General features: G+C 37.8%; 5 protein-coding genes across 14 annotated transcripts; 3 read left to right on the top strand and 2 right to left on the bottom strand.

Annotated features, from left to right (window-relative positions):
• Window positions 1–26,797: 26,797 nt before the first annotated feature.
• avd (avidin) lies at window positions 26,798–30,608 on the bottom strand. Its single transcript, XM_079599670.1, has 4 exons — window positions 30,428–30,608; window positions 30,127–30,337; window positions 28,673–28,793; window positions 26,798–28,581 (listed from the first exon to the last, which is right to left on the bottom strand). The coding sequence occupies exons 1-4, from the start codon at window positions 30,554–30,556 to the stop codon at window positions 28,545–28,547; spliced, it is 498 nt and encodes a 165-aa protein (XP_079455796.1). The 5' UTR covers window positions 30,557–30,608; the 3' UTR covers window positions 26,798–28,544.
• Window positions 30,609–35,351: 4,743 nt separating this feature from the next.
• Window positions 35,352–50,835, top strand: trpc7a (transient receptor potential cation channel, subfamily C, member 7a). 2 transcript variants are annotated; one of them, XM_079599844.1, is made up of 12 exons: window positions 35,352–35,837; window positions 41,390–42,152; window positions 44,611–44,793; window positions 44,875–45,039; window positions 45,147–45,363; window positions 47,009–47,242; window positions 47,435–47,699; window positions 48,729–48,924; window positions 49,023–49,244; window positions 49,324–49,401; window positions 49,482–49,557; window positions 49,811–50,835. In XM_079599844.1, exons 1-12 carry the CDS (start codon window positions 35,437–35,439, stop codon window positions 49,948–49,950), a joined length of 2,940 nt encoding a protein of 979 aa, XP_079455970.1. In that variant the 5' UTR covers window positions 35,352–35,436; the 3' UTR covers window positions 49,951–50,835. The 2 variants fall into 2 exon arrangements, with proteins under 2 accessions (XP_079455970.1, XP_079455971.1); XM_079599845.1 differs by having other exon boundaries at window positions 48,729–48,780; window positions 49,811–50,515.
• An 899-nt stretch (window positions 50,836–51,734) lies between these two features.
• Window positions 51,735–62,868, top strand: etf1b (eukaryotic translation termination factor 1b). Of its 7 annotated transcripts, none has more exons than XM_079599848.1 (12): window positions 51,959–52,144; window positions 52,486–52,591; window positions 53,440–53,551; window positions 53,697–53,872; window positions 54,107–54,246; window positions 54,331–54,469; window positions 54,561–54,751; window positions 54,837–54,966; window positions 55,112–55,282; window positions 55,387–55,451; window positions 60,882–61,029; window positions 61,106–62,759. In XM_079599848.1, the coding sequence occupies exons 4-12, from the start codon at window positions 53,710–53,712 to the stop codon at window positions 61,186–61,188; spliced, it is 1,230 nt and encodes a 409-aa protein (XP_079455974.1). In that variant the 5' UTR covers window positions 51,959–52,144; window positions 52,486–52,591; window positions 53,440–53,551; window positions 53,697–53,709; the 3' UTR covers window positions 61,189–62,759. The 7 variants fall into 7 exon arrangements, with proteins under 7 accessions (XP_079455972.1, XP_079455974.1, XP_079455975.1 ...); XM_079599849.1 differs by having other exon boundaries at window positions 51,960–52,144; window positions 53,440–53,561; XM_079599850.1 differs by having other exon boundaries at window positions 51,992–52,144; window positions 53,443–53,551.
• A 181-nt stretch (window positions 62,869–63,049) lies between these two features.
• fbxw11b (F-box and WD repeat domain containing 11b) lies at window positions 63,050–81,097 on the top strand. The gene is made up of 13 exons (XM_079598892.1): window positions 63,050–63,145; window positions 65,804–65,863; window positions 68,726–68,966; window positions 69,755–69,941; window positions 70,165–70,255; window positions 70,595–70,732; window positions 72,128–72,246; window positions 72,399–72,648; window positions 75,538–75,656; window positions 76,963–77,073; window positions 77,682–77,760; window positions 80,648–80,812; window positions 80,897–81,097. Exons 1-12 carry the CDS (start codon window positions 63,107–63,109, stop codon window positions 80,807–80,809), a joined length of 1,596 nt encoding a protein of 531 aa, XP_079455018.1. The 5' UTR covers window positions 63,050–63,106; the 3' UTR covers window positions 80,810–80,812; window positions 80,897–81,097.
• Window positions 81,098–83,133: 2,036 nt separating this feature from the next.
• On the bottom strand, window positions 83,134–89,500 carry fgf18b (fibroblast growth factor 18b). Of its 3 annotated transcripts, none has more exons than XR_013796041.1 (5): window positions 86,853–87,582; window positions 86,572–86,749; window positions 84,969–85,075; window positions 83,832–84,862; window positions 83,134–83,545 (listed from the first exon to the last, which is right to left on the bottom strand). XR_013796041.1 is itself a non-coding variant. In XM_079598694.1 (5 exons), exons 1-5 carry the CDS (start codon window positions 88,642–88,644, stop codon window positions 84,578–84,580), a joined length of 642 nt encoding a protein of 213 aa, XP_079454820.1. In that variant the 5' UTR covers window positions 88,645–89,500; the 3' UTR covers window positions 83,134–84,577. The 3 variants fall into 3 exon arrangements, 2 of the variants coding, with proteins under 2 accessions (XP_079454820.1, XP_079454819.1); XM_079598694.1 differs by adding an exon at window positions 88,613–89,500 and having other exon boundaries at window positions 83,134–84,862; window positions 86,853–86,892; XM_079598693.1 differs by having other exon boundaries at window positions 83,134–84,862.
• Between the last annotated feature and the right edge of the window lie 14,199 nt (window positions 89,501–103,699).

Here is a 103,699-nt window from a genome sequence, read left to right as displayed (position 1 = left end):
GATATGTTGTGACGGGTGACGAACCGGGTATCCCTCTCTAATCATCCACCCTCCTTAAACCCGTTGTGCCACTTCTGCCATTCTTGACATGGGTTTAACGACTTCTAAAAATTATGTAATACACTTTTGTATTAATGGTAAGGTACTTTACAATCAGAATTGATTGGCAAGCAGCTGCAGTTACTTCTGTTTAATGCGGTATTGATTGCCATTGGTTAATGTTTTCAATAAAAAGCAACCTATCTACAATGAACAGAGAGAGAGAGTTAGATACAGGATATGGTGGGGAAGCAACGTAAAAAAAGGGCACCAAGCTTCTCGTCAGAGGAACTTGAAGTTTTGCTGGACGAGGTGAGCTTGCACAAGGTGACACTGTTTTCCAGCTTTCGGAATAACTTGTGCAACAGCAACAAAAAAGAGGTATGGAGCGACATAGCAAGGAAGGTGGCTGCCTCCGGATCAGGCACACCAAGGTCCTGGCAGGACGTCAGGCAAAATGTCAAAAGGGCTTAAGTTTTGCCCAATAAAAAAATTGACATGGACTAAACGCGGAGCCGTCTTTGATTCAATAGAAGGACACGTTGGATCGCTGCCATAGTTGGTCTCTTACTGGACACCACCATGCTTACCCATTTATAGATCTTAGCCATTTAGAGCCAAATTGTTTGCCAGATTTGAATTATCAAAAGTGATTGCCAATTTAAACGCTTTATTGACATTACAAAATAGCCTAGGCTAATTACCACCGTATTAGTTCTGATACCAAATAAAGTCAACTTCATAAATAGGCCTGTATTCATTGCGAACATATTTTATTATTAGTCTTAAAATGTCCATAACATAAAATCATTGTTGAGCCACAACATTGTCAACATACCATAGTTTGACTGCTGCACAGTGGCGGCGACTAGCGTCTTGAGCTCAAACAACGCTAAGAGAGAACTTACAAATGGTCCAGACCAACCTTACGAAAGTGTGACTTACATAAGATATACTTAGCGTACGAACGTGTCGGGAATCGTGCCATAACGTTAAGAGAGAGGTTAAGGAATAGGTTAAGAACTACTTAGCGATAATAACGTTTTGGGGAACCAGGCCCAGATGAGTTTGGTGCACACATGTGTAGAAAAGTATGCCCGAGGTTAAATAAACTGCTGGATCTTTAATATTGTGGGCCTATTTGTTCAGATACATGGTATCATGGATTCTATCAAATAACAACAGATAAAAAATCAAAACCTGACTGCCTCTGCTAGAAATCGTATAATGGGCCGTGGTTGGATCTTCCATCAGGGCAATGGTCCAAAACAAACATCAAAATCAACACAAAAATGTGTCACTGAGCACAAAATGAAACTTCTGCCATGACCGTCCCAGTCCCCTGACCTGACCTGACCTGACCCTGAGTGGTGTGAACTGAAGAGAAGAAGCACCAACATGGATCTGGAGAGATTCTTTATGGAGGAATTGTCTCAAAAATCATCAGGCATTAAAACTTAGAGCTGTTATCTTGGCAAAAGGAGGTTGCAAAAATGATTTAATAAAAGGGTGCCAATAATTGTGGCCAACGTGTTTTGGAGAAAAACATTTCTTTCTTAATGTGATTTACTTAAGTATAAGTATATTTGCTTCATCTTTAGGTTATAGAAAATAGAAAATACTAAAAGAATATCTAATTAATCAAATGTCACCATTTCGTTAATTCGTTGAATCATGCCAGAGGGAAGGTTTCGAAAATTGAGGCGGTCGTGAGGAACCTTAGGGCAACAGCTCAGGATGTGGCGTCTTTACTGCGGTTAACGTCAGCGTTCATGAATAAATCATCAGCAATGCACTGAACATGACTGGTGTTAAAATGAGATTATGAAGATGGAAATCCTTCTCTCTGGGAAAAACATTTGAAGTTTGCCAAAACCAGTGACTTCTGCAAGAATACCGCGGACACAAAAGTGGAGCACTTTTAGTGCAAACCTCAAAAGAATCCCATCTCAATATAAAGGAGGCATTTTAAGGCCTCTGGACCCAGTTGGTTTGCTATTATCATGAGAACACGGATTTTTGTAGAGCACCAGAAAACTTTCCAGTCTTTTATCCAACAACAACAACCATGGATATCGGACAGATGAATATAGATGAAAGCACGTTTTATTTTTGTGTTATTTCTTCACTCATAGCCTCTTGTCAGGACACGGACGACAATCAACTCTCATTGCGTAACCTAACACAGATCATTTTGAAGGGTTCTCAAACTTTCAACGCTTCATATCCTTATTTAATTTTCTATTTTAACAACTGTCACTGGCACTCGCGTTTCATCATGCTGTTAGGGAAAAAAAAAAAATGTCTTCAAATTTCCTGAGTCCTGTTTGGTAAATACATCAAGCCAAATGTCCGTCCCTCACACTGATATCAGTGTTTCTAATTATGTATGTGATTTGTTTGAACAGCCTCGACTAATGCAAATGCAGCATCAATTTACATGCAGCAGCACAGAACTATATTCCACAAAGTCATACACACAATATTTCTATGATCGCAGAGTTTTTGGTTTGCATAAGTTATTTTTGCATGGAAGGCCTGGAATGTTTTGCATGTTCTTGACCATTTTGCTGCTGCGAAACTCGTCTATATAAAAAGCCTAATCACCTATGCTATTCAATTTCATAACCAGCGATCATGTTGCTGAATTTGAATGTGGAATCAGTCTAACACAGCGTTGAGGTTCAGATAAATCTCGCTGTTGTATACTCACATGTGCCTTCTTGGGAAGCTTGCAGGTGAGAGATAAGGTACCACAATGCACAGATGGCCGAGAACAAAAACATGTTGGGATTTTTTTCCCAACAGAGAAACTGAAACTAATAGGTTGGTTGAACAGAGTGAAATTTGTTATTATAAAATGATCTTATTCTCAAACACACTGTTCAAACGACAAAAAAGGGGACATTTATTTCAAACATACCAACATGGAAGACCTTTTCATATCAAATATGACGTTTCAAATGTTTCTTCTGTTCTGACTTCAGAGCCTTAGAAATGCATTTTATAGTGATTATCCTGTTAATATAGCAAAGTCCAATTAATACTATAATTTTAAGTGATTATAGAGATGAAAATATAAATAAATAAGATTTTTTATATTGCCAAAATATTAAGACTAAAATATATTTTTGTTTATTTTATATAATAATTTTATATTTATATTTACAGTACATCATATTTATTTATATTATCTTTAAATATATTAACTTTTGCATTATACTAACAAAATACATATTTTGAACCAACATTAGAGACATATTATATGTATAAGCCTAAAGAGAATTTTCAATTCAATTCAGTGATTATGTATTTGTAAAGCATTTTTCTCAATAATTATCATTCTAAAGCAGTACATAATCATTATAATAATAATAATATTGGTAGTAGTAGTGGTAGTAAAAGTATAGTAACAGTATATTATATAATAATTCTACATTAAAATAATAATAATTTTTAATGTTGTTGTTGTTGTTATCATCATCATCATCATCATCATCACAAGTTAACTTTGAAAGCCGTATCAAATACATTTTGTAGAATCTTTTTATTTTCTTTCTATTTTTTCTGTGGGTCCCTCAAACACACCCTGGGGATCCTTTTAAAACATCTGTCCCGTCGTATTTCAAAATCTCAGTGTCACAAACTGTGCTTATGATATTTCATCGTCAATCATCCACATTTATTTAATACCTCTATAGTCTTGCTATATGTCAACAACTGTTACATATTTATTTCCCACACTGTAAAAAGTGATCACTTGACTTAACTCAAAAATGTGAGGGAACCAATTGCCTTAAAATTAAAAATTAAAATAAACGCCCGTAATTGAAAAAATTAAATAATGTGGCATTGCCAAGTGAACAAAACATATTTTTTTCAATTACGCATGAAGTTTATTACTTAATAATTTTAAGTCAACAGGTTTCCTCACTTTTTTAAGTTAAGTCAACTGACTACTTTTTACAGTGCAATGCATTTTAGAAGAAACACCCTAGATACTTTAAGGGATCGTTCACCTAAAAATGATAATTAATTTACTCACCCTCGTGTCATTCCAAACCTTAATGACTTTCTTCTGTGTAACACAAAATAAGATATTTTTTTTAAAGAATTTTTTTTTCAGCTGTTTTTGTCCGTAAGAATATACAAGTAAATGGGGTCTAAAACAACACTGACAAATGGTGCATTTTCATTTGTGGATTTTACTGACACTAAGTCTGTATACAGGACACATGCAGCATGTAAACAGGAAGTTTGGATACTAAAGCTGAGGCTCTGAAGAGCCAGCTGGACCAGAGTGCGTTTACAATCCCTGCCTAAGGTAAGCTATTGTGCCTCAGCTGGGAACTGGTCAAATCTGACCTGGCATCGACCGGAGCCAGTGGAGGCCGAGGAGTCGCCAGGTATGGGCCATGATCCGGCAGCCGAAGACCGAGACTGCGGAACAGGTTTTGGAGTCTGGTGACTCTAATTCAGAAGTGACACCAGCTGGATTCCTGACAGGAAGTCGGTGAGGAAGTGACCCGGGAGCAGCGGGAATGAGCCGGGACCCAGATGGAGCAGCTCAAAGGTGTGAATGCAGTGACACGGCCTGTTCTTCAGCAGAGTAGCACTTTACAATCTCATTGTTATGATATCTATGGTGGCAGATATGCATTAAAAAGATGAATCCAAATAGGAAACACGGGGGTAAAGTTCAACAATGCTTTAACCACCTTTTTGACGGGGTTTATGCTTCATCTCTTGACATCTAAAGTAAAGATATAAATGCTCCATGTTTTTCGCTCAGTTTATCTTCCCCTCGAGTTTATTTTTCTCACCTTCCTGCCTCTTACTATTAAGACTGTTTTTAATTGAACGACAACACTGTCTCATTTCATTTTGCTCTGTACATATTTTAATTTAATTGATGCCAATGTCACAGCAGTCGTAAAGGCCAGACTGAATTCCAGCAAGAGCCGAGTCAGTGAATGCAGATGGAGAATGCTGGTAATGAGAGAGCAGAAATGAGGCGCTTTGATAAGATGTTTACACTGAAGTGTGTGTGTGTGTGTGTGTGTGTGTGTGTGTGTGTGTGTGTGTGTGTGTGTGTGTGTGTGTGTGTGTGTGTGTGTGTGTGTGTGTGTGTGTGTGTGTGTGTGTGTTTTAAATTTTTTTTTTTTTCAGCACAAACTGAACTCCCAAGGTCTGGAGGGCAGAATGAAAGCGTGGGAGAGCATCGCAGAGCTGCTGAAACATTAGAAGTAAGGTATTCAAATCATTTCTTGTTTCAAGCGCACAAATTGGACCTTGAGGCCGCCAATCACAGGTTACAATCCACGAACATAAGAAAAGAGAACATTACTACAGGTCCGGCAGACCAAATCAAATGAGATAAAGATCGTAGTAAAACATTTCATGTGGTAAGAAAGCATCAATATTACTATCGCACACATTTTTACATAAACCCATTGTCACGTTTAAAGGAACACGCCGACTTTTTGGGACGTTAGCTTATTCACCGTATCCCCCAGATTTGGATAGGTCCATACATACCCTTTTCATCTCTGTGCGTGCTGTAACTGACGCACCCACCGCTAGCCTAGCTTAGCACAAAGACTGGAGTTAAATGGCTCCAGCTAGCATACTTCTCCCAATAAGTGACTAAATAATGCCAACATTTTCCTATTTACATGTTGTGATTTGTATAGTCACAGCGTGTACAAATAACAAGGTCACATGAGACACAGCCATCTTCTAACCGTATACATACTGGGAACTATATTCTCAGAAGGCGAAGCACTACTTGGGCGGAGTGATTAGCGCAACACTCTGAGCAAACTCTCTGCTTCTCACCACGGGGCTTCTCAGGCACTGCGAGTAAATCACTCCGCAGAAGTAGCAGTGCTTCACCTTGTGAGAATATAGTTCCCAGTATGTATACGGTTAGAAGATGTGTCTCATGTGACCTTGATATTTGTACACGCTGTGACTATACAAATCACAACATGTAAATAGGAAAATGTTGGCATTATTTTGTCATTTATTGGGAGCAGTATGCTAGCTGGTGCCATTTACCTCCAGTCTTTGTGCTAAGCTAGGCTAGTGGTGGGTGCGTCAGACAGAGTTACGGCACGCACGAGATGAAAAGGGTATGTATGGACTTATCTAACTCTGGGGGATACGGTGAATAAGCTAAAGTCCCAAAATGTCGGCGTGTTCCTTTAAGAGACTGTAGAAAGCGTACGACAAAGAAGAAGATGAACTCGGTCTTTAATTCCAAACTCAAGGAGAACTGTCAAATACACGGTTGACACAAACAATAACCAAAAAAATATAGAACAGAACAGGAAGTATAAATACACAGTAAATGAGGACACTAAACGGGAACAGCTGACAAGAATCGACTTATTAGAAACCATAGTGACTAATTAGAACTAATACAGAAACTGAACTAAACATACTGACGCGTCTTGACCATTCGGCAACATACGACGAAAAGGGTACCCTTTAACGTCCATATGTGACGATTCGGGAATGGTTGGGTTTAGGTATGCGGTAGGGTACCGCTAGAGGGCGCTGCTGGTGCGCTTATGTCTGCGTCTCATATGGACGTTAAAGGGTACCTTTTTCGTCGTATGTTGCCGAATGGTCAAGACGCGTCAGTATGTGACGTTTTGGGGTGAGACCGGGCTGAATTGTGACACCCCTAAACATAAATATTAAAATATTGAACATAGCTAAACCCACACCTGTCCTGCAAACAAACCATTTTATACATTACAGCATATACACTACCTTTCAAAAGTTTGGGGTCAGTACGTCTTTTTTATACTTTTATTCAGCAAGGATGCATTAAATTGATCAAAAGAGACATGTATAATGTTACAAAATAATTATATTTAAAATTGGGAATATGCAAGATAAAAAAAGCAAGAGATAAATTGAGAATGGGCTTAGCAACACCCCTGCAAGCATCCAGAGGACCTTGTAGCATTCTGGCAGCAACATTTGCATGGATAAGCAGCACTCCTGTTTTCTTCAGAAAATACTAAAAAAAAAATCCAGCTTTGTCTCTTTCACTTTCCCTTTCTACATTTTAAACATTATTTCACAGGCTACCATCAGAAAAGCAATGATGTTTTGCCAGAACGCAGCACTGAATGTAAAGCAGTTCTCCAGGAGCCGAGGAGAGGCATCTGTATATCTTTCTGTTCTCTGCTTCTTTTCTTGATTTAAGACAGATCAATTTCATAAAAGTTAGAACAATTTTGTGTTAGAAATGCACAACGTATCTGTATACCATGTCAGATATTGGCTGATATTAGCATTTTGTCAGTTGATACATATTTAATTGTGTGTACTCGTTCTTTCCATTTTTATATTTAGATTGCAAACATTAATAACACAGTCAAATGTAATCTTTAGTGAATATTAAGATGAATATCCATTTTTCATTTTTTTTAGCGTTTAGAATGGTTTTAAATTCTATACAAGCATATCATTTTAATTTCAAGTCAAGTTTTATGTCATAACATCAAATTAATTATAGGCTTATCGTTGTCAGGCTGGATTTGAATAGCCTTGTGAACACCTGCAGTCTCGTTCCTGTGGCTGAATCCCGTATAACAGTGTTTAATTGTCACAGTTATCGCTTTTCCCAACTCACATCACAAGCGTTTCAGTGTCTACAGCCCAGACTCCAGGTCTAGAAGCTCTGCAAGTCGTCAACAGTTCTACTCACAAATTCAGACAGAAAAACAGACACACCGCAAGAGCTCAAAGCAGAGGTAAAGAAACCGAGAGAGCGAGCACAGGTAAAACATACTCTGTTATTCAGTTCTGTTTACTGCATCACACACAAACCGCTCATGACAGGACAGAAAGAGATGAAAGAGTCTTTTTTGTGCTCACAGACTGCGTACTCGCCAAAACAACAAAAGCTACTGGTTTTCTACAACCATCCGCCGGTGTGACAGCACAGACACGTCCATTGAATTCAGTCCAAATAAAAGACAAGATATGTCTGTGAGAGTATGCGTTTGGCTTGCTTTACCAGTTTTTGATAAAGCATCTTGACATTGCTTTATTCTTTCTTTCATGAGGATTTACAAATGGGGTTGTGCTGATAGAACAGAAAACATCACCGTTATATATATATATAGCTTTGATGCAGAGGTTCATGATTATCAAACTGAAATTCTCTCTCAGCTCTCCAGTGTCCTCTAGTGGTCAATGGATTTGCATTTTCAATCAATTTTGTCTGGTAGAGAAATTAAATATTGAGTAATTGATCAAATGTAATAAAACGCGGACACATATAAAATAGCCCTATAAATACAAGCAGTATCATAAACTCTTAAAAAGTTCAGCAAGTCATACTAATAAGCCTGACTAATGAGCAACTGTTTTGCTGAATTCGAGTGCTGCTCATTTGTTCTCAAATCTTGAAGCCGTGATAAGCCCTTAAATCTTGATGGTAGCCCAGGACTTGGACACTGAGACTCTACACAGTGTAATTCCACTGAGAGTCTGTCTGAAAAACAACATAACAAGCTGCGGAAGCTAGAAACTGGGCTGGATGAGTTGAGAGCAGAGTTAGCAGGTTACCGTTAACTTAGCTGATACAGTAAGTGGTGGAACACTATCTTTTACTTACTCGCAATAAGGTACTGTGACAGCACCATGGCACCATCATGATAATATTCATGTACTATATAATTTACATAAAAAATGTTTACCTTGGTACATGATGGCTGTTGTTTTTTTTGGTCATTTAATATGGTACTCCTATATGGTACCCTGGAGTAATGCATGGCACAGAGGTTTTAGTACAATCCCTTAATAAAAGGTGGGACATTGATTTCAATCGGTAATACTGTGGTACATTGATATACTGAACCATGGACTTAGCATTCTATTTTTTATAAGATCCGGTACATTTCAAAGTACCATATTATTATCTTCTGTTACTATCACTAAACTGCTGTCACAGTAATTTTCTGTAAGGTATGGTTTTAGTACATTTGTGTGATTGCACTTTATTTTACAGTGTGCTGTAATTTATGGAAGCACGGACTTAACTTGAGTTAATGTTAAGGTTCTGGCTTAGTTATTACTCATATATTGTAATTACATAGTAATTACGTAGTTACTAATGGTGTTATATAAGGTGCTTAGGACTATATCCAACCTTTTTGGGCCTAATGAGTTGACAAGGATCTTAGTGAGACACCATCATCATATATTCTGAGACTTTTGTTTCTGTGAAGGCTGTTTTTAATACTTTCTTGTGTTACGCTGTTGGTAAAGAAATTGAGTGAGAGATCAAGCATAAATCACACACTCTTAAAAAAATAAAGGTTCTTTATTGGCATATGTTTCCACGAGGAGCCTTTAACATCCACGTTGCACGAACGGTTCTTAACAGTGCATAAAAAATGACTAAGGAAAACATGGTTCACTAAAAGGTGCTTTGGAGAACACAAATTGGTTATACTTCGGCATCGCTGCGAAAACCCCCTATTGGAATCTCTAAAATAAACAACGAAGTGTAAAACAACTTATAAAAAAGAGGCCATTCAAAGGCAGTTTTTTTAAATAAACAACCGCAAACAAAGTCCAGATAAATGCATGCTAGACATTGTATACAATACCAGCGGTGGCCTGATTCTACTCATTCATGTTTAATGAGGATGGAGTCTCCCCCAAGCTCTGTAATTACCTGAGTCATTTGCCTAAAATATAGAAGGACTGCATGATTCCCAGGAGAGCTGCTTTTGTCTCCCTTTGCCTCATTAGGGCGAGTACACAGATCTCCAGCTGTGGAGCTCATTGTAAGAGCTTAAGAAAGCCAGGGCAGGTAATTGGGAGGTAAGCTCAGGCTCTGAATTCCTGCGTTTGTGCTCTTCTGTTCGGTTTCCAAACGACACATGTGCTGGGAGTCTTTAGCTCACCCGCTCTGGCATTGAAATATCTTGAAGTGAGGTCAAACTCAATGGAGAGGAAGGCAGCAAGACGAAATTGAGATGACAGCTAGAGTGCAGGAACTAAAGAGACAGGCCTCAGGTGTTTAACACCATCACTCAATGTCTGCATGCTCACATATTCATTGTTTATCCTGATGGATGGGGTTTTTCCTCAAATAATGTAAGGAGAAATGGAAGCATTTTCAGCCCAGAATTAGATGGTTACATTACCTTTCAAATGCGTGGGTCAAATTCAAGGAAAAAGAAAAGATAAGAAATTAAATTAACACATTCATTCAGCAAAGATGCATTAAATTGATCAAAAGTGACAGTAAATATGTTTACACTGTTACAAAATATTTATATTTTCTTCTAAACAAAAATATGAGGCAGCACAACTTTTTTCAGCATTGATAATAATGAAAAATGTTTCTGAGCAGCAAATCATCAGAAGGATTTCTGAAGGATCATGTAACACTGAAGACTGGAGTAGGCCTAATGATGCTGAAAATTCATCACAGGAATAAAAAAAAAATTATATTGAATTTTTAAAAAAAATAATTTAAAATAATATTTCAGTTTTACTGTTTTTACTGTATTTTTGATAAAATAAACACAGTCGGTGAGCTATTACGATTCCTGTTTCGTGTTTTCCTGTAGTGTGTATTAGGACTTTTATTTTGATATGTAGTTCCTGTTCTCATAGTTCCTGTGTTTTACTTCCTGTGTTTGCCTTGTTTTCTTAGTCCCTGGTTTGTTTCCATAGAAACCCTTATTAATGTCCATAGCTAATCACTTTCACCTGTTCCTTGTTCCAGGGCGTTTATGTCCAGTTTTAAACTAGGAAACTCGTATTTGCGATAATTCAAGAGAGCATGTGATATTACCCCAGTGTTTCCCATGTTATTTGTCTGTTTTTAAATAAAATTGTATAGATGTGTGTTTGTTTCAGTTCTGGTTTTGCCCGTGTCTGTATTAAGTTTCAGCCTAGATGTACTTTTGTTGTGTTTGTTTAAATAAATGTGTCTGCTGCACTTGGATCCAAATCCTCTTTCATTTCTGAAACAGCCATGTTACATGAGCACAAAAACGTCTTTCAAAAATATTAAACAAAGAAATCTTTCCAACCACAAACGTTCGAACGGTATAGTGCATTTATTATTTTATTAATTAAATTACAAATTGTTTACATAATTGAGTTATTTAATAATTTGCTTATTTTACTTCTATAAAATGTATTTATTTATTTTTTAAATGACCACAATCAAGCAAAGATTTTCCGTATGTTAGTATACACACCAGCAGTTCAATACTTTTGTTCTACCATCTAATTTACCCGATACAATTTCAGCGTTAAGCTCAGGCAGTTGGTCTGAAACCCCTGGAGAACCAATCAAAGTTCACCTGGAGTCACCTAGATGAGCAAGAAACTTTGCTTATAGGCTTAATGACTGAAAAAAAGAACAACTTACTGTAATAACCTGGATCAGAGATGCTCTAATAAAAGTTCTGACATTAAAAAAAGTGAATTTGAGGTATCTTGCTAAGAATCATTCACAAACACTTGATACCTACTTAGCGCTGATTATTTGAATTACCATTGTAGTTGACAGTGTCATGCTAGATTATTAGTCTTGGATCTGGATGACTGTCAGACTCTTGTGTGATTAGGCACTTGATGAGACGTTAGCTCTACAGGACGTCAACCGGAGAGACAGCAGACGGGGATTGTCAGTGACAGTGCAGTCTTCTGTTATTCACACAAAAAAATTACATCTACGCTGAACCACAGATGTGTCACAGCCTCACAGGTACAGTTTTTCAAATGAAGACAGGACTCACATTTTGAACACACCTCTATTTATAATCACAGATCTGAGAGCTGTGTGTCCAGTGTTGTTAGATATGATGCCGTGTTAGTGTGCAATGAAAAAGTTTGATATTTAAAAAAACTAACATTTCTCCATCTGAATATCAGCCAATTTGCATGTCCTCATTCATACAATACAGTTAAACGGGTTATATTAAATAAAACGAATAATGTCACTTTAATTTAAGTCATGTAAAATAAAATATTTTGTATTTAGAATTGTTGTCTAAAACACTTTATGCATGTTCAGTTAAACCCTATTGTGCTGTGACATTTTTACCTTTAAAAATGTTGACATCATATGGGGTAGCATTATTACAACAATATTATAATTAACCTCATGGTTCTTTATCAGTATTTAATTACATGCACATTGATATTAGCCTTGTCAAGCTTAATAGTTCAACTCAACAGACAAAAGCACAAGCAAATATGAATTTGGTGTAGCACAATGATATTCACTACTTGAAGCTGTTACTTACCATTTTACTATATTCTTTAAAGTCCCCATGAAATAAAAAAAATGGACCATTCTTATTTGTATGAAATATTATTTATTATTATGATTTATCTGTGCACATCATTGTTTTTTATTTATTTATGTGTCTTCATAATCTTTAATCAAAGTGACGTGTTTACTGACGCGAGGATGGGGCAACCTGTCATTTACATGAATTTGACCAATAGCAATTCCCCATGGACAAAATCAAGTCCCGCCCTAAATGTTTTCTTATTCGAGAAACATTTGACTTGGATATATATGCCACAAAACGATAACTAAATAAATAACTTTGACGGTTTAATAATCTTTCTAATTCTATACAAATAGCGAAGTCCACATCACAACAATAACGACACAGAAAAACATCATTGGAGTCACATTATGATTTTTGCTGATGAACGATAAAAACATGAACAGCCAATCCGAATTCAGCATTTACAGCGGCAGATGACAACTGCAGCACATGCTTATAATAAACCAAACATTGTCATCTGTCGGTGTGGACGCTTGTTATCGTTCTTGGTGTGAACGAGCCATAACCCTATTACGTTTAACCCTAACACATGTTGTACACACACTATAAACGCTAGGCCCTGATTCAGTCGCACTGCAGTTTATTGTGTAAAATTGTCCATATAAAGTACAGTCAAACAAAACAGTTAGCACATAAAATAAAAAGCTTTCACTCAACAGTGAAATGGCAAATTACTTCCAAAATGAATTACTAGATGAAGTGGTTTTAGGCTACTTCCAGTATTATTTAAACAAACCTCTTTAATTTTACATGAGAGAATATGCTTTACTTAGTTTCTACCTTTATACCCCCAGACCACAATTATTAATGATATTTACCCTTATCCCTGCAACTCACCCTTTGCTTTCCTGCCAAAATCTTTCTGCAATCTCTTGAGATCCAAAATGCTGCTCCTCAAGAATTTTTCACACAATTTGTCTTTTTTTCTCTCTCAAGTCTCTTGTTTCTCATAGCTGGCACTAGCACAGTCAGGCTCATGTAAGCAACCAACAGACTTTACCCCCTGCTGCTTGCAGCTATTATCAAATCATGTTTCCAAACTCCAAACTTGTGCAGTGTGGGACCATTTAAACAGTTCTGTCCAAAAAAAAACATAAATAAAACACGATGGGCTTCAACGTTTGAGTAGCGCAGACCTATGACCCTGAGTTATGTGGCCACAGACATTTTCTTAGGAGAGGCCTCTGAGAGCATATTAGTTCTATGTTTTATGATATTTCAGCTTATAGTTTGGCCCTGAATACCGCTGGAAGGAGAATCGGAGCAGTAGGCAGCAGGTGAACGAGGCATCTGTCTATCTTTTGAGCTCAGATAAACAATATATTTACATACTTATTTACCCAAGGCAGATATGGCTTAGATTACCAGTTCCTTCAGCCCAAAATAAGGAAAACAGACTTTTATTGGGATATTATTTGTATTATGCAAACAATCAGAGCCTCAGATTGCTGTGTGAGTCATCTAATCATAGGTGTGACAGGAGCATCAGTGGGACTGTCATATTAGAGATAGAAAGAGGTCACAATGCCCTCAGCATCCCAACAGAATTCAGCCATAGACGCTCGAAATCTTCAGCCAAAGAAAATTCTGCCTCCATTTACAAACATATACATTTATGGAGCATTTTAAGGTGAGCTTAATGGTTTGAAAATATAAAAAAAAAATGGTGAAGTTCATAGTTAAAGGTACACTGTGTAGTAATTACTCCCATCTAGCGGAGAATTTTGCATTCAAACGAATAGTGCTCTCTAGCGCCTCGCTTTTTCAAATGCCTGTTGCAAATACGGTAGCCGTTATGTACCAAGAAGCTATGACAACAATAGCCCTTCATCGAGTTTAACTATACGTTACTGTTATACAGCCTATATAAGGAATTACACAACCAACCAATGAAAAAAATGCTTGCAATTTAGACCGTAACATTGACTTACCTGTCGAGAAGAAAGCAGGCAACTTCAGAGTCCCTTTCAAAATCGTTCTCCTTCATTAGCTCTTTCCAACTGGGTAAAGCATCTGGTTATTTACCCTTGGTTTTTGAAAACGCCAGTCACGCTTCCTTTTAAATTTAATTTAGGCATTTCTCCTGTGGCTCGGCATAAGTATGATACTGAATTATGAAGTATCGTGTAGTGCAACCTTTTCAAATTTACCGGGGCAGTGACACACATTACGCCTCTCTCCTTGTCGTGACGCTGGCTCTGAACGAAAACGCGTTGTGGAAACGCGTTGAGGTAGCCTACTGCTACTGCTACTACTAATCTACTGCTCCTCAACAGGCTATACTGAGTGTAGAGAAACAAGCCGATCGACTTACAAATCGATGGCACACACAGGGAGCGAGACCCAAAGGCACTCGAGACATCAGATTGTCACGAGTATCACATATTGCCGCAGTAGCATCCTCTACCCCAGACACGGCTCTGACAAGGATTGCAAACACTGGTCTCCTACCACCGCCTATACATCTTGAGAACAGATTTGAAGTATTAATGAATGTAAATGAGGAATCTCCAAACGTGATGAATGTGATCGAACACAGACTGGATAAGCCAGTAGCTAACACTGATGCTAACTGGCGCTCAAGGTCGAGCAGACAGCGGCACTCAGCTCAGAGCGCAGCCGAGCACACGACTCTGATAGTGGGCGACTCCATTATCCGACACACTAGTAGCAGGGATACAACTACGTGCTGCCTTCCACAAGCAACAATTTCTGATGTAAACAGGGAACTTGAGAACATTCTGATGAAACATAAGACTGCAAATCGACTCATCATTCATGTGGGGAAAAATGATATTCATAAAGAGCAGTCAGAACTCCTTAAGAAGGATTTCAATGAACTTCTTGAAACACTTAAAAGACTGAAAGTACAAACATTCATCAGTGGCCCACTCCCAGCAAGAGGAACAAACAGGTTTTCACGGTTGCTTGGGCTTAATACATGGCTCCAAAAAACCTGCAATATAAAAGGAGTGAACTTCATTGACAACTTCAATCTTTTCTGGAGTCAGAGGCAACTGTTCCAACAGGACGGACACCACCCAAACAAACTTGGTTCAAGAGTGCTAAAGGACAATATCTACTTCTCCCTCAACCATCCTTCTGCAGTGTGTGCCAATCCACTCAACCTGAATGGCACACACACACCTGGACACAGTATGAATGACCACAGGACTTCACTCCAGCACCTGAATGGACATGACACGTCACACAAGGACAATGATAACACCACTCAGCCACAACAACTTCTGCTCACGGACACAATCTCAGCTGAGCCCTGCCCACAGACAGACTGTGACATACTAGAACTGCTCCAAGATTCAACACCCAAGGACGACTTCCTGGAAAACAGCCAGGGAAACCAGGACAGCATATTACAGCCTCCGATAACACCAGAACAACAGCCCCTCTCACCAGACACGCTATCTCTATCTCCAGCATCTCCACTTCTGTGCTTCTCAGAGAGAATGGAAAAACTGGTCTATGCTGGAACCAAACTATCCCACTCTTTTGCAAGCCCTCAGATATCAACCAAAAAACGGCAGGCCCCAAAACCACCAAAGCCTGCGGGCCCCGCTCGCCCTCCCCCTCCTCCTGCAAGAGTTCTTCGGGCTCTGCCACAACGACAGGGCTCACACCCTCCTCCTTCTGCTCGAGGTGAACCAAAAACAACTGATACCAGCTCTCATTGATATGTGCCGGGTCCCCGCTATGATAACAGTAACTTTCTCAAATGTTTACAGAACAAGCGGGAACCCTGTGTGCCTGTATCTTTCTCTATTGCTGTTCGATTACATGATAGAAAGTCTAAGGCCTTCAAAAGCCGTACAGCAAACCCATCTAATCTGGTGCCTATTACACGCCAAACTAAGACTGCTGTGCGGACAAAAAGTAAGACTGTAAAGTTAGCACTCTTAAACATCTGCTCACTTAAAAATAAATCACTTATAGTCAATGACTTAATAACCACATACAACCTGGATTTTATGTTTCTAAATGAAACTTGGCTAGAAGACAACTGCAGTGCAACTGTCCTCAATGAAACATCCCCTCCTAACTTCACTTTTATGAGTGTCTGCAGAACGGGTAGGAGAGGTGGGGGAGTAGCTGCTCTTTTTAAAGATGTCTATCCATGTAAGCAAATATCATTTGGTAATTACCCGTCTTTTGAATATCTGGGTATTGTGTTAAAAGGTGCTCCACGCATTTTACTAATCATTGTTTACAGGCCTCCAAAATACTCTTCAGCCTTTGCTGAGGATTTTACAGAACTGTTATCAACCATTTCCTCAGAGTTTGACTGTTTTGCTATTGCCGGAGATTTCAACATCCACATAGACAATGCAGAAAACAATATGGCAAAAGAAATCAAAACTGTTTTAAAAACTTTTGATCTGACTCAGCATGTACATGGACCGACACACAATCGTGGACACACTCTAGATTTACTTATCAGTAAGGGTCTAAACATTTCATCGATTGTTATTAAGGATGTAGCACTGTCTGATCATTTCTGTATTTTCTTTGATATATTGATCTCTCCTGCCATTGAAGCTAGATCTGTGCCTGTCAAGAAGAGATGCTTAAATGAGAACACTAGTGTACTATTTATGAAGGCTATATCTTTAACACCAAGCATATCTGCTGACTCTGTTGATTTTCTCCTTGATTCTTTTAACTCAAAAGTTAAAAGTGTAATTGATGATATTGCTCCTGTGAAGGTCAGGAAGAGTGGTAGACAAAAGGCACCATGGAGAAACTCAACAGCAGTGCAAAATATGAAAAGACAATGCAGAAAAGCAGAGCGCATGTGGCGGAAGACAAAACTTGTAGTCCATTATAACATCTACAAAGACACCATCCATGCTTTCAATATGGAACTAGGCAAAGCTAGACAGACTTTCTTCTCAAATATTATTAACAGCAACTTAAACAACACACGCACTCTTTTTGCTACTGTAGAGAGATTAACAAACCCCCCGAGCCAGATTCCCAGTGAAATGCTCTCAGACAGCAAGTGCAGTGAGTTCGCTTCTTTCTTCTCTGAGAAAATCAATAATATCAGAAAGGTGATCAGCACATCCCTGAGTTGCACTGGGGTCAGACAGATCAGACCACAACCTGAGAAAGTAGTTACTATGTCTGATTTCAAAGAAATTGATGGCAAAATTTTGGAAGAAACCGTACAGCACCTTAAAACATCAACCTGCGCCCTTGACGCTCTTCCCACATCTTTCTTCAAAAGTGTGTTAAACAGCTTAGAAGCAGATCTCCTAGAAGTGGTAAATGCCTCACTTCTCTCTGGAAGTTTTCCAAACTCCCTGAAAACTGCAGTTGTCAAACCCCTCCTAAAAAAGAGTAATCTTGATAAGACTATATTAAGCAATTATAGACCGATCTCAAATCTTCCTTTCATTGGCAAGATCATTGAAAAAGTTGTTTTCAATCAGCTGAACAAATTCTTAAGCTCGAATGGATACTTTGATAATTTTCAATCTGGTTTCCGATCGCATCACAGCACAGAGACAGCGCTCATAAAGATAATTAACGATATTCGCTTAAATACTGATACAGGCAAAATATCAGTGCTGGTACTACTCGACCTCAGTGCTGCATTTGACACTGTTGATCACAACATACTTCTTGACAGGCTGGAAAACTGGGTGGGTCTTTCTGGGATAGTCCTAAAATGGTTCAGGTCATACTTAGAAGCGAGAGGTTATTATGTGAGTATAGGAGACCATAAGTCTGAGTGGACATCCATGACATGCGGAGTTCCTCAAGGCTCAATTCTTGCGCCACTCCTATTCAACCTGTACATGCTTCCAATGAGCCAAATAATGAGAAAGAACCAAATCTCTTACCACAGCTATGCAGACGACACACAGATCTACTTAGCCCTATCGCCTAACGATTACAGCCCCATTGCCTCCCTGTTCCAATGCATTGATGAAGTAAACAGCTGGATGTGCCAAAACTTTCTTCAGTTAAACAAAGACAAAACTGAAGTCATTGCGTTTGGAAACAAAGATGAAGTTCTCAAGGTGAACGCATACCTTCACTCTAGAGGTCAAACAACTAAAAATCAAGTCAGGAATCTTGGTGTGTCTCTAGAGTCAGACCTTAGCTTTAGTAGTCATGTCAAAGCAATAACTAAATCGGCATACTATCATCTAAAAAATATTGCAAGAATTAGATGCTTTGTTTCCAGTCAAGACTTAGAGAAAATTGTGCATGCTTTCATCACCAGCAGGGTGGATTATTGTAATGGACTCCTCACTGGCCTTCCCAAAAAGACCATAAGACAGTTGCAGCTCGTACAGAACGCTGCCGCCAGGATCCTGAGCAGAACCAGAAAATATGAACATATCACACCAGTCCTCAGGTCTTTACACTGGCTCCCAGTCACATTTAGGATTGATTTTAAAGTATTATTACTGGTATATAAATCATTTAATGGCCTAGGACCTCAATACATTGCAGATATGCTCACTGAATATAAACCCAACAGATCACTGAGATCATTAGGATCACATCAACTAGAAATACCAAGGGTTCACTCAAAGCATGGAGAGTCCGCTTTTAGCTATTATGCCAGCCGCAGTTGGAACCAGCTTCCAGAAGAGATCAGGTGTGCTCCTACTGTAGCCACATTCAAATCCAGACTCAAAACACTTCTGTTTAACATTGCATTTACTGAATGAGCACTGTGCCACTGTTCGTCCGACTGTTTGCACTGTATTTTATTTTATTTTTATTTTTTTACTCTAAACTGTTTTAATTATTCTTATTTCTTTTGATTATTTTAATTTCTTCTATGTAAAGCACTTTGAATTACCATTGTGTATGAAATGTGCTATATAAATAAACTTGCCTTGCCTTGCCTAGCCTAGTGCTTTTTGTCCCTCTCCGCTATTATAGTTTTACAATATGGCGGAACGACATGGATAAGTCGGGTCATTGGGAGAGGTAATTGTACACCATTGAGGACATATTTATGAATAAAGACATTGATTTTAGCTAATAAAATACTTCAAAAACTACACAGTGTACCTTTAATGGGTTTTGTGTCAAAATAAATCATAAAAATCACAGATTTATCAATCTGTACGTGATGCAAGTAGTTTTAATGTTTCACTCCATGGTTCCAGGTTATACAAGGAGAGTCACATTACCGAACATCTGCTTGCCCTAAAAAAAAAGGAAAATGAAAGAGGGCAGAAGCAGTCGTCAACAGCGAGACAAAAACAGTGTAGGAGCACAACTAACAGAAAATAAAATAAAAGAGGAGGCCAGAAACAGTGTACAGGTGCAACATTCACACATCCATCCATCTATCAATCCAAGCAAGCATCTCAGACCTTGAAAGAAAACTTTTAAGTTTTATGCTTGAACGGACAAATTCACACAAAAATTATATGAACAGTCAACATGCCCATCTTGGCGAGGATAGTAAACAGTTAGAGATGTCTTAAGTGAATGTAAACAGAGAAAGACAAAGCATGTGTATTGTTTTAGTACATTGGGTCCGTGCATTAGTCTTAAAGTGACAGCAGCCTAATAAATCTGCTGTTGTCTGTGTTTTTAATGTTAAATTAAACAATAAAAGGCAAATAAATCACTCACTGTTGTAACTTTAATAAGGATTAACCTGTAGTTAGTTAAGATTATATGCAGTGTTATTTTACATTTGATTACTTTATTCAATATCTGAAAACTACAGTTAGGCCTACCTAAAAACCCTGAAAAACAATGTGTATGAACTATATCTATCTTTGCTCTTGCCAGGGTTATGTTTATAACCCCTTGCCTGGTCATTATTAGTTTCTATAGTTACTTATTAGTTCCTCGCCTTCTCAGTTCTGTTAAATACTCTGTCCGTGTATTTAAACTCCTAGTTTCCTCTGCTCCGTGTTGTTTTGGTTTATGTGGTTGTGTACTATATTACTCAGTGTGATCTCATGCGTGTTCCTTTTTGGATTTATTAAAGACTTGTTATATTTTCTACAGCCACAATACACAACTGCTCTATTCTTCTTTATTTTTATTTGACAGTAGTCTTTTGACATTTGACATTTTTATCTTTATCCAAAACCACAACATAAAAGCCTCTTACACGAGACCCTGACATTGAAGACTCAAGATTCATATTTAAAACTGTCAAAGAGAGAGCAGCCATGAGAGGAACATGACACAATTTGGCACCGAAACATGTCTTAACATCTAAGCTTTACAACATTGTCATTGCCCTGGATAAAAAAAATAAAATATCAAATTGAGCATTCATTTTAAAAGGAAAAAAAGCATGTCAAGCTAAAAATGTCATGCATGAAATTAAAGCGAACTGAAATGCATCCTAAAAATAATTTTCACCTTGACACTAGCTGTTTAAAAAAAACAACTCAATGAAAATCATCCTCCGGTTTCACAGACAAGGCTTAGGCCTAGTCCCAGACTAAAATGTATGTTTGAGCAGTTTTAACTGAAAGCAACTTGCACTGACATTCTAAGGCATGTTTATAAAAGCCAAATGTCCTAATTGAACCAAGGCCTAATCCTGGCTTAATCTAAACCCTTTCTGTGAAACCAAGCCAAAAATGTTTTTAGAATTTAAATATCCAAATACTTAGGGCCACTGTAACCAATGAGAGTACTTCTGAAGGGTGTATTGGGAGAATGAGAGGTGACCCTCGTCACTCTTCATGGATGATCGTCCATCTGGTCTGAAAAGAAGGTGTTGCTGTGCACTGTGGGATCTGGACTGTACCTTTAGCGGCGAGAGTCATTAATGGAATCTCCTCTGGTGCCGTTTCTAATGGTAGATGAAACCCAAAACAAAGCCATGAAATGAGATTAAGTTCAACTTCTTCTGAAGCATCAATAAGCAAAAGCAACACCTGGGCTGAAGATGAGGGTCAGAAGGCTAATAATGACTCCGGGGAGGTTTCTGGAAAGCCAAGTATAAGATAGAAGCGTCATTGGAAGCTGGAGAGGTGGAGGTGGCATGGCAGCAGGCCATGAAAGTGGGCAGGTGGTGCAGCGAGGGGCTTGCCGGGTCAGAGGACAAAGGTGTGAGGTCTGGACCCAAGCTGGTGGGTCAGAGAGAGCCAGCTGGCTGACCACACAACACAGCTGAGTGACTCAAAGGTTAAAATCAAACTGTGGAAAACGGAAAAGCTGAAGAAATGCAGGTAAATACTCACCCTGTTCGTAAAGCAGCTTCTGCATCATTTTATTTATATCTTTATTTTGTACATATGCAAGTATCTTTGAGCAATGGAGATAAATTATGCTTAAATCGTGTTATCATGAAAAAGTGTTACTTTCTATGCTATCGACAGTTATTTCAGTATTATTAATGAATGTACTGTTATACCATTAATTCATATACAAATATGAATATTAAGCTTTTTTAATATTTTAATTTCAGTCTAATTTCCATGAATTTGTAATTAGTTTAATATTTTCATGTGATTTTGTCTTTTTTTTTTTAAGAAGTTTCTTATGCTTCGCTGCATTTATTTGATCAATAATACTGTTAATATTGTGAAATTGTGAAAAAACTTTTCTATTTTAATATAAGTAATTTATTCCTGTGATCACATGATCATCCAGTGTCATGATCCTTCAGAAATCATTCTAATGTGCTGATTTGGGGCTCAATAGCTGTTTCTTATTATTATCAATGTTTATACATTTTTGTTAAAACCGTGATTTTATTACATTTTTATAAATTGAATGTGTCCTTGCTGAATAAAACTTTTTTTCTTCTTCTTCTTCACAGACCATCAGGGAGAAAAGCACTGGGCAAGTGCAAGTAAAGAATGTTTAGTTTGCTTGAGTGGGAGTGCTTAAAAAATGTTTTAAGAGCTTAAAATTTCAGCCTGGAATGTGTGAACAGATGCCCTGAGGATCAGGTCCAACACTATCGAGGTTCAAGCAGTAATGATGGATCTTACTATAAACGGGAAAGCCTCGAGCAAGCAAAATGTATGAAAACTCTTTAACGAGATACCAGAGACGATTCAACAAATATTAAGGTAGAATAAATGTACCAGTATGTGTAACAGAACACAATTCAAATACTCCAAAGCCCCGCAGCACTAAAAGACAAACTCGCTCGCTCTGTGAAGTATAATACCACCGTGCTATCATACTTGTACACTAATAGACTGTGACGTACTGTTCCATTAGATTACTCTCTCTCAAGCTGTTCTTTCCAATCTGCTTCAAATCTAAAGTCAGACCGTGAACATGTTGTCTGTGTGGGCCTGTCCATGTGAGGTCTCTGGCGACGGCTAACTGTGAACCTGCCGCCGGAGGTGAATTAGCCTGAGGCGAAATTCTCGTGTGATATTATTCATTGCAGCGGTGGACAAAAGCAAGCACTGACGCAGCAGCTTTATAAATGAGAAAAGCATGATCAGTTTTTATTTATCGTTTCGTCAAAGTCTCCCTATAAGCATTTCATTTTTCAGGCTACTTTGTGCCCTTTTACAAAGTCTTGATTTTGTTTTTGGAGTCTAACAGGTTTTCATGAATGTTCAAAAAACTAATTATTTTTCACATATTGTTGCAGCGCCTCTCAGTAACGCTCTGTTTAGTTCCGGTCTCTATTATGGAAGCTTGTTTTCCACCACAGAATAAAAAATAAAAAAAGGTAATTGCGACTTTTTATCACACAATTTGGACTTTTTATATCAGAATTGCGTGATATGAAGTCACAATTGTGAGAAATAAACTCGCAAAGAATTGCATGTTTATATCTCGCAATTCTAACTTTATAACACAATTATTAAATCAGAATTGTGAGATATAAATCTGCAATTGCGAGAAAAGTCTGAATTGCGAGTTATATTTGCGATATATCACGCAATTGTGAGTTTATATCTCCCAAGTCTGACTTTATTTCTCAGATGTAAACTCGCAATTGTGAGATAAAAATTCGCAATTATCTTTTAAAATGTTTTATGCTATGGCAGAAACAAGTACAATGTTCTCTGATTGGTCGACCGGAACATTGTGTTGTGATTGGTCAAGCGTTTGAGAGTGTTTCAGAAATGTCACGCCCCAAACATAACTCAGAGTTTCAACACACTACTAATGCAACTCAACCAGGCCTCGCACATTTTTTTTGCATATGCTTTGGACGGGAATTATTTAAATGAGGAATATTGTGATGTGCTCATTCCCGGAAGAAAACTCAAGACTACAATCGAGGCATTTCAGGTAGTTCAGGATCAGCGCTTACTGGTATAGAAAAAAAAATGCCCAGGAGAGGACTTTATTTGCAGACCTTTTTCATGCTCAAACAGCGTAGTGTTGCTGTTTGAGCATAAACATCTGCAAAGTTACAACGCTCAAAGTTCAAAGCAAAGTAAGATTTTCTTTTAAAGAAATAGTTTAAGGACTACAACAAATGGCTGGTAGGGACTAGACAAAATTCCTCCCGGGTCAGTGACATCACTAACCCTAAAATTTACATAAACCCCACCCCCGAGAATGCAGTCCATGTTGGGAAGAGGACGAGTTGTTTTAGCAGAGCACATTTATGAGTCTGCTCAAGCTGTCACATCCGTCTTTTCACATGCAATACGTAACACAAATTGCAATAGTATGTCACTAGGCATCTTACAACAGTTCCCATTTTAGTGCTCGTCTTCGTGAGGTAATCGGAGCTAATCACAAGCTCTTGGAGCTCCGCCCTCTGTGCCGGGAGCAGCAGCTCATTTGCATTTAAAGGGACACACATGAAACGACACGTTTTTACTGACCCTCAAAAAGGGACAATTTTAACATGCTGTAAAAAATAATCTGAGGTATTTTGAGCTAAAACTTTACATACACACAAAAATGACTTATTTTACATATTGGGCATTATACCACCCCTTTAACAAGTTGAAAATGTAAAAAATATGGAGAATCGATGAGAAGGCCAACTCCAGTGGCAAGACAGAAGCTTGTTATATTGACAGTCTGAGGAGACAGAGCACAAGTAAAAGTCAGGCGTTTTCTCAAGGCAGTGAATATTCACGGAGACACCTGCCTGCGAGCATTTGTCATCCTCAAGGCATTTTGGTATTGTTAGTTTATCTTCCAAAAATAATTTCGTTCTCTGTTTCCAGCTCAAAGAAACCGAAAGACCCTGAATGATGGGAGCATCTTCTGGAGGAAGAGTCTAGTTCAAAGACTCGAAGACATTGGGTGGTGGATCTCCAGGGAGAAGTTGACATGCTGAAGATAGCAAATGCGGGTAAATCGGATTCTGCTACATCTTTATTAAACAGATCACCTCTTTCTTGCATCCTGAGAGCCAAGGGCAAAAATCTAATTAGAAAGAAACTGAAACAAAACCAAAATCGTGTTATATGACAGAACCCAGACATGTGACAGAATTAATGATTTGAGATGAATCGGTTGGAGGAGCTGTCAGTCACGGAAAATCTTTATGACAAGTCAAACTCCACAACAAATATGATTGGAGAGCTGAAAGCCTCTGCAATGGATAAATGGTCTGAAGATGAACAGAGAATGTATTGTGACCGTATGTCCTCTTGCTTTCTATACTGAATGCATCTTACTCCCACGTCTCACAGTTACTAAAGGATCAGACAGTCTTCGCTTTTATATTCAAAACGGAATGCACTGAAATATAATACAGAAAGAAAAAGATAATTTGTCACCTCATACATCTTTCATGATATTTTCAATTCGTTGGACACCTTTTAAAACGGAAAATGAAATGTTATTAAAGCATCAGTCTGTCCTTAATCACAGTACTTATAAATAAGATAAGTGTTTCTGCTGATATTCAGTCACAAAGTCAAATCACTCATGTGGTGCGGTGAATGAATCACTCTGATTTTAATATAATCTCCAAACAAATTCAGTAAAACCTAAACCTAGCTGTCATTTAAAAGTCAATGCTTCCACTACAAGTGCCAACGAACGCAGTAGAAAAGATGAATCTGATAGGGACATGTGAGAGGATATCTGACGAAAACGTGTCAAACAACACTAAAGCTCCAGCTATGCACAATATTTTTTACCATACTGGTTAAAATGACTGTATTGTATAACATTATATTTCTATCAATATTTAACACTAATTTGATACATAATTTATAATAGAATGTCATTTATATTTATTTGTGCATGATCATTTCTCCTATGTTTACATTTAAACCTTTACCACCCCATCATCAAATACTCAATTATAATGAATCTTTACACTTTAATCAATGCTATTACATTTTTAGTCTTCAGAAAATGGCAAAATATCCATTTTAATATGGCACATTGTAAATGTTGTAATTCCATCAACACCCCCAAAGTTTGCACAGTCGCGATCTCTTGGGTTCAACATTTCATTCGGTAATGTTAGGCAGTTTTGATTTATATGCTGTTTAATGTTTGATGATCGCGTTAGCTTACATGAGCGTAAACAATGGCTGCGTAAGAAATCGCATACTCTCTAGGGCAGACACAAGCTCAACTGACGCTCTTACTGTAGCACTAGGTACTATGAAGGAGAGGTAATTTAGATTTAAAATAACTAATCAGATGATAACTTGTTGATATAATTGCACTAAATCCAAACGAATGTCCAATAAATAAATGTAATGCAAATTTAAATCTCCCTCTTGCCTAGTTCGCCAATAGGCATGCACCAGCCCTGAGTGGGTAGTCTACTTATTTTGAATAATTACTTCACAACCATTAAAATATTAGTTTTATATTAGTTCTTTGAGTTTGAGAAAGGCACATTACGAAAAAAAATTTTTTATTTTAAATATTAACTTCACTGTCATTAACAAATCCTCTCCCGTGGCCTCATGTGAAAGTAAATTGTCCATCGTATGCACACTTCAAAATTTCGGCAGAAGGTAGTAGGTCATCCGGGTACTTTTTATGAGTAGCCTATACTGTGAATTCAAACATACTTGTCACATACTGTTTTTCGCCTACTAGTAAGTATGCGATTTTGGATGCAGCCAATGCTGTGCCTGAAATTGCCCCCTATACCCTCATTCACTATTCTCTACATTACTCCACTAACATAGTCCGCTTGAGATAGTGAATGAAAACGAGAGAGCAAATTTAGACACCGAGTGTCTCGTACGGGCTGCCGCAATTGCCTAGTTTGTGCTTGCCGTTTAATAATCATATGAAACTTAGCAAACTAACAGCTTATGTCACACATGACGGAAAATCCATTTAATGGCAGGGAACAAGTTAACTATACGCATTTACATTATTTTTTTTTACAAAATATTAATGAATTTTAATATTGGTCATGACAATTTATTTGAATTATTATCAACAATATTTTAAATTTGTCCATCCTAAGTATTAAGACAAATAAATTATAACATCACAGCAAAAAACACAAAATAACTGGTGTGTGTAAACAACATATAGATTTATTATAGATGCATTGACCCAGTATTTCATTTTAACGCAGATGCGCAACAAGATTTGTGACTTAGCTTGTGCAATTATTTAAACAAAACATTTTAAGAACCATTGTTGCCCTACCAAAGACTCATTTGCACTGTTACTATATCCAATAGTTTATTTAGCGTACCTTACTGATACTTCTTCTGAAATTTAATGTGTGTGCCTTAATATCTGACATATCTCATCTATAACCAGCCACCAAAGAACCTGTGTACTTAAAATGCTCATGAAGTCTCCTGCCTGAAGAATACAATGATTAATTGGTTACATTAGGCCCCTTTTGGGACTTATTCAACGAAGTGCCTTGTACATACCAACTGCGGTTAAAAATCTGCCTATTTTGTGGGTATATATAGCAATAGTTTCAGCTCAGATCCATCAGAGCGCATCACCTGAAGCATGCTGTTCTCGATGGGAGTGCGCTGAATGCTGTATTAAGCCACGCACTACACCGAAGGCCTTAGAGATCTTGACTAATAGGCTGCAGAACCGTTCATGTGAAAGAGACAGAACCAAAAGTGTGTCGAAATTAGTTCATTAGGCCATTAAAAGTTACTCAATCCTCATTATCACAATGTCCAAACATGGCAATAAAATTGTGAATGGCAAGCTTAGGGAATACATTAACGGCAAGACACTCAAACCATAATGCTGCGGTGTATACTTGGTTTTAAAAGATCAAAACATTTAAGCTGAGTTTGTTTAGTGCGCATACATATATTTATAGCTTGTGTAATTATTTGAAGAAAACATAACTACTCTTAACCTGCCAAAAACTCATCTGCACTGTTAGGCAATGAATAAACAAAGTGATCGCATTCTTCCAATTTGAAGATATTGACAGTTTTGTATGTCGATCCAAAGTTAGCATAGTCTAAAGTCTTCGTATTAATGTCCTTTCAATCAAATGGATTATGTAACCTTCTTAAATCCTGAAGCTGCTGGATGAAATGTCCAGCTCAGGTGAGATCAGTTAGGAGAAGGTGGCCTTTAGAGACTAGGTTGGAAAAACTGCAGGTCATCATATATTCTCCCACTGTGTAAACTGGATGAATTTTTTTTTTTTTTTTTTCTCTAGTTTCCCCATCTCCAAGCAGCATTTGTAACTGAAATGACAAGATCATGCATAATTTAAACTGCACCAGGCTACCTGCAGATAAGTTGGAGGTTTCGGTGGCCGATGGGAGCCGGTGGAGTGCTTGGGAATTGGGAAGCCAATTTCTCAATTCTGTTTGGTGCTGCATTTTTCAATTCCATTTCTGAACCACTAGAATCCCTAAATCACACCACTGATTGAGTCAACATTGCTATGTAGACCTGGTTGGGAGCCTCAAACACAGCGCCAGTTTACACTTCAGGGAAATTAACCTATGAATGGTTTTACTTCGTCTGCATGTTAAGCTCAAATTAAGTACTGTAACATTAACATACTTTTATACCCAACAACAGTTGGTATAGAATTAGTATTAAAAGCTCAAACAAGACATGTCAGCCTAAAGGTGAAGAAATATCAGCTGTGTAAAGACTGTCACAAACCATTTAGTGGTTTATTTTATGTTCCGTTTTTTATTAAGCTTGAGGGTTTTATACAAGGATTTTAAATGTCTCAGTAGGTTTAAACTATACAAGCTCAAGCTCCTTGAAAAAACACCTTTGAGGAATTTAAATGATGTTGAATCTATTGCGGAGTTAATTTGAAATCTTGAAAAAAAGATCTTCTCCCAACCTGGAATAAAAAAATGTAAATATAAAAGACTGACACATGGAGTCATTCAATAGACATTTCAAAGAAATCCTTGAATTTACGCACAGCTTACCTGGTACTTCCCCAGTCGCCAGACAAGTTGTCGGCTACACTGCGCAATATCCAGAAAGTTCTCAGCACTTGTGCACTGTCACCTAAAAGAAAGCACTGACCAACCCAAGCAGAACATGAACCTGCAAATACGCAAAAAACACCACATTATAGGATTGTGTTCCTAACCAAAGTCAACAAAATTATACAGAGGAGAAAATAAAATTATAACCAGTTTCTAACAAATTACCATTTACCAGCAGGAAGCGAGGGGGGAAAAAAGTCACCTTTTTAAGCACTGCTGATAAATGCAGTAGCAGCATCATTATGCTGTCAAAAAGCTTTCCCCAATGACGTACATTCAAAAGTAACCATGGGTCTTGACAAAATAAAAAAGCAAGGTAGTTTGGCATATAGCCTAGTGTAGTTAGTGGTTACCATGGTAAGCCATTCTACAAAAGTGGTGGCATTTCATCTGTTTAATTCCTTTTTTTTTTTTTACAATAAAACTCTAAACCCCAAGCATTACACTTTTTATATTAATGTTTTTTATTTTATTTAATTTTTTATTTAACAACTCAACTGAAAAAGTTTCTCACCACATTACGATTTGCATATTTGGACATGCATATTTTCATGCCCTTTAGTTTAGAGAATTATTTATAAAGGTTTACAATATTTTAGAACACATACCGTGTATATTTTAGTAATGTAAAAGATCATCTGCCAGCTGAAATATGACTTTTGTAGCCATTTTCAAGTAAATATGATTACCACAAATTAAATTAAAATGCAAAATCTGGTGTATCTTTGCATGCATTTAAAGAATATGATAAATGTTATACATATTCACGAAACTATTAATTTGTAGCAGATAGCCTATGCTATAGGAATAGTATATCAAAGTCTGAGACATATAGTGCAAAAAAGGTGGAAACAAAATAGCGACTTTTGCCGATAGAACGGCAACGGCGTTCTACTACGCATGCGCGAATTTAACTGCTAGCCTACTTCGTGACGTTCTAACGTTGGAAAAAGGCTGATTTAACAGAGACAAGTAATTGTTATAAATGTTATATTTTATGGTTAATTTTAAATTGTATCTATATGTAATTTAATACCAAAAGCAACCATTCTCTTGCTTTTACATTTTTTTTTTAAATACTTTTTGTAGGCTAAATTTTGTTAAATTATCCGTTACGCCGCCCTATGTTGTTACTTGGTCAGTCAACAGTTTACTTCCGGTCGTTGTTCTGCCGAATAATGATACGAACTCTATATTTGCATTGTTTTAAGGCTAGGCTCAGGGTAATGGTTTGTATGGACGTTAATAAGACTAAAACCACATGAGTGTGATGCTGTCCCAGCAGCTTTTTTGCTTACAGTCCCTAAAGTTATGTTACATTGACCAGTCACCCCTAACCAAGTAGCCTAAATATTGTTGAGGGGATGTGTGGTTACTTAAGTGCATTTTACCTTTCTCCCACAGCACGGAGAATGAAACGGTAGGTTGAGTCCCATCACCAACTAGCCCGAGGATTTGGGCTGTGCGGTTTAACCCAGCGGCGCCGCTCACACTCTCCACTGCGGTCAGATACACACCTCTGACCTCTGACCCTTCCGCCTTCACACGCAGCGTGGAGCCCAGCTCATTGCGCCAAACGCCGGAAATATTACAAGCGTCGACCTTAGGTGAATATCAACGATTAGCCTACTTTCATCACATGAAAAAGTCTGTTTTTTCAAAATGTAATTTTTACACTTAAAAGTCAAATACCTTCATGTTCTGTGTTGAGGACTCATTTGCAGCCACAGTTGGAGAGGTTATCAAAGTAACAAAGAGCAAATACCACATTATTGAGCTCATCTTGGTCAAAAGCTGTGGGACAGAGTGGGTCAGACTCATATTTCACTATTAAACCTGCCTACGGTAATTTGGAGTTAATTAATTTGCATATGCAGGTAATCATGTCATTGGTTGCATTTCAATTAGGCTAATTATTTTCCCTTGTTGGGAACTACTAATTAGAACTACCAGAGGGAGGCAGTGTTGTCTCAGAAGATACAATATTAAAAAGAAGTTTAAGATGACTGATTAATAATTATTTGTTAGCCTATTTACTGACTATCAAAAGGTTACTCAATATAAGGAAGATCGGGGATAGTTGTGACACTTTTTACTCCAATTAAAAGCATATCAGGGTACGTTTATTTTTAGAAAGTAAAAAAAAAAATTAATGAACATTTCCACCTTTTTTTACCCAATATACCACATAACTGTAACATTTTATGTGTCCTTTTCATCTTTCTATTTATCAAAAAATCCTGGAAAAAAATAGGCCTATAATGGTTTCCACAAACACATTAAGCAGCAGACTTCTTTTCAACATTGATAATAATGAGAGATGTTTCTTGAGAACTAAATCCGCTTATTAGAATGATTTCTGAAGGATCATGTGACACTGAAGACTGGAGTAATGTTGCTGAAAATACAGCTCCGCCATCACAGGAATAAATAACATTTTAAAATATATTCAAATACACTTATGTTAAATTGTAACAATATTTCACAATATTACTGTCCACTGCATTTTTTATCAAACAAATGAAACTTTTGTGTGTAGACCAATAGTGGGGCAAGTCGTCACAATGGAACGTGCCATTAAACATCTTATTCTAGGTTTTTCAGTTTATTTTAAATGGTAAAACAGTTATGAACAAACGAAACAATTAATTAAACAGAATTGTGAAAGCAAAAATGGCAGGTGACGTATAATCCCAAACTGTGTAGTAGTAATTATCATCCAGTGCCATTGACCTTTTCAATTCCCAGTGCATCTGGTATTTAATGTGAGTCTGCCTCGGCTGATTTGAAAGTATATGCTTCCGCTGTATGAGAAAATCTTCCTGTAATGACTCAGCAAGTAAACATTGTGCGAAATGACAGGTTACTCCAGGCCGCCGCACGGCCCTGTGTGCCATTAATGGGTTTTCACTCAACAGCTGCAGAGAGGAAGCAACTCTTATGGCATTTCAGAGAGCATTATGTCATGTGCTCATATCCAGCCTTTTCTTTCACTTTGTATTTTCTCTTTTTTTCCATTTTTCAGGGAACTGCTATTCTTCTGTGAATAGATGAAACCACACACCATACACGCATCACAGCAGTAGTCATCTGGCATGTTTCATTTATATTTTAACATGCGATGTTGCGGCATCAAAATGGCTGTGCTCCCCTGATATAAATATGCACACAAGTTTTTGGGAGAGCAGAAGATTGATGTATAAATATTAATAGAAGTTGGAGCTTGTGCCTGGCCTGATTTTTTTTTTTCTGTCCCTCTCCTTTTGGAAGAACAGGTGTGTGTATCTCTGTACCTTTGCTTTCTCGCTTTCCTCTCTGAAAGGATTATTGTGTCACTTGGGCAATGGCTGCATCAGTAATCCTTGTCCCATTGGACATCATTGCTGGTTTAACAACAAACCTCAAAATACACAGTATAAAAATCCATCCATCCATTCTCCACCTCTTCTGCTCAGTATGGTCACGGGACACCAAAAATAAATAATACGGATAATAATAAGAAAAATAAAATAATATAGTTGAGTCTATGTTTAAAACAAGGGAAGACATTTGCTTCTATTCAAGATGCATTCTCCGAAAACTAATTTTAATGTTCAAGAAAAATCAAATTTTGTTAAGTAATTTTTTTGTAGCTTAGATATTTTTTGTCTTTTCTATCTTAGACCAGTGTTTCCCAATCCTCTCCTGAAGGACCCTCAAGGCCCCAACACTGCACGTGAATCAAACACGCCTGATTCAACTCATCAGCTCATTAACCCATGTGATAAAGAGCTGATGAGTTCAATCAGGTGTGTTTGATTAGGGATACAAAGAAAACGTGCAGTGTTGGGGGTCCTTCAGGAGAGGATTGGGAAACACTGTCTTAAACTAACTTCCCCTTATTTAGTTTTCTTATTTTACTTGAGCTAGTTTTGTATGGTTCCGTCTCTCGGATTCATAGAGTTAGTTTCTGTTACTTTGCTTTTCTCTTTGATTTATTATTTAGCCTGGTTTTTCACATATCTAATTCCTAGCTTTCTCCTGTTGTGGACTTGTTTTACTTTAGTGTTTTGTTAGTCTTCCTCTTATATGTCATCATCATCAGTCGAGCTGGGCTAGAGGTCGACAAGAGGTTTCCCTCCTTTCAGTTTCTTTTGCCGGTTTCTTATATGTAAGAGTTTAGTTTTTCAGTTACTTAACCACATATTTGCCCTGCCTTGTACTTATCTATGTTTTAGTGGTTTTGTTCTTGTCTTGTTTTTCCTGTGTTGTGTGTCTGTGTGTGTGTTCGAGTCCTGTCCTGCCCAGCCTGAGACTGACCGCTGGATACTGGGCTGCTCAATCCTGTGCCCGAGTCTCCTGTCTAGATCCGTTGTGGACTGTCTCTGTCTGGACTGTGCAACTGTTACACATTGTTACACCCTATTGTCAATAAATCACCGCTCACCGCTCATCTCTGCGCTTGGGTCCGGTTATTTCCAGTGGTTCCTCACAAATTTAAATATATTTGATAACAAATATTTAAAAACAGCTTTTGAATATCTATATATCCATCTATGAATTAAAAAAATCAGTTTTCTACAATAGTTTGATGGCATGTTATGAAAGCATTATATGACAGTAGTTATTTATTTGTAAAAATTAAATTACAAATCATACATCTAAATACCAAACAAATGTAAAATATGATCTTGTAAGTTAACATAAAAAACTGCAAAGTCGAGAATTGTCTATAGGAAACAAGCAATTGTCAAATGTAACATTTCAACACTTAAATTAAGGAGCAGTAAAAAAGTTGAAAGATATTCTAATATAAATGATAACATAGAGCAAAACAAACTAAAAGACAGAGAAAGTTCCCAGTTGAACTCTGTGTAAATCCAGTTGAAGCTGACAGCATTAAATCAATTTATGGATGGTTCTAAAACACTGTCTTTCTCTCCCGCTGTTTGCCATTCTTTCCAGTAAAACAGTAGAAAACAATCCTGCTTTGTCTCTTGTAAATGTCCCCTTATAACCTTCCTTCGTCTCATCTCACCTCACTCATATCCCAACATCTGCTGAAAGAGATTTACTGCAGCATCTCTTCCCTGACTGACACCTCTTCTATTTCCACAATTGCAGAAGAATCTCCAGATTGTATGAGCAACACTGTGAGTAAAGACTTTGACAGACTTATTTACAGAATATCGATCAGGCCTAGTCTTTGAGATTATTTGTGGTTACCACATGATTTTATGGGATGTTATATACTATTTGTATTCTTGGAGATATTTGATTTCACTCTTTTGCTTTTGAGATTTCTGATCATTGGCTTTATCTCTGTCCCTTTGAATTGTAAACTCTGACATCACATAATTAAGTTTGCGAGTCATATGAGACGAGATGCGCCAGACCTCAGAGAAAGATCTCCCTGCATGAAGCCTTTGATGAGCATCAAAGCCCCTCTACAGGTGATCTACTGCAGTCCATCTAACAGCTGCTCTGCATTTAGCCTGAGGGGGTTACAAGCAGTCTATTTGTGGGTTGATTTCAATGAGATCGGGTCTAGTTGTCATGCAACATCTCAAAGGTCAAAATATGCATATGATTGTTCTCTCTAATGTGAGTTTCAAACAACTTATTAAAAATCAAATCTCATAAATTAAAAATGTATGACTTTAAAAGTTTTTGGTAATTTCTAATAAATTATTATGAATTAGTTATCATCAATAACGCAATCAAACTATAATAATATATAGTTTAAGTAAGGAATATAATATAAGGAATATAATATAAGTAAGGAATAATTGACGCCGGGCTGTTAAATTATAGAATATAAATCAGATTGGGGCTAGTTGTTCATTTGTTTTATGTATATACAGTATAGGCTATATTATATATGTATATATATATTCTGAAATAAATTAATGAATTCAATTAATGGTAATTAATTAAAAATTTCATTGAAATTAATAATTATTAAAACAAACATATAAAAGCTATACACACACACACACGTGTGTGTGTGTGTGTGTGTGTGTAGCTTTTATATAGGCTATATATATTCTAAAATACATTAATTAATTACAATTTTCATCTAAAATTGATAATTATTAAAGCATATAAACATGTAAAAAGACACACACACACACACACACACACACTCACACAGCCTACTAAATGATCATGAATATAAATTAGAATTTTCATCTGAATTAATCATTATTAATTTTGTGTGTATTTATATATATAATAATAATAATAATAATAAAATTAACAAAATTAATAATAATAACAAAAATAAGTGAATTGATTATTAAAAAAAATAATCAGAATGAATAATTATTAAAAAGTAAATAAACATATATAGGCTAAATATATATATATATATATATATATATATATTCAAAAATAAGTTAATTAATTAAATAAATTGATTACTAAAAAATTTCATCAGAATTATTCATTATTAAAAAAGTAAATATATGTAGGCTATATATGTAAATATATATTTATATATATTAAGTAAAACAAAAGTATATTATTTAAACATAATATGTTTGTTTACTTTGTGAACTGGTGGGAGGTGTTAACCTGAAGGATGGGGGAGGGAGATCCAGTAGAAAAAGTGCGTATTTTACAAAAAGGCAAGGGACAGGCTGTCACACTTGTTGCAGAACGAGACATGGACCGGCACAACACCGGATCTCTCGCTGATCAGCAGTTTCTTTGCTTATAAAATGCTGAGTGATAGAGACGAGCGCGATATGCATGCTAAGGAGCAGTTCATCATATCTCACGCCGCACTCTGCACTATACCGCTCGCGCTTACCGCGGGAGATGATGCTGTCGCCTCAGCGGAGACCGACACTCACGGAGAACAGTTTCCCTACAGCGATACAGACACCTGCTGTCGCCCTGAAGTGCCCATGTTAAACAGGTGCAGGACTCTCCCTGGTACTCTGATAGACAGCCGAGGAGAAAACGACCCCACCAAGACAGAATTATCAGATATTCATGAAGTTGAAGGATCCAAACACGAGTTTGGCCATCACGCGCACAGGTTATTCGACAGCGATGATGACCTGGACTATCCTGCGCACCATCACTGGCAGCCTCATGATGGCAGCTCGCACTATTCGTAAGTAGAACACATCACGTGATCAGTTGTCATCATGCGTAACACAATTTGGACTGTAATTCTGGAAATGACTATGTTCAAAAGATTGTATAATCTAGGCCTACATGAGTTTGGATTCAGTTAGCATTTTGCAGTTATTTTATTATTTTTTTGTTTAAAGGCCTTTTTCATGTGTTCTACCCCGGACACTGCAGCATAAAACTCTAAATGCAGCCATAAATGGGTGAATTTATGAATAAGTGAGATTATGATCATTAATAATAGTTATAGTGATTTATTTTCACTTTAATAAAAATACATTTATTTTATACATTTATATTTATATATTTTGTAACATTATAATTTAAGGCAAAATAATTGTAGATTCGAGTTGTATTAGTTTTTTGATGCAAACACAAACAAATCAAGTTATTTCAAGTAACAATCTAAGATAGAAAACTTCATATTAAACAGAGTAACAAATAAAAAATGTCACTGCAAGTAATTAGTGCACTTAAAGGGATACTCCACCTAAGAATATAAATTTTCTTGGTTTTACTTTATTTTGATGGTCCCTTTAACACATTGTGTTGACTATAAGTAACGTTGAACCTACATGTCTTCTAACTGTCATTAGAGTGTTAGTATTAGTAGACTAGGGTTAGATTAAGTTTACAAGTTGCAAAGTTACTTAGGACCGTCACAATAAAGAGTTAGCAGATATTAAGCAGTCTACTAATACTGAGAGTTAGTTGACATGTATGCAAAGTTACTTATTGTCAACAGAATATTTAAAGGAGATCATAAAAATAAAGTGTTACTACCATTCTCTTTTCACCGTCCCATGCAGTTACAAAGATTTTTAGAAAAACAAATCCGTCAATGTATGGGACCCCCAAAGTTGACACTTAAAACAATGCAAACAAACACGACGAATATCCATATAACCCCATTGATGAATCAGTGTCTTCTGAAGTGAAATTGTGTGTGTGTGTGTGTGTGTGTGTGTGTGTGTGTGTGTGTGTGTGTGTGTGTGTGTGTGTGTGTGTGTGTGTGTGTGTGTGTGTGTGTGTGTGTGTGTGTGTGTGTGTGTGTGTGTGTGTGTGTGTGTGTGTGTGTGTGTGTGTGTGTGTGTGTGTTGCGTTGCGTTGGTTTGTTCGCACTTGGTGTAAATTTTCATTTTTGGGTGGAGTATCCCTTTAATTCTCAATTCTTCAACATTAAATTCTGATTTATTGACAACTTTCAAAAGCATTACAAATTCTTACCCACCTCAAACTTTGAACAATAGTGTATTTTACCAGATACTTTCAAGACCAAATCGTCTGGTCTAAGTTAATAGTATAGTTACTCTTAATGTTATCACTTGTTTCTATTTTTATAAATCTATCTGAGACTGAAAGTTGATTCCTGAATTAAAGTGAGTTGTGAACGAGCAGTGAAATCTCCTTGGCCTTCTCATGAATGAACATTGCAGTTATTAGATTGGCACAGTTCACACAGACCATATTGAAACATAAATAATTTAACCTGTTTATTTCAATCTCGTTTAATTTCAGGTCTGTTGACAGACACATTTGCAGGCTTACAATTCTGTGTCCCCTGTGCACTCCAAAAACTGATCAGTAAAGATTTAGAGATGGAACAAAATGCCATTTTGCACACTACAAAATCGTAATGTTTGATTTATCATGTTGCGAAGCAAGAAATGAGTTTTATTCCAAGTGACACCCACAACCGTGATCCGTTACACAGTACAATTTGTGCAGAGGCTCTTGCAAAAATGCAATACAATTAGATTTCATCCTTTGCTGTCTACCTGGCTTGTGTTTGAAAATAACTTGCTTACGATTTTAGGTCAGCGTCTTTGAAGGCTTTTAAGTTCAAGGGAAATTGACACTACAAAGCAGTTCCGGTTAATTTAATAAAGAAAACGAATGAAGTCATGAGGTGAAGATCACACTATAATAGGATGTTAAGAACATCTGTTCTTAGAGGTGGTTCCTGTAATGAGATGAAGCTCTAGTAAAGGATGCGTGTAATTAGAAGTCCATCTGCATTGATCTCATTGACCGCCATTGTAATTGATGGTCCTGTACTGTTACTGTAAAGCCATGCAGTGTGTGGTGGTTGACCCAAAGAGATCTGTAACACTTGGAGAAAGCTATACGTTATCATTGTCTACTTACTATGGGTCAGTCATGTGACTAATTTGATCTCTTATCTCTTTTTACAAATAGCCTAGACACAATAACTTAAATATACCTCTGTTGAGCATGTTTTTAACCTGTCCTTATTTCATAAAGAATAAAAAAAATGTTAATTAGAAGAATTAAAATATTAGAAAAAAAAACTTATTAAATAGGTTGGAATAAACTTTTATTATTTCTAAGAAAACAAATATTTTAACAAAATTGCTTCACTGCTTATAAAAAAAGATATATATAAAATAAATAAATAGACTTCATAGAAATAGACTTCAATAGAAATCAAATGCTGCGTCCGAAATCATGCCCTGTCTGAGTAGGTACTACTTTTGAATTTGAATTTCCTTCGCAACCTTTGAAAAAGAACGCTCTATATAGTATGATTGTATGTAGTATGAATGAAATGCGGACGTGATAGATAGATAGATAGATAGATAGATAGATAGATAGATAGATAGATAGATAGATAGATAGATAGATAGATAGATAGATAGATAGATAGATAGATAGATAGATAGATAGATAGATATAGATAGATAGATAGATAGATATCAGACGAACTGGCTCAATAATACTTCAATACAGAAAAAGAAGAAGACTGAACAGACAGATGATTACGTTTATGGATAACTGCAATCTCTGTTGACCACTTGTAAATACCATACTGTAGAGTGTGCTGATTGAAGTTGAGATGTTTATCCACTATAATGCAAAGATATTTGAAACGATCCAACCTTACAACCAATGATAATACTGGAAGGATGGATCTGTGTTTTGGAGAAGCTAAAAACTAGTTCCGTTGAAATCTAGAGTTGGAGAAAGTTGTCATCACACCATGTACTAAAATATGCTGTGGAGCATTAAATAATCATTGTCTTTATTAAGCAGTGCAATAATTGCTGTATCATTTGCATATTTAAAGTAATGTAGTTGTAACTGGACTCTGACAGTCATTTGTATAGAGAATATAAAAAAAAACCGGGCTACGTACATGCCCCTGAGGGGCGCCAGTGTTGAGAACAATGGTGGGTGATAATGCCTTGTCCACCTATACCACTTGTGGTCTATTAGAAAGGGAATTATAAACCCAGTGTATTAGTGGTGTTGGAACTTGCAGACACTGTAGTTTCTTGATTAACTGATGACGCTGTATTGAATTAAAGGCGGAGTAAAGTCAATGAAAAGAAGTCTGGCATAATTTCCAGGGATATCATGTGTTGAAGTAGACGGTGCAAGAGACAAGCTACTGCATCCTCCGTACCTCTCTTCTGCTTATATGCAAATTAGAGACTATCCAAAAATGGTGAAGCATAATGTTTTGAACCATTTTCTCAAAGCATTTCATTATGATAGAGGTTAATGGGTGGTGAAAAAATCGGATGATGAGGTTAATGGATGATGGATGGAGTTTTTTTGGGGACAGGAATAACAGCTGATGTTTTCCGTATTAAATTATTATTGAAGTATTTCTGAAGTGATTGAAGGAAAAGAGAATGAAGAATGGGGGTTAATTCCAGGGCACAGTTTTTCAAGACATGAATTCCATCTGGCCCGGGAGCCTTATTCGGTTTGCACTTAATAAGCTGGAAATAGACATCCTGCTTAGAAGGGACTCATAATCCAACTCTTGAGAAGGCAAAAAAATCTAAGGCTATCACACTCTGCTGAAATAACAGAGGTATCAAAACATATTATAGGTATAACTATTTTTTTTGTAAAATTAATATCTGATACAGAAATAGTCTGTTTAAAGGCTTGTCCATGTGAGACTTGCTGAAAAGCCTGTTTGGTGTTCATATTTCCAATTTGTTTTTATACTTCTTTTTAGCTTTTGATGTCATGATCATTTCCGCCATGTTGTTACTGTCACGTGACCTACCGGCGTCAGTTGCGTCTCTTCACTTCCATTCATAAATCCTCTCCCGTGGCCTCATGGGATAGTAATGTGGCCATCAAATGCGCACTTCACAATCTCGGCATGGGTTTCCTCACTTTTTTAAGAACAATCACTTTGCACAGTGTACTGTTTTTCCGAATACTATGTAATGTAAATGACACAGCACAATGAATTAAAATAACTCCGGGTTTAATACTCACAGGAATAATTAACACAACAAGGAACAGGTGCGTAATTTGATCAGAAACCACAAAGACAAACATGAAAACAAAACACAATGAAAACTAAACATAATCCTGACATTTGTGGAATTATTGATTACAATTTTATTTTATTGGTGATGGTTACAGCAGATTACATTTTTAGTAAAAAAAAAATTGTCATTTTTGGTCATTACATTTTTAAAGAACTTGGCAAAACTCAATTTGCTTTAAATACTTCCCATTTTCTTTATCATGAACCTGGCAAGGATGTATTAAATTGGTTTTAAAAAATGACAATAAAGACATTTAAATTCTTACAAAAGATCTCTAAACTTTCCATTGATCAACTTATCTTGGGGGGAAAAAAGAATCAGTATCTCCACAAAAATATTACGCAGCACAACTGTTTTCAACATGGGACATGAAGAATCACTTCAGCATATTTGAATGATAACATGACACTGAAGACTGGAGTAATGATGAACTTTGCATCAAATAGAAAACACTTATTTGAAAATGTAATAATATTTCACAATAGTTTTCTACTGTATTTTTTATCAAATAAACGCAGTCTTGATGAGCAGAAGTAATATTTGGGTACACTATTTTGATGGTCCACTTTAGACATTCTACCAACTATAAGTATGCAACTACATGTCAGTCATAAGCTTATTAGGTGACTGTAGTAGACTGGTAGTTTAGTGTTAGGTGTTAGGGTTCGGGTTAGGAGATTAAGTTGACAACATAGTTGCAATGTCTGTTTGGAGACCAATATAAAGTGTCAGCAGATATTAAACGGATACAGCAAGGTATGCCTAGTCCCAGACTAAAATGCATGTTTGAGCTGTTTTAACTGAAAGCAACTTGTTCTGACATATCTTAAAATATGTCAGTGCCACTGTTTTGTCTCAAGATGCACACCAGTAATGTTTTTCTAAGGCACATTCATAAAAACTACTTAAATGTCCTAAATAATAAAAAAACTAATCCTGGCTTAATCTGCCTGTCTGTGAAACCAGGCCACAGTCCACTAATATTAATTAGAGTTAGTTGATATGTAGTTTCAATACTTTTGAATGGTATTGTATATATTTTTTGCTTTAAAAATGCATTGTCAGAATACACGGCTAATTTTGAATGGCCAAAACCAGTGGACCAGATGTTCTGGTAGATGAATTGGTGTCATAGACCAATTTTCTCCCAAAGCGTCCAAGTTTCGTAGTTTTACCAAATCCTATGATCAACCTCATTCTCTGGGTTCTGCAGGTTTGAGGCCATGCAGCGCAGACACACCACCCTGAGAGAGAAATGCCGCAGACAGGCCGTCCGTGGCCCCGCGTACATGTTCAGCGAGAGAGGCACCAATCTGACCGAAGAGGAGGAGCGTTTCTTAGATGCCGCGGAGTACGGAAACATCCCTGTTGTCCGTAAGATGCTTGAAGAGTCCAAGACGCTGAATGTAAACTGTGTGGACTACATGGGCCAGAATGCATTGCAGCTTGCTGTAGGAAACGAGCACTTGGAGGTCACAGAACTGTTGCTGAAGAAAGAGGGGCTGGCGCGGGTGGGTGATGCCCTGCTGTTAGCCATTAGCAAGGGCTACGTGCGGATAGTGGAGGCCATCCTGGCCCATCCGGCATTCGAAGGCGGCCTCCGTCTGACTCTGAGTCCCCTGGAGCAAGAGCTACGCGATGACGACTTCTACGCGTACGACGAGGACGGGACTCGCTTCTCTCAGGACATCACGCCCATGATACTGGCGGCCCACTGCAAGGAGTACGAGATCGTGCACATCTTGTTACTCAAGGGGGCTCGCATTGAGAAACCCCACGACTATTTCTGCAAGTGCGGCGAGTGTGCGGAGAAACAGAAGCAGGATTCTTTCAGTCACTCTCGATTAAGGATGAACGCCTACAAAGGCCTCGCCAGCGCTGCTTATCTGTCACTGTCTAGTGAAGACCCTGTGCTCACAGCCCTGGAGCTCAGCAATGAGTTGGCACAGCTCGCCAACATTGAGACTGAGTTTAAGGTGAGGAGGTGCACACTTACACCATATCAAGGGGTCACTCAAATTCACGGGCCCAGGACAGAATTTTTAGATGTGGATGTGTATGTTACATTAGGTTTTTTCTGTGAGAATCTCCTTAAAAAGAAAAGGCGGTATATATCTGAACATTTTCACATAGAGACCCATTTATATTTTTTGAGAAAAATAATAAAGAAATAGTTTACCCAGAAATGAAAATTCTATCATCATGTACTCAACCTCATGCCATTCCAAACCTGGATTACTTTTTTCTTCTGTGGAACATATAAAGAAGATATTTTGAAGAATGTCTCAACAGTTGTGTTTGTTTGGTTGGTTACCAGCATTCTTCAAAATATCTTCTTTTGTGTTCCACAGATGAAATAAAGTCTTACAGGCTTAAAACAACATGGGGGTATATGGAAGAGTTTTCCTCACATACGAAAAAAGTAATAATTTTTTAGATAAAAATATTTTTTTTACATAAATCATATACTTATGATATAATTGTAATTGTGTATTTTGACATGTCATGAATTTTATCTCATAATTTCAACTTTTTGTCACCATAGTTAAAATTGATTGTGTTAGAATTGTTATTTATGTCATAATTTTTACCTTTTTTTTCTATTTAATAAATAAACAACATCAACAAAAAATCTTAAAAAGTACATCTAAAATGTACTTAGTTATGGTTTCAGGACAGTGACAGAATAAACAAATAATACAAAAAAAGTTAAATTTTGAGACAAAAAGTCATAATTATAAGATATTTTTTTTTTTACATAAATCATATACTTGTGTCATGTAATATATAATAAAAATTATATCATAAGTCATACAAATTCTCTCAAAATTTCAACTTTTTGTCACCATACGTTTTATGCCATAATTGACATTTTATCTTATAATGTTTATTTTGTGTTATAATTGTTTTTACAATTTTGACTTTTTATCTCACAATTCTGACTTTACATAAATCATGTAATTATGATATAACTTGAATGATGTATTATGACATGTCATACATTTTATCTCATAATTTCAACTTTTTGTAATCATATTAAAGCGTTTTATGCCTTAATTGACATTTTATCTTATAATGTTGATTTTGTGTTATAATTGTTTTTATGTCATAATTTGTTTATTTATTCAAAGTCAATTTTACCTGGACCCTCTTTTAGAAATATTTTGTTTGTTTATTTATTAAAAACTAGGGCTGCTAATAGACTAGGGCTAGGGCTGCAAAACTAAGGCTGCTAAAAAGAATAAAATAGTGATTTAAAAAATAAATATAAATATATATATGTATTAAATGATTAAAAAATATTTATGAGTTCAATTTATACTGAGAAAAATACTAAGCATGATATTTGATGGATTGATTGATTGATTGATTGATGGATTGATTGATTGATTGATTGATTGATTGATTGATTGATTGATTGATTGATTGATTGATTGATTGATTGATTGATCGATCGATTGGGACAACATTCCCCCTTATGATGTGGGTACAATGAGTTGAATCACTGCTATGAACCATTATGTTCTTTTTTGGATAATACAAACTCCTTCAAGGCGCTCTCATGATAATTTCAAAGCCCATTTTAAACAGCGTCTCAATTAATCTAGGAAGTGTCCAATCGTAAAGAGAGAAGAGTGTGCTCATGGCCCCGTGATGAGCTGCGTGTCTCTGAGAGAAACGTCTATGCTCATTCCAGCTCATAGACCAGCAGAATATTCCACACGAAAACCAATATCCCACCCTTGAGATTAGCCTCATTATAAATTAGAGGCTTTTCGATGACAGTTTCTGGTTCAGTAGAATCTCAGTACACAATATTTTTCCAAAAGAAAACGTTCCTCCGGGGAGCTTCATGCGCTTCGGCGATGTGTGTTGTTTTATATTTAAATATGTACGGGAGACTTTCTTCACTGAAAGTCACTCCGGGGAAATATCTAATCAGTAGTTCTCAAATCCAGACAGTTTCTCCCCTTATTGTGGTAAGCGAGTTATTAATTGAAACTGCTCCATCGAGAGCTTCCAGTAATCACCCCGTTATTATTCTCTCATCACCGTTTTTCTCTACAGACGATCACTTTCGACAGTTGTAATGGCGCGTTAGTGATTCCGCTTCTGTAATTCCACATAAAATGTTTGTTCTCGTAAAAAAAATGCAATGCTATAATTAGCAGAATGGGCTTCTCTCGGGTGCCCTCCATTAGGTACATTTCTGTTTGAGAAGATCCGATGCAAACATCAATCAGGCTTCCATTTAGAGGTGCGACATGGGATTTTCACGAATGTTCAGGCGTTGCGCACATCTATGTCTTTCATAGCAGAGCGTTCACTGTTTTGCCAGATTCAATTATCATCCCAGTTGTGAGTGAGTTATTTTTTAAGATGTGATTAATAGCCCGTCTCAAGTCATAATACTGTGGCTCTGTTTCGATTTAGAATGACTATAGGAAACTCTCCATGCAGTGTAAGGACTTTGTGGTTGGCGTTCTGGATCTCTGCAGAAACACAGAGGAAGTGGAGGCCATTCTGAACGGAGATGTTGACCAGACCCCTCCGAGCGAACACCACCGGCCCTGCCTTAGCCGGGTCAAACTGGCCATTAAGTACGAAGTCAAAAAGGTACTGGGTAATGATAGGCTAAAGTGGAAAGGTTTCCCATGTGCTTGCAAGGCAATGTCTAATTCAATGATATTCCTCCAGTTTGTGGCTCATCCTAATTGCCAGCAGCAGTTACTGACGCTGTGGTATGAGAATCTATCAGGCCTTAGGCAAACGTCAATCGGTGTGAAATGTTGGACAGTGCTGGGAGTGATGGTGGGCTTGCCATTTCTTGCCATTGCATATTGGATTATGCCCTGCAGCAAGGTACATCATCATCATCATGCAGATTCCAGAGTCCATCGAATAACATTGGGAAGGCTTCACTTTTCTTTTATTGTTACAAAACTGTCTGCATTTGATCTTTTCTCCAGGTGGGCCAGGTCCTCCGCAGTCCCTTTATGAAGTTTGTAGCTCACGCAGTGTCATTCACCCTCTTCCTGGGTCTTCTGGTTCTCAATGCCTCTGACCGCTTCGCAGGAGTCAAAAACCTTCCTAACGAAACCATCACTGATCATCCGCGGCAAATCTTTCGCATCAAAACCACTCAGTTCTCTTGGACTGAGATGTTGATAATGAAGTGGGTACTAGGTGAGTATCAGTCGAGGTGCAGATCAGTGTTAGATCATAGATAACCATATGGGTCGGTATATTTTACAACTGATGCAAAACTGAATTTTCAGCATCATTAAGGCCTGTTCACACCGATGATAACTATGACGATAAAAAAAATATCGTTCTAAAAATTTACGTTCTTGGCGTGAACGGGCTTTTAGTTTTCAGTGTCACCCAGCCTTCAGAAATAATTATAATATGCTGATCTGCTGGTAAAAAATTAACATTTCTTATCATTATCTTAAATGTTGAAAACAGCTTAATATTTTTGTGGAAACCGTGATGCATCTAAAATTCAGAAATGTTTTGTAACATTATGTCTTAACTGTCAGTTTTGATCAATTTAATGCATCCTTCATGAATAAATGTAGTAATTTATTACAGATATTTTTATATAGCATGTTAAAATTGTCACTTTTTGAGGTTGAGCAAAAACGCACCGTTTTGTGTCTGTTCCTTTAAATGCAAATGAGCTTGCACTCACACAGACATGCACTGAAAATTTCAAAAACTTTTAGCCTTTTATGTTCAACCGAATTCAGACAATGATGGAGAGACTCAAGAAGAAGTGACAACATGTAGAATGCAACAGGACATTTTTGAATGTTTAGTTGATACATTTATTTAGATTATGTGTAGGTATTTTCTAGTCATTGATTAGCATATTCTGTTTTGATAATCTATAAATCGTGTTCAGGGGGCGGGGTTTATGTAAATTCTAGGGTTGGTGATGTCACTAACCCTGGGGGAATGTCGTGTAGTCCCTACCTGCCGTTTTTTAGTCCTTAAAATGTTATTTCTTTAAAGTCGACATGAAATCAAAATTGACCCTATTTACTTTGTTAGCGAATATTACTAGTCTTGTCTTGTGGTGAACAATTAATCCGTGCAAGTTAATACACAGAAAAAAAGTTTGCCGTGGTAATCTTTAATCAAAGTCTGAAAAGTTACTTCCGGTCTGGAATGTCTTTTCTGATGACGTAGGTTTGACGGCTTGGGTTGAAAACGCTTAACCTCTCCCCTCAAACCGTTAGTCTGCTATGAGCAGAGATGGAGAGGAGGAGCGCTAAAGTAAAACCCTGCCCTCTGTTCAATATTCCCTTTCACTTGCAAATACGTCACAACACTGGAGAAAAGTCGTTTGCAACTTCCGGTTCACGCGGACTTTAAAAGCAAATATCTTCCCTTTCTTTGAACGTTGAGCGTTGTAACTTTGCAGATGTTGTTTATGCTCAAACAGCAACATTACACACTAACTAAAGTTTAAAAAGTGAAATCATAATCAACCACCCCTTTAAAAAATCTTACTGACCCCAAATGTTTTTAACAGTTGAACAATTTGAACATTTAAAATATTTTTTACAAATATCATGAATGATTAATTCTGAAAATGAAAAAAAAAAGAATAGATCTGGATAAAAATAGCTTGATGTCAGCTTGATCAATATAGTTATATATTTTTGTCATTTTTATTAAAAAACGATTTACAATTTTTGCTAAGGCTCTCTCTACTACATGTTTCTGTCAGACCACCCCCTAAAAGAAAACTAAAGTAGGGCTTAACAATAAACATGATGAATTTCAATTTCCCCTATGCCTTTTCTTTGATTTCCCTGAACAGGAATGATCTGGACGGAGTGTAAGGAAGTTTGGGCTGATGGGCCGCGTGAGTACATTGCGCATTTGTGGAATGTGTTAGACTTCGGCATGCTGTCAGTCTTCGTGGCGTCATTCACTGCACGGCTCATGGCTTTCCTGCGAGCCTCCCATGCACAGCTGTATGTGGATTTGTATGTGACCAATGCAGACTTGATAAATGCCTCATTACCAGCAGACGTGGCCTACTTCACTTATGGTATGTCACACAAAAAAAAAAGTTTATTCAATACATAAAAATCTAACGAACTGTAACATAAGTCCATAAGTCTTCTTTCTGTTCTCAATGAAATGCTTTAAAAAAGTTGCGCAGACTTTCTTGCTGCTGTCTGAAATGAAACATAATGCTGCCATCAAGTGGTAACACCAAAAAGTGCTTCCTCTCTCTTAGCCAGGAACAAGTGGCTTCCCTCTGATCCTCAGCTCATCTCTGAAGGGTTGTACTCCATCGCTGTGGTGCTCAGTTTCTCTCGTATCGCCTACGTTCTGCCAGCCAACGAGAGCTTCGGACCCTTACAAATATCCCTTGGGCGCACTGTTAAAGATATTTTTAAATTCATGGTCATATTCATCATGGTCTTCCTTGCTTTCATGATCGGCATGTTTAATTTGTATTCCTACTACTTGGGAGCAAAATACAACCCTGCTTTTACCACGTAAGTCCATAAAAGGATAATGAAAATGATTATATTTAAGAATTGCTAATGGGATAGTTCACCAAAAAAAAGATAATTCTGTTATTTTCTCACCCTCATGTTGTTACAAATGAAAAGGTTGTACAAATTTCTCCTGTGGAACACAAAATAAGATATTTTGCAGAATGTTCAGGCTGCTCTTTTGTGAGCTAATTAATAAATAAAAGAAATAATTAAAGTACAATAAAATTAGTCTATATGACTTGTGCACTATACCAGTCTATTGAAAGATACACTACAGATCAAAAGTTTGGGGCCTGTCAATTTTTTTTGTTTTGTTAAATTAATGCTTTTATATTTAGCTAGGGTGCAAAAAAATGAACAAAAAAGTAAATATATTTATAGTGTTACAAAAAAAAACATATTTTAAATAAACTGTTTTATTCATCAAAGAATTAAAAAACAATGTATTACAGTTTTCATAAAAATATTAAGCAGCACAACTGTTACATTGATAATAATAATAATAATAATAAGTGTTTATTGAGCAGCAAATCAGCATATTAGAATGATTTCTGAAGGATCATGTGACTGAAGACTGGAGTAATGATGCTGAAAATTCAGCTTTTATCACAAGAATAAATTACATTTTAAAATATATTCAAATAGAAAACCGTCATCTTAAATTGTAATAATATTTCACAACATTACTGTTTTTACTGTATTTTAAAAAATGGCTTGGTCAGCAAAAGAGACTTCTTTCAAAAGCAGTAACAGAAATCTTACAGACTCCAAACTTTTGGAATGGTTAGTGTATTCCTTGTGTGAAAAAGTCAAATTTAAGCTGTTAATCTTCCCCTCAACTCTCATATTAATGCCTTAAAATTTTGGTGTTTGATATCTCAAAAATGCCTATTTTTGTGTCCCACCAATGAAAGACAGTCATAGAATAAATACAGGTTTAGAATAAATGCTAGTAAATTATGATGCAATTTAAGAACTATTTGTGAATAGTTTCCTTGTCGTTTTGCATGTGTGTGTCTGTTGCAGGGTAGAGGAAAGCTTTAAAACGCTGTTCTGGTCCATCTTTGGTTTATCTGAGGTGATCTCTGTGGTCTTGAAGTATGATCATAAGTTCATTGAAAACATTGGTTACATACTTTATGGGGTCTATAATGTCACAATGGTGGTGGTCCTGCTTAATATGCTCATAGCCATGATCAACCACTCATACCAGGAAATTGAGGTGAGACAAATGTATTTTGAAAACAAATAATAACACTTAAAATGACCATTTATCATAATAGATATGGTTATTTTGTGTGTGTGTGTGTTTGAGAACAGGAGGATTCTGATGTAGAATGGAAGTTTGCTCGTGCAAAGCTGTGGCTCTCCTATTTTGATGAAGGCAGCACTCTTCCACCCCCCTTTAATCTAATGCCCAGCCCCAAATCCTTCTATTACATGGCTCAGCGCACCAAAGCATGCCTAGTGAGTTTATGCAAGGCCAGGGTCCGTAGCAACAGCAGCCAGCAGGACATGGGAATGGCCAATTCACGGTCTAAGGTCAGAGATCGGCAAGGGTTTTCAAATTGTTCTGATCAAGAAATGTCCGTTCTTCATTTTTTTTTAAATATCTTTACAGCTTCATCGGTTTCGACCTTACCATTCACAAGAGGGATTCACAGTTAGGAATCCCATCAAACACCCCACAAGATATCAGGTACTAAGTGATTTTTTTTAAAAATCCTAAAATGTACAGGTTTTTCCAGGGAAAACCTTATTCTAAACCTTCTGTCGTAGAAACTCATGAAGCGTCTCATCAAGCGGTACGTCCTGAAAGCCCAAATTGACAGTGAAAGTGATGAGATCAATGAAGGTAAGATTTATCCGTTTTATTGTCTCTTGTGTGATTTATTTTTTCCCTAAAATATATTTTACTGACTGATTTTTTACATGTCAGACCTCATACGTCAAGCGATAAACCATAAAGTATTAAAGAGCCCTATGCTTTTTTAAAGGTTCCTAATTTTGTTTTGGAGATTTCCTACAATAGGTTTTTTAACGCATCCAAGGCCGAATAATTGTGATTTCTGAGTAAATTTTGTTTTCGCATTGCCTCTTCTCCACAGGTGAGTTGAAGGAAATCAAGCAGGACATTTCCAGCCTCCGCTACGAGCTCCTGGAGGAAAAGTCACAGGCCACTGAAGAACTCGCTGAACTGATCCAGGAGCTTGGAGACAAACTCAGCAAAGGAACCAAGAGACCATGAAAAATGAACTCTTGTGAATGTAGCTGAAAGTGTCCTAGGCCGAAAATACAGGTCATTAAATACAGATTTGCTGACATATTTAGTTTAGATACAAACTTTAAAGTCTCTTTATACTCTGAAGACATTAGTTTGTGAAGTAGGAATGATTTGTGGTTGCCATTTGGGTGTAGGACGCCATTTATTAAAGTAATTAGTAGCACGGGAAAGTTGCAATGCTATAATAATACCAATAAATTCAGGTGAATGTATTACCACAATACACTGTAAAAAAAAAATGTTTTAATAAGTTATGACAACGTATGTTTTTACAAGATTCAACTCATTTTTTAAAAGTCAGTTTAATGTAATTTAAGGTGAAATGACTTAAACATCCAAGTTGATTGTAAAATAAAAAAAGTTGCAGCTTTACATTTTTAAGGACAAGTGTATCAACATGAGTTTTGAATATTATGACATTAATCATGTCCTGGGGTATACCAGTGCAGCACATTATGGTTTTGGATGCTTGACTTATGAGATTATGATATCAATAAAGGTGTGTTATGACAAAGACGTCAAAAACGTGCATGGGGAACTCCAGAGATGCAATAGCATTTTTCTCATTTTTTATTTATTATTATTTAAATCATATATGATGACTATTGCATTGCAATGTACAACAATAGAACAATGTACAAGCGTTAATCTCACAAAACCTGTCAAGAAGTTGCCCAAATCATATTTCACCCCAAACTCATGAGAACAAAAACAAACATAATTATATTTTGCCTGAAGAAAATTAAGCCTGTTAAAGTTGGCACGAAACTGAAGTTGTGATAGTCTTTTCTTCCCTATTATTGTTATGTATATCTTATATGTATATCATATAAATAAAGGGTGGGACTTGATTTTGTCCATGGGGAATTGAGTGGATTTTGGTTTGCTCAGGATATGAGGGGGCAAAAGGGGACACACACCCTAATTCATCACCAAATCCCTCCATCCCATGATTGTGATGGCCCACTAGAGAATTATGAATGCTCCCCCCGCAGGTTGTCCTGGGTTTGCTATTGATGTGATGTGAATGACAGGCTGTCCCGACCTTGCACCAGAAAACGTGTCATCAGAGAAGAGAAGAGATGTCACTGCAAGGAAGTTATTTTGATTACAGATTATGAGGTCACATGAGTAATAGGCCAACTAATTATAAACAATAATGATGGTGCACAGATAAATAATTTGTAATAACTAATGCAATATTCCATTAAAAATGTTTGGGTTTGATGTCAAATAGAACATTAAAACAACAGGTCTGTGTGTGGTAGTACTGAACATTATTATAATGCATTTTAAATATGAAAATAAAATGATATCCAAAGGTCCTGGTTGTGCTTAATTTTCTGATACAATAATGAAAGAAATTCTAATTTAATATTTGTAAAATAATGTCACAATTTCTCTGGTTGTTATTTTAAGTTTTTTTGTTGTTGCAACAAATGAAAAAAAAAAAAAAAACGATACAATGTCTGTCCACAAGACTGCATCCTAAAAACCTGTCAAGGGCCAGAGTCGTTTCAGTTACTTCAAAAGAAATGGGCAGTAATATTTTGTTTATAACGAAAATTAAGCCCATTCTTCTAATTGGTTTGGCATTGTTTACATGAAAATTAAGCATTTATGAAAACTTTTTTTTTTAAATGCATTACAGTAGCGTAGCCTAATAAATTAGGGGGAAAGTATGTTAAGGAAAAGAATGCGAAACGATGCAAAAACAACATATCAAGGGCGAAACGTGGCCTGACTGCGTTTCTCAAAAGGCATCGTAGAAACCAGACCAGTTTTTTTTTTTTTACGATGCATTTGAGAAACGCAGCCCAGCCCTGTCCTGAACGTTTTCGTACGAATCACCCACAAACACCACCCCGCAGGCTCGCCGAGGTCTGATGTGATGAGACCCAATCCACCCTTTTTGTTTGACAGCTAAATCCTCCAATAACGCATATAACTACACCCCCACGCGTGGCGTTTTCAGGAAGTGATACTAAATGGAATTTCTGCCTTTCCCCACGTGAGCCTCCATCGAAGCACCACGCGCAGCAAGACCAAACCGGCTGCTAACGATAAGTATATCACGTCACTGGGAAACAGCGGCGAGCCAGTTCTGGACCACAAAATACCTGCCGTACGGACGCGGCGGAGCAGATCATTTTAGTCTGTGAGTACGCTGCAATAATGTCGCTAATAAATCTGCATCTATTATTTTAATCACGTGTTGAATATCAAATATTGCAAAAGGGTGGTTTTGCACGAGACGGCGAGTGGCAGCAGGGATGTTTTCGGGCGCGAGAGGCCCGCGCGCAGGACTGGCGTTAGCCAGTTAGCGCATCAAACTTGAGTCGCTCTTTTCTCTTCCAGCCACAACAAGCCGCCTTTTAATCAAGTAACAATTCTGTCCGATCCATTCAGATTTTCATAGTGAATGACCCGCATTTAAAAGCTCTGACAATTCAAGCACTTCGCGCTAGCAAGCTAAAGTTGGATTCTCTTTTTCATCAGGTCCAGACAGCGCGAGGAAGATGGCGGACGACCCCAGCGCAGCGGACAGGAACGTGGAAATTTGGAAGATTAAGAAGTTGATCAAAAGCCTTGAGGCGGCCAGAGGGTGAGGCTCGCCCTGTCAGATCCTCTATATTTGCATACGGGTGTTGAATGACAAATAATAACACCACCAGTGTGCGAGTTGATTCGTTCTTTGGGGAGGGACCACATGCTAACCAGCTTGCTAACAGATGTTGTAGAGAGAAGCATGGTGGATGGAGAACGAGACAGCTCATTGTACAGCTGTTTATTTACAGAGTTTTGTGTTGTGGGATAAAGAGCGGGAAATGTTATATGTGGTGTCGTTTGAAATGTCAAGCACCTTCGGGATGACGCTTTAAAACGGGCTGGTGGAGGCGACGTGTGTTTCATGGAAGAGACTGTGCTAAATATCCTACGTTATTTTATTTTTTTGTAAGAAGATTAGTAATTTTTTTTAAATGTCAGATTTTATCATTATGGTTTGATAACATCGTTGTTGTAGTTATCTTAAGTGTGGCTGTTCAACCAGTCGCCTTGAGGACGTAAGTTATGTATGTTTTGTTCCATTGTTTTTACAATGAAAGTGAATGTTAAACATAATGACAACCTCAGTTATCTTCTCTTTTATAAGTGATGAACTACCCATTTAATGCTGACTCAAATGTACTGAATATACCTGACGAATATGCTCATAAACAGTTTAGATGTCAAGTTAGCATGATGCTCATTCAGTACAGTTCAAGGGAACAGTCAATTGATCAGAAGTGACAGTAAAGACACTTAATGTTACAGAATATTTCTTTTTTAAATGCTGTTCTTTTAAACTTTGTTCAAATAATCTTTAACAAAAAATATTGTTTCCACAAAAATATGCAGCACAACTGTTTTCAGCATTGATGATGATGATAATAATAAGAAATGTTTCTTCAGCAGCAAATCAACAACATATTATAATGATTTCTGAAGGATCATGTGACTGAGGACTGGAATAATGATGCTGAAAATTCAGCTATGCCATCACAGGAATAAATTACATTAATAAGTATATTCACGTAATAAAACACTTATTTTAAATTGTATTATTTCACAATATGATCATAAAAACACATCTTACTGACCCCAAACTTTTGAACGGTACTGTATGTTCATGAAAAGGTCTCAGACTGTTCTATTCTCTTCTTCCTCAGAAATGGCACCAGTATGATATCCCTCATCATCCCACCCAAGGATCAGATTTCGCGTGTTGCTAAGATGTTGGCCGATGAGTTTGGCACGGCTTCGAACATCAAGAGCAGAGTCAACAGACTGTCTGTTCTAGGAGCCATTACCTCCGTACAGCAGAGACTCAAACTCTACAACAAAGGTAAATATGTGGGTTTAGTTTCATCTAAGAGCCATTTAACTTCAGATGATGGAATTTCATTTTACTTGGTATGTTTAACTTGTTCAAACTGATGCTGTTCAAATATTAAACTGGCAGTTTAAACACATTTGCTGTGTATGTGTGGGTATGATAGAGAGTGGCGCCTGATTTAATCTTTTCATTAGGTGTGGTCTCTCCTGATCCCCTCACACGAGTCTGCTGTTTATCTTGCAGTGCCTCCTAATGGCCTGGTGGTGTATTGTGGCACCATTGTGACTGAGGAAGGCAAAGAGAAGAAAGTAAACATTGATTTTGAGCCTTTTAAACCAATCAACACATCCTTGTATTTATGTGACAACAAGTTCCATACTGAGGTAAATTATCTATCTGTCTATTTATCTAACATCTATTCTTCTATCATATCTATTGTAACAACTATTATAATTTTTTGTTCACAGGCTTTAACAGCTCTGTTGTCAGACGACAGCAAGTTTGGCTTCATTGTGATCGATGGTAGTGGTGCCCTGTTTGGGACTTTACAAGGCAACACAAGGGAGGTGCTGCACAAATTTACCGTGGACCTGCCCAAAAAACATGGTAAACGTGTCTTCAAATCGCTTGCTGCCTGTGACTTGTTCTTTTATAGAATTTTGATTTCACCCACTTGTTTCCTTTAACCTTCTTTTAGGTAGAGGAGGACAGTCCGCTCTTCGATTTGCACGTTTGAGGATGGAGAAGAGACATAACTATGTGCGTAAGGTAGCGGAGACTGCTGTGCAACTCTTCGTGTCCAATGACAAGGTCAACGTGGCAGGACTGGTTCTTGCCGGATCGGCCGACTTCAAGACGGAGCTCAGCCAGTCAGACATGTTTGATCCAGTATGTTCTCTTGGCATCAAATGATTTGCAAACTTAATTCTGAGTTTTGGTTCTTTTTCTGACTTTGGTTCTTCTGCACTTGTAGAGGTTACAAGCAAAGGTTCTCAAGCTGGTTGACATATCATATGGAGGAGAAAACGGTTTCAACCAGGCCATTGAGCTCTCAGCGGAAGTGCTCTCCAATGTCAAGTTCATCCAAGAAAAGAAACTAATAGGTAGTTAATCCAAGAAGCATTTACAGGCTTGATAAAGGTGATAGACATGCTGGGAACATTTTTTTGTGGCCTAAAACACTTGGCTTTCAGTAGTTTTTATGGTGTGTTTTTTTTCTTGTTTAGTGACTTGTGTCTCTGATTTCAGGACGATATTTCGATGAGATCAGTCAGGACACAGGGAAGTATTGTTTTGGAGTTGAAGACACGCTCAAAGCGCTGGAAATGGGAGCGGTGGAGATTCTTATAGTTTACGAGAACCTGGACACTATGCGTTACGTCCTACGTTGTCATGGAGAAAATACTACACCAGAAAATGGTATGCACACCCTCTCTCTTGTACGTGCAATTGCACAATATTTGCAAAATATAAAATGATTCCTTTCTCGGTTTAATCTCATTGGGTTTTTTTTTTTTTATCAGATGAAAAGACACTCTATCTGACACCAGAACAGGAGAAGGACAAGTCTCATTTCACTGACAAAGAGGTATGTAAAACTGTCAACTAAATTCATATTATTAATTGTGTTGTTCTGCAGATTTATTATAAAAGAGTAGTGCATATGCTCCAATGTCTGGAACTTTTTCCTCTGAATGACTTGAGTTTAAGGGCCATGCTCAAGCAAACATTGATGATTTAATGGCCTGAAATGAGACCAGCAGCTTTCAAGTTAAAACCCTTGATCTTTAGCGTTTTATCAGCCAATTAGTATCAAGCTCATTGCAGTTCTGTTTTGATTTATCAGGATTATGCATTGCAGATCCTAAAGTCTGAGACTACATTGCCCTTTGAGCAAAGGAATGTTTCCATGTATGTTAAAGGTCCTTCTGCGCAGCGTTGACTGTTTATCAGCTCTGACCAATATTAGACAAGGCAGTGCAAGCTCGATCACACGACACCGTTACTACACAGTGCTGGGAGATCCAGTGAGGAGAATTTTTTTTTTGTTATAAACTCCAGATATTAGATCAAACAGAGCTGATGTGGAAACCAAGAGAAACATTGTGCCATGAACGAACAAGTTATAGAAGGCTTTTCAATCCACATCATTCACCATGGATTTAACGTAGGAACACTAACTGTAACCAAACCATGGTATTGTGGCAGAAATAGTCAAATGTTTTTACATTATTCATCTCAGGCTTCATACAACCTTTTGAGAGTGAAATTCAAGCCATTTTTAATGACTTTCAAGTGCTTTATTATTTATAGCCTTGAGATGCTGGATAAAGTATAATCAATTTTAATGTTTTTTTTATGTGATGATTTGTAAAACTAAAAGTTTAAAGATGACATCTGAAGGAGAACTAACACTTTGTTGCAAACAAACACTTTTATAAAAAAAGACATGAAAATACCACTATAACCAGTAGATGGCAGCAGAGGAGCACTTATTGACTTGTTAGCCATTTCCACTCTATATGGGGAGGCTGCAGACCTGGAGCCGGTAGATATAGGACCCAAACAGTTTTACGCCCCTGGCAGTTTTACGCCCCTGTTGTTCCTGATGCGTCCAGTAGGGAGATATACTGCGAAATAACATCATTAAATCGACGCTTACACATTAATAACCCGTCCATAGACTTGCCAATTTTGTGTTTTTTGTTCATTTAAATATAAACGCTACAGTGTAGATCTGCACGGATTAAAATAGAAAAATAGATGCAGATATTCAGTCGGTGTTCACTCTCTTCACTCCGCCTACAGAAGACTTTTGTTTTTGTGAATTGAAAAATTAAAAATACACATAGTTGGATCAACTACGTGTTATGACAAGTAATGATATGACCTACTGCAGTTATAGGCCTATTCACCGTATGTTTTTATATGGAGACTAAGTTAAATATGTTGTTGTGAATTTATATAAAGTTACATTTAGATATTAACCATATTTAGACCATTAGACATACAGTACCGTGTAATCATATGGATCCTCGATTTAATATCTGCTGTACTATTCTCTATTGGTCGTCATACAGCTACAAAACAGTGTCCTACATACGTGGTAAGATAAATTTAAGCCAGATCGTCCTGAACTTTTTGGTAAATTCTGGGCAAGTTTCATATGCATAAAGAACCATCCAATGGCAAAACCTTTAAACTCAAAGGTTTCTAAAACAAATAATATCCTTGAGTCTGTTGTAAAGAACCTTTCATTTTTTTATTGACAAAATGTAATATTGTATTGATTTGTGTAGCCTAATTCAATCTCTTTTGATGTCCGTATACCCCCCTTGTTTTTTTTTGGGTTTTTTTTCCCCCTTCTCACTGTTAATGTCTGTATCCTTTCATTTGCAATACAAAATAAATAAATTAATTAATTTAAAAAATATTAAAACATACCTCAATTCGTGTCGCTGTACAGTCTCCCCCTACTGGACGCATCAGGAACAACAGGGGCGTAAAACTGCCAGGGGCGTAAAACTGTTTGGGTCCTATATCTACCGGCTCCAGGTCTGCAGCCTCCCCATACTCTTTCCACTCCCTAATATATGGAAAAGTCAATAAAGTCTCATGAAATACAAAAACTTTTAGTACAAATTTGGACCGAATCACACAAAGCAAAACAAAAGCACTCCTTTTATACGAGTATAATATTTAAACTTTTCCCTGTAAAATGAGGTGTTGTTAATAAGTTGGCGATTATTATTAGCTCATTGCGATTATTGATGGTTATATGGCGGTGGGTCTTGTATTCGTCTTGTACACAAGACACGAAAATAAATCAAATGTCAAGGAAGAAAAATTTGTTTTGTGACCAAGGTAATGTGGTCAACCTCAAAAATGGGCCAGGGCTGGGTGGGGCGGGCAGCGTTCTGTACGCCATCAAGCAGGTTCTGTTGAACTTATGTTTATGTTCACTGATCAATGTTTATATATGAATAAAAGCCTAAATTCAATCATTTCATCATATAACGTGATCGAGTTTGGACTAAACCGTTAGCTGTCTATGAAGGGACAGAAAGCTCTCAGATTTCATCAAAAAGATCTACACGAGGAGTAATTAATGACAGAATTTTCCATTTTTGTGTGGAAAAATGGAAACCCTTTGGTTGGTTATGTCTTAAAGCTACACTGTGTCATTTAAGTTGATTCTTAGCAAAAAACACTTTGTTCTTTCAAAAGTATGAGCTCATTCGTGTGTAATTACTTCCAACTAATGAAGTATTCTTGTAAGCGTAGAATCTGCCACTCAGAATACATACGAGCGAGCCGCTCGAAAGTCGGCAGCCATGTTGCGCCTCCATCTTGAAAATACATTAGCCTAAGAGGGACATACCTGGAAATTAAAGCTTCGCCTTTCACGCTTTTACCCTCAGTGGCACGGTGACGAATGCGAGGGGGAGATTACTCGCGACTGCCGGCAGATAATACGGCCAGTCGGCCACCGTAGGAGTTAAAACGCCCTCGGAATGGGAGGGGCTAGAAAGTAATATTCAGTTGGTAGTCATATTCAATTTCACCGCTAGATGGGAGTAAATCTTACACAGTGTAGCTTTAAGGATATGTAAATGGCTGAGAAAGGTTGGTTCCATGCATTCACCACATGCACACTTGGCTGTATTAGGGATGCTCATTTCGGTAAATTTTCCCGACCGACAACCGCCGCTCGTTATCCGATTATTAATCGTTAACTGATAAGATTATAATATTGAATTGGCATTAAATAAAAATAAAATTAACGAGTGTCTGTGACACAATTGTTTTATCACGGGTTTATTTTAACATGCAAACAGCAGCAGAACAGATCAACAACAGAACCTGGATCCACATCCAATGATCACGCATTTCTGAGTGACAACAGAGAAAAACAGAATTAAATAATATATATATAAAAAACTAAAATAGGCCTACACTAAATATATTTTTTTAAACTTAAATAATTAACAAATTAAGATGACAAGAAGAAAACACTGAATCAGGTTGAAGCTTTGAGGAAAAAAAAAAAGTTTTCTTTTCCCCTTCAGACTACGTTTGTCAAATAAAAATAGCAGGCCTTCCTCAATCCACAGCTTGTCTAGTTCTTTTTTTCTTTTAAAGTAACATGTCTACATGATGTGGGGTTAGTCGGGGTCACAGATGTCCCGGGAATACAGAGATAACGTATCGCTAGAGTGGCCAACTTCGGAAAGTGCCTTTCATTTGCTTGTGTATGTTTGCTTCACAAGTGATAGCCTATTGCATTGTACTTGCACTACTGCTTTATTTTAATACCGCGTAGCATATTTTGCAAGTAACTTCTTCGCCCTTTCTGTCGAAATGGTCCCACACAGTAGGCTGCTGCTTTTTGCTTGCTTCATTTAGCTTGCTCAGCGAAATATGTCTTTAGGCACGTGCGGTTGCGAGTGCCGACGCATCCCGTGAGTTAACAAATATAGGCTATATACTATTTGTTTTAACCATGCAGCAAACAAACAACAAAAAAAGCTAAAAATATATATTTTTTTAACTTTTAAACCGTTTAACTGATAGTATTAATAAATCGGTCACATTTTTTACTTTCGGTTAATGGTTAAGCGGTCAATATGAGCATCCCTAGGCTGTACTGATCGCTTATCCCTTCCGCGTAATATTTACTTTGCACTATAACTAGTGATGCACCGATGTGAATATTGTGGCCGATACCGATAACCGATATTAATATTGCTGTTATGGCCGATACCGATATTTACCGATGTCGATATCTCTGTATAGAAAACACATTTTTATGATAATCTAAGAGCTATTTTCCAAAACACTTTTTTTTTTTTTTTACTTTTGTAATTTATTTTCAGTAATGACTGATATTGGGCACCTTTACCTGTGTGTACCAGACGCGATGTGATAAGACAAATAATAAGTCTGTCCACTCTAGCCGCGACGCGACTTTGAGATGCGTACAAATCAATCAAAACCCAGAGCCAATCAGAACAGCGTGTGGACGGGCTCTCGCGTCAAGTGCACAGCACCAGAGAGTAATCTTGACGGCAATCGCAAGAAAATGGACAAGTAGCTAGCTACATAATCAAATTCACAAATATTACACCATTTAAACAGTATTCAAATACATAGGTTACTGAATTACTTAAACCATCTTTGTCAAATAATACATTTGTTTCTTCAGTTTGAACGTTCTTGTTTCCATTTGTTTAATTTCAAGATCTGAGGTGAGTTATCCATTGTTGCTTTTACAGCTACAAAGCTGGGAGTACTAAATTATATTAAAAGTCACATTACACGCTTTTAACATTAAATAAAGCACATAAACAGTGCCTGAGATTATCATTGCCACACGTTGTGTTTGTTATTCCAGCGCGACGTCGCAGAAAAATAGAAACAGTTTCTAAAATAGAATCGTCGCGTGTCGCCGTCGCGGCTGGTTAGGACATAAACTCTGATTTGGAAAAGATACCTTTTATCGCGTGTCGCGGCGTCGCGTGTAGTTAGGGCACGGTGTAATGACTAGTTCGCGTGCCCACAATGAAGTGCGCGCCAAACACTGGTTCAAACCTCACCCCGTCCAGCACGGGAGATATAACAAATGTTGATCGTGTGCCAGGTGCCCACTATAAAGTACGCACCACTCCACATAAAAACTGTTCCCACAGTATCAGTTATTCCCCTCGCTCTGACGAGAGACGTGATAAAGGTTGCACCCTCTGTAAAGCACGCGCCCCTACACACGAGCGCTGTTCACAGCGCTGAAATGCGCTCGTGCAAAAACAAACATCCCCGCCCCCACACGCACGTCAAATACACAGGAATGATAATCGGCCTGTTCACATCGGCCCTATTTTGACATCGGAACGATACCGATGTGTAAAACAATGACCATATCGGCCGATATTATATCGGCGGCCGATATATCGTGCACCACTAACTATAACCAATGTGTGCCGATGTATAATGTTAACGGTACCATATATGTTTGTTTTAGACAGGTCAGGAGCATGAGCTGATCGAGAGCATGCCACTGCTTGAGTGGTTCGCCAATAATTACAAGAAGTTTGGGGCCACGCTGGAAATAGTTACAGACAAAAGTCAGGAGGGCTCGCAGTTTGTGAAAGGCTTCGGAGGCATCGGTGGTAAGTACTCCACAGATTTTGATTTGTTAGGAAATGGAAACATATTGTTTTATCAAAATAAATTTTTTCCCCCCAGGAATCTTGAGGTACCGGGTGGATTTCCAAGGCATGGAGTACCAGGGAGATGATGATGAGTTCTTCGATTTAGATGACTACTAGGTAGTCGGGACTGACATAAAATTCAAATATAAGATCCCTCTCCCCTCCCCCTCCCCCCTTCACCTACCCCGCAAACGGCAGGGGAGCGAAGGAGATGGAATCAGCAGGAGGGAGAATAAGAATTTGAGATGGCGGCGGATGGTCTGCGTGTCCCTGGCTTTAGAATACAGTGACTCCCTCTCTGGACTGGAAGAGGTGGAGATTTCTCCTCTCCACTAACTAGCAGGTCATCGCAACATCACAGCCGTGGCCCGTCTGCCTGCCCTGCCTCAGCTCTTCACAAAACACTAGGCTTTCAGATCTACTTTTTCTTCCCTTTTAATCTCACTCCTTTATTCATTTTGCCTCTCCTTTTATAATGGCATCTGCTGCTGCTGCTGTATTTTATTCAAATGTATTATATTTTCTCTTATTCCGTGTATGAAGAAAGCAGTAGCAAGCTATTAGACCAGTGCTACTTGCCCAGCCACCTCAAGCCCATTGCCAGGCCTGCGTTTTAATTTCCTGGTTAGTCCAGACTTGATTTGTTGCCTTGTTTTGCTGTAAACCAGTGTGGTGGTGGTGCACTCTGAGCCAGCGGTACACCCCGCTCCTCCCATTGCATTGTGCCCACGTTGAGGCGTGTCTTGCTCTCAAATGGACCATATTAGTAACTGGACCCATCCCTCCATGAAGACCGAGAACCGTCTTTTACAGTACATTTCCCTCGCTTGTTTTCCTCAGCCCCCAGGAGATGCTACTTCTCGAAATAAACTATGAGTGCCTGAATTTTGCAGTTTGTGAGATGTGAGCACAGTGTACCAGCATCTGGACCGTAACTTCAGCCTCCTGCTGTTTCTGAACAAAAAATCTTAGCTCGAGCCTTCAGCACTCATTGGTATACGACGGCTTTACCGGCAGAACACATGCATGGGAGTGTCCTTTCGGACCGATTATGGGGTGGGGGGGTTACTGTGTTAACTGTGATGTGTGAGTGAGTATACGTCAGTTTGGCTGTTTCATTCCCTTTTAGAAGACTTGCCACAGACTTCAAGCCTTTAATTTCTTTCCATTTTGTCCAGTCATATTTTATTAGCAGATTGGCTTTTAGAAAGACGAGCTGCAAATCAGTTATATTTTGTACCTTTAACAATTAAGGCATGGTTGATGTTCTGAAGCCTACTAAAACGAACAGATAACCCAATAATGAAGAAGGAGAGAAATATCCAAATAATGGGCCCAAAATATTTTAGCGAATATTATGTTGTATATTTTCTCATTTTCTTTGATCCGTCACTATTTTGTATAAATCATTTGTTACATCTGGACACAGACATTAAACGTTCTCATTGTTTGCAAATTGCACTTATAGCTTGTTTATTTTGCAAAGCTATTTTATCTTGATTGATTCTGAGTTTGATAAGTTTGAAAATATTAGTTTGCCTTCCAAACACATGCAGGTTGCGGAAGTCAATTAATTATAAGCAGGAGAAGGAAGGCAGATATTTTTCTGATGCGTTTATTAATTTATTTTTTAGATCTACTTGATGCTTCTGACATAGTTGTCACCAGCATACAATCAGCAATATTTTAAATAATATGTGAATCATTGGGGATAACCCCATTCTTTATCCTAGTACCAGACGGCAGCCAATAGCTGTACATTTTACAAAACGGACAAAACCCTTTTTGTCAATCGGTGACCAACCACGAATGTTGTTAGATTATGATCATGACGTAGTCCGTCTGTACCCGCTTTGTACCTTAGCAGCAGGAATTATCCAATCACGACGCGGACAACGCCCATTTGGTCAGCTTTGGTTATTTGACAGCCAATCGGAGAGTTCGAATCAAGTATTCTATCTCCGCCTCCTTTTCGTGACGTGCTTGTGTCGCAGGGCGGGGTTTCCATTTTCACTGCGAGTTTCGGGGAACAAACATGGAGCCGGAGATGGAGGACAAAACCTTAGAGCTAATGGTGAGTACTCGGTTGTGCTTCGAGAAAGATTTTATTGTATGTTCTAAAGACTTTCGCGTTTATACATTCATATTACCGGTTACATGCACAGCCTGGTTGAACATAACCAGCTTGTGGAGTGGGTAGGGATCGATTGAGTTGAGGGGGAAGGAGGGGTGAGGAGCGAGAGAGAGAAATGGCTGGCTCGGCTGACAGGGAGGGCCCTGCTATGTATCGCTGTCTCACTTGGTGGTTTTCACGTCTCTCCCCCTTGTTTTCCCTTTTATACAAAAGCTGATACGTTAGTTGACAAGACCAGTAGGTGTTATTGGTGGTGGTTGAGGATATTTATTGAGCTAGTGGCGGATGTGGAGGGAGGAAAGCTGCCGCGGCATCGTGGTGAGTCCGAGGCTCGTCGACTTTAGCCGGTGACTTGAGCTTCACTGCGGCGCCTCTGCGCCACTCACTCCAGCCTATAATCTGATCGTACAGACGAGCTGTGGTTCATATGGAGTCTAAGAACCCTTCCCTATGTTTTACAGTTTTTAAAACAACCATTTCTCTCGCACAAAAACGTCTCATTTACGTGACACGACATATTTTAACAGGAGTTTAAAGCTGCGTAATAGGAAGTAACCGCTCGTGCTGTCAATTGCAAATGACATTTCTGAACCTAACGATGAGGAAATATACAAATATTATAACTTTTACAAGAATATGGTTTAATGTGAATGAATAGTTGTGTTTTGGTAACCACGCATCTTTTTAGGGAAATACAAATCTTCATTGTTGATGTGAAGGAAGTAATAGCAAGCGGCTAGGTGGCTAACCGCATCAAACCATTAGCCTACGCCAACTAATTACGATATTTTTGTTTCAGACTTTTATGAATATAATTTTAATAAGACTTGCAATAAAAATAAGCTGAATTCCTCCAAGTTTGTCCTTCAGTAGTTAAACATCACATTTGACATGATTTACATCGGTGTGTAGTCTCATTATCAATTGTAATGAAATAAAACATTCCTGTTAATCTAAAACATTTTTATAGCGCCTTTAAGTGTATTGACTTATTAAATATGCCATTTATTAAGTAGGCTGTCTCTGAATCAATATCATCTTGCCAATACAATATCATTATAGAATCAGTTTTACAGATTGGATTTGCTTCTTGTTGCTATGGATACAATGTAATGGTAAGAGTGAATGCTCTTGAGTTTGTCCACTTTGTATTGTGAAGCTTGAGAAAGATAGATGGTTTTTGGTTGTGAGATAACAAGCCACGTGCATTTGTGTATAGACAGCAGGGGACTCATAATGAAACCAAAGCATGCAAATGTCAAACAACAAAATACTAAAATTCAAATGGAACCGTAAAATGTAAAAACAAACTAATTTAATATATTTATAAAACTATAATACTACTATCTCAGTGATGGTAAAACAACACTGGTGTCTAGCTTTGATATCACACCCCTTTCAGTCCAGAGAGCTTTTGCTTTCCAAGTTTATAAAGAAATATTTACGATATGAATGGTGATTATGGATTAAGGCAGGTGCTGAGTCGTGGATATTAAGGCCATCATCTCTGTGTTGCCTGTGTTTGGGATGTAAGCATATCCTTGTGGTGGCCTTGGCAAGGGGGCAGCTGTTGACACGATACCCAAACGCCTACACACCCTGCCCCATCCCACATCTTAACAGCATGCTGATGGAGAATCTGTCCAATTATTCAGCACACAGAGATCGTAGGCTGGTGCTCAGTCCTTTCATCTGCTTTCCAACAAACAATGCGACAGAATTATGAACGCTTGTGAGCAGATGATGAAAGGGTGATGTTTAGCGTCGCTGTCAAGCGGAAACCTTGTGTCTCCAAAAACTGCTTTTCAGGAAATGGAAAAAAACACTACACTGCATTGTTAAAGTTGATATTGTGTCTTTATATGGTCAGACACGTGCATGTCGTTATATTATTAACATTTTACCACAATCAAGCTCAATTGAGTTGCAAGGTTTTTGACTGGAGAATTTCTGACATGGTTTTGTCCGACATTAGAACGCCAATAAGTGAATCGCATTACGTGTTCGTCAACTTGCAGGTTATAAAGTTTACTGTAGATATGTGGGCGGCTGAGCGCTCCGTTTCTTTCTGTCTTTTGGCCGAAATCTCATATTATGAAAGATGAAGTGCTATGCACTGGCTGTTTAAGACCGTATTGGCTATGACTCTGATAAATGCTAGACTAAGAGTCTTCTCCACTTCTCAAATACATAAAACATTTTCCATTTATTTGTGTATATATATTATATAGGATATATATATATGCGGCACTTCATTTACGATAGAGATGGGTGGGGTTATGATGTTTTAAAGACAGTTTGAGGATCCAGTGGAGTTACAAGTTTCAGTCACAAGCTCTTTTTAATCATTTTCATTGGTGTAATTGTTGCAAAACCCTCATACAGATGTAAAGGGGGACCAATAGTAATGATTTATTGGGGGAAAAAATTGACAAAATATGGAGATACAGGGTTTCCGCCTGAGAGTGACAATAGGTCTCGTATAGGAGTGGTTCCAATTTATATTGTGGTGGTCCTCTTTTTGCATTTTTGGTTCAATTTAATGTAAAGACGACGACATTGTGAAATAATGTTTTGTTTGTTTCTTCCCTTATGCAGAACACCTCTGTCATGGACTCGCAGACTGAAGACCGCTCCCCAAAGATCACAATTTTTAAGGTGAGGTGGATGAGCTGTACCTCCGTGTTTGTCAAAGCCAGTAAAAATAATAAACCGATACTACAATAAGGAGCAGTTGAGTAGCCTCTCCCTGGACTATGAAGGATTTTCCATATTGAAGTACTGTTGACTTAGGGTTTTGTTGTAGGGCACTGCCTAATCTGTGTCTGGAAAACCTCTGTGTCCATTTCCGCTAGCCTTTATTGCATCCGTATTTAGGATCAATGTGTCCTCTTGCATTTTTGAGATGTCCTGGGTAGTAACAGTGGGCCCAAAATGATCCGGACACTTAGACTACCGAAATCTCTTATTCTCACCAAGACTGCATTTATTTGATCGAAAATACAGTAAAAGCAGTAATCCTGTGGAAAAATGACTACATTTTAAAATCACTTTTTTGGATCTATATTAAGATACAATTTATTCCTGGCAAAGCTGAATTTTCAGCATCAGTTTTTAGTGGCACATGATCTATCAGAAATCATTCTAATTAGCTTATTTGGTGCTCAAGGCACATTTCTTATAAATTATAATCATTGATGATTAGTGTTTAATGGAAACAGTGATACATTTGTATTCACAAAATCTTTTGTATTTTTTTTATCTGATCAATTTAATGCGTCCTTGATAAATAAAAGTATTAATTTCTTAAACTTCGTGACCCCAAACTTTTGAACGGTGATGCAAGTTACACTTCAGTACAAACTATCTGAATTTGATATTTAAAGGCCGTGTTGCAGGTTAAATTTTTCAACGAATTTGTGCAATTTGCTTGTTGGTAATGAACATTTAAACTGTTATCCATTGTATTTTATGTTGAGTATCACAAAACGGAATATAATACGAAAAAGTAGGTACTATCTTACAGCGGCAACGATTCTCCTTTCCGCCACAATGCATTCCATGACGTCACCTTGGGGAGAGAGTTTACCAAAGCCCGCCTGGAGAGCGTTGAGAGTGACTAAAGAGACGAGTAGTAGACGAGAGTATTCAGATAGCGCAGATTATAGAACATGATCATTGTATATACAACACATCTATAGTCACCTATAACTGTTTAAGTTGGTTCATAAGACTTCGTGAAAAAAGTAAACAAACAATACTCGTGCGTGCTGGCTTGAAGGGGACCATGATCCTGCCTGAGATGTGTGTATGCTATCTTCAGCACAAACGGGTTCAGGCAGCATGCATTCAGCATTCAGTCACATCTGGTCGCGGGGTGAGCTCCTCGACCAGCGACCCAAACACACTCACTGCCCAACAGCACAAGCTTTCCAGCGCAGTTTCCACGGGACGGCACCGCCCGCGCGAGCACCTGCCAAACACCGCGACAGACACGCGGCGGCTACGCTTGCAACAACATTTTCAATGTTCAAGGAACACGCTTAAAAACGCCCATATAGCTAGCACGATGCCTTCTATTTATAGATGACAAAGACAAAGTTTACCAGTACTATGACAAAGGCTACCGGTAACGTTACTTATCTGAACTAACGTCATGATCACCGCCACTATAAAGAAAATGTTGATTTTTCACTCGGTGCTATTCAATGACAGTAAAAAAAAAAAATGTGTCGTTATCTCATTGCTGCGTTGCTAAATGATAGCAACTCACCAGGACACTTCACCAACTCTCCACTCATTCTCCTCGGACCATGCATTTCATCGGCTTTGACGGCAATCAGGCTACCTTTCCTCCAACGTCATCGCCGAATTGCGTGAAAAAAACCCGTTAATACCAAAAACGTAAAAAACTGGTATTTAAGACCATTTTTGATACATTTTAAAAATGATATACATATCTTGAGTGATTTATGTACCCATTAATCGACAGTGATGGTTAACCTGCAACATGGCCTTTAAACAAGTGCATCTACATGCTTTTCTCACTCACCTTCACTTATCTGAGACATTTTTGCATTTAATTTTGACAAAGCCCAAGTTATTTTAGTGGATGTGTGAGAAGGTCCCCTGAAGCTCACACAGATCTCCTTGTAGAGCAACCACACATTAGATCACACATTTGACTACCAGAAAATGAAAGTGCCCAGATTTTTATTTTTCCCCAACAAAGAATCAAGTCTTTTTGTGAAATGTTTTCTGCTTTTTTGTGTTTTTAATGCCTCGTTTCCACCGAGCAGTACAGCACAGTACGATTTGGGATGGGAAACCCTGATCCAGCTTGCGTACTGCTTGGTGAACACCAGGCATACATGTTGTTTTTGATTAAAAGCAGGAGAATTTAATGTTAAAACTATCACTGGATCTTAAGTCTGTAACTGTATGCAGCTCTTTTAACCATTTAGTTGTTTTTTTTAACCCCAAGTGTTCTGCTGGCGGTACACCCCACGTAAAAACAATTGTAATCAAATTACTAAACAACCACTGAATGGAATAACTCAAAATATGTATAATTTTAAAGCTTAGAAACTCAGGCCCAGGCCGCCACCTAGCATCAAAACAATTAATCATCATATTTTTCTAAACTACTGGCTTCAACACTAAATAGGTGTCATTTAAAAGCTTAGTCTCACTTTTACAGTGCATGTAGCCAATTTGATTAACTCCTAAGTAGTACAGTGTAGTGCACGAGTAGAAAACATCAAACGTTATTGTTTTGGGCTTTGACTAAACTTGAGCAAGTGTTTGTACGTGAAATGAGGTTTTACATTTGTGTCACTCAAAATGCCTTCAGGGCTTAAAGGGTTAACAGTTTAACACTTTTCCGAGTAAATGCACCTGACTTGAAATATTATGATGGTTTTCATTCTCCCTTTACCCAATCCTTTCCAATACAGATGTTTTTTTTTTGTCTCATCTAACACGTCTGTTTATTTGTTTTTCCTCGTACGATTCTCCCAGCCTATCTTTATCTGTCCTCAGGTGAGTAATGGACCTTTGACGGGCTCTAGGAAGCGGCCATCGGAAGGAAATTACGAGAAGGAGAAGGACGTGTGTATCCAGCTCTTTGATCAGTGGTCTGAAGCGGACCAGGTGGAGTTTGTGGAACACCTGATCTCACGCATGTGCCATTACCAACACGGCCACATAAACTCCTACCTCAAACCCATGCTCCAAAGGGACTTCATTACGGCACTGCCAGGTATTTCATGTAGTCCTTATTCTGAAAGTGCTGTTTTTGATGGAGGGTCCTTGCCTTAAATTTAGCCTTAAGATTAAAGATGGGCCATGTTTGTATAAGCCTATTTTAGTATATCTCTAATATTATATATAAATCAAACTTTAATTTCAATCAAATGAATAATTTATAAGCCTATTTTAGTATATCTCTAATATTATATATAAATCAAACTTTAATTTCAATCAAATGAATCATTTAACACATGTTCCTTGTATTATTGTTCATAATTCATCAGTGCATCAGTGTTTTTTTTTACATTAAAGAATTCCGAAAATAATTCCCACAAAAAAATTACGCAACTTAATATTAAGAAATATTAATTGAGCACCAGATCAGCATATTAGAATGATTTCTGAAGGATCATGTGACACTGAAGACTGGATTAATGATGCTTAAAATACAGCTTTGCCATCACAAGAATGTACATGTAAATTACCATGTTTTGAAATAGTCATTTTATAATGTAATTTTTCACTATATTACTGCGTTTGATCAAATAATGGCAAGTCTTTGTAAGCATTAAAGACTACTTTAAAAAAACACAACTTAATTACAATTTTGAACAGTGTATCTTGCATTTTTACTTTTAACTATACAGTTTCTTTTAGAAAATTCATCAGATTGTAAAAGTCAAATGTGTTGTGAATGTAAATTTTGACGTTAAACGCACATATTCTTGGACCAGTGTTCTTAAATATTCTTTATCCTGCTTTTATAGCTTTTAACTCTTGCATCTTTTTGCTTTCCAGCTCAGGGTCTGGATCATATAGCGGAGAATATCTTGTCCTTCCTGGACGCACGCTCGCTGTGTTCGGCCGAGCTGGTGTGTAAGGAGTGGCAGCGTGTGATTTCTGAAGGCATGTTGTGGAAGAAGCTGATCGAGAGGATGGTTCGGACAGACCCGCTGTGGAAAGGCCTTTCAGAGAGACACCAGTGGTGAGTCATGGTGCTGATATGACTGTTTACATCCCTCAAACCCCCTCATTTATACATGAGGTTTAACAACCACCTCGTCATTATCTCTCAGTGGTGTAATTCTCCACCAGACATGCTAGGAACCTCCATTTAGACTGTCTTGTACGTCTTATTTGGCCTTCAATTATAAAGGGGCTTGTTTATGTCAGTTTATCAGGGATGTTTATTGCTGTTTGATTCACAGGGAAAAATACCTGTTCAAGAACCGCACAACAGAAGTTCCTCCGAACTCATACTACCGTTCTCTTTATCCGAAAATCATTCAGGACATCGAGGTGGGCAAATCAATCATTGTTTGTTTCTGTCTTTTATGGGTGTAATATGAGATTAGCTCTTGTCTGCTCATGCCAGAAACGAGCCAATGTGTTTTAAGGAAAGGGAGGTAGTAACTCAGAGCATTTGTTTGTTCATTTGAGCAAGCAGGAGCAGTGATTTAACCTCAGGGGTGGGCGGCAGGCCTCATGCAACCTAGCTTTCATAGTAATCAGATTGTGCAGCCATCAGCTATTTAAATATTACATTTTCAAATACTCCGCTTTTTTTATTTGATGGCAGTGCGTAATCATTTTGATCAAATCGAGTAAAATTGCTTAAATTGCTCTTCCTGTTTCCAGACCATCGAGGCGAACTGGAGGTGTGGCCGACATAACTTGCAAAGGATCCAGTGTAGGTCGGAGAACAGCAAAGGTGTTTACTGCCTCCAGTATGACGATGAAAAGATCATCAGCGGTCTACGAGATAACTCCATCAAGGTGTGATCGCGCTCTGCCTGTGTATTTCTCGTGAACCTCGTGTGGGTTTACTGTTGTAATCACTGGTAAAAACCACAGTCTGACTGCATCCTTCCTTACGCAGGTGCCTTTTAAAAATGCTAACCACTTTTGACATCAAGCGTGTTCTCGTTAATTATGCTAATGACACGTTTAATCACATTTTGCAAATAAACAATTTAGTGATTTGTTTGCTGAACTGATGTTACTCGAACCAAAGGGGTTCAAGATGTCTGCTTTTAAAACTCTTAAAACAGAAGCACGACTCTAGTTTTAGATTTACACAATTGAAACTCTCCCCTTATATATTATAATACTAAAACTAGTGAGAGTGTATTGAAACCAGTGAGATGATTCAAGTGACTCTATCTAAGGAAAGAATGACTAATTACAGTAGTCAAGATTTGAAGTGGATCAAAGCCTTCCATTTAAAGTTATACATGAATTTTGAACAATACCCATTCTTGTCTTAAGACAACTTTGAACTTTTTTGATCCACTTCAGATGTTGACTACTGTATATTGTTCATATGTAGTGTTAGGGGTTTGTTTAAATGCATAATTTTTTAGCTTTTTTAAATGCAATCCGATTTTATCATCTCTCGTATATCTTGTTCTTGAAATTCAGCTCATGTGTGTCTCTAGGAATGTGTCATTGGTGAATATAACAGTAACAATGAATGTCGTATTTTTTTTTTTTTAAAGGTCGTTGTTCTTAAAGTAAATACTTTTCAGCAGTAATGACATTTATGTTAGAAAATATTTATATTATATGCTGCTGCTGCTTTTATTATATATGCTGTTCTTATGAATTTTATTAGTTTAAGCAAACATATACTGTGTTCAACATTGATAATAAGAAATGTTTCTTGAAGAATGCGTTGGATCAGCTTATTATAATGATTTCTGAAGGATCATGTGACACTGAAGACTGGAGTAATGAAAATTCAGCTTTTCCTTCACAGGAATTACGTTTTAAAATGCATTTAAAATAGAAAACAGGCCCTTTAAATTGTAATTTCACAGTATTACTGTTTATACTCTGTTTTTATTAAATACAGCCTTGGTCCTTTGTGAGCATAAGCGATTTTTAAACATTAAAACATCTTACCAACCTCAAACTGTGGAACAGTAGTGTATTAAGTTTTTATTAAATGTATTAATCAAATTCTAATTGATATTGGCCATAATATAAATAATTATTGGCTGACAACAACATTGGGCAAAATATTGGCGTATCTCAACTAGCAATGTGAATTTATTGTAAAATTTAAATTACTGTCCAATAATGAGTCTGTTCCTGTTAAAATTGTGTATTTTTTACAAATTCATGGTGTTTGCAAATGTGAAAAGATGTGTTATGTGTGTTTGTATTCAGATATGGGATAAACAGACTCTGGAGTGTTTGAAGATCCTGACAGGGCACACGGGCTCTGTGCTGTGTCTGCAATACGATGAGAGAGTCATTGTTACCGGCTCCTCTGATTCCACTGTCAGGTCAGATTTCTATCGTTCTCTCGCTTTCTATAAGTCCTCTGTTCATTTCTCCATCCCCCCTTCTCCCATCACTCCACATGTCTGTTCAGCTGGAATGAGTAAGGGACTGATAAAATCGGCGCTGACTTCTCTTGCCTTCTCTTTTTACCCAGAGTTTGGGATGTGAACTCGGGGGAAGTTTTGAACACTCTGATCCATCACAACGAGGCCGTGCTCCACCTGCGATTCTGTAACGGGTTGATGGTCACCTGCTCGAAGGATCGCTCCATCGCCGTGTGGGACATGGCCTCTCCCACAGACATCAGCCTCCGCCGAGTCCTCGTCGGACACAGGGCCGCCGTCAATGTGGTCGACTTTGACGACAAGTACATTGTCTCTGCCTCTGGTGATCGGACCATAAAGGTCAGTGCTCTTCTCTCTGAATGACTGTTATCAGCTGTCAATCAAACCACAAACCAATGCTCTTAGAGTTGTATCTGATTTCAAATATATCTGCACCCAATACATATCACAAGGGGGTATTTTTTTTTCTTCTGTATTTTACGGCCTGAAAAGTATGACCATGAAATGGTTTTTGGGTGGGGGTGGGTGGTGTGCTGGTTAGGGCTGTCAAAATGGCTCAAACTAAATTCTAATATTAGTAATAAGCAAGTATAAAATTCGAGTTTAAAAGGTATAATTTCAGTTATAATTTTTAGCTTTTTGCTTGTCTCCATGCCACAAGAGGGTGCAATAAGCAAAATAATAATGCACGGCATTCAATAGTTTATTCAAGGCAATTAAATATCATGACTGTTTGTAGTGCATAACGTTTAAACTACCATTTATAAATCAAATATTATTTAGTGAATTGCATAATTTACACAACAGCATCATGTATTTATGCATGGTTTAATGCAAAGATTCAAAGCTCCAATCACGCAGTACTTTTTTTTTTGCTTTTAAAAACATAACAGTGCATAGCAATGGTAATTCAAAGTGCTTTACATAAAAGAAATTAAAATAATCAAAAGTATGAATAATTAAAACAGTTTAGAATAAAAAATAAAATACAGTACAAACAGTCGGACAAACAATGGCACAGTGCTCAATCATTAAATGCAAAGCTAAACAGATGTGTTTTGAGTCTGGATTTGAATGTGGCTACTGTAGGAGCACACCTGATCTTTTAACAGTACTGCACAAGCTCACGCCGCTGTCTGCGGGACACTATTAGCATATTAGCCAGGGTTCAAAGTAGTGCTGTGTTGAAAAAATCGATTCACCAATTCTGAATCGATTTTCATATTAATTTCTAAAGATCGATCCGTAACTCAGAGGATCGATTTAATAACAGGCCTACATTTTCCCCATAAACACACCGAGACATGGCGACCGGCGGCGCTGCTAATGCGGTTTCTCTGAATCCACTTGTTGACAAGAGAGGAGGAAAGAGCCGTTCATAGCGCGTTTTTTGCGCGTGCAAATTCGTTTTCTAAGCGCGCCTCTGTTCATGGTTGCATAGCAACGACAGACGCAAAGGGAAAGCACGCGCTTGTGGAGAGGAGAAAGCGGTGCAAACTGCGCTCTCCATGATGACGAGGAAGTATCATCAAATAATTAATTGATTTCTAGCCCTTGCATTAGCTTTACTACTAGATATATTCATTGAGATGAGAAATAAAAAGCCGCCCTGTACAGCGATGATCAGCTGTTCGGCCGAGCTTTCCATGTTGTTACGGAAAGGCCGCTGGTTTTTGTCACATGACCTGTTGAGATGCATTGAAGTGCTTCTCACTGAATTTGCACGCGCATAAAACGCGATATGTGAACAGCCCCTAAAGTGGTATCGTGTGCGGTTGTATCTAGTTTAAAAGGCCTTTTAAATATGAACGCAGTTTTGGATTAAATAAAAGGACAGTCAAGTCAAATAAAACACGTTTTATCTCCTGTTTAGTTGGTAACACTACATTAAGATACCATTCATTAACATTAATGCCTTATCTAACATCAATACATTGAGTGAACAATACATTTTTACAACATTAATGTATGTTTGTGAATGTTATTTAATACAAAAACTTGATTGTTCATGAACAATAAAAACTTTTGATTTTAAAAATATAAGATTGGATCAGATCGGATCGAATCGAATAGAATCGAATCGAATAATGATAATCGATTCAAGATCTTGAGAATCGGAATCGAATCGATTCTTGAAATTTGAATCGATACCCAGCACTAGTTCAAAGCGCCAAATGCAAGTAAAAATCAGCGTTGAAACTCACACGGCAGTTGTTTGGTAACTTTCTTATGAATTGACAATGCTTGGTTGTGAGAATGTGACATGGCTTAGTGCGATCATCAGATTGCAGCGGTTGTGATGTAATTCTATAAAAATATAGTCTGACGCGCTGCATGTTTCAGAGTACTGTAACAGCACTTTGTTTTCAGTTTCGTTTCACAGTTAATTCTACTCTGCAAGTGCTGTGTGTTTTGAGTCGCTCATAATTTGCTTTTGGGAACGCAACATTCGTCATGAGAATAGTTAATAAATCTGCTGTCAACAAAGAGAAGCGATAAGGCAGGGTTACACAAATCCAGCCCTGGAGTGCCACTGTCCTACAGAGTTTAGCTCAAACTCGCCTACCTGCAGTTTTCAAGACCTCGTCTAGCTTGTTCAGGTGTGTTTGGTTAGATTTGGAACTAAACTCTGCAGGGAAGTGGTCCTCCAGTTTTCCGCCAAAATAAAAGTTAAATGGTTTAGTGCTGCAATGGACTAGACTAATTTGTCGTGCAGCCAGGCTTGGACTATTCAGGTGTCCGCTTGATCTGTCCAAAGCCAGAAATTCCCAGCAGAGGGCAGTAGTGTAATGGCTTCTCAATTCTCTGTAGACTGGAGAAGCGCTACAGTCCGCTGCTCTTGCCCAGAATCCTCGTCAGCACTCGTATTCTCCAGCCGCTCTCTCCTAGATGCTGGAATCGGGGCAATCGGGATTCCAGGAACAGACAGCCCTGAGCCAGCACACCCATCGCTCTGGGAGGGGTGCCAAGTCATTCTGCAGCCCCCACTCTCTGAAAACATTCCCCAAATAATGAGGCAGGGCAGTATGGGCTGGTGTGGGTTTTCTAAGGGTGTTTTCACATGTGCGCACACACAACTTCCTGAGTTTGAATGTACTGGTGCTTTATTAAATACGCCAATGGTTTATTCTAAAGGAAAATGCACTGGTTAGAAAATATACATACAAGGTTTAACCATTACACACTTAGATCACAAAGTTTTAAAGTGTTTAATGTAATGTTTTGCAGGTGTGGAGTACAAGCACCTGTGAGTTTGTTCGGACACTAAACGGTCATAAGCGAGGAATCGCCTGCCTACAGTACAGAGACCGACTCGTGGTCAGTGGGTCCTCGGACAACACCATCAGGTCTGTGCCAATAAAAAATAAATTTAGTTTACATATAAAAGTAATTGGGGGGAATCTCAAGAAACGTGAAAAAAAAAAAATGTCCAGGTCACATTTCACCCTAGGATAATTGAAGTAAAAAAAAAAATTAACCAAAAATGAAAGGATAATTCCGGTATTTAACACCTTGAGTCTATATTGTAGTTTGTTTTGGATGAACAAGAGTGGTGGACAACATTTTTTTGACAATGGTTCCTCTCTCGAGTTTTTGACTATAATAGAATTGGCCATGGACCCATTTAACATTGGAGTCAATGGGCATGTCCGAAAATGTCATTAAAACAGCCAATAATGTTCGTTTACAAAACTGTTAAACTCACCGAGTGTTTAGTGGTGTTCGTTGATGATTATAAACAATATATCGTCGCAATATATGATTCCAATCCGTTTATTTTGCTATAGTGGAATTATTTTTTCAGACACTTCACAATCGTGTAACTTCCGCTCAATATTTGAATCTGAAGCGTTAGCACACTCCCGAGTCCCGACCACTTGATGGCGATAACCGATGTTTGTTTCGCGGGACACTCACGGTCACAGTCGAGTTCAACTTCATATTGCACTGGTCAGTGGTCACGTCTTTCAATATGGTTAGAATTTGTGCGGTCAAAAACTGCGGTAAAGTTCCTAAAAAAATTGTTTATTTCGCTTACTCTCCTGAAGCACAGTTGCTCTGCTCGCTAGCCTTATGAGAAACGGAAGCGAGCAAAAAGACTACATCGACCAAATGTAAACAGCCCCCTTTCCGTTTCCGGTAGCGCATTTATATTAACGAGCACTCAGTCCTTCAACAGAATTCAATGGGATTTTACAAAATGACGAATAAAACACGACAGAAACTGTATTTCGCAACACTTTTTGTTTCTGTAACATCAACTAACATCACTAATCACTCGGTGAGTTTAACAGTTTTGTAAACGAACATTATTGGCTGTTTTAATGACATTTTCGGACATGCCCATTGACTACAACGTTAAATGGGTCCATGGCCAATTCTATTATAGTCAAAAACTCGAGAGGGGAACCATTGTCAAAAAAATGTTGTCCACCACTTTTGTTCATCCAAAACAAACTACAATATAGACTCAAGGTGTTAAATACCGGAATTATCCTTTAAGGGTTTTGATACGGAATATAACCTAATTCTTATTTTCCTTGTTGGTATATTGTTCTTTTTTGGGGTTTACTGTGACCTGGGTTCACCCAGTTAGTATTACTTGCATTTGATTTATTTTCTCTTGGAATCTTTGTTAATCTCTTTCTCCAGGCTGTGGGATATTGAGTGTGGAGCCTGTTTGCGGGTTTTGGAAGGGCATGAGGAGCTTGTTCGCTGTATTCGGTTCGATAACAAGCGGATTGTGAGTGGAGCGTATGACGGGTATGCCCAAGTCTGATTTATTCAAAGTTGAAAGGAGTTTCATTGGCTTTTTTTTTTTCATTTTTTTTTTCATTGCATTGCATTGAAGAAAAACAGAATGGGGGGGGAACAAAATTTGCAACTGTTTGCTAACAGCCAAAAAAGACAGAAAGTTCCTGTAAAAAAATGTGTATTTCAAAATATGTATCAAAATTAAGATGCTTTTGCTGAAATGCACTCTAGTCTGGAGGATTAACTTTGGCCAGGTTTTTTTCCCCCCGTTTGGATTATGTCTGGTTTATTCCTGGCTTTAATGTGAATAATCTCTATATTCTCACATCTTTAATTGTGGAGTTGCATTTGTCTGCTCCCTATCCTCCAGTCATTAATCTGATACTTGAGCAGTACACTATACCCACACAGCCGAGGGAGCAGTCACTTCTAATCCTAGAAAGCCCAAAATTGAATCACAGATTATCTGTAGATTATGTGTGGAATGCGGCTGTGGAGCTGCTTTACAACAGAAGAATGAGAGGGATATTTTTTAACCAATGTATTGTGGATTTATGATTGTAATATTTTTGTCCATTGTCTAATGCGCTTTAATATGTTTGTGTGTGTGTGTGCAGTAAAATTAAAGTATGGGACCTACAAGCTGCTCTCGATCCACGAGCCCCAGCCAGCACTCTGTGTCTACGTACACTAGTGGTGAGTTCCCAACCCCTCATAACTCAGCCACCTGACACACAACACTTCAGAACATGCATGTGCTCAATTCATTATCTCTAAACAAAACTGCAAAATGGGTGCTCTGTAAATTCCACACAAAAGAAATAAAATAACTTTAGAGGTAAGTAACAAATATTGTTTATTAATATGCTGCATTTTTTTTTCTTCATCAAAGAATTATATTTCTATTGCTTTCCATAGTTTAATCCATAATTTTATTTAACTTTACATTTTAAAACATTAACTAAGTTATTTTAAATTGTAATATGGTTGGCATAAGAGAGTAAAAAAGAGGAATAAACTTATTGACCTCAAACTTTTGTGTGTGTAGTATTTTATATAATAAATGTAAAAAAGAGAATCTTAAAGTTGAATTTACTTAATTTTGGTAAATTTGAAGATCACTGAAACAATGGAAAATATTTGACCAAGCTTTTAAAATTAACACACAGAATCTAAAACACTGCATGACTAAAGTGTGTAACGATTTGATGTAAAGCCCCTCCATGTTTTCAAGGTCTCTTTTTTTTCTTTTTATATCTCGTCTCTTTAAATATGAACAGTGTTAGCCTATAGTGTGCACTTGGAATTGATGAAAAACAGCGCTGTCACTGATAATCTCAAAATGCTCAAATATCAGCTGATTAATTGGTGCTAGGGAAGGTCGGTATATCGAGTTTATCAATTTGTCCTAAACATGAGAAACATGCTTTATATTAAAGGGCACCTATTATGACATTTAAAATGTTCCTAATGTTGTTTAGGGAGTCCCCAACAACAGTTTTACATGCATGCAATGACAAAAAACACTTTTGTTGTCGTATAATATGCATTTATTTTTACCTGATTTGCTCACCGACTCCCAAATGATTCGTTCAACGACTCATTTTTCCAAACCCCTCCTTTGCGCGACGCTAATCTGCGTTGATTGGTCAGATGACCCAGCAGTGTTTACATAGATAATACTTATTGTTTAACACTGAGTACAATGATGCTTTTATCAATTAAATCGTGTTATAATAATGATTATAGTCCACTGCTTTGTAGTTTGTAGTAAAAATAAGATAAAGAATTTAATGTTATGTTAGCGAGCATAGCCCAGAGTTCATATTGTAAAAGCACAATCAGTCTTTGTTTGCATTAACGTTAGCCCGATGCAATAACGTTTTTACAAAAATAAAAAAAATAAAATGCAGTTACGTTACTACGAGGTATTACTCTATTCTTTAAGACAACTCCGAAAACATTGACAAACACATATCTCAATACAATTGTCATTGAAAACCTAGAAGCTAAACGGTGCTTACACAACAAACAAAATAATTAAGTATGCTACATAAAACATAAAAGCAACAATTATTAATAACACTTACAGGTTGTGATACGGAGGTGGAAGCTGATGCAAATACACTTGGAACTGAACCTTCCTTCAATATCAGGCGGCTCGCGAATCCAAGTTTGATTGCATTTAAGTTGGTAAAGCAATCGTCTTCAAAACGGCGCGAACAAAGCACAAGGCTCGGACTACACTTCTGTGGTATAGTTATATGAATTGTAGCCACTTAGTCTTCAAATGCTCCTCCTTGGGCAGATGAAAAAAGTTGGCTTTTGAGTCGCACTTCAGAACACAGCGTCTCATCGCCATGATGTTTTCCCCTGGCCTTGGAGCGCAATAAGTGGGCGTATCGTATTCAAATAACTTGACAAGTTGACGTCATCTAGTCAGAGAAAAAGCTTCGGTCTTCTAACGATTCATAAAAATGACTCAGAGTCGACTCTTACTTTTGAAAGACAATAACTTTATATACGGTGCACTTTCATATTTCAAACTTTGCAGGATGTTTTTGTTCACTTAGATCTATGTTACACACTGCATGAAAGGTAAATTTCTAAATTCCATAATAGGTGCCCTTTAAGGGCTTAAACAAAACTTGTAAGATATTGTTAGTGCATATAGTTTAAAGGAGCTTTCCCTGTCAGCTGCTCTGACAGATACTTGTACTGTTTAATGCGTTTGAGACGTGGTGTTTTCCTCCAGCCATTACTTACATTTTAGACATGTTCTACTTCTGTAAATGTTAGAAAGTCTTGCAAATGTTTCTATTTTGTAATGCCTGGACAAAAATTATGTAAGCGAGTCTCCGCTAAACTTCACAGACTGCTATTCTATTGCGCTTCATCTGTTCAATGAAGAGTCATTCTGACTAGACTATACATTTTGCAAAAATATTTGTTGGACTTAAATTTGCCATATGTAGAATTTTAAACCTACAAGTAAGTGTTTTTATGATATCAGTAACTGTAAAGTGACTATTGTAATGAGGTAATTAGATAAGCCTACATTTGATTAAGCTCAGATGAGTCAATGTGTGTTCCTCATAGACTAAAAATTATAAGAAAAGCACAGACTAAATGTTAATTTCTAACTTTAAAGCGATACTTTTTTTTTTAGATTTTGTAAGAATGTAATGCACAATGTATAACATTGTTACATTTGTTTTCATAGCCTTCAATATGAGCATTGTTTGTAGGACAAACTTCTCGCAAGATGTAAAGTAATCACTTTTTTAATAAATCCAAATAGAAAAAAGTAGAAAATGCAGAGATGTATACCCTATATTGTCATTCAGCCAAAAATAAAGATATGATATATTGGCCATATCACCCAGCCCTATGCCTACCTGCTCTACTGTGTTATTGATTCCTAACAATCTCTGATCTGTCATGTGTAGTTAATCCGCCCTCTGCATGCTGACGCATTTATAGCACCATAGATGGTCTGATCTGCATCCCGTCATTCCCAGTCTGTGCCTGATTTTGATCCACAGCAGCGATGTCGCTTCAATAATAGTCTGTCTGCGTATAGGAACATTCTGGCCGAGTGTTCCGGCTCCAATTCGATGAGTTCCAGATCATCAGCAGCTCCCACGATGACACTATCCTTATCTGGGACTTCCTCAACGTGTCAACCAACGGGCAGACGGAAGGGCGATCGCCGTCCCGCACGTATACCTATATATCCAGATAGCAGGTAACTCATGTTTTGACTTCATGATTTCGTTCATATTCACACACAAAATGAAAACTAACTTGCATGCATGTGATCTCTTGACAGGGAAGCTCTGGTGGCGTGCGGAGTGTGTGCGAGTGTGTGTGGGGACTGTTCGGGTGACCCAGTCTCTGTGGAAGTGTGCCAGGATCAAAGGTCGAGGAACGCCACCACCACCCCCCTCCCCTTCACCCTCCTCTCTCCATCTGTCCGTTTTATTTCTCCCCCTCTTCGGTCATACTGAGGGCCGCCCCACAAAACACAAACTGCGTCAGTTCTCTTTCTCCCTCTCTGCGGAGGAGGAGGTGGAGAAACGGTGGAGAGAGCGATGCCATTAAGCAGAGAACCTGAGGGTGGGCGTGGAGCCCCCCCTCTCACCCCCGCCACTGCGTACAGGGTGACGGCTGCCCCAGCTCCGCCCCCTGGGCCCATGAACTCTGTATCTATCTTTTGTTTGTTTTGTTTTTGATTTAAAAAAAAGAAAAACTAAAGGGAGAAGGCAAGGTCTGAGTGCCTTCCTTCCCTCAGGACTGTTCTGCATGAATGAGCGAGCGATGGGACGTATAATGTGTGCTGGTCAACTCCTCGGTTTCTGATTTTTTTTTTTTTTTTTTTTTTTTAATGCTTTTCCTTTTTTTAAGTTGGGAAATTGACTTCATATTTTTTTTTCTTGTGAAATCGTATGAATAATTGTAGTTTTTGACTTCTCCTGATATGTCCTTCCATTTCTCGTTTTAGCGCTGTCCGTCTCGTTCCCCTTTTCATTGTCTGCTCGTCTAGGTTCTGAATGACCCATAACTGATCTGAATTTAGTTGTAAACAGAAATGTCTTGTCTCAAATGGTGTTGTATATTGAAAAGATTTTTTTAAAGAAAAAAGCGTTATTAATAAGAATAAAGTACTTGACTGTGAAGGAGTGTTAAGAAGCTTGCACAAGCGCGTCGTGTTTTTAGTGTGCGTGTTCGTACGCATGATTCGCCCCTTTGAGATAAAGGCTTTCCAACAGTAACCTGCCGTGATGGCTGCCAAGACCTTCCAAAAGCATAGGACTGCTGTTCAAATATTTAAGTTTACCTCCTGCTCCGAATATGTGGAAATTGGCAGTTCTGTCATTTTTGTCTTATGATCGCCACCATGGCAACAGCCACAAAACATAATTTCAGCACTGTAACGATATAAAAAGGTTTGAATGCAGAGCAATATTTCAGTCTTAAATCTCAAGAATCGCTGCATTCTGTCCTGTGCGAACTGCGGAATGGAATTCCATTGGAATAAGGCATTAGTATGAATGATGGCAGGCTACTGTCAGAGTGTGAGACGCAAGGGTGGACGTGAGACAGATGGAGACATTATAAAGAGGGAGGATCAAAGTCATTCTGCAGAGGGGAGAGAGAGATGACTACTGCCCAATATGGGTGATCAAGAATGTTAGCAGACGACTAGATTACAGACAAACCCTCAAAACAGTCTAACTTACTTAGTTCTGCTGTTCAGAGTTCAGCTTTCTTATGACTAGTAAAACTAGCTCTTGTATATGAGATGGTTTGCTTAGGCAGTGTCTATGCAAAGCTAGTGTTTGAGTTTTAGGGCTGTGGTTTATACCTTCTGGGTCCACCAGGTGGCAATAAAACGGTGTTGGAGAGGCAGTGAGTTTTGACCCCAACATACAAGGTGTACTAAATGTGTCATGGAAAGATAACACCCGTTGATCAATGCATCCACAAAATAAATATTTTAATAACATGAATAGTATCAAAATATCTCAAGATTTCACCAGCCCCAAGTGGTTTAGGGACAGAGTGATTTGCAACGGTTTGCATTACAACACTTGCAGGGCTGGAAGCTCCGAGGTCAGTTTGAATAACTCTGATATATTTAACTATCTAGAGTGAAAATCAACTCCCGTTGTGGCCTGTAATGGATATTTTGTTTTGAAAAGGCCAGGAGCGTCAGTGTAGATCAGCGATTGGTCAAATATGACTTCTATAAGCTGTCTTTAAATACGTTCAGCTCTAATGGATATTATGCTTTTTTTAGTAGTCAAAATGTTTAATTTGTCATTCTGTGCTGCTAATACACTACAGTTCAAAAATTTGGGGTCATATATATATATAATATAATATATATTCATTTAGCCATTAAGCTTTGAATTTATCAAAAGTGACGATACAATTTTAAATATTACAAAAGATTTCTATTTCAAATAAAAAGCTGTTCTTTTGAACTTTATCCTGACTTTAAACTTTATTTTCTGAAAAATATTAAGCAGCACAGCTGTGTTTAACATTGATAAGAAATGTTTCTTGAGCAGCAACTCTGCATATTAGAATGATTTCTGAAGGATCATGTGACTCTGAAGACTGGAGTAATGATGCTGAAAAGTCAGCTTTGCTTCACAGGATTACATTACATTTTAAAATAGAAAATAGTTATTCTGAGTTGTAATAGTATTTTAATATTTTGTAATATCTTAAATTATTACAGTTTTTACTGTATTTTTTTTTCAAGACTTCTTTCAAGGTGTGTTTAAACGACAACTGCGTACTAAAAACAGAAACGTTTTTCCTTCGCGTTTTTCGTGCACAGACGACAACGTTGTCAAAACGATCCCCGTTCACTGATCCGCCAAAACGACTAAAAACGCTGTATTCATGCCAGGCCAGTAGTTGGTGTATCGATGTTAATGTGTAAAGAAACGCTACGTGCCTAATAGACCTTATTCACAGCGGCTTGGACTATTAACGGGAATGAAAGCGAGGCTGTGGGATATACATGTCTTCAGTGGGCTGTACTGTTATTTAATGTGTTTTTGGATCGTTCTGCTGATGAAACGCTGCAAACATCTTCAGGAGACAAAAAAAAAATCCTAGACAATTTGAGCTGTAGAAGAGAAGTGATCTAGGAGCTTTTTACAGCGGATGCCATTGAAAATACGTTAACTATCCCTCACAGCCTCGCTTTCACACCTATAATGCCGCTGCTCTGAATAAGGTCTATAGACTAAATGCGTAATACACATGCGCATGACGTCACCGTTTTTACAAATTCGCTTCTTTGCAGTTTACACAGAGACGATAACGGTATCGTTTTCAAAAGTCCGCGTTTTCAGGCCGCCAGAATGCCGTTGCCGCGTAAATGAACGGCCAAAACACACTAAATGTTTTTTAGTTGTGACGCGTCGTGTAAATGGCAGCTCAAACTTGACCCCCAAACTTTTGAATGGTAGTGTATTTCGCTTTCTATAAATGACACTTTATTTCATCGGTTGCTGGTTCCTTCAGCGCTGATGAATACGAACGACTTTGATAGACTTTGGTTCTTGGTTACAATCTCATAACTCTTACAGTCCCGAGGCTGAGTACACAGCAGGTCCTTCAATTGTCCTTTTGGTCATGAGCATCCAAGTCGGCAAGTCTCAGCTGATGCGCATCATGACGTCCAGTTTTCCAGCCATACAGCTTCACGCGCTCTTTCATGGTGCAGGGACGGATCTGTGGCACAGGACATTAGAGGGGAATTCTTTGGCCTCTGAAGTGCTTGGTCCCCTTATTGACAGGGTTTTAGTGACTGGACACTTGCCCAGGAGTCTTTGGTTATGTTTGCATGAATACACAGTGTTTAAGCAACCCCCGTCCTTTGACTGAGACTGCGAAGAGGTCGGTCCTAAAGTCTAACCTACTTGCGTTCCAAAGAAGAGCGTCTCTAGATCCTCTGAGAAGGGGTCTTCGCGCTCAAGTGTTTGTTGTGTTATGGGAGTGGTGGAGGAGCGGTGGAGGTCTGCTGGACTCTTTTGCTTCTCTTGCTGACTGTTGTAAAGCTGCAGGGCTGCAGGTCGGGCTGCTCTCCCGGAGGGAAGCGTTTCATGAAATGCACGTCTCGCTGGTTGGGTAACGTGTTCGGGCCCCTGCGCGGTCGGCCCTTTTTGGTGAAGCCCACGTACCAGCCCACGTAGCGCGCCGACATCCAAGCAGTGTAGTTATTCTCAAGCATTATCTCGATGAAAGCGCAGCCTCCGTTCACGCTGCTGTCTTTCTGAAATGGAGGAAAAATCTCACTGGAATCATTGTGAAAAAAAACAAAAATTCGCCAGCTTTTTTCCTTTATTTAAAGGATGTATACAATATTTTCAGTGACTTACCTTCCCCACAAGCTTCCCCTTACGGTTCATGCACAAGTAGTAGTTGGTCTCTTTCCCTCGTATTCTCACTTGACTCCCAAAGGTGTCAGCCTCCACCACGAGCTGGGCTTGTGAAGAAACACAAAAAGACAGACGGACAGGAATATAAACATGACGTAAATTATACAGGCAATAGATGTATTGTCATAAAAACGCAGCTGTAATTGGCAGATACATTTTTTTCAGGCTGCAGTACAAAGGTATGTTACTGGTTGTGGATATAATGGTATAACATTCACTATATTTATAGATTTATTTAATAATATACATTTATTCATGTATATTAAATTGCTATGATTTTTTTCTTCTTCTTCTGCTGACCAAGGCTGCATTTATCTGATCCAAAATACAGCAAAAATAATATTGTGAAATAGAAAACAATTTTAAATTGTAAAAATATTTGAATATATATATATATATATATATATATATATTAAATGTTATTTACTTCTGTGATGCAAAGCTGTATTTTCAGCATCATTACTCCAGTCTTCAGTGTCATGTGATCCTTCAGAAATCATTCTAATGTGTGGATTTGCTGCTCAAGAAACATTTCGGTTACACTTTATTTTAAGGTGTCATTGCTACAGTGTAATTGTATATTTAAGTACCGAGTAATATTAAGCAACTACATGTACTTACTATAGGATTAGGGTACGATTAGGATTTGGTTGAGGGTTAGTTGCACGTAATTATGCATAATTTACTGTTACTACTATGGTAAGTAGCCTACATAACAAAGTAAAATAAAGTGTTACCAACATTTCTTATTATAATCAATGTTGAAAACAGTTGACGAAGAGTTCAAAAGAACAGCATTTATCTGGAATATAATTTTTGTAACATTATAAATGTCTTTACTGTCACACTTGATCAATTTAATGCATCCTTGTTGAATACAAGTATTCATTAATTAAAACAACTTGTGAACGGTAGTGTATAATGTTACAAAAGCTTTCAATTTCAGATAAATACTGTTCTTTTGAACTGTTTTCAACATTGATAATGAACTTCACATCAATTCGATGAACAACAAATAATCCTGAAAAAACATTTATTACGGTTTTCTATAAAAAAATATTAAGCAGCACGACTGTGTTAAACATTGATGAAAAATGATTTTTCAAAATTCATTCTGTAATGTGATTTGCTGCTCAAGAAACATGTGACACTGAAGACTGGAGTAATGATGCTGAAAATTCAGCTTTAATCTTAGGAATACATCTTGAAATATATTCGCAATAATACTGTTTTTGCTGTATTTAAGATCAAATAAATGCAGCCTTGGTGAGCAGAAGAGACTTCTTTTAAAAGCATTAAAAAAAAATCTTTTGAACTGTAGTCTATACAGAAAAATAAATAACATTTTATATAAATTCAGAATATTATTAAATATATTATTTAATTATGTAACATTATATTATGTACATAAACATATATAGTTTATCACACACAAACATGTATATTATTATTTTTATTTTAAATCAGTCAGTTATTTAAAGAGTGTCAATAGAATGTCTTCCTAAATGTACAGGTAGGCTGACATATTCAGATTGTTTCTTACCATATTTGTCCCCATCCTCTCCCATGGCAGTGATTTTCTTGCCGAGCACCTGGATGTGTTTCCCGCTGGTCCGGCTGTATAGTTGGTAAACCCGATGGTGCTTCCGGCTCAGGCCATCCCGCACCCCTGTCTGATTCTCTACGTGAACTCCAAAGTTAACATTTTCCACTGCTAACACCTGCACAAACACAGGAGTCGGCCACAAATCACTTTTATTGATTTATGAACTATCAATTGATATATGGTTTTATTATCAGTAACACATTGCAGACTATAAGCACCTGTAACGGGCTGTAGAACAGTAACACGACCTGGAAGCATCTGGCCAAAGACAAATAGAAAAGACACATGTGATAGTGTGACATTTGCATTCATTTGAGTTGCTTTTCTAACCTATTTAGGGGAGAATACAGTTGGTTAGCACACTTCAGTCTTTGTTGAATATTTCTGGGGAATCAAACATTAGAAGCAAATGAAAGCTAAAGTCCTGAGGTAAAAAATAATCCATACATTTAGTATAACAAAATATTTCTCCTTGTTTTAAATGTATGACTATATTTATTGTAGGGTTGGTTAGCACAGTGTTAAAAAACGACAGTTTTAAGAGGGAGGCAACAAGAAATAAAAAGACGAAAATGTTTATTTTAACCCAAACTAACACCACATGTGAGTGTCTGCGTGTATTTAAAGATCAATGTTCAGGTCTGCTATGAATTGTTAATAATACTTTGTACATATGCCAACCAAGCTCACTCCCTCTCTTTTCTTAAATGATGTCAGCCAGGCATCATAATGTATCACAGGCCTTCAAGTTTTATACAATAATATAATTGCTTCCAATCTTTATTGACCAACATATTGTATCTTCCTCTAATTATTTTAAATCCTTGTTTTAGCTGAATGGGGTTAAGGGCTTTTTGTTTTGACATAAAACTTCATAAAAATACCTCACCTTCGCAAGTTTTAATCTATTAATGTATCTAACAAAGGTCACAATTTTGTGACAGCACGTGATTATGACCCATCAATGAACCTTGAACCAACAGGTCTCCTATTTTATGAACACTTCTTATTCAACAAAGTATTTTTACTGTATTTTTTATATATGGGTAAATGTGTTGCTTTTGAGTGGATCAAAAAGTTTTACACTGTAAAAAAAAAAAAAAAATCTGCAATTAGTTATAACAACTTAAAATGTGTTAAGATAACTAAATATCCAACTTAACTAAAGTTAACTAAACTTAATATTTGAAGTCAAGCACAAACACACTTTTTTAAGTTGAAACGTTGAAATGTTCAAATGTTTAATTTTAAGTTGTGATACATAATCACGGCAACCAAAAATGTTTTTGGCATAAGTAGATTGATATAAAATTATTATTTTATTTTTTTAAAGCAGTAAAGTAATTATTATTTTAAATTGTTATTAAAATATTGAAAATACAAATATGGCCACTTAATTAAAGTCACAGTTGTGTAACCAACATGCAGGAAGCCATTTTGTTGCAATGTGTCAAGAAAAACATAAAACAGAAGGGACCCCTTTAAACTACACTATTATATTTATTTATTTTATTTTTTTACATTTTAAGACACTTTTTTTTCAGGGTCAGATAGAGTAACCAATATTTGTGATATTCATATTCATATTTGTTTTTGTTTTTTACTTTAAAGATAATATATGTAAAATGTTAGTATTTTGTAGCAAATTATACATTTAATTCTCCATTGTTTTAATATAGGCTATGTATTAATTTAAGACATCCTTATTTGTAATTGACTGACACATGACTTTTATAGAACAGGGCAAGCAGGATTCAGACATAGAAAGTCTCATCATCATCATCATCATCACCAGTGCTGTTATCTGAGGAGACTAGGAGGGATGTGTTATTATGAGAACATAGCATCTGCTGAGTCTATGTCGTCTGAGCTAGAGATGAGGAACACAACAAATGCTCAACCTGGACCTATCAGTAGATGGAGACTAACCAGAAAAAGCCTTCAACTCATACTGAATGATCGTACACGTGAAACTTACAGCAGGACAGCAGCGGACAGGATGGACTGCATCGCTCCAGCGCTTCAATCACCCCGGACAGTGAGATCTTTGAGGCGATGGTTTTAAAAACTGGAGCCAAAACCGGACACAGACCCAGGTGAGCATCTGAGCGCGCGTTGGAGGATTGTTCAGAGAGAGTCTTCTCGCGAGCAAACCTGTTCAGATGGACTCTGGAGAACGACAGGTGAAAAACAGGTCATCCTCCTGTGTGACCCCACACTCCACATGACACACTGACAATAGATGGATATTAAAAAGCTTCCCAGTGTTCCTTCTGGCAATATCCTTAAGAACGCTGCTGTCTTCACACAAAAACGCAGAATTCAGGGGTCCTCCTGCCCTTTAAGAAGTCTTTGCTAGATTTTCTCCTTTTCCAGGCTTCTTTTGTTTGGCTGTGGGGTGGAAAGGACCCCTCTCTCGCCACAGGACAGTGCGTTTGCTGAATGAGAAGGAAGCGCAGCTGAAGTGGAACGGAGATGGGCGGGGTGCGCGGCGCGCAGGGGCAGGGATGGTGATGGGACGATGTTTCTAGCTCACTTATCATCACCAAGGTGGGGCGATGCAAGAGAAGCGGCTCGACCGACCAGCAATAACCTAAATGAAAACTTTCAGCACTTTAAAACTGCTTGCATAAACCGAGTGACCTTTTAAGATGAATCGCAAATGAAAAAGGTTCGTGAAATTATGGACGTCCCGTTTAAAGGTGCATTCAGTCACTAATTAAACGAAATTAATTTTGTTTTGAGAAATACCACGTGCGATAGAGACTCCAATCCTGTCAGTCATGTGGGAAAAAACTGTTTTATTCTACATGGAGCGGGGCGCCCCCTCATGGTCGCCGCCATGTTGACATCACATTGCCTTGTCATGCTGCACAAACCAACTATAGGCTACTACAGCCCTCACATACAATAATAAAGATCTGTTGTGATTAAATCTAATGTCCACTATATGGACGTGTAGTGTAAGATAGAGAAAACAAATGAGTAGGGACAAAACGATAAAAAAAACATTTTGTTTGTTTACGAGCAACAGCCATTAGCAAACAAACCTCATGCATCCACACCAACAGGTGTCAGTATAAATTCCAAAAACACTGGTAATGTTGGGGCAAATAAGAACCAGTTAAACCTAAACAAACACTTACTTAGTGCGTCCTTTACAAATGTGATTTCTGTACAGCCTAAAGGAGTACTGAGCAATATTAGGCCATATTTGAACACTTCAAAATAGAAGAGAGGGTGTGAGAGAGGTATGTAAGCAACAAGTCTTTCCAAAATTAACATTTCACAGGGATTTCAGAAACACAGCCCGTTAACCCCCCCTCCTCTGACCACGACAGAACCGCAGACACCAGGGTCAGCCAACAAGCGCCAGCGCTGCATGCTCCTCAACCCCCCTTTTCTCGCCCCAGCACCCCTGTGCCCCATCCGTGAGGAGCAATAGATGTGTGCAAGTGAAGGAGAGAGATGTAAATTAGCGGGTAACTAGACAGGTCATGGGCCGCTTGGCGGTTTTTGAACATCCTAAATGAGCCGTGTCACATTTCCAAAATACAATAATTCATTTCCTCTCACTTTAAAAATCCCATAATTTCCAGAGACAACAAACATTTTTGATTAGTGAAATGGTCTGATATTTTAGCTCCACTGGAGAGTGTACTGAGCAATTAGCAGGTCATAATGACCTGATATTCAACGTATACACACCCGGGTGTGTGAACAACAGCCATACTGAATCAGGAAGCCTGGTTGACTGGATCACACTCACCGTTGTGAACTTGTGATTGTATAACCTTTTGTACCAGCATTTCTCTGCTCTTTGTCTTTCAGTGTCTGGACTTCAGGCCCTCCACCCAGATTGAATTTTTAGATGAAGTCCAGAGATCTTCATGTGAAAGGTATCAAATGCACTTTCTCTCTGAGTTCTTTGAATTTCAGAATAATCTGTTTTAGTTTTCTTAAAGGAACATTGTTGTTGATTGCCACACAGACGCACACACACAAAATTACTCATCTGTTGTTGTTTTAAAGAAAAAGTCAAGGTTACAGTGTTCTAAATCCTTCAAAAATCCTAGTTCTTTGCAGAGGCACATACAATTTTTGTGCATTATTTGAGCTGTAAAGCTAATTATTTAATCATTTTTGTTTTAAGGTTTGTGGTTTATGTTGCGTTGTCAGCTATAAAGTTGTAAAACTAAATAAGCATATATAACTTACTTTACAGTTTAAAATGTTAGTTCACTTCACCCCAAAAAATGACCCCCACCATTCACCCCCCAAACCTGTGTGAGTTTCTTTCTTCTGCTTAACACAGAAGATATTTTAAAGAATATATCTTATTTGAAGAAAAGTAGCCATTGACTTCCAAAGTAGAAAAAATAAATACAATGGAAGTCAATGGCTGTCATCAACTGTCTGTTTACCAACATTCTTTGAATGCAAATGAGCTCCTGCTCCCGTCACAGAGGGCGGAGCTTCAAGCGCTTGTGTCCTTTTACCTCACACAGACATGCACTGAAAAAATCAAAAACTTTTATGTTCAAACCGGATTCAGATAAAGATGGAGAGACTCAAGAAGAAGTGACAACATGTAAAATGCAACAGGAAGTTTCTGAATGGTTAGTTGATGAATTTATGTAGCTTATGCGTAGTTATATTCTAGTCATTAATTAGCATATCTGTCTTGATAATCTATAAATCGTGTTCAGAGGGCGGGGTTTATGTAAATTATAGGGTTGGTGATGTCACTAACCCTGGAGGAATGTCCTGTAGTCCCTACCTGCCGTTTGTTGTAGTCCTTAAAAAGTGATTTATTTAAAAGCAAATATCTCACTTTTGTTTTGAACTTTGAGCGTTGTAACTTTGCAGATGTTGTTTATGCTCAAACAGCAACAGTACACACTAACTAAAGATAAAAAAGTGAGATCATAATCAACCACCCCTTTAAAATATCTTCTGTGAATGAAACTCATACAGGCTTTGGAACAACTTAAGGGTGAGTAAATTATGACAGAATGTTCATTTTTGGGTGAACTATCCCTTTAAATATTGCATTATTATATTAACACACAAATTGTGACTATACTATTAACAGTGAGTATTTTAACATTTATGAATTAGCCCACACTTTCATGCCAATTCATAACTATTTTAAGTCTTGGAAAATTCATATGAATCCGTATATCTCATTCATACACTGTTACTGCTTACAATCTGTGTGGACCTTCATGATTACTTTTTTTTTAACAAATACATTTTCATTCATAATAATAATAAAATAAAATAATACGAAAGCTTTTTTTTTGTGTGGACGTCAAAATGCTGTAGATTGATTATGTGATTTATCTGATACCATAGTGCTTATGAATATCAATATTTGACATCAAAGGCTCAGTCAAAGCTCTGGCTGAATGGTTTGAATGTGTGCGCAGTCCAGAACCAAGTATGGTTCGTCTATTCTCTCAATGAAGTACCAAACTCTTCTTTATTTTTTTTTCATCCTCCGCTCATTTCTCATGTCCAATTCTACCGGTTTCAGACAAAATAGGAGTTTTCCTTCTTCTGTTCGTCTCCCTCTGTCTCGTTCTTTCTCTTCCTTTTGGCTCATCTTCCGTCTTTCCAGACTTTGAAGGGAGTTCAGACTTCTAATATAAGACAGGTCCTTACCACAACAAAGGAGTCAGCTTTGAGTTTGAATAAACACTTTCTCTCCTTTTTTCTGCCTGTCTGTACCCCACTCCCATTTTTCCTTCCCTGTGTTATTTCTCTCTTGGCCCGTGCTGAAGTATGAGCACTTGTTATGCGTTCTCCATGGTAGCCTTTTCTTCTGGAATAGATTAGCAGGGCCAGGGAGGAAGGGGAAGCGGCGGCGGCGAAAAACCGAAGGGAGAAGAAGGTGTAAAAGGGAGTGAAGTGTGAAAAGAAAGGGACAGAGCGATGGAAAAAGGAAGCGAGGAGCTGAATAATGGAGGATTGTGGAATGACAGAAGGGAAGAAGGTCACTGTAGGTAACAGAAACACGCTGTTTGGCTCGCACCAGACGCCAAATCGTTTTTTTTTCTTTTTGAAACTCAGCTGTGATGGATGTCATCATCCTAAAACGCCTTCCAAATACCTCGCGTGTTTTCGCTGCTTTCACAAGCCTGTTTTTAGCTTCTCCGTGTCCTTGCAATACGCCGCATTGTCATCTCTGGACTCTTTCCTCACTCTACGGCGTATTAACCCGTACTCGCTCGCATTTTGCAATGTATAACATCATGAGCTGTCATCACTCCTCTCCCCTTCCCTCCTTCCCTCTCTTTCCCCCTCCTCTGGTGTGATCCGGCTGGGTTAAAACCACAGGTCTCCTCTCTCTGTGCGCTGGCGAAAGCACATGACCGCAGCCACTGAACTTGCACGTACGTAAATGGACATTCTCTACCTCCTTTCTGCATAGTGGAGATGGATATGCTTTAGTCTGCCGACCACAGGCCTCTTGTAACCACACAGACACATACGCACACTTTCATTTTCATGCATGTTTTGGAGAATATTATCGTCGCATTATGTACTTTCGACACCTTATTAATCCAATCTACCTGTAAAAGTGATTTTAGCACCGCTTAAAACAACTCTGAATCCAGATCGAACCCTTTCTGAAAGTATAGCAAGAGGAAAAAGAATGCGTGTGCGTTTGAATTGCTAATAGGTAGAACTGTTCCTTTGAGCTTTGTGGAAAAAGTGTTTAACATTCAGGCAGGGCCGTCCTCACAGACTGCCCGAATTCCTCAAATCTGTCAGCCATGCTAGCCAGCTGTCACTCACCTCTAATTTGCTACAACATCATTGACCTTAGGGCTCCTGGCAAATAAACATACACACATACGCCGAGGGGGAAAAAAAGGAAAATTTCTTGTCTTGTGAGGAGCAGTTTTTTTGTGTGTGTTTTTTCTGATGCTGGAATGTTGGGTTGCATTATCGTCAAGTTTTGCAAGAGCTGCGCGGCTGCCAGGTGCCTTAGCAAACATGCTATTCTACAGAGTACGTCTGTATATTTTGGGGAACTGTTGTTTTAACCCAGCGGTTTGAGCAACAACATTGACTCAGAAGGATTAACTGCCCTGAAATCAAGAGAAGGAAGGCTGAGATGAAATATGAGATGGATAAACAAAAATTGGATCAGGTGCAATCCATAACGTGTGTGTGTGTGTGTGTGTGTGTGTGTGTGTGTGTGTGTGTGTGTGTGTGTGTGTGTGTGTGTGTGTGTGTGTGTGTGTGTGTGTGTGTGTGTGTGTGTGTGTGTTCAATAATATAAAATGTTATTTGAATACTTTTGTTATTATTTAAAATGATTAAATATTTTAAAAGTAAATATGTATATATATAATAATAATTTATAATTTTTGAATGTATTTTCCTTAATGTATTTTCATACAAATAAAAGTATATTATTATATTAATTTATATAATACGTTATCTTATACATAATTGTAAATGGTGTATTTTTACATTTATTTTATTTTACTCATTGAAGTACCTGGAAATTTGTATTAATAATAATAAATAATAATAATAATATACATGGAAATCAAAATCATATTCCTGTACAAGGCATGTTGATTTTAACTTTAAAATGTTGTTAGCTGTTCACCAGACACCAGTGTTATTATTTATTAAAAATAATATTATTTATTTAATATATTAAAATGTTATACATTTGAATTATTTATTTAAATTAAATTGTAAATGTAATATATTTTTCTCATTTAATTGCCTGGAAATTTCGGTGGTTATTTATTTTAAATTATATTATTATTATTATCTATATCATTATTATTCAATGAAAACCAAAAACATATTTTAGTACAAGGACTACATATGTATATATGTTTACATATTCCGAAATCAGAACATGCTATTTTCTCCTGGCCTACTAAACGGATGAAACATTTGATGTGAAACAGCTTTCATGTTTTCTAAAAAGAATGCATTTTAATAAAGTATCAGTGTAGGAGTGTTGTGTTTTATGCAGGTAGAGCAGTTGTTGTGAAAGACTAGATAATTAAATATAATGCATTTGACAGATGTTGGGAGGACAAGCGCATGCACAGCCCTGCGGACACACTCTCTCTCACTCACTCACTCACACACACACACACACACACACACACACACACACACACACACACACACACACACACACACACACACACACACACACACACACACACACACGGTGAACCGTATCAAGGTCAAACCCTAATGCACCTGCTGTGCATTTGCCAGTGTGTGGTGCTTTCCTTTGGACTCCACCTGCAGATGATGTTGCACATACACACTAAATGCTCTTAAAGTTGTCTTCTCCATTGTTTTCCACCACATTATGTAGATTTAGTGTTCAAAGAGAACGTATTTTGAAACCGTTAAACAATGTTCAAAGAGATGTTCAACTATTTTGTGAAATTATCAGCAGATGTGAGATAAAAAGGATTCCTGGAACTCCAGGTGAGTGTTATTCTGATTTACAATATATGAAATCAAAACAGCTACAATTCACAAACGCATCCAACTATTTAGATGCCTGTCGTTAGAGGATTAGAGAATTATTAATCTGCTTATAGTCAGGGGGCCAATTCTGAAAAGGGCTTCCGTTAAGACTTTTGCGGACATGTTTTGGTACAAGCTGTCACCCTATTTTTTTAGTTAGAAGACACCCATAGGTAAGATATTAGGGAGGTTGTCAAGCTGAATTTTTTTTGTGTGACTTGTACAAGCAATTTTAGGCCATTTTTTTTGTTTCCTGCTCAACACGACATGCCAACAGTAAATGTTGAATATCTCCACAACCACAAGGACCATATTCATAAAAATGGTATCAAATAAAAGCCAACACTCATGTGATGTCTGCTGAAGTGTCATAATGAACATTTATTGTACAGTGTAAGAGACAACAGAACTAGAACATGAAAAAAACAATCTCCGCCTAAAGAGAACCAGTTTTCAAAGTGAATATCAGCTTGGAAACATAACCTAGTATCCCAGAACCTCTATCAATCAGTACCCATATCTATGGGAATGAGTAATGCCAAATTTAAAGCTTGTAGGGAAAGACAGTGCAATGCTGCACAAGTTATAATACTTTAATGTCAAGGTGGAAATTTAGAACTGTAGATGGTGGCCTATGGTGCTATTTGACTTAATTAGTGTACCAGGTTGTAACACAAATTAAATTTAATTGACATATCACTATAGTTATTAATTCCATCCTAACAAAACTGCTCTCTCACTTCTTTAGGGTTAGGGGTTGGTAACTAGTTTGTAGTAATAACTCTGTAATAGTCGTATGGCAAAGGTTTGTTTTTCCCCATCAAAGCAGTGGCTCTCAGGTTGGCAGCCAACAGACAATGTCCATGTGCTCAGTCTGAGTCCTGGTCAGGGACACAAAAGAAGAATATACTGTTTTGATAATGAATACCTTCCCAAAACAAAACATGCATGCATTAAGGGCATAATCTAAATCTAATCTACAAAACTGGAAAAATAATATCATGCCAAATAATCTAAAACAATATAGTTGCATATAATGTGTCAAAGCTCAATAATAATGATGTGAGTACCTGAGTATTCTTGCACCAAGCTGCACAGGCACACCCACATGCCCCACTGCAATATATTCCACTTTTTCGACATCGACACTGCCTGGTACTGCACTGACTTCCACTTTCCTTGCATCCACATATCGTCAGCTCCAAGCACCTGGCCTGTACAGGTTCTTTGGTTAACAGCTGGGGGACAAGCATTCCATCCTTCATGTGCCAACCACAACTGGTTGGTGAGGGCAACTGTGGATGGGTCACTAGTGACTGTTTCCAAACCTTTGTTTGATAGTGGACCCTCATGATGAGGTGCAGAGACAAGGCATCCTGAGTTGGTGGTAAAGTATCCACATTGGCTTTCACTTTCCGAAACAGGGCACAGCGAACATCATGGATTGAAGTTCTGGTCGTTTTTGGATCATACAGTTTGCAGACAAACTGTTCTGCTGACGATAGAATAGCTGGACTTGGTACTTCATCCTCACCAAAGTTGTGGAGAAGATGAGGGCACTGCTGGAACACTTTCCACGCCGTCCTTTTTCCTATTCCAGTGAACTGACTGTTAGTGTCACATTCAGTGATGGCATGAAATGCCAACAGACCATCCAGAATCTCATTTGACATTTTAATATCATGCACTTTAATGTAGCGTGGTTTTTTGGTAGTTCCTGCTTTCATCCAAATTTCTGGGCTCAGCAGGTGTGCAAACACAAGAAGCAACAACAGTACATCTGTGTCTCTGCACTGAATGATGAGCCTCTCATACCCTTTGGTTGTGGCATCAACAGCATGTAGCAATATGCGGGTGTCTGCTTCTTCATGTGCAGCCCGTAGGTTGGAAACATCAATCCCAGCTGCCATTGCCACTTTTTCAGCATCATCAAATCCCCCACTAATTACAATTTCAAGACCATACTGAATGACATGCCTTTCAAGTTCAATTGAAATGAATTGTCAGGTTGGTCTTGTTTTCGTCCATTTCAATTAAACTATTCCAGTTAGCTGGCATCTTTACATCATTACTTACAATGGTGCGAATTTTTCGCTGCGTGGTGCTGCGTTCTGCTCTTGTTCCACCCTTTGTGGAGTTCTGAAGGTACTGATCAAAGACTAGATCCACTCTAGTAATGTTCCCATGTAGATTGCCAGTCACTTTCTGTATGGAAATGTCAGCATAATCCCCAAAGGTTGATGCATTTTGAGGTTTTCCTATTGCTCTTACTAAAGCCATCCCATCAATGATAGTACATGTTCTCACAAGAGATGGACTTAGCCCTGTCTCTTGTGCACCAGCTTGTATTATGGTGGCTAAGTCAGCTTTGCTAGTAGGTCTGAGCACTGACTCTGTTGTGGCGAGTGAAAGGGGGACTGCGCACAGTTCTTCTTGGAGAAGCCCATCTATGTTAACCTCTCTGCCACTGTCCATTGATACAATGATGCGACGGAAAATATCCCTGTCAGGCTTCACACACTTGGATTTGAGTTTTCCAAGTTTGCTGTCTGTTCTGTACAGATTTGAGAATGTTTTTAGTTTTCTCTTAGTGAGGCTGTTATGGAAGTTTGTGTTCATTGTGCTCATTCTTTTTTTCACCAGCTCAGTTACCATTTGTTTCCCAGACTCTGCAGCATTTATTAGGTCATTCAGTATATCTTCTGAAGCAACATCACCGGTTGTGAAAGACACCAACTCTTACATATTCTCCAGTTGGAAGACTTGGTATCTCTGGAGTTGGTCTACAAGTTGAATGACATCATCATTATCCCTTCTGAGTCTTGATGGAAGGCAGTCTTTGTGGTTGTCCTCATCATCTTCTCCATCATGTGTCAGTCCAAACAGGGATCTAGTGTCCTGTGCTAAAGATGCACGTTCATTGTAGGTGATGGACCAACGATTTCTAGCTGTCTCATTTTGAGTGATGCCAATCCTCCAGCAACCTTAACCGGTTTTGTTGATGTGCTCAAGGCAAAGATCAAATGGCACCTTGTTGAAGCTGTGTTTGGCCTCTTTGGCTACAAAATCACCATCTAGGAAGCCCTGGTAGACCTGGGGTGCCGTCTGTGCCAGGTGTTCCATGTCTGCTATGAATACAGCACCACAGTTTAGCTTACCTGTTTCTGGCAACATTTGATGGTAGAATCTTGAGGTAAATGTTTGTGTAGACAAATAGACCAAGTTAATCTGTTGTGTGATTCACTCCTTTATAAAGTTTTGTTCAGACTGTACTGTTGACACCTGCTGTGATCATCTTCTCTGGATCTGCTGCCTTAATCTGCTCCCAAATCACAGTTGTGCTGACACAACAGTGCCCCTTGTGGTGTGATACTCTTGTGGTGTTTATTGATTATTATTTTTTAATGATCATGCTTGCACATAAGTTGGATTATATTGCACATTTGCCCAAAATTACAGTAGGTAACATGGAAGAAAATGGAAGCACTTTGGGAAAAAAATCCGCTTTTACCACTTTTAAGAATATAGTGTTAAAATAGACAAAAAAACATTTCTAAGCTGACAACCTGGCTAGAACACATGTTGAGGGGTTAAATATGAATACTGGATAGGTTGTATACTTGTACCAAAAAGTGTCCGACAAAGTTTTAATATCAGTTTTGGCCCCCTGACTATTAATCTGTAATAAAGTAGATCAGGATAGTATCTATTTACAATATTACATTCTCTCATATGCAATTAAGCAGATCTACATGATCAGGGTTAGTCTTATATAAGATTTCACAGTTCATATAAGTGTGTGGTTCAGGTTACACTACGACTTTATGATAGTCATTTAGCTCTAAAACATTTTTGAGAGCAAAATCTGATTTAAATGCATTACATGTGGCTTTTTGCCACGTGCCTCATCTGTTTTCACTTATAAGAAAGTTTCAGTCAAGAGCAGTGCTGCTGCCACCCTTCGGACGTATAGAGAACTGCTTTAAAAGTTTGCCCAAATGTTTCATAACTGTTGACTTGAAAATCGCTATTTCTGGTTACAAACATGCTTTGCGGTTTTTTATACGACGTTGCGTTTCCCATACAGCATAATATATATATATATATATATATATATATATATATATATATATATATAAATATTATATATGTAAATATGTAATATATTTTAAATAAATAAAATAATATGTAATTATTTATTTATTTGATTTGATTATATAATTTACATAATATAATTACAATTTTGAAAATAATACATTTAAAACAAATAAAATAATATATAATATAATATAATATAATAGCAATATATATATATTGGTAATTATTTGTATATTTTGTTTTCACCATGACTGGTGGTGAGTTGGTTGGGCTTAGATGGGAATAGCTCAGAGCATCACATGTGTGTCAATAGCAGTGTGGTTGCTGGATCATTTCCTCAGCCACTCCATAAATATCTGTCTGTCTTCTGTGGGAATCCTTCAGTTGACACAGCTGAGAAGCAGGTGTTATTCAACGGGCCCTCCCTCTGCCCCTCATTCCCTTCATCTTCACTGTCTTCTCTACTCCTGAGTCCTGGCCTCCCAGCTGCTCTTTCTTCATTTTGTGTGTCTTTTGCTTGTTGTTTTTTTACCCAACAACACCACACACACACACACCAGTCTTCACATACAGCAGGCTTCACAGTGTGATCCTTCTCTACCAGTCATGTTAAAATGCCTATATCTGTGTAAATGTGTGAAAAGGGAGCATGTTTATGTGTGTGTAAGAGAATGAGGTGAGGGCAGTGCCCGCATTCCTATGGCATTCTTGACATTCCCCCGTCTGTGGCACTCTGCCCCATCTCTGCACTGCCTGTATGTGTGTGTGTGAGAGATTTGGTTCGTAAATGAAAATGTACACTTTGTTCTCTTGATTGGTTGCCGCGGGCCGGCGGGAGGAATGGGGTAATTAGCAGAAGACTCTGCTTCACGAAGGTGAGATTAGTATATAGGTCTACATCTGCAGTCAGAACCATGAGTGCTTCAGTTTATGCATTTACAGCTTGCCACGTCTAATGATATTCCTCTTACTTCTGTAGAATTCTGCAATTATTTCAGCTAGAATTACTTGATATATATTCACTTATACTTCATTTATAAGTTCAACTAAGGCTCCAAGTCCTGCTATTTCCTTACGGATAGCCAAAGCGAGTTTGAATGCACTGTATTAGGCGCAATGTAAATAGTGATTGACATAAATTAGATTCAGAATCAAGTTTGTGTTGCTATGCTTGTGAGGACCTTCCATAGGCATAATAGTTTTTATACTGTACAAACTGCATATTCTATTCCCTCACACTGCCCCTATCCTTAAACCTACCCATCACATGAAACATTCTGCATTTTTACATTTTTAATAAAACATTGTTTTTTTAAAATGTTTTTTAAGCTATTTGAATTATGAGGACTCATGAAATGTCCCCATGAACCACATTTAAGTTGTAATACCAGTGTAATACACATGTCATTATACAAATCTGTGTCCTCATACACACACGCACACACACACACACACACACACACACACACACACACACACACACACACACACACACACACACACACACACACACACACACACACACAATCAGCCACTTTATTGGGTACACTTTGCTTGCTACTGGGTTGGACCCCTTTTGCCTTTTGCCAGTCTTAATTCTTTGTGGCATTGAACAAGGTGCTGCGATTCCTCCGAGATTTTGGACCATGTTGTCATGATAGCATCATGCAGTTGCGAATTGTTGCATCGGTATGTTTTCTGCTGTCATCTGCTTCAAGTTTGGACGTGTTGTGCATTCAGAGACGCTCTTCTGCAGACCTCGGTTGTAACAAGTGGATATTTGAGTTACTATTGCCTTTCTATCAGCTGGAACCAGTCTGACCATTCTCCTCTGACCTCTGGCATCAACAAGCCATTTTTGCCCACAGAACGGCCACTCGTTGGATATTTTCAATTTTTCAGACCATTCTCTGTAAACCTAGAGATGTTTGTGCGTGAAAATCCCAGTAGATCAGCAGTACTCAGACCATATTGTGGCGTGGCGTGGTTGTTGGTAAGACGGGGGTCTTACCAACAACCACGCCACAATCAAAGTAACTTATATCACCTTTCTTCCCCATTCTGATGCTCAGTTTAAACTTCAGCAGACCATGTGTACATACCTAAATGTGTTAAGTTGCCGCCATGTGATTGGCTGATTAGATATTTGCGTTAACAAACCGTTGAACAGGTGTACCTAAAAAAAGTGGTCGGTGAGTATATTGACTCTTTGAATTTATAATATCAATAAATAGCCTATCTGTTCATTCAATTGTCAAATTCTATCTCAGACTATTTGGATTATAAACAGTGGCCCCGGTTGTGTCGCCTAATGCTGTTGTAGGTCAATCCGCATTTATGGAGTTCACGGAAGGCTAATGTAGGCAACAGACTAATCTAAAATCATTAAACCACTCTCCTAAAATCAATTCAGAGATAGAAAGAAAATGAGCCTTTAATTAGTGCCAGTCTAATGTCTGGACCGCATGACACCCTAAAATTAGTCGGGGTGGTTACATTTTTTTACATTTTATTTGATCACTATTACTCAGGTGTATCTCTCAGTACAAATTTTGATTTTTAGGCTTTTTGCTGTAAAAAAAGCACAGTATTCACAACAACATGTGTTTGAACACAGATATTTTTTCAGTGTTAAAATGTACTAAACAGGGTGCAGTGAATGGGGGGTTGGGGGGAGGGGGTCCGAGCCCCCTAATTAGCCTACATTTCGATCCCCTCCTGATAAGTATAGCTATAAAGGCTATGTTGGCTATCAGAGTTTTCAAATGTTTTACGAACAATAATAGTTCGCTTTCAGTTTGATTTTGTTCACTGACAAAATATAAATAGCTTATTTAGCCTATACAAATATAAAAATGATAGGCTACATCACTGTAAAATATTTACTAGTGGCGTGAAAAAAATGACTATTTCCACTTGACCTTAATGACAATGACCACGAAGAACAACTGTTTACACCACTCCACATTCGTGTCCTCTTTTTGGCCATTAATGAGAGTAAATGTGTTTGTTTGGTGGGTCGATTTAAGTTGCTTTATTTCCGACTCGGCTCTATGCCATTTAGTATGCACTTAAGGTAATGGAAAGCAGGAGAATATCATGGGAACCATGTAGTCTGCTGCTCAACCAATCGCGAGCGGCTGGATTATGCCTCACAAAACCTTTTAATACCTCTGTTCACTAATGATCCGGACCCGCGGCCCTTTAATCCCCACTACATTAATTAAAAAGAGCACGAGCCCTTCGAAGATCGTGCCATCTGCCGCAGTTTCATTCCACAGACAGATTGTGTTTGGTGCTTATTTAAAACAGAATTTCTTTACTTGTCAGGAAAGGCAGGAGGAATGAGAAAGGGATAAGACTGCTGGAATTACACGGGGAAGAAGCTATAGAGTTATTTTGAAATACGTTGAAACCTCTTTGTCTCTCTGCTTTTGTAACCCACCACATATTAATAATAGCCTAATAATAATAACAATAATAACAATAGCTTAATGCTACGTTAGTCTGACTATTAAATGTAGGCCCAACTACACTCTTTTATTTGAACTACCGGTAATATCGAAAATTATTTAAGATTAGGCTTATTTTGTGTCTTGTTTTCATTCTTATTGACCGTATGTAGCCACGCCCCTTTTCAGCGCTGCACACGTTGTGTTCAGTCTTCCGGTTTGTATTTCTACAGCATGAAGGTAAGATCTTACAGATTTATGAATGAGCCACTTGTTTTAAAATCTTCCCAGTTACTGGCATTTATGGCATCCGCTTTAAACATTAATGCTTGTGATAACTTTCATTAACTCTACAATAAGTAAATCCACTTATTCACCAAATTACTCTTCAACAGCAATGCCATATAAATATAGCGGCTGCCGCTGAAACGGAAGTTCGATGACAAGAATGCACAATTGTTTCTCTGGTTATAATGACGGCTTGTTGGCTCAGTTTCTCCACTCATTTATAGGATACATTTTTGATTGAGATGCACAATTTTACTTTATTACTTTAGTTTGAACTGGATTGAGATGGGAAACAACATGTAAATCATTGCCAAAGAAATGTAAATACTTCAACTTCAAACATAAATTACTTTCACAATCACTACACTCATTGTCCACTCTGTTAGGTCTAATTTATCAGAACAGGGTGGACATTCTGACCTAAAATCAGACACTGCACCACGTCTGAGCAAAAAGAAGATAACATGGAATGTTTATCTAATAAAGAATAGCATAGTCTGTAAAATTGTAAAAAAAAAAAAAAAAAAAAAAAAAACTTAACAGGGTGGACGTAGTGGTGTTGACCACATCAAATTTGAAAGATAAAATTTGTCCAAATAGACAGTAAAATCTCAGTAGGATCTCACTCACTTTCCCAAATTGTTTTCCCTCCAAAGTCGTGATGGACAGCTTTTTGAATTTTACCAACATTAATTTAAAGG

This window comes from Phoxinus phoxinus (assembly GCF_949152265.1).
Source record: "Phoxinus phoxinus genome assembly, chromosome: 23".
NCBI classification, from domain to species: Eukaryota; Metazoa; Chordata; class Actinopteri; order Cypriniformes; family Leuciscidae; genus Phoxinus; species Phoxinus phoxinus.
This window is presented reverse-complemented; position numbering and strand designations above follow the sequence as displayed.

Excerpts from the sequence above, each read along its gene's own strand:
- avd (XM_079599670.1), bottom strand. The coding sequence starts at position 30,556 with ATGAGTCTGACCCACTCTGTCCCACAGCTTTTGACCAAGATGAGCTCA. Across the intron at positions 30,338-30,427 it reads CCTCAACACAGAACATGAAG|GTCGACGCTTGTAATATTTC; the intron begins GTATTTGACTTT and ends TATTCACCTAAG. Across the intron at positions 28,794-30,126 it reads CTCCGTGCTGTGGGAGAAAG|GTTCATGTTCTGCTTGGGTT; the intron begins GTAAAATGCACT and ends GCGTATTTGCAG.
- trpc7a (XM_079599844.1), top strand. The coding sequence starts at position 35,437 with ATGCTGAGTGATAGAGACGAGCGCGATATGCATGCTAAGGAGCAGTTC. Across the intron at positions 35,838-41,389 it reads GATGGCAGCTCGCACTATTC|GTTTGAGGCCATGCAGCGCA; the intron begins GTAAGTAGAACA and ends TGGGTTCTGCAG. Across the intron at positions 49,402-49,481 it reads AACACCCCACAAGATATCAG|AAACTCATGAAGCGTCTCAT; the intron begins GTACTAAGTGAT and ends CTTCTGTCGTAG.
- etf1b (XM_079599846.1), top strand. The coding sequence starts at position 52,506 with ATGGCGGACGACCCCAGCGCAGCGGACAGGAACGTGGAAATTTGGAAG. Across the intron at positions 52,592-53,696 it reads AGCCTTGAGGCGGCCAGAGG|AAATGGCACCAGTATGATAT; the intron begins GTGAGGCTCGCC and ends CTTCTTCCTCAG. Across the intron at positions 55,283-55,386 it reads AAATACTACACCAGAAAATG|ATGAAAAGACACTCTATCTG; the intron begins GTATGCACACCC and ends TTTTTTTATCAG.
- fbxw11b (XM_079598892.1), top strand. The coding sequence starts at position 63,107 with ATGGAGCCGGAGATGGAGGACAAAACCTTAGAGCTAATG. Across the intron at positions 69,942-70,164 it reads CTTTCAGAGAGACACCAGTG|GGAAAAATACCTGTTCAAGA; the intron begins GTGAGTCATGGT and ends TTTGATTCACAG. Across the intron at positions 72,649-75,537 it reads CTGGTGATCGGACCATAAAG|GTGTGGAGTACAAGCACCTG; the intron begins GTCAGTGCTCTT and ends AATGTTTTGCAG.
- fgf18b (XM_079598693.1), bottom strand. The coding sequence starts at position 86,942 with ATGCAAATGTCACACTATCACATGTGTCTTTTCTATTTGTCTTTGGCC. Across the intron at positions 85,076-86,571 it reads AGAGGATGGGGACAAATATG|CCCAGCTCGTGGTGGAGGCT; the intron begins GTAAGAAACAAT and ends TTTCTTCACAAG. Across the intron at positions 84,863-84,968 it reads AGGGGAAGCTTGTGGGGAAG|AAAGACAGCAGCGTGAACGG; the intron begins GTAAGTCACTGA and ends CCTCCATTTCAG.